The following is a 121,896-nucleotide window of genomic DNA, read 5'->3' as shown; positions in this document are numbered from 1 at the left end:
GGCCACGCTAAATTGCCCCTTAATTGGAAAAAATGAATAGGGTACTCTAAATTTATAAAATAATCCTCTTGTCCCCTTGCACAAGGACAACAGTTCTGTTTGCTAATTCAAAAGTGTGCAGTGTCATCATGTACCTGCAACAGTGTAAACCAACTCAATTAAAACATTGTGCAAACAGAATGAGCAAATCACCCGTTTCCTCACTGTCTGTTTGGCTGGTTAGAGACCCATTTGCCACTGGAGCCCCTCGTCATACGAACATAGGAAATAGGAGCAGGAGTTAGCTATTCGGCCCCTCAATCTGCCCTGCCATTCAATAAGATCATGGCTGATCTGTTTGTGTTGAGTTCCAAATTCCCCGTCCGCCTTTGATTCCCTTGCCCAACAGGAATCTATCCGCCTCTGCTTTAAAAAATATTCAGAGGGGCGGCACGGTGGCGCAGTGGTTAGCCCTGCTGCCTCACGGCGCCTAGGTCCCAGGTTTGATCCCGGCTCTGGGTCACTGTCTGTATGGAGTTTGCACATTCTCCCCGTGTTTGCGTGGGTTTCGCCCCCACAACCCAAAGGTGATGTGGAGATGCTGCCGTTGGACTGGGGTGAGCACAGAAAGAAGTCTTACAACACCAGGTTAAAGTCCAACAGTCCAGCAGTGCTCCGAAAGCTAGTGTTTGAAACAAACATGTTGGACTTTAACCTGGTGTTGTAAGACTTCTTACTGTGCTCAACCCAAAGATGTGCAGGGTAGGTGGATTGGCCACGCTAAATTGCCCCTTAATTGGAAAAAATTAATTGGGTACTCTAAATTTATTTTAAAAAATATTCAGAGATCCCGCTTTCGCCGCTTTTCTGCGGCTAAGATTTCAAAAGTCATCTGAACATCGTGATGATCTACTTTAACCTTTTCTGCTCCGTGGGAAACAATCCTAACTTCTATATTCTCTCCACATAACTGATGTCACTAATCCTTGGTGTTGTTCTGATAGCTCTCCTCTGCACCTTTACCAAAGTTTTGACATTCTTCCACGATCCTTTGTTCTTTTTGCAAAAGTACAATTTATTACTCATAAAGTATCAAAAAGGACATTACAAAACATTTCAAGATGGTTGTTACAGAAAGTGCAATATTAGGGGCGGCACATTGGTTAGCACTGCTGCCTCACAGCGTCAGGGACCCGGGATTAATTCCGGCCTTGGGTCACTGTCTGTGCGGAGTTTTGACTTTCTCCCCTTATCGGCGTAGGTTTCCTCCGGGTGCTCCGGTTTCCTCCCACAGCCCAAAGATTAAAAAAAAAATTTTTTTTTTAAATTTAGATTACCCAATTATTTTTTCCAATTGAGTGGCAATTTAGCGTGGCCAATCCACCTACTCTGCACATTTTTGGGTTGTGGGGGCGAAACTCACGCAGACACGGGGAGAATGTGCAAACTCCACACGGACAGTGACCCAGAGCCGGGATCGAACCTGGGACCTCAGCGCCGTGAGGCGGTTGTGCTAACCACTAGGCCACCGTGCTGCCCACCCACAGCCCAAAGATGTGCAGGTTAGGTGCATTGGCAATGCTAAATTTTCCTTCAGTTTCCAAAGATGTGCAGGTTAGGTGGGGTTATAGGGATAGGGTGGGGTAAGTGGGCTTGGGTGGGGTGCTCTTTCAGGGGGTCTGTGCAGACTCAATGGGCCGAATGGCCTCTTTCTGCACTGTAGGGATTCTTATCTTTTTATTTCATTTAAAATATAAAATTATTTCAGAGTACCCAATTCATTTTTTCCAATTAAGGGGCAAATTTGTGTGGCCAATCCGCCTACCCTGCACATCTTTTGGGTTGTGGGGGCGAAACCCACGCAAACACGGGGAGAATGTGCAAACTCCACACGGACAGTGACCTGGAGCAGGGATTGAACCTGGGACCTCAGTGCCGTGAGGCAGCAGGGCTAACCACTGCGCCACCGTGCTGCCCGCACTGTAGGGATTCTATATGTCATTCAGATTTTCTACATAGATCAGGTTGCAATCTGAGGTGCTTCAATAAAATTGTGATACATGTATTATTCACTGCATACAGTCAATGTGAGTCACACAGACTGAGGGGTTCTAAACAGTTTTGAGCCCCTCGGTGTACTGTGGCTGATAGGACTTAGACAGCGACCTTCCCCCATTGCGCATCAGCGGCGGCTGCCCCAAGCTTTAGCGCGCTCCTCAACACATCAACATGGACCTTGGAATGTGCCAACCTGCAACAGTCCATTGGGGACAACTCTGCACTGAGAAATCAACAGGTTTCAGGCTGGCCGAAGAGCGTGTTTCTGCGGATCCTCTCGCCACAGTTGATGTTGGTCTCAGTGTGCATCCATGGGACCTACCCTGGGAGCACAGGTTTCTGCATCACAGAATTTGGTTCATAAATCACCCCTGGACCTTCTGGCTCATTTATTTCATTTGGACTATTATTTTTCAAGTGCCTTCCAGCAAAATGCACCACCTCACACTTGTGTACATTGAAATTCATTTGCCATTTCCACACCCTTTTGTCAGTGTATTCACATCTTGTAGTTTGTCTCAGCATTGACTATAAAACCATTTGTCAGCAAATTTTTAAAAATTGTACTTCTGAATCCGAAGGCTAAGTCCTTAAATTGTGCATTATAATGGACCTAGCACTGATAGTGGTGAACTATTGTCTCATATGAAGTGTTCTTCATACTCGACATTGACTGTTGAGGTATTGGATTTTATGATCGGAAGCAAATGAATTGCGCTGGTCTTCATTACTCTCAAACTTGACCATACAGCGGTCTTTCTATGGGCTGTTACACTGGAACTGTGGTTAGAAATTGAAAATAGGATTGTGCCTTCCACAAGGGATTTGGAACCTGTGCGAACAGAGTAAACAATTAACTAATCAGATTGCAGAATCCCGACGTTGACAGCCCCTTCATCTGGTGGGATCTTCAATGACGTTTAGTGCAGGGTGCTGCATTTTACAGCTCCACCCCCACCCTGACGGGGCAATAAAACACTGCCCCCAGAGGTTAAACTAGAGAGTCTCGATTAGATTATTTAATTCAATGTCAAATCATGTACTGAAAGTAAAATGAAGAGAGGAAAATAAAGGTGGAATCATAATCATCGTTATTGTCACAAGTAGGCTTACATGAACACTGCAATGAAGTTCCTGGGATTAAGAGAGAGAAAAAAGGTTGAGAAGCAAGGTTGAAACAAACATCATTTTGTTTCTAACATCTCCACACTTCCAAAAGTTAATTTTTAGTGTTGCAAAGGTCTCTTGCCCATAATGAAGAGTTAGCATGCCATTCAAAATTCCATTATACTTGAATGGACAAGTGCTTTTTTTCCCGGCATATAATCGCCATATCCTGCGGTGGCATGGTGGTTAGCACTGCTGCCTCATGGCAGTGAGGACCCAGGTTCGATCCCGGGCCCGGGTCACTGTCCGTGTGGATTTTGCACAGTTCCCCCCCCCCCCCCCCCCCCGGTGTCTGTGTGGGTCTCACCTCCACAACCCAAAGATGTGCAGGGTCGGTGGATTGGCCACGCCAGATTGCCCCTTAATTTAAAAAAAACTACAAATTTTAAAAAATAATCGCTAAATCATTCAGGTGCTGTAGCTCTGAGTCAACCTTGACAAGCAGGCCTTGCCCTAAAGTACTGAACCTGAACATCAGGATCCACGTAAAGGCGAGTCTTGGCCCCGTTTATCTTGTGCAGACCCCCTTGAAACACTTTGGGGCATTTGCCCAGTACGGCGTACAGATTCCTGGTGCCCATCCGATAAACCTGCGACACCATGCTGCCTGTAGAGAACCTATTCCTGGATATCTGAACAAGCATGTCGAAGAAAGGAAGGTTGTTTTCAGGGGCAGCACTGGTTAGCACTGCTGCCTTTCGGCACCGAGATCCCAAGTTTGCTCCCAGCTCTGGGTCACTGTCCCTGTGGAGTTTGCACATTCGCCCCATGTTTGCCACAACCCGAAGGTGTGCAGGGTGGGTGGATTGACCACGCTAAATTGCCCTTTAATTGGAAAAAGTGAATTGGGTACTCTAAATTTATTTAAAAAGAAGATTGCTCCATTTCAAATTATTGCAGGTAAGGAAATTATTTTTTTTTAAATTTAGAGTACCCAATTATTTTTTTCCAATTAAGGGGCAATTAGCGTGGCCAATCCGCCTACCCTGTACATCTTTGGGTTGTGGGGGTGAAACCCACGCAAACATGGGGAGAATGTGCAAACTCCACACGGACAGCGACCCAGAGCCGAGATCGAACCTGGGACCTTGGCACCATGAGGCAGCAGTGCTAACCACTGCACCACCGTGCTGCCCCTCGCGTAAGGAAATTCTTGCATGTAGCTGCATATTCAAAGTTGGTAAGTGTACCATTTATATTTAAGAAATAAACAAGTGGTGGGCAGCATGGTGGTGCAGTGGTTAGAAAGAATCGAACCTGGTTTCCTAGTGCTGTAAGGAGCAGGGCCACTGTGTTGTTATAATTGAACTCAACGGGGGCAGCACGATGACGCAGTGGTTAGCATTGCTGCCTATAGCGCTTAGGACCCAGCTTCTAATCCCGGCCCTGGGTCACTGTCCTTGTGGAGTTTGCACATTCTCCTCGTGTCTGCGCGGGTTTCACTTCCACAACCCAAAGATGCTGGTTTAGCACAGTGGGCTAAATAGCTGGCTTGTTGCGTCGGGTCCGGGGCGGAGGAGGCTACCGCGCATGTGCACATTCATGCGGTCGCAGCACACATGCTCAGACCCGCGGCGCTCATTTGACGCCAGTATCAGCAGCTGGAGCAGTGTGGGTCGCTCCAGTGGAGTGCTGACCTCCTGTAGGGCAGAGGATCGCTACACTTAGCGGTCCGATGACGCCGTCGTTAAACTCTCCACTTTTTACTATAGTGTCAACCCTCTGCCTTCAGATGGAACAATCCCGCCCAATACTTTTTGCTGTACTCGGTACACGTGATAATAAATCAAATTAAATTTAATGATATAGTGGATAAAAGCAAATTATTGCAATGCTGGAATCTGAAACCAAAGAGAAAATGCTGGATAATCTCAGCAGGTCTGGCAGCATCTGTAGGGTGAGAAAAGAGCTAACGTTTCGAGCCCAGAGGGTCATCCGGACTCCAAAATTTATCTCTTTTCTCTCCCTACAGATGCTGCCAGACCTGCTGAGATTATCCAGCATTTTCTCTTTGGTCAATGATATAGTGATATGGTGCCAATGTCAATGGCTGTCTTAAACGGTAGGTTAGAGTGAATAAGCTATCAATGTCAAATGAGCCCATGGACACAGTATTGCTGTCAATAAGTAAGTTCCCGTATGGTCTTCACGAAGATTTTATATCTACTAAATAAAAATGTTCAAAGGAAATAACAAAAAAAATCTTTTTTAAAATCTCCCGAGGATCATTCTCCAGGGTTTCCTAGAGATTGATCTTCAATGTCTGGCGATTCCGGCCGGATGTTGGCGAGGTGACTTGTTCTGGCAGAGGGCTGGCACGGATGCGCGAATGGCCTGCTGCTGGGCTGTAACCATTCTGTGAATTTGCAGCTGCTTCCGGGTTCCACATGGCGGACGTCACCTGACGCCGGCGCAACGTGGCGTGCGCGATCGCGTCACGACGTGCTGCGTGCGTCCCCGATATATCCCATGATTCAACGCTCTCACTCTCTTTCCCCGAGCCACAATGTCTAAGAGAGGTAAGCGGCCCGAGGAGTGGGGAGGCCAAAGACAATCTGCCGCCATCCGAGCCTGGCGCTGCCCCTATCCACATTTCAGCCTTCCGATCATTAATATAACTGTCTTAGCTATCATTCGGTATCGATATTGGGGATGGTTAACATGGCTTTTTTTACATGATAAACACTAAAGTTGTGTCCGGGGCGGCCGCCATGTTGATGATCCGCTTCGTGGGGGGGGAGAGGGGTTTGGGAACGTTTTGTACCCAGCCCGGAAACCGGGCGCCATGTTTGTTCAAACCCCGCGCCCCGGTGACATTTAAACGGGTTGTTTGTTGGGTGAGAAGCCGAGGGCGAGTGGGCCGCAGCCAGGCCCCAGCCTGACACTAATCTGGGGCTCCTGCATGGGGGGGAGGGACGGTGGGCCGCAGGCTGGCCGGGTCTCCAGCAGCTAGGCCCCAGCCTGACACTAACTAGTCCTGGGGCTCCTGCACGGGGGGACGTTGGGCTGCAGGCTGTGCCCGGTGCTCCAGCAGCAGCCAGGCCCCAGCCTGACACTAACCTGGTCCTGGGCTCCTGCACGGAGGGGGGGGGGGGGGGGGGGGCTGCAGGCTGTGCCCCGTGCTCCAGCAGCAGCCAGGCCCCAGCCTGACACTAACCTGGTCCTGGGCTCCTGCACGGGAGGGGGGGGGGGGGGGGGGGGCTGCAGGCTGTGCCCGGTGCTCCAGCAGCAGCCAGGCCCCAGCCTGACACTAACCTGGTCCTGGGCTCCTGCACGGGGGGGGGGGGGGGGGGGGATTGGGCTGCAGGCTGTGCCCGATGCTCAGCAACCAAGCTCCAGCCTGACACTAACCTGGTCCTGGGCTCCTGCACGGGGGGGAGGGACGGTGGGCTGCAGGGTGGCCGGGTCTCCAGCAGCAGCCAGGCTCCAGCCTGACACTAATCTGGGGCTCCTGCACGGGGAGGGTGGGTGGGCTGCAGGCTGTGCCCGATGCTCCAGCAGCAGCCAAAATCCAGCCTGACACTAACCTGGGGGGGGGGGGGGGGGGGGGGGTGCAGACTGGCAGCTCGTCAGCAAACACAGCCAGCAGCTTAATGGCAGATGGGATCAGCTTGAAACTTTGACTATTAAAGGGGTTCTGCTTAGATTACCACATAAAATATTGTTCAATGACTGGAACAGGACAAGATCCAACTCCATACTGCACTTTTTGCAGTTTGAATAATTGATTCATACACTTTACAGTGCAGAAAGAGGCAATTTGGCCCATCGAGTCTGCACTGGCCCTTCCAAAGAGGGCCCTAGTGAAGCCCACATATCTACCCTATTCCAGTGACCCCCACTTAACATGTTTTGGACATTACGGGCAATTTAGCACGGCCAATCCGCCTAACCCACACATCTGCAGTGCATTCGCTTCTCGCCCCTCTACAAATTGGTTAAACTGCTAGGATTGGTGAAACTGCCCATTCTGCACTTCTGAAAGACTTCAAATTATTTGGTGGTGTATTTATTGCAATGTATTTATTGCAATGTATATCTGCGCTGCAGGTCTTGTAAGCAGCCTGTGGGAGATGCACAGCGGTTGGGAGTCCCAGCTGAACAATCCACCTGTCATTTGATCAGTTCTCTGCTGCTTAAATGCCTCATCTCCATTGGTTACAGGACGTGGTGGTTCGTCCGGAGCGAAATTTCGCATCTCCCTCGGTCTCCCTGTGGGGGCTGTGATCAACTGCGCCGATAACACGGGTAAGAGCTATTTTGTGTTGTGTCCCTTACATAGGATACGAGATGAAGTTGGGAGAGGTTTCGTAGTTTTATATTTGGTCTCCATATCAAAGGAAGGATCTTGGAGGGATTGCCAGCAAAGTTTGCTGCTCTTAACTTCTGGAGTATGGGGATTGTCCAATCAGGAGAGATTGAGTAGTCTAGGTGTAAAGTGTAGACTGGGTTAAAATTTAGAGGAAAGAGCGGTGACCTCGTTGAAACACACAATTCTTATAATAATCTTTATTGTCACAAGTAGGCTTACATTAACACTTCAATGAAATTACTTTGGAAATCCCCTAGTTGCCACACTCCGCCTGTTCAGGTACACAGGGATAATTCAGAATGTCCAAATTACCGAACAGCGTGTCTTTCGGAACCTGTGGGAGGAAACCGGAGGACCTGGAGGAAACCCACGCAGACACTGGGAGAACGTGCAGACTCCGCACAGATTGTGACCCAACCTGGCAATCGAACCTGGGATCCTGGCACTGCGAAGCAACAGTGCTGACCATTGTGCCAACGTGCACATGCCTGGCAGAGTAGTGTTGAGTGGCTATTTTTGCCTGACTGGGGAGCTTAAAACCAGGGGTCACAGTCTTAGAATAAGGGGTTGGCCATTTAAGGTTGAGATGAGGAGGACGACCTTCATTCAAAGCGATATTGGTCTTTATCCCTGAGGACTGGGTGCCCAGTTGTTCCATGTGTTCCGATATGGATAGATTTCTGAACATTTGGGGATGGGTGAAGGAGATGATAAACCGTGGGTGCCAAGGTGGCACGTTGTTGCATCACAGTGCTGGGGACCTGATTTCATTGCAGACTTTGGGTGATTGTGCAAACACATTCTCGCCATGTTTGCGTTGCTTTCCTCTGGGGGCTCCGGTTTCCCCCCTCAATCCAAAGTTGTTTGGGGGAGTATACGTGGATAGACGGGGGAGTGCACCCATGTAGGGTACTCTTTCACAAGGTTTGGATTGGATTTATTTATTGTCACGTGTACCGAGGTACAGTGAAAAGTATTTTTCTGCAAGCAGCTCAACAGATCATTCAGTACATGGGAAGAAAAGGGAATTAAACAGAATTCAAGAAAATACATAATAGGGCAACACAATATATACAATGTAACTACATAAGCATTGGCATCGGATGACGCATGCATGGGTGTAGTGTTAATGAGGTCAGTCCATAAGAGGGTCATTTAGGAGTCTGGTGACAGTGGGGAAGAAGCTGTTTTTGAGTCTGTTCATGCGTGTTCTCAGACTTCTGAATCTTCTGCCCGATGGAAGAAGTTGGAAAAGTGAGTAAGCCGGGTGGGAGGGAGGTTGGCGCAGATCCGATGGGCTTAATGGCCTCCTGCACTGTAGGGTTTCTGGCAAATTACTTACTCTTAATTTTTACACTTTGTTTTGCTGCTTGTGGGAGTGGTGGTCAGTTTCAGTAAAATGAGTTTATTTCCTTTCAAATTAATTATCCTCTATGTGACATGGGCAATCAGCACTTGGCCTATTGGGGTATTGAGTTTCTTTTATTCCTATTTCCAATATGAACTTTGAACAAAGTTATTTTGACTGCATTAGTATCTGGGTGTATTCAAGCCTAAAGCCAGGGGCAGCATGGTGGCATGGTTAGCAGAGCTGCCTCATGGTGCCGAGGATCCGGGATCGATCCTTGCCCCGGGTGACTGTCCGTGTGGAATTTGCACATTCTCCCTGTGTCTGCGTGGGTCTCACCCCCACAACCCAAAGATGTGCAGGGTCAGTGAATTGGCCATTTTAAATTGCCCCTTAATTGGGGGGGGGGGGGGGAAGAGAATTGGGTCCTCTAAAACCAAGCTCACAGCTGTGCATGTTTATGTACCTACACAGAGACCATCTGGATCGGTGATACAGTGCCCAGATTCAAATAATATGGGAGCAGCATTTAATTTATGATGAGCGTGGGCAGATGTTTACCGATCATGTGCTTTCAGGTGCCAAGAACCTGTACATCATCTCTGTCAAAGGGATCAAGGGACGATTGAACAGGCTACCAGCTGCTGGTGTTGGTGACATGGTGATGGCAACTGTAAAGAAAGGCAAACCAGAGCTCAGGAAAAAGGGTGAGTGAACTCTTTGAAACTGGTGAGTTGTAATGGCGAGGATGTAAGTATGGCTTTCAATTGGTAAATTATCCAATCCATTCAGTAAGTAGGAATTCCTGAATACAGCATTTGCTGAGCAAATCGCTGTCGTATTTATCCAGTTATCGTTTAACTTTCTAATGGTTTTCCAAATGTGAATTTTATTGAAATGTGTTCATTTGGATCTCCTTTCTCCATCTTTTCCATGTTCTCGGCCCACTAAACCAAGCTGGATAAAGAGTAACAGGGAGGCAAGTTATTCCATAGTTGGTTTCTGAATGCGGAAGGGAGTTGCGGTTGGCACCAAAGAGGCAAAATGGGCTGTGTTGGATTTTGAAAGTAGGTGGCAACTACAGACAGTGTGGGGTTGCTTTTAAGTAGCCAATGATTAGAGTAGAGTATACAAGTATTTGGTTTTGTAGATGAATTGTAGGTTATGCTGGCAATCTTGTCATTCAAATAGCCCAAATCTCAGCCTGGTTTCCTGTAGGTTGTTTCTAATTTGTACTGATGTGGGCATCACCTGTTTGTAGAATGAGAACTGGGATCTGACTGACTAAACCAGTAGCCTTCCTGTAGTTTTCTCTCTAAAGATGAATAGAAGTCTGCTCCGGACTCACTCTGGAAATCAGCGCATCTACTTCAGGTCTTTACTTCCTGTTCTCAATAGTTGAAATGAAATGAATGACAGTTCCTTATTGGCAGTGAAATTAATGTATAATGGAATTATTTGCAATGTCACATGGTGGCCTAGTTTACTTGGGTGTGCACTGCAAACATGGCTGTAATCGTTCATCGCTCCTGTGGTGTCCCATGATGATCATGGATTGCATTTAAATCTAAGCATCATTGTTTCAAGGAGTGTTTTAAGTTTTTGGGTGGTTTTCCGTGGAAACAGTTTTGCAGCCTAACCAGTGACTATTGTTGTCTCCTCAGATTCTGGGCTCTGTCATAGTGTGTCTAAGATAATTCTGCTGTCCCGACTAAGATCTTCTAGAGGAGATCTTTTGGAAATGTCTTGACGTTTTTCTATTTACCTGTACCTTTTTGTCTGGGTGATGCAGACACCTGTGTGCATTTCAGTTAGACTAGAGAATCATTACAGTTGAGTCGGTAACAGTTTGGAAAATCAACGTTTGACTGGCAGGTGATTAAGGAGCTGTTCTATTAAAGTGGAGACTTAGTGAGGAACTTGGCATTTCTGGTGGGGGTGGCAGAATCACTGAACTTAAAACTCTGGGTGAAGGGGGATGCAGAAATATTGCTACACAGCAACCCCAGTCATCATTGCTGAAACTGTTAGTACCTAAAGAAAAATTATAAACGCTGTGCAGAGAAACTAAGATAATTTGCTGGTAAACCAACAAATACTTTGTGTCCTTGATCTGAGAGTTGGGAAAATCTGAAGTCTGCTAAGTTTTCTTCTTGTATGTGTGCAGAATTTATTGACTGTTCTGGCACCTCAAAATCTAAAATGGTGCTTGTAGGTAACATTTTCTATTCCGGATATCATATATACGGATGTCATGGCCCCTGTAATTTGCTGCCTTTCAAGACTACCTGGATTTTCCTAATTGCAGTTAACCCTCCTAAAAGCACTTGCTTTGTCTGTACTCCGTGGCTTGGTGAGTTGTCAAGGATGGGGATAGCAACTCATTACTTTGGGTGAGATTGCAGCTGCTTTGTGTTGTAGAATCTCAATCGGTGGTGGGACAGTTCATTTAGGATATCTGATTTTTCAAGGGGAGGAGTCCCTGGAATTAACTGATTTTACAAGATCTTTAGTGTGATGTTCGCTGTGTCCTTGATGTTTAACCATGGAGGTCACCATATTAAATGTTTCACTGCTTGGTAATTTGTACAGTGGATTGATTGACAACCAAACAAAATATTGTAATTAGCTCACACGTGATTTGAATGTGGGACCTTTCAAAAGTATTGATGTTTATTTTAGTTTGCTCATGTTACAGTGCATCCAGCGGTAGTGATACGGCAGCGGAAAGCATACCGGAGAAAAGACGGAGTCTTCCTCTACTTCGAAGACAATGCAGGGGTGATAGTAAATAACAAAGGAGAAATGAAAGGTACGGATCTTACTGCAATTTGGCCTCTGAATTAAAACATTATCAATGGTCAATTAACCTAAATATGGACCAGCATTTAAAGCCAGGTATCGGTTTTGCATCATTTTTGACGTGTCCTGTGACAGGGAAATACAGAAGTAACCCGTATCCTTTGAGAGCAGCAAGTGGATCAGTTATTTAGTTGTACCCTGTGTAATCATTCTGGTTTTTACTATTGATCAAAGTTCCTGAGTTGCATATTGAATGATTGTCCCCTTCAAAAAAGCACTTGCTTTGCCTGTTCTGTGGCTCAGTAAGTTGTCGTAGGAGGGCAGAATAACACATGGCTTGTGGGTGAGATGGCAGCTCAAACGTGCTGTGTAATCTCAATCAGCGACGTGACACTCTACTGCAAACTCCTGAAACTTGGGTCGGTCATTTTCTTTAATTACCTCAGCAATGAACTGGTTTTGAGGAGCAAAACACTGCCGTGAAGTTTCTGGGGACATAACACTGCAGAGAAGTTTCTGTGCAAATCCCCATGTCAACTGTTCGGGTACACTGAGGAAGAACTCGATGTCCAATTCACCTAACATTATGCCCTGTTAACTTTAATCAGCACCTGTGACTGATATAATCACTGAAAAAGTGTCATTTGAATAATTTCTGACTTGCTAATATATCCTCTGATTTTGTTTCTAGGTTCTGCGATCACAGGCCCTGTTGCCAAGGAATGTGCAGATCTGTGGCCCAGGATTGCTTCCAATGCTGGGAGCATTGCATAACAATTGTAAAGGTTTCCTGCAAAGATGTGCAATTCAATAAATATTTTTACTCCGAGACACGAGCAGTCACTGATTTATTTTGCCTAATTTATCTGCAGCGTGTTCTGTAATTAAACATGCAGTTGCCATCCCTGTGTTTGTGTAAATAAACAATACATGTTTTTCACTCAAGTCTTGTATTTAATATCAGCAGTGTCTCTAATATAGATTAAATAATTAGGTGTGTTCACTGACTTTACTCTCCCTGATTAAGCATACTAGCTAAGCAGGCTCTGTTAAATATTAAACTGGAGGGACACCAGCTGGAAGATCCCCACCAAGCCACTTACAATCCTGACTTACGAAATATTCATTGTTCCTTCACTGCTACTGGTTCGAGGAAAGCTGTGCTTTAGCGAGGGTACAGAAAGACTAATGGGAATAGTTTCAAAGTGTAACTTTAATTAGGTGAAAAGATTGACGATGCTGAGTTGGAGAAGAAATTTGATGAAATGTTCATACTCCTGAGGGGAGTACCCAAAGAAGCTGTTCCCTGGTAGCAGGAGGATTGAGAACCAGAGGCAATGATTTAAGGTGATTGGTAAATTAAACATAGACATGAGTAAAAACTTGAGGAATGTATGGTTATTATCTGGAATGTACCTCCTGGGAGTGGAGTGGATTTGATTTATTGTCACATGTACAGTGAAAAGTGCAGTCCAAACGAGATTGTTCCATAAATCAAAAAACAATATGTGATAAATACACCATGTAAATCCACAGGCATCAGTTCAGCATACTGAGCGTAGTACTACTCCGTATAGAAGATATGTGAAGAGATCAGTCCATAAGAGGGCCATTCAGGAGTCTGGTAACTGGGGAAGAAGCTGTTTTTGAGCATGTTAGTGTGTGTTCTCGGACTTTGTATCTCCTGCTCGATGGAAGAGAGACTAACCTGGGTGGGAGGGGTTTTTGATTAAGCTGCTCACTTTCCCAAAGTTTGCAAATTATGTTGCAGTTTTTAAAAACCTTGGTTAGGCCATGTTTGGAATACTGTGTCCAATTCTGGTCACCACGCTACCAGAAGGACATGGATGCTTTGGAGAGAATACAGAAATGGAGGGTATCGGTTATAAGGAGAGATTGAATAAACTAGGATTGATTTCCCTAGAAAGACAAGCTGAGGGGTGACCTGATAGGAGTTTCGAAAATTATGAGGGGTATAGATAGGGTGAACAGCTCAGGATTTTTCCCAGGTCCAAAATGATAATTACAAGGGGCACAAGTTCAAGGGGAGATGTGTGGGGAAAGTTTGTTTTTTTACATAGGGTGGTTGCGGAAGTGGTCGAGGCAGTTGCGTTAGCGACCATTAAGACTTATCTGGATAGACATGTGGTTAGCACTGCTTCACAGTGCCCGGGTCCCAGGTTTGATTTCCCAGCTTGGGTCACTGTGGAGTGTGCACGTTCTCCCTGTGTCTGCATGGGTTTCTTCCAGTTTTCTCCCAAGTCCTAAAAGACATTCAGTTAGGTAATTTGGACATTGAATTCTCCCTCTGTGTACCGGAATGTGGCGGCTAGGGGCTTTTCACAACCTCTGTTATGTGAGAGTACCTTTAAGAAATGGGTGTTTATAAATGGGAATATATATAAATATCTGCAGTGAGAGTACCTTTAAGAAATAAGTGTTTACATTCTCCTGAGAAAGGAGCAGTGCTCCGAAAGCTAGTGTTTGAAACCCGGTGTTGTAAGACTTCTTACTGCAGTGATATCAGAGAGTGGGTAGAGCTGGGCTGTCTTGTCAGCTTTTTACTATCGCTTTAGGCTTTTTGCTGCAGGGTGGGTTTGGTTTCGTTTTAGTTTTGGAGAAGCTGCAGTCACAGCAGGATCTGTGTGAATCTCTGCAAGCTTATGAGTGTCCATTTGATGATTTCAACGTAACTTCTCAATAGTGAAGTTAAGCCTGATGTCTTTCGAGTCTTATGGATGTTAAAATAAAAGCTTGTTGCTCGTTATGCTTTCCCTTTAATTTGCTCTGTTTTAATTACCTTTGCTTAAGAGTCACCAGGTATCTTTCTGATACCACCACAAGGTTCAAAACCGAATACTGATTAATGACTCGATACACCAGTTAGTAAGTTTGAAATCAATACACATTTATTTACACACAGTCAATTATTACTCGTACAAACTCTACTCGCTAAACTACAACAACTACTAAAAGCCTATACTTAGCTTCGGGGGGCCCACTCAGTCAGAGGAGCAATGGCCGTTGTCCGGTTCTGATACTGCTGGCTTCGAACTGGTATAGAATAGTAGCGAGGAGTGCCTATCTCGTATCGTACGTTGACCGTACTTGCTTGGCGAGCCTCTCGTCGCTGAGAGCCAAAGTGAAGATGACGGAGAAGAATAAGAGGGCGAACTGACCTTGGTGACTCTGCTTTATATTCCACAGGGTTTCCCGCCCTTCTGGGCGGAACCTGGACTTGGTCCCAATTAATTGGACCATGTCCCAATCGTTTGTATCGATTCTCTCCAATAACGGGGTCATTCCCCGATCGTTGGGCGGGCCCTAGGTAACAGTTGGTCTGCCTTTGTTTTAGTCTCCACTGGCGCCGGGGAGTCTGCCCTGGTACCGATTGTTTAAATGTTTCTCTTTTGTCCCTGGAGGTAGCTCATTACTATGCTAATGGCTTGTAGTTTCAGTTCTGTGCTCTGCAAGTTCCAATCCACAGGAAACCTTGTACCTGCTTGTTTTTCTAGTGCTGTCCGTTTTTCCCTGCACTCTTTGCGAGTATCCATTTTGGAATCGGGACGTGGCCACCCCCAGGTGGCTACACTCCCTCCTTGTGATCCTCAACGTGAAGCGTGAAGATGTGGTGGTTTAGAATTTTTGCCGTTGTCTTTGCCGTATTAGTGCGCGATGGAAATGCTACCACCCATTTTGTGAAGGTGTTGATGACCAACAACACATACTTATATCCGTTTCTGCAAGGGGGTAGGGGTCCAATGAAATCTATCTGGAGATTGGTCCATGGACCATTAATGGGGCGAGTGTGGATAAGTTGAGCCTTCTTTGTGTATCTGTCCGGATTGTTCTGGGCACAGATCAAGCAATTCTCAACGTAGTGTGTTACATCGGCTTTTAAATCTGGCCACCAACAGAGCGGTCCGAGGTGGGCTAAAGTGGGTTCAATTCCCTGATGTCCATGATTGTCATGGAACAAGCAAATGAGTTGGTTCCTATCCTGGTCTGGAACTACATAAAGGCTGTCTTTTAGAATCACACCGTCATGTGTGATGGCAGGGCAGCAGGGTAGCATGGTGGTTAGCATAAATGCTTCACAGCTCCAGGGTCCCAGGTTCGATTCCCGGCTGGGTCACTGTCTGTGTGGAGTCTGCACGTCCTCCCCCTGTGTGCGTGGGTTTCCTCCGGGTGCTCCGGTTTCCTCCCACAGTCCAAAGATGTGCGGGTTAGGTGGATTGGCCATGCTAAATTGCCCGTAGTGTCCTAATAAAAGTAAGGTTAAGGGGGGGGTTGTTGGGTTACAGGTATAGGGTGGATACGTGGGTTTGAGTAGGGTGATCATGGCTCGGCACAACATTGAGGGCTGAAGGGCCTGTTCTGTGCTGTACTGTTCTATGTTCTATGTTCTATGTTCTATGTGTGGTAATGGAATTCTTAAATTTGTCATAAGGGGCTGGGAAGGTTCCCGTTAAAACTTCTCTGAGCTTCTCATCCTGTTTCTGTGACTGGGCTAAATCCTGTATGTTGGTCTGTGAGATCTGAACTGCGTGTACTGGGGTGCTTTCTGGGGGTTCCAAAAATAACCATGTCTGGAACCTGCCTTTGCTAGGGCATCTGCTTTAACATTTCCAGGTGGGGAAGAATGGTGGTGACTGCGAACTTTTACAATTCCGTATTTCCTGTCCTTTGCCTGCTTTAAAATGGGGCTGATGGTAAGGGTTTTCCGTCTGCGGAAACAAATCCTCTTGTCTCCCACAGGGGTAGGAATTCAGTTAAACTATTACAGACATACAGGCTGCTGGAGTGGGGAACGAGTCGGGGTGGTCTACTATATACGCTATTGCTGCCAGTTCTGCTGCCTGCGAGCCTAAGTGTCCTGGCAACTTTAGGGAGATCTCTTCTAGGGCGCGTCCCTGCGCGTCTTCTACATAAATACCGCACCCTGTTCTGCATTTGCCGTCTAAAACTGGAGGAGCCATCCACATAGATTTTCAGCGGTGCGCACGTGTCTGTGGGTTGGGGTCTCTGGGGTGAACTACCTATCTTCCTGGGAGGTGTTTTCGAAATGAATGGGCCTGTGTTGTGTTATGTGGAGATGATCTCACATTCATGAGGGGTTCCTGGGTACTGTAAATTGTCTGCAAGGAAAGTGTGGGTCTTTGTTCTTTTAACTGTGATGTCCCGTCCCTGTAAAAGAAGGGTCCAACGGGCTGCTCAGATTTGGCTGACTGTGCCATCTTTAAGTTGGCCGTCTAACAAAAGCTGTGTTGGGGTGTGTTCTGTGAGGATGGTGATGGGGTTGAGTCCTGTGATGTATGAGAAGTACAGTACTGCCCAAAAAACTGCGAGCAGGTGCCTTTCACAGGCAGAAACTCCTTGCTCGACAGGGTCTAATACTCTTGAGGCGTATGCCACGGGTCTTAACTGGTCATTCCATTCTTGGAGGAGCACAGCCGAAAGGGTGCGGTCGGTGCTTGCTACTTCGATAGCGTACGGGGAAAGAGGGTCTGGGACCTGTAGTGCGGGGGCTGTGCTGAGTGCTCTTTTTTAAGCATCCACGGCATCTGTATGTTGCGGAAGCCATTCCCAAGGTGCCTTTTTTTTAAGAAGATCGGATAGGGGCGCTGCTTTAGTGGCGAAACTGTCAATATGGTTTCGGCAGTAGCCAACCAGTCCTAAAAATGACCGGAGGGCTGAGACATTGTGGGGAAGGGGCAATTTGACAATCGAGTCAATCCTTTTCTGCTCGATCTCACGTTTACCGTGTGTGATAACTGTTCCCAAGTATATCACTTTTTCTTTTTGGGATTTACCTTATATCCAATTTCTTTTAGGAGTCCTAGGAGTTCTGCTAGAAGCGAAATGTGCTCTGCCTTTGTGTCTGTCTGTAGTAGCAGGTCGTCTACATACTGGACCAGACATTCAGGGCGGGAAAATTTAGCTCATCCATTTGCCAGCTGTCGGTGGAAAATAGAGGGGGAGTTGTGGAAGCCTTGTGGAAGGCACGTCCACGTATACTGCTGTCCTTTAAAAGTGAAGGCAAATTTGTACTGGCACGCTTTAGCCAATGGAATGGACCAGAAGCAGTTACTAATGTCCAAAACCGTAAAGAATCGTGACCGGAGTCCCTGCTTGAACATGGTCTCAGGACTTGTAGCTATGGTGGGGGCTGCTGCTGGGGTTACTTTGTTCAGTTCCCAGTAATCAATGGTCAGTCGCCATGATCCATCCGGTTTCCTGACGGGCCAAATCGGGGCATTATTAGTGGAGGCTACTGATCTCAGTACGCCCTGGTCTAACAAGCTATCTATCACTTTTGAGATTTCTCCCTCTGCTTCCTGGGGAAATCCGTACTGTTTCTGGGGCCTGGGGTCAGGACCTGTAATCTGCACAGAGCCAGCCATTCTGCCACAGTCGTGCTTGTGCTGTGCAAATGCTGCTTTGTGATCTTGCAGGACAGCCCTAACCTGTTTGTCTGCACTAATTGTTCTCGGGTCAAACCAGTAATCTCCTACTGAGCTAATCCAATTTGCATATTCTCCTACTGTGAGCGTGGCGGGGGCTCGTGATGCTTTTGCCATTTTCCAGACACATTTGTTGACTGGATCAAATGAAAGGTTGTGGGAGCTCATAAATTCGATTCCTAAAATGTGTTCTGCTGTGCGGGGCAGATCAACTAACACTATGGGGTGCTTTGTGGTGATTTGCCGATTTGTATGGATAGGGGGCTGTCATGGGTCCCTGCTGTAAGTGGCCTGTAAAGCCGCTGAGGGTGATGGTGTCTGTTGTGGGCCACGTGTCCCTCTGAAACATTGTGGAGGAATTGAGTGTGGTGCGGGACCCTACTGTGTCCCAAAGAAATTCAACGGGCTGACCCCAAACTTTGGCTGCTACGACCAGTCGGCTGGACTTATCCCAAAGGGTGTCGCAGACCCATGTTGGGGAGCCCGAACACCGTCAGTCTGTGCCATTCATGTCTCCCTGGTCTGAACGGGCGCTAACACTATGTATCGGCTTTGCCCTATTTCTATTTAGGGTGCCTGTCTGTTGGTCTCTCTGTAGTTTCTGTGGCGCGTTGTACTCTCGTGCAAAGTGTCCTAACTGACCACAGTTGTAACACTTCTGTGATTTGGGCTGGGGTGGGCTGTTCCTACTCTCATTTAGAACCAGCGGGGTTCTGGTGAGCTTTAACTGTATGAATATCTGCATCTGCCTGCTCTTCCTCTGCTTTCTTAAAATTGGTCTTGTTCTGAACGGATTGCTCCAAAGCGCGGGACAACCTTTTCAAAACCCATTTCTCATTGTGGGCCTCATCTGAGGGGTCATAATTCGTGCAAGCTCTCTGTCCTGCCTCTGTTGCGTGAGAGACTAAGATTCAAGTCCATTTTGCCATGTTATCTGGGCGCGGGCTAATTCTCCACAAACTGCAGTGAAATTAATCCACAAGTGTCCAGCAAACGCTGTGGGGTGCTCTGTCTTCTTTTGCCTACATCTAATTAGGCCTTCTACCGGCTCTGCTCTGTTGTAGCCGATCGCATCAAGGATCGCTGTGTGCATCTCTGTTAGGGTGCCTCCTCCTACATTCTGTGGGTCGGGAAGGGCTACCACGACTGAAGGTTCGAGGCTCAAAACTGTGAGCTTTATCTGCTCTCTCTCGTCCAGGCCGTACATGGTGGCCTGCTGTTTTACCCTAGCGAAGAATTGGTGGGGGTCTGAAGTGGGGAGGAATGGTGTGATTTTCTCACACGCGTCCCGTAATTGGGTCACGGTTAAGGGAGTTGTGTACAGGAAATCTGTGTCTCCGTCTGCTGCGGCTCTGCGGTGTGTGGTTACCGGATTCATGGGGGTGTGTGTTGCCTGTTCAGTGGGGGGGATGGGGTGCTCTCCTTTTCTGGGGCTTCTCCTGCGCACATGCTCCATGTACGTATCTATGGGCTGTTTCGTTTAATTCTTGCCAATCGGGGCCGTTTTCCTGATCTAGTTGGGGTCCGAATGTGCTCTGAAAGCCATTTTGAACTGAAAGCAGGGATTGCAATTCTGCTTCCGGCACTTTGCGTGGTCTACCGAGCTCTGCCTCTGTTCCGTTGTGGAAGCATGGAGTGCTCGTAGGGCTGCTTTTAAGGCATTGCACTGTTTCTGGAATGCTTCTACCTGCTGTTCTGTTTCTTGTCTTACCAAGACCGCACGTTGTGTGTCCTGGTCGGCCTTGTCATTCTGGGTGTGGAAGCTGCTGAAGTGTGCCAGACAAGACTGGTGTGCCCTCTTGGCATCACCCACCTCTCTGTCTTTTGCTGCTAGCTTCTCTCTTAACTCGCTGTTCTCTCTCTCTATCTCGCTCACATCTACCTTACTCGTTCTATCTCTCTCCTCTATCTCTCTACGGAGCGTCCTAACGACCTCCTCTGTGCCTTGCAATTGTGCCAGGCAGGACACGATTGCCATTGGCTTGTGAGCTTTTCCCAAGCTCTTCTTGTGGATCTCTATCAGGTTCTCCCACCAAGTATGTCCTATACTCCCGGGACCTGTTTCTTCATTCGCGCAAAATTTGCTCCAAAGGGGCCATCCTTTCATAGAACATAGAACATAGAACAGTACAGCACAGAACAGGCCCTTCGGCCCTCGATGTTGTGCCGAGCAATGATCACCCTACTTAAACCCACGTAACCCGTATACCCGTAACCCAACAATCCCCCCATTAACCTTACACTACGGGCAATTTATCATGGCCAATCCACCTAACCCGCACATCTTTGGACTGTGGGAGGAAACCGGAGCACCCGGAGGAAACCCACGCACACACGGGGAGGATGTGCAGACTCCACACAGACAGTGACCCAGCCGGGAATCGAACCTGGGACCCTGGAGCTGTGAAGCATTGATGCTAACCACCATGCTACCGTGAGGCCCCTAAGGGCCTCCCTTTGAGGTACATCCTAATTTCATCTTCCCAAACGGTACACTGTCCTACTCTGCTGGTCACTGCGACCTCGAATTCCTGTGGGTTCATAAGGCGTTCCATTGCCTTCATTGCCATTTTTCCTATATCTGGGTTCGTTACTAAATTTGGAACAGGGGGTGATAAAGCGGTGATGTAAACACGGGTACGGCCTACGCTAATTTCCGGCCTACAAAACTCCTGACAGTTTTATGCAACAAAATCTCTCAGGTTTACTTTATATCCCTGTTAATACGCATGCAAATAACACACTTCCGAATTCTGGAGGATTGATCAGTACTGCTTAAACACTTGTGGTTTTCTGTTTCCAATTGGATTTCTAATTCAAATTTTGGGTTCTCTCGGAGTGGGGGGGCCACTTCTAAGTCGAGTCCCACCAGAGTCGCGAGTAAATGCTGCTCGTTATGCTTTCCCTTAATTTCCATGTTTTAATTATCTTTGCTCAAGAGTCGCTAGGTATCTTTCTGATACCACCCCAAGGTTCAAAACCGAATACTGTTCAATGACTCGCTAAACCAGTTAGTAAGTTTGAAATCAATACACATTTATTTACACACACAGTCAATTATTACTCATGCACAAACTCTACTCGCTAAACTACAACTACTACTAAAAGCCTATACTTAGCTTCGGGGGGCCCACTCAGTCAGAGGAACAATGGCCGTTGTCCGGTTCTGATATTGCTGGCTTCGAACTGGTATAGAATAGTAGCTAGGAGCGCCTATCTCGTAGCGTGCGTTGACCTTAGACTTACTTGGCTGGTGCTTGGCGGGCCTCTCGCCGCTGAGAGCCAAAGGCCAAGGTGAAGGTGACGGAGAAGAATAAGAGAGCGAACTGACCTTGGGGACTCTGCTTTATAGTCCACAGGGTTTCGCACCCTTCTGGGCGGACCCTAGACTTGGTCCCAATTAATTGGACCATGTCCCAATCGTTTGTATCGATTCTCTCCAATAACGGGGTCGTTCCCCGATCGCTGGGCAACCGTTAACCACGTGTTGCTAGGTAACCGTTGGCCTGCCTTTGTTTTAGTCTCCACTGGCGCCGGGGAGTCTGCCCTGTTACCGATTGTTTAAATGTTTCTCTTTTGTCCCCCGGAGATAGCTCATTACTATGCTAATGGCTTGTAGTTTCAGTTCTGTCTGGGCTCTGCAAGTTCCAATCCACAGGAAACCTTGTACCTGCTTGTTTTTCTAGTGCTGTCCATTTCTCCCTGCATTCTTTGCGAGTATCCATTTTGGAATCGGGGCGTGGCCACCCCAGGTGGCCTTCACTTCATTGCAGTGTTAATGTAAGCCTACTTGTGACAATAAAGATTAGACGAACAGACGGGGTATAGGATACAAGCAGTTTATCCAGATAGGACACGTGATCGGCTCAAGCCTAGGCTCAGTACTGTTCCTGTACTGTTCTTTGTTCTGCCCTCTGTCCCTCTACCCTACCCCCTCTTCCATTATGTTTCAGTCATGGTCCTTTCTCCCCATCCCTCTTCTCCCCCCCCCCCCCCCCCCATTGGTTGTTGGCCACAAACTGGTCTTGGAACAGGTTGGCAAATTGCTTCCACGTGTTGTGGAAGCCTTCCTCGAATGGAGAATTTTATTTTTTCCAATTTAAGCAAGACCGCTAAGTCGGACGGCCGGTCCGTGACCTTGGGTGGCACTGCGGTTCCGGAGCCAAGCAGGAGTCTCCAGTAGGCGATCAGGGAGGCTAGGGCAATGGCCTCTCCCAGTAAAGAGTTCTGGTTCCGATACCCCCAAAGACTGCAACTAGTGGTCATGGCTCCTTGCTCACCCCTCCCGCCTTGAACATGTACTCCAAAAAGGTTGTCCAGAACCGAACAAATCAGGGACAGTACCAGAACCTGGGGTTGGCTGGGCCTCCCTGGCACCGTTAACATTTTTCCTGCACCTCCGGGAAGAACCCGTTTGTGTGTGTTCTGGTCAAGTGCTGGGGTTTGGGATTTTGATTCAGCCACAGTGAAGCGGTGTTAGGATGATGTGTGGCTTGGGGAAGAACTTGTACAAAGTGAGGCTTAAATAGTGCAGTACTTAAATTGCCTATGGACAATATATTGTACGGAGGGTAGGATAAAAAACAAATCTAAAAATTAGTATTTTTTATAATTTCCCACTTCCACCATATGGTTATCAGTGGCTGGTTGAATTCTGGGTGTTGCTAATCTTTCTCTGTAGCCGTGTTGATCGATAAGTACTTGGTAAGATATCCCTCCTCACAGGAAGGTTCACAATGAGTGCAATGGTCTAAGTGCCGCTTAAAACTGCAAACTGACGGGCGGCTTGGTGGCACTCCTGCCTCATGGCACTGAGGACCCGGGTTCGATCCCACCCCTGGGTTACTGTTCGTGTGGTGTTTGCACATTCTCCCCATGTCTGTGTGGGTCTCACCCCCACCACCCAATAAAAGATGTGCAAGGTATGCTTCACAGCACCACAGTCCCAGGCTTGGGTCAGTGTGCGGAATCTGCACGTTCTCTGTGGGTTTCCTCCAGTTTCCTGCCACAGTCCAAAAGATGTGCAGGTTAGGTGGATTGGCCATGTTAAATTGCCCTAAGTGTCCAAAAAGGTTGTGTGGGGTTATTGGGTTACAGGGATAGGGTGGAGGTGTGGGCTTGGGTAGGTTGCTCTTTCCAAGGTCCGGTGCAAACCCGATGGGCCGAATGGCCTCCTGCATTGTAATTTCTAAAAAAAAGCCGTCATTGGACTGGGCTGAGCTCAGTAAGAAGCCTTACAACACCAGGTTAAAGTCCAACAGGTTTGTTTCGCTCGACAATCGCCAGGCAGGAATGTTCCCTTCCAGGGGAACACTTCAGCAGTCAAGGTCTCTGATGTCCGGGTAAGCCTTCAGGGGACAGGGGGCAGAACAAAGAACAGTACAGAAACAGACCCCCTAAGCCTGTGCCGATCATGTGTCCTATCTAGACAAACCGTTTGTATCCTATACCCCGTCTGTTCATATAATCATAATCTTTATTGTCACAAGTAGGCTTACATTAACACTGCAATGAAGTGTTATGGGCCAGGGTTTAGGCTCAAGGCGGCCTTCAGAACGCGTGAAGCGCAAAATCGCCGAGCAGAAATTTATAGCCAAGTTCCGCACACATGAGTATGGCTGGGATTCATGTCGCATAGGGGCTGGTTTAGCTCACTGGGCTAAATTGCTGGCTTTTAAAGCAGGCCAGCAGCACGGTTCAATTCCCGTACCAGCCTCCCCGGACAGGCGCCGGAATGTGGCGACTAGGGGCTTTTCACAGTAACTTCATTGAAGCCTACTCGTGACAATAAGCGATTTTCATTTTTCATTACATCTACCCCCCACCATCTGGCCTGGGCTTGCGAAATCCGACCAACTGTCCCGGCTTGAGACAATTCACACCTCTGTAACCTGGGGTTACCCCTATCTCTGGCTCTGTGAAGACTTAATTACCTGCAAATGCTCGCATTCTAAGCATTGTCTGGCATCTTTGACTTTGTCTATATATATATATGTTTCTGGAACATATCTCTTCATTCACCTGAGGTAGGAGCAGTGCTCCGAAAGCTAGTGTTTGAAAGAAACCTGTTAGCCTTTAAGTTGGTGTTGTAAGACTTCTTACTAAAAGAAAGGGTAGGTGGATTGGCCATGCTAAATTGCACCTTAATTGGGAGAAAAATTGGGTACTCTAAATTTAAAAAAAAATAAAATAATGTAAACTAGCGCTAGCTTCTGTGTGATGAAAGAAATGTTCAGTTCAAAATTACGGAAATATTAATTTGCACCGAGATTGCTAGTTGTAAAAAAATCGCTGGTTGCAAAGTTTATGGAAACGTAACAGTGAGGCGCCCTGTGACATTAGCAGCTGGGGTTGGGCTGGTTATACCTGGTTTACAGGATTGAGCCCATACCTGACCCGGTGCTGTAATCATGAACAAACCTCCCTGTCCCACTGGGGTCTGCTGCCTGGATTATGAATATTTCAAAAAGGAAAGAGGTTTCATTTTAGACGGCGTGGCGGTCGCCTCCACCGCCAGCGGCTATGGCAAAGTCAACCCCAAACTGTGCGACGTTATCCCGCCTTACAACGCTCAATCTGACCCCGCCACGATGTTCAACTTTCAGAACAGGGAAATGAGAAAGCTTCTGAGGAGGACCAACCAGGTACCTTCGCGAGTTTGCACTTCCGAAGAAGAGCTGAGCTGATGCCCACGCTGTCCACTCACCTGGCGGCTGGATCAGCCAGGCAGGATCCAATTGGCCACACAGTAAAAATCTAATTCACTGAAAGCAACCCCTGCACCTCTCACAGACAGTGCTGTGGAAGGTTTTCATTCATAAATCATAGAATTTCTACAGTGCAGAAGGAGGCCATTCGGCCCCTCGAGTTGGCACTGACCCTTCAAAAGAGCACCCCTTCCTAGACCCACGCCCCTGCCCTATCCGTGGAACCCTACCTAACCATTTGGACACTAAGGGGAAATTTAACACGGCCAGTCCACCTAACCTGCACACATTTGGACTGTGGGAGGAAACCTGAGCACCCGGAGGAAACACAGACAGACACCAAAGTGCACAACCTCACACTCTTCCACATTGTATTCCATCTGCCACTTCCTTGCCCTCTCTCCTCGCCTGTCCAAGTCCTTCTGCAGCCCCCCGCTTCCTCAACACAACCTGTCCCTCTGCATATCTTTGTATCATCTGCAAACTTAGCAACAGTGCCCTCAGTTCCTTCTTCCTGATCGGTAATGTATATTGTGAAAAGTTGTGGTTCCAACACCGAGCCCTGAGGCACACCACTAGTCACCGGCTGCCCATCTTGAAAACAACCCCTTTATCCCCTCTCTTTCTCTGCCCTCTATCAGTCAGCCAATCCTCTATCCGTGCCGGGATCTTACCCTGAACACCATGGGCTCTTAATTTATCTAACAGCCTCCTATACGGCACCTTGTCAAAAGCCTTCTGGAAATCTAAATAGAACACCTCCACTGGTTCTCTCCATTGTCTAACTTCCTTGTTACCCTACCTCCTCAAAGAATTCTAACAGATTTGTCAGGCATGACCTCCCCTTGATGAAGGTGTGCTGACTTAGTCCTATTTTATCATGCACTTCAAAGTACCCCGCAATCTGATCCTTAATAATAGACTCTAAGATCTTACCAACAAACAAAATCAGGCTAACCGGCTTATAATTTCCCATCTTCTGCCTCACTCCCTTCTTAAACAGGGGTGTTACATTAGCCATTTTCCAGTCCTTTGGGACCCTCCCTGTCGCCAGTGATTCTTGAAAGATCAACACCAATGCCTCCACAATCTCCTCAGCTATCTCTTTTAGAACCTGTGGTGTAGTCCATCTGGTCCAGGTGAATTATCCACCTTCAGACCTTTCAGTTTCCCCAGAACCTTCTCCTTAGTAATGGCCATTACTCTCACCTCTGCCCCTGACTCTCTTGGAGTTCTGGTATCCCACTGGTGTCTTCCACCATGAAGACTGATGGAAAGTAACTATTCAGTTTCTCTGCCATTTCTTTGTTTCCTATTACTATATCTTCAGCAGCCTTATTTTCCAGTGGTCCAATGTCTATTCTTGCCTCTTGTGTACTTTTTATATATTGAAAAAAACTCTTGCTATCTTCTTTTATATTACTAGCTAGCTTACACTCATATTTCAACTTCACCCCCCTTATTACTTTTTTAGTTGCCCTCTGCTCCTTCTAAAGGCTCCCCAATCCTCTAGCTTCCCACTAATCCTCGCCACTTTGTATGCTTTATCTTTTGCTTTTATGATGTCTTTGACTTCCCTCTTCAGCCATGGATGCCTCGACCTCCCCTTAGCATGTTTCCTCCTACTTGGGATGAATTTCTGTGTGTGTCCGTAATGAGTTTGTATCTGACCACAGATCTCTGAATTAATCCTTGTCTATGGATTGTTAGCCTAATAACGTAACCATCCCTTTCCTCACATACACATTGGGTTGTTGGATAGGTTTCTGGCTGGGTTTCACCCTTCTTAATTAATGATGCTGAAGCCGATTGTAGCACTCCTTGCCACCAACCTTACAACAAACCAGGAAGAAATCTGTAAGCAGTCTGTTCTGTGTGACAATTTCTAGAGCCTCTGAGTCATTGAGCAAACTGGTCAGAATCTCAGCAGTCATTTTAATCATTTTCCTTTAAATGCGTTTGAAATGTTATCGAACGGAGCAGGTCAGACTCAGTGTAAACTGAACCCTGCCAGTCAGCAAGCAAAGTTCACCCCAGGCCTATGGAATGGATCCAAATTGCAGTTTACCGACCATACCCCATCACCTGTGTTCTATAAATGTATCTCGATTGCACATGGTTTATGCTAAAGTAAAAGTACCATTGCATCTACCTCATGGTGGAACAGAAGTACAAATGCAAGAGCTCAGTTGTGGTTTTGGCCCCAGTATATTAAGTTGCAGTTAAACATAGTGAGGTCATATTAAAATCTTCCTCAATGGTTCAGATGCTCAGCATATTACCTTGTGTGAAACTGAACCATGCACACCAACACGAAGCTCACATCCTGTGCTGTGCTTCTTTACCTGAGGTGGGAATGGCATCAAGGATGGGTGGGAATGCCAATATTAGTTTCCATTCCTGATCACTGTACAGTGGAAAGTGTGCGTGGTTTTCGAGTGCAGATAGAATCAACCTCAGTTTTCATTCACCTGAAGGACATAGACTCAAGTTAATGCTCATCGTTACGGCATTGCATAATAAAATGCTTTCTTGAGCGAGAAACAAGGAAAACCAACGCCTTTGGGACAATACTCAACATCCTTAGGAGAAAATGGGGAGATGGTATAGACTTCAAAATGGGGGAAGGGAGGATGGAGAATGAAAAAAAGTTATGTTAAAGTTAAAAGCGAAACAGCATACTATTTAGTTTGCTGTTTCAACTCATTAAGTCAATTTAATCAATAAATAATCTTTGTTAGGATCATGGTGGGACATCGAGCAGTGGCTGGCTTGTGGACTATTTTTACAAATATGGACCAGCTCAAAGGTACCTTTCCAAGAGAAATGTATATGGAGCAGGTACGTAGTTTTAAATCCTTCTGAACAAAAATAATTCAGATGTAATATTTCTTGATTCTGTTTTCAGTATATATCAGATATTTCAAAGGGGGCAGAATTGGCTTCGGAAGCATTGGTCCCAAACTAATTGTTTGGGTCTAGAACAAAGGGTTTTGCAAACAAGGGTTAGATCCAAGGCAAATCAGGGTGTCTGCTTTCAAACAACAGCATCTGACCCTCCAATTAGTTCCTGTCCATCCAGATAGTGCAGGAAATTTGGATGCAATCCCAGAGATTTATCTGATAAAATAGAGAAGATGCTAGTGTTGAGAAACTTGACCTATGGGCCACAATTCATACTGCAAGATACCAGAAAGGTAGAAAAGAAAGGAATACAACAGAAATGTTGGGCAGATAATGAGGTAACTCAATAAACAGTGCCTAGTTTGGCACCAAGTTTGCTATGGTTAGTGAATAACTATTATTTTTATATCATGTAACTAGAAGATTGGCAGAAATCAAACTAGATGGACCGTGGTCCACTTTTCCAACTCGTAATTCCTAAGTGAATTAATGCTTTGACAGCTTCACGTTGCGAGCAGCAAGGATGTTCAAGGAAGTTCAAAGAAGTCAGGGAGCTGGATAATCTTGAGGTCCATTTGCAGACAGCGCAATGAGACTTGATAACTGTATAAGGTGTTCGTGTGGCCAAGTCTGGAGTATTGTGTTCAGTTTTGGTCTCCTTACCCGAGAAAGGACATACTGGTGCTGGAGGGTGTGCAGAGGAGCTTCACTAGGTTAATCCCAGAGTTAAGGGGGTTGAATTAGGAGGAGAGGTTGAGTAGACTGGGACTGTTGGAATTTAGAAGGATGCGGGGGGGGGGGGGGGGGGGGGGGGGGGATCTTATAGAAACATATAAAATTATGAAGGGAATAGATAGTATAGATACGGGCAGGTTGTTTCCACTGGCGGGTCAAAGCAGAACTAGGGGGCATAGCCTCAAAATAAGGGGAAGTAGATTTAGGACTGAGTTTAGCAGGAACTTCATCACCCAAAGGGTTGTGAATCTATGGAATTCCTTGCCCAGTGAAGCAGTTGAGACTCCTTCACTAAATGTTTTCAAGATAGAGATAGATAGTTTTTTGAAGAATGAAGGAATAAAGGGTTATGGTGTTCGGGCCGGAAAGTGAAGCTGAGTCCACAAAAGATCAGCCATGATCTCATTGAATGGCGGAGCAGGCTCGAGGGGCCAGATGGCCTACTCCTGCTCTTAGTTTTTATGTTCTTATGTTCTTATGAATTTTTCAGTCAGAATGAGGGAATACAATGGCCAGTAAGGATGAAGGCTTACAAAATTATTGAGTTATCTAGCGAGGTGACCATTCAAGATACCCATATCTCATATGACAAAAATACATTTTTTAAAAGCCCTCAAACTTGTAAAATCTTAGCGACATTTGTCCAGCATTCAGACGGATGGTAGTTCGCACTATTACTTTAACATAGTGAGTTTAGAAAACATGTGACGAAGGGTCCCACCAAAATGTTAACTGACTATATCTATATGTTACAGGAGCTGACTAAGCTTTGTTTTCTTTCCCTTATGCATTCCAGAATTTCAATACTGTTGAGTCAAAGCACCTCCCAGCTTAATTAGTTTCACAAGAGCATGAATGGGGCTCATGAGTGCAGTTAGGATACAGAAAAGAGGGCAGCATGGTGGCGCAGTGGGTTAGCCCTGCTGTCTCACAGCGCCGAGGTCCCAGGTTCGATCCTGGCTCTGGGTCACTGTCCGTGTGGAGTTTGCACATTCTCCCCGTGTCTGTGTGGGTTTCGCCCCCACAACCCGAAGATGTGCAAAGTAGGTGGATTGGCCACACTAAATTGCCCCTTAATTGGAAAAAATTAATAGGGTAATCTAAATTTATTTTTAAAAAGGATACAGAAAAGAAAGCTTATTTCACCGGAGTTGCCGTTTTTGCTGAAACTCTACTTTTGTCATGTCTCCACAGATGCTGTCTGATCCATTGAGTATTTTCAATATTTTCTGCTATTATTTCCGATCTCCAGCATTTGCAGTAGTATGCTTATGAACTTTCAAGGTTCCTCCCAGCTGGAAGCGTTTGTCCAATGAAATCGAATTAAGAAACAGTTAAAAAAAAAATTTTGAGTACCCAAATATTTTTTCTCCATTTAAGGGGCAATTTTAGCGTGGCCAATCCACCTACCCTGCACATCTTTGGGTTGTGGGGGTGAAACCCACACAGACACGGGGCGAATGTGCAAACTCCACACGGACAGTGACCAATGTGCCACCGTGCCGCCCCAAGAAACAGTTTTAATAATTTTCTGTACTAATGATTTTTCCAAACTTTTCTGAAGTTTGGCAGGTTGAGATGGTTGCAGGAAAATAATCAAATGTGAAAACTGCTTTCCCAAAGAAATTAACTTCCTCTTTGTTCATGACACAGAAGAACTGTGCCACTTTATTCACAGATAACATCTACATAGAAGGGTTAAGAAGGAACCTCCGACAAGACAGATATGATCGAAACTCTAAACTTGGGTGCTGCGGCATGTAGGTCTGGAATGGAGAGCGTTCAGTTCTCCAACACCAGCGATCTTCACTTCAACACAAAATGTATAACAAAAACAAAGAACTGTTGGATACCAAGAGACATTTAAAAAATGTCTTTGTAATTTTCTGAGGGAAGATGAGCATGAGAGGGTCTAATTAGGGCAGCACTGCAGAAAAACAACCTGTAGTTGGTAACAAAAGAATTGCATTCTCACATTAACCATACTAGTGAGTCCGAATGTACACATTAACGCAATGTTGGTAGTTCCCAGTGAGCTTGGATAATAGCCATTGAATTCAATGGCAGGGTCATTTGGTGCCGAACAACATGATGTAACAACAGCTTGTGTCTGGTTATCATTGTCCCATGATGTATCTCATTATTAGCTTCTATCAGGTATTGCATCACCTTTTTTGAAATAAGTTGACGGGCAAAGACATTGAATGGTCTTTTATTTTTTAAGTATAGAAACATAGAAAATAGGAGCATGATGAGGCCATTCGGCCCTTTGGGCCTGCTCCGCCATTCATTATGATCACTGCTGATCATCCCTCAGTAACATGTTCCCACTTTCCCCCATATCCTTTGGTTACTTTAGCGGCAAGAGCTATATCTAGCTGCTTCTTGAAAACATACAATAGCCTCAACTGCTTTCTGTGCTAGTGAATTCCACAGGCTCACCACTCTCTGGGTCAATATATTTCTCCTCATCTCAGTCTAAATGGTTCCTCCCATGTCCTTAGACTGTGATCCCTGGCTCTGGAGTCCCCAGCCATTGGGAACATCCTTCCTACATCCACCCTGTCTCGTCCGATTAGAATTTTATAGGTTTATATGAGATCCTCCCTCATTCTTCGTGAATATAATCCTAACTGACTCAATTCCTCCTCATATGTCAGTCCTGCCATCTCAGGAATCAGCCTGGTAAAGCTCTGCACTCACTCCATCTAGAGCAAGAACACCTTCTTCAGATAAGGAGACCAAAACTGCACACAGTATTCCAGGCGTGGTCTCACCAAGGCCCTGTATAATTGCAGCAAGACATCCTTGTTCTTGTCCTCGAATCCTCTCGCTATGAAGGCCAATATACCATTTGCCTTCTTTACCACCTGCTGCAGGTGCATGCTTACCTTCAGCATACAGGTGTACAACTACACCCAGGTCTCGTGCACATTCCCTTCTTTCTTTTAAAAAAAAATAAATTTAGAGTAGCCAATTCCTTTTTTCCAATTAAGAGGCAATTTAGCGTGGCCAATCCACCTAGCCTGCACATCTTTGGGTTGTAGGGGAAAAACCCACGCAAACACGGGGAGAACGTGCAAACTCCACACGGACAGTGACCCAGAGCTGGGATCGAACCTCGGACTTCGGCGCCATGAGGCTGCAGGGCTAACCCACTGCACCACCATGCTGCCCCTCACATTCCCAATCTATAGCCATTAAGATCACTTCCTGTTTCTGCTACCAAAATGGATAATAATAATCGCTTATTGTCACAAGTAGGCTTCAATGAAGGTACTGTGAAAAGCCCCTCGTCGCCACATTCCAGCACCTGTTCGGCGTGGCCGATACTGGAATTGAACCTGCGCTGCTGGCATTGTTCTGTATTACAAGTCGGCTGTTTAGCCCACTGTGCTAAACCAGCCCCTAATCACACATTTATCCACATTATACTGCAACTGCCATGTTTTTGCCCACTCACTTATTTTGACCAAATCACACCGAAGCAACTCTGCATCCTCCTCACAGCTCACCCTCCCACCCAGCTTTGTGTCATCTGAAAATTTTGAGACATCACGGGCGCGATTCTCCCGAGTTACGAAAACTCGGGAAGCTGGCGTCAAAAACGGGCGCGTTTGACGCCAGCCTCCGCCCCCCCGACCGGGAACCGATTCATCTCCCCGGTCGGGGCTAGCATCGCGCGGCTGTGAACTCCGGCATCGCGGGCTTAACGAATTTCGTTAAGCCCGCTAGCCAAAGTTAGCGACGGCTGACGCGTCAGATGACGTCAGCCGCGTATGCGCGGATTGGACGACTCCAATCCGCGTATGCGCGGATGATGTCATCGCGCTTGTGCGTGAAACCCGCGCATGCGCGGGCCGTTATGCCCCGCAGAAGCCCCGCGGATGGATCCATCGGGGCGGCGGAGGGAGAAAGAGTGTGCGGGGTAAGTACCCGCTGCCCGCGATCGGTGGGCACCGATCGCGGGCCCATGGCACCCGGCCGTGCCAATCGGTGTCATGGTTCCCGAGAACGGGACTTTACGGCCGTTTTTACGAACGGTCAGAGCAGGTGTGTTTTACGCTTGTAAAAACGGCCGTAAAGGCCTTGGAAATCGGCCCATCGGCCAGGAGAGAATCGCTGCTCGCCGTAAAAAAACGGTGGGCAGCGATTCGTGTCGGGAGGCGGGCGTGGGGGGGGGGGGAGAATAGCGGGAGGGCGTCGGACCAGCGTGTCCGTAAAAATTTACGCCGCCCGCTATTCTCCGAATTTTCGTGAGAGCGGAGAATTGCGCCCCACGTTTATTTCCCTCATCTAAATCATGGGGTCCTACCACTGATCCCTGCGGTACCCCACTAGTCACTGCCTGCCATTTGGAAAAAGACCCATTTATTCCTACACTTTGTTTCCTGTTTGCCAACCCATTTTCTATCCATCTCAATACACTATCCCGTTCCCATGCGCTTTGATTTTACACGCTAATATATTATGTGGGACTTTGTCGAAAGCCTTCTGAAATACCAAATACTCTACTAGTCACATTCTCTTTTATCTTTATAAATTTAGAGTACCCAATTCATTTTTTCCAATTAAGGGGCAATCTAGCGTGGCCAATCCACCTAGCCTGTACATCTTTGGGTTGTGGGGGCAAAACCCATGCAAACACGGAGAGAATCTGTACTAGTCACATTCTCGAAAAATTCCAGTAGATTTCTCAAGCATGATTTCCCTTTTGTAAATCTATGCTGACTCTGTCCAATCCTGCCAATGTGTTTCAAGTGCTCTGCTATTATATCTTTTTGAATAGAGTCTAGCATTTTCTCCATAACCAATATCAGGCTGACTTGTCTATTATTCCATGTTTTCTCTCCCTTTTTTAAAAATTTAGAGTACCCAATTCAATTTTTCCAATTAAGGGGCAATTTAACGTGACCAATCCAGCCACCCTGCACATATTTGGGTTGTGTGGGCGAAACCCACACAGACACGGAGAGAATGTGCAAACTCCACACGGACAGCGTTCTCTCCCTTTTTACTAGTGGGTTTACATTAGTTACCGTCCAATCTGTAGGAACTGTTCCAGAGTCGACAGAATCTTAGAAGGTGACCACCAACACATCCACTACTTCTGGGGCCACTGCTTTAAGCACTCTGGGATGCAGATTATCAGGTCCTGAGGATTTATTGGCCTTCAATCCCATCATTTCCTCAACACCATATTGCTACTAATACTCATTTCCTTCTTCTCACCAAACCCTGTGTTTCCCAACATTTCTGATACGTTATTTGTGGCCTCCTTTGTGAATACAGAACCAAATTATGTATTTAATTGGTCATCCATTTCCTTGTTCCTCATTATAAATTCCCATGACAGGGCAGCATGGTGGCGCAGTGGTTGGCATTGCTGCCTCACGGTGCCGAGGTCCCAGGTTCGATCCCAGCTCAGGGTCAGTTTCTGTGTGGAGTTTGCACATTCTCCCCGTGTCTGCGTGGGTTTCGCCCCCACAACCCAAAGATATGCAGGGTAGATTGATTGGCCACGCTAAATTGCCCCTTAACTGGAAAAAATGAATTGTGCACTCTATATTTAAAAAAATAAAATCCCATGACTGTTCAGGGACCTCAAATTGTCTTCACCCATCTTTTTCTCATTTTAAAATAGCTAGTTCTTTTTTTTTTCAATTAAGGGGCAATTTAGCGCGGCCAATCCACCTGCCCTGCACATCTTTTTGAGTTGTGGGGGGTGAGACCCAAGCAGACATGGGGAGAATGTGCAAACTCCACACGGACAGTGATCCGGGGCCGGGGTCGAACCTAGGCACTGCGCCGTGAGGCAGCAGTGCTAACCACTGCATCACCGTGTTGCCCCAGACTTCACATTTTCAATTATACTTTCCAGGATTAGACCCATGTTCTGAAGAAATTAAAAAAATGAAAATCGCTTATTGTCACAAGTAGGCTTCAAATGAAGTTACTGTGAAAAGCCCCTAGTCACCACATTCCGGCGCCTGTTCGGGGAGGCTGGTACAGGAATTGAACCTTGCTGCTGGCCTGCCTTGCTCTGCTTTAAAAGCCAGCTATTTAGCCCAGTGTGCTAAACCAGAGACATTTTATTTTCAACCAAAGTTCCTCAACAGTCGCTGAGGACCTGGGTTAAATTTTAGTGGTCACAGATGGTGAATATGAACAAAACAATTTATTGTTTTTTTTTCTCTTCTCGTTTAAAAATTTTTTTAGAGTACCCAATTCATTTTGTCCAATTAAGGGGCAATTTAGCGTAGCCAATTCACCTATCCTGCACATCTTTGGGCTATGGGGGCGAAACCCACGCAGACACGGGTAGAATGTGCAAACGCCACACGGACAGTGACCCAGAGCCGGGATCAAACCTGGGTCCTCGGCGCCGTGAGGCAGCAGGGCTAACCCTCTGCTCCACCGTGCTGCCCCAACTATTTATTGTTTAAAAAAACTATATACACAGAACATTCAGGTCCCAGCCGGGACTACTCTCGCTCTGCTCCTATCCTATCTCAGCTTTCATGTTAGCATCCATTACTCTATTGATAGGGCCCTCACCTCTCATCGGAGAAGCTCGCATTGCACGAGGCTCACGGGGGTCTAATTGGCCAACACTTGTTGGGGATGGGCATAATTATATAAGGATCAAACAAATAATTGAAGAAGGTTTCGTCACCTACTCATCATCAGACAGTGTACTGGAAACTTAGTTAAAGGGAGTCTTGGTGCACATGAGAGGAGGAAATTGAGGATTCTCCCCGTGTCTACGTGGATTTCGCTCCCACAACCCAAAGGTGTGCAGGGTAGGTAGATTGGCCATGCTAAATTGCCCCTTAATTGGGGAAAAAAAAGAATTGGGCACTCTAAATTTATATTTAAAAAAATGAAATGGGAGGAGGCCTTGTTGCAGAATGAACCCCGATATGCGCACCAGTTGGGTTGAAAGGTCGTAGATTTCGTGTGAAACGCAATGGGCGCAATTTAATGGAAATGATACAGAGTCCCGAGTCAGGCATGGTGAGGCCGATAGATCATAGCCAAAAGGAGATTGGGGTTTTATTCTGCCTGTATTGATTTTGCAGGTCACTCGTATGATCACATAGTCGGTCACCGAGGATTTTTGGCAGACCTCAAGCCAATAAACGGATACAATGGAAGGTTTGGATTCCGAAGAACCACACCCAGCTTGAGGCAAAATCCTTCCAGTTTTGGGCGGATTACCTGTCTCCCATTACATTAACACGTGAACACAACAGTGAAAAGACAGGCGGCTGCAAAATCTTAAGGCATAAATTTTAACACCAGCAGGAGTGCATACTTCGTCCAAGGACCATCGGTGATGTCGAACAATTTGGCGGGTTGAAAAATCAATACATCAGTTGCTACATTTGAAATAGTTGTAATTTCACCTCTTCTAGACAAACAAATTGAACATGATAATTCTGTGATAATCAAGAATAATCAGTATGTAAACAATATATTGTGTGCAATCAAATATACAGAAGTCCTTAGATCTTAAAATAAAGCAGGTGTGTAGGGGCAGAACTTTGCAACTGTATTTGAATCTATCTATTCTGTATTAGATATTTCATTTCTGCATGGAGGTATTCTTGCTTTGAACAGTTTTATTTGATGTCAGATTGCTCTAACATAGAGAATGTCTTCAATAATTATTCCACGTTTGGCGGATTGCATAAGGCAAATAGTTTGCGGATTCCTGTGAAGGAATCTTTACCATTGCAACAAAAACGACATTTCCTGGTCCTGCCCCAGATTTTGCACGTTGAGGTTGTCACATCTGTCTTTATGCCAGCTGAGGCTCTTTAGGCTGAACTCTTGTTTCTAAGTTGGAAGGTTGTGGTTCATGTCCCACCATGGGGCGTCCTGCTCCCAGCCTGACTGCCCTCCTCAATATGACCTGGGAGTCCTTCCCCCCCCCCCCCCCCTGCGATATTGCCTGGGGACCCCCCCCCTCCCCAATTTGGCCTGAGGCTCCCCAATATGGCCTGGGGAATTACTCCACCCGACCCTCTTTTTTAAAAAAAAATCTTTTTATTGGCTTTTCTGTTATTTATAAACAGTTGTTGTGTGCATACATTACATTTTTCTTGCCCGCGCTAATTTACTTTATCGTACGGAGTCCACCCAACCCTCTTGACGGCCGGCGCGCATACAGTGGGCCAAAGGGCCTCTTTTTCTGTGCTGTGAAACCACTATGGCTGGAAGCTCTGGGTTAGAGACCCACCCCAGAACTTGATGGCCATGATAGGTGTGTTCGTAACGCGGCCAAACAGGTTGAGCAAGTCAACCTGAAAACCTTCCAACACGCCAATGGATGGCAGATGGAGGGAGAGACTCCTGGTCAGCCACACTTGCTGTGGAGTGGCACATCCTCAACCCATAAGCCTCTGGCTAGTGACCTGTTCCAGGAATTACTAAGTATGGAAAGAGACAAAAGTTTGCCTTACTGCACCAGTAGGTATGGGAGGAGAATTGGAATTAGAAGATGAATATGTGAGGGAGAAATGAATAGAAAGTTCATTTTGATAGAGGGAGATGAAGAGGGTGGAAGAATTCTCTGGCTGGCAAACGTGTACCAGCATGGACCAGTTAGGCTGAATGGCCTCTTTCTTTTTAAAAAATAAATAAATTTAGAGTACCCAATTCATTTTTCCCAATTAAGGGGCAATTTAGCCTGGCCAATCCACCTAGCCTGCACATCTTTGAGTTGTCGGGGTGAGACCCACGCAGACCCGGGGAGAATGTGCACACTCCACACGGACAGTGACCCGGGGCTGGTGATGCATAATTTTGAAGTGTAGTTACTATTGTAATGTAAAATCTGTTTTAAAAGTAAATTTAGAGTGCCCAATTCATTTTTTCTAATTAAGGGGCAATTTAGCGTGGTCAATCTACCTAGCCTGCACATCTTTGGGTTGTGGGGGAGAGACCCAAGCAAACACGGGGATTATGTGCAAACTCCACACAGACCCAGAGCTGGGATTGAACCCGGGACCTCGGCGCCGTGAGGCAGGAGTGCTAACCACTGTGCCACCGTGCTGCCCTCCTCTTTCAGTACTGTGAATTCTGTGTGACCAATTAAAACTACAGTACCTACTAGAGGAGTCATAAATGTCAGAGTATTATGTTGATTACAGACTATTCCCTATCAATTTGGGGACATAGAATCCCTACAGCGCAGAAGAAGGCCATTTGGCCCATCAAGTCTGCAACGACCCTTGGGAAGAGAACCGTACCTAGGTCCAATCCCCCGCCCTATCCCCATGGTTTGGCATTCTTACTAGACTATTTTTGGTAGTCAAGTGTCTAAAAGGATACAGAGCCAAGGTAGGCGGATCATGACTTTGTGCATTACTCTTCACGCACAATCCCTAATGGTGCCTGAAAAGTTCCCCTATCAAGAGTCTTCCACTGGGACCTCCCAATTTAGATTTATTGTCAAGTGTACTGAGGTACAGTGATAGGTATTGTTCTGTGTACAGCCCATGCAGATAAAAAACATAGGACTTACGGTAAATACATAGGCATAGATATCTGGTGAAGCATATAATGTATAATGCTACACAATAGAGAAGACTCAGACAGTGGTGAGCCTGTGGAATTCGTTTGCATAGAAAGTACCTGAGGCCAAAACATTGTATGTTTTCAAGAAGCGGTTAGATAAAGCACTTGGAGCGAAGGGGATCAAAGGATATGGGGGAAAGTGGGATTAGGCTATTGAGTTGGATGAGTCATGATCATAATGAATGGCGAAGCAGGTTCAAAGGGCCAAATGGCCTCCTCCTGCTCCTATTTTCTACATTTCTATGTTAAATCAAGGCCCCTTATGCGCTCTTGGGAATAATGGATTCCATGGCCCTGACCAATAGTTAATCCTTGTTCAACATCGCCAAAGCAGACTATCAGATCATCATCTCATTGCTGTTTGTTGGAGCTTGCTGTGCATACTTGTTTCCATGTTTCCTACATTACAACAGTAATTACACTTAAAGATGTACTTCATTGGCTGTAAATTGTTTTGGGATGACCAGCGGCTGTGGAAGTTGCTACAGAAATGCAAGTCTTTCACGGGCTGGCAGGATGTCCAAATGGAAAATAAGGTAAGGTAAGTGGAGAGTGTGCAGTTGCAGCAAACACAGGAAATTTATCTATGTAGAATGGTATGGAGGAAAAATCCCAGAAATGGATCAAGTGGTAAGATGGGCGAGGGTAGGGCAGCACGGTGGAGCAGTGGATAGCACTGGGACTGCGGAGCTGAGGACCCGGGTTTGAATACCGGCCCTGGGTCACTGTCTGTGTGGAGTTTGCACATTCTCCCTATGTCTGCGTGGGTTTCGCCCCCACAACCCAAAGACGTGCAGATTAGGTGGATTGGCCACACTAAATTGCACCTTAATTGGAAAAAAATAATTGGATACTCTAAATTTAAAAAAAAAGTTGGGCAAGGGAGATTTCTCAGCCTTGTTAGGATGACCAACTCTCTAGGCTTGTTCTCAAGTCTCCATAAAATGCATATTGATCTCCTGGACACTACTTCTGGCAATAAAAATACATGATACTGGAAATACAAAACTCAAGCAGCATTGGTGGTGTTGTTACTTTTATTAACAAACCACAAGTCGCGAGTATTTTTCTTGTATTGACCAAATTACCACACAACCAGTATGTTAGTTCAAAAGAGTTTATTATTGAACACAAGACTTATCTCTATGTGCAATGATACACGTGGTTACACATTAAACTACACCTACCAATTAAGATGACCTTTACTTAACTTCTGGATGACCGGCTCTGTGCAGCTAGATAAGGCCTTTATCTGAGTCCCCACGTGTGTCGGCTGGAAATCGTCAGGTTTGTCTCGGCTGCGGCTCGTCTCAGGTTGCGATCGCGGGTCTTGAAATTGGCTGGTCGTTATGCTGCAATTGGTGTGGGCACAGGCCGGTCCCAAAAGAGACCGATCCCGAGTGCGCAGGGCCTCTTATCCTTCTCCTCTTTCACGCCCTTTTGGGCGGTACTAACTCAGGATCCAATGGATCGATAGGGATCATCTTAATCAGTACTGGCCAATTAGGGGTGGATACCTCGATGGCTGGGCGGGTCCTATCCTAGTTACCATTGTCCCAATTCCGTATGTATTTCCAAATAAGGAGAGGTGGCGCCGGTGAGTCTGCTACTGTTGCTATTCCTTAATTTGAGTCTATTGTCCTGGGGAAATCGGTGATTGACCTTTAACAGGTGCAAGTTTCAGTTCGGTCTGTTTTTCCATTGCCCAATACACAGGGGCTGTGTACTATCTGCGTCCCTTTGTGGGCGGCCATTTTAGATGGCCACAGTGGAGAGAAATTAGGCTAATGTTTCAGGTTGATCATGACCCTGCATCAGATTTTTAAAAACACTTTTATAAATTTAGTGTACCCAATTCATTTTTTCCAATTAAGGGACAATTTAGTATGGCCAATCCATCTAGCCTGCACATCTGGAGATGGTTAGCAGTTTCAAATTCCTAGCGGTGCACATCTCCAAAAATCTGTCCTGGTCCACCCACGTCGTCGCTACCACCAAGAAAGCACAACAGCGCCTATACTCAGGAAACTAAGGAAATTGGGCATGTCCACATTAACCCTTACCAACTTTTACAGATGCACCATAGAAAGCATCCTATCTGGCTGCATTACAGCCTGGTCTGACAACTGCTCGGCCCAGGACCGCAAGAAACCTCAGAGAGTCGTGACACTGCCCAGTCCATCACACAAACCTGCCTCTCATCCATTGACTCCATCTACACCTCCCGCTGCCTGGGGAAAGCGGGCAGCATAATCAAAGCCCCTCCCACCCGGCTTACTCACTCTTCCAACTTCTTCCATCAGGCAGGAGATACAGAAGTCTGAGAACACGCACAAACAGGCTCAAAAACAGCTTCTTCCCCGCTGTTACCAGACTCCTAAATGACCCTCTTATGGACTGACCTCATTAACATTACACCCTGTATGCTTCATCCGATGCCTATGTAGTTACATTGTATACCTTGTGTTGTCCAATTATGTATTTTCTTTTATTCCCTTTTCTTCCCATGTACTTACTGATCTGTTGAGCTGCTCGCAGAAAAATACTTTTCCCTGTACCTCGGTACATGTGACAATAAACAAATCCAATCCAATCTTTGGGTTGTGGGGGCGAAACCCACACAGACACGGGGATAAGGTACAAACTCCACACGGACAGTGACCCAGAGCTGGGATCGAACCTGGGACCTCAGCGCTGTGAGGCAGCAGGGCTAACCACTGTGCAACCGTGCTTGCTGCCCATTAAGGGGCAATTTAAATTGGCCAATCCACCTATCCTGCACATCTTTGGGTTGTGGGATTGAAACCCACGCAGACACGGGGAGATTGTGCAAACTCCACACGGACAGTGGGCGGAAGGGGAAGGGAGAACAGAGGGAGGTCTATGGAAGGAAAGACAGGTTAAATGACAAAAGTTTTCATGGTAATGAGTAAAGTAACAGAAGATGTGTCGGGATGAGTGAGGTGGAAAGGACTGGACTGCTCGCTTCCATTGAATTCTCTTCCCCAAAGAGTGGAAGCTGCTTCATTGAGTATATTGAAGGTTGGGTTTCGATTGACAAGCAGTCAAAGGGGTATGGGATAAAGTGGAGTTAAGGGTACACAAATCAGTCACGGTTGTGTTGGAGGGTGGAGCAGGCTTGAGGGGTGAATGGCCTCATCCTGCACCACTTGGTGAGGTTTAAATGCAAAGCAAAGGAATAATGAAACAAACAGGACTGAACTGGAGGCTGAAGTTATGATTTGAAATAGTTTAATTCAACGATGGGTCCACCTATTCTGCCAATCCTGGGGAAGGTAATTGGAGCATGAAAGGTATGGCTTTGCCGCGGGTGTGGAATCCTCCGGCCCAGGGGACAGCAGTTCCGCGGGTGCAGGGTGTCCTCCAGCCCAGGGGGCTGCAGTTCCGCGGGTGTGGAGTCCTCCAGCCCAGGGGGCAGCAGTTCCGCGGGTGCAGGGTGTCCTCCAGCCCAGGGGGCTGCAGTTCCGCGGGTGTGGAGTCCTCCAGCCCAGGGGCTAGTTTAGCACAGGGCTAAATCGCTGGATTTGAAAGCAGACCAAGGCAGGCCAGCAGCACCGCCAGCCTCCCCGAACAGGTGCCGGAATGTGGCGACTAGGTGCTTTTCGCGGTAACTTCATTGAAGCCTACTTGTGACAATAAGCAATTTTCATTTCAGGGGGCAGCAGTTCCGCAGGGCTGCAGTTCCGCGGATGCAGGGTGTCCTCCAGCCCAGGGGGCAGCAGTTCCGCTGGTGTGGAGTCCTCCAGCCCAGGGGGCAGTAGTTCCGCGGGTGTGGAGTCCTCCAGCCCAGGGGGCAGCAGTTCCGCGGGTGTGGAGTCCTCCGGCCCAGGGGGCAGTAGCTCAGTGGGTGTGGAGTCCTCCAGCCCAGGGGGCAGCAGTTCCGCGGGTGTGGAGTCCTCCGGCCCAGGGGGCAGCAGTTCCGCGGGTGTGGAGTCCTCCGGCCCAGGGGGCAGCAGTTCCGCGGGTGTGGAGTCCTCCAGCCCAGGGGGCAGCAGTTCCGCGGGTGTGGAGTCCTCCAGCCCAGGGGGCAGCAGTTCCGCGGGTGTGGAGTCCTCCGGCCCAGGGGGCAGCAGTTCCGCGGGTGTGGAGTCCTCCAACCCAGGGGGCAGCAGACGCGGAGGCTTCTCCCTCTCTCAGGCCGGAATTGTGGCGTCTGAACCAGGGGAGAATTTGACGGCGGGGCCGAGATGGGCGGCGGGGATTTGGTGAGTGTTTCTGCCCAGAGGGAGGGCTGGTGCTGGGGGCTTTGGTCAATGTAATCATGAGGCAGAGGCCTAGGTTATTGGGCGGGGGGTGAGGTGAGGGGTGGGGATATGAGGCCGGAGGGGATATGAGGCCGGAGGGGATATGGGGGATGAGGGAGGGGGTATGGGGGATGAGGGAGGGGGTATGGGGGGGGAGGGGATGAGGGGGGGGTGGGGATATGGGGGATGAGGGGGGGTGGGAATATGGGGGATGAGGGGGGGGGGTGGGGATGAGGGGGGGTGGGGATATGGGGGATGAGGGGGGGTGGGGATATGGGGGATGAGGGGGGGTGGGGATATGGGGGATGGGGATATGGGGGGGGGAGGGGATATGGGGATGAAGGATATGAGGGGGAGGGGATATGGGGGATGAAGGGGATATGGGGGATGGAGGGGATATGGGGGATGAAGGGGGAGGGGATATGGGGGATGGGGAGGGATATGATGGGGGAGGGGATATGGGGTATGATGGGGATGAGGGGGAGGGGATATGGGGGATGAGGGGGGATATGGGGGATGAGGGGGGAGGGGATATGGGGGATGAGGAGATATGAGGGGGCGGGGATATGAGGGGAGGGGATATGCGGGATGAATGGGGGGATATGGGGGATGAGGGGGAGGGGATATGGGGGGCTGGATGAGAGGGGGAATGGTTGAGGAAGGGTGTGTTTTGGGGGAATTTAGGGGAGGGGGTAGGTATGGGGGGTGAGAGGGGGTAGGTATGGGGATGAGGGGGAGGGGATATGGGGGGCTGGATGAGAGGGGGAATGGTTGAGGAAGGGTGTGTTTTGGGGGAATTTAGGGGAGGGGGTAGGTATGGGGGGTGAGAGGGGGTAGGTATGGGGGTGAGAGGAGGGGTGGGTATGGGGGGTGAGAGGAGGGGTGGGTATGGGGGGTGAGAGGAGGGGTGGGTATGGGGGGTGAGAGGAGGGGTGGGTATGGGGGGTGAGAGGAGGGGTGGGTATGGGGGGTGAGAGGAGGGGGGGGTATGGGGGGTGAGAGGAGGGGTGGGTATGGGGGGGTGAGAAGAGGGGTGGGTATGGGGGGGTGAGAAGAGGGGTGGATATGGGGGGGTGAGAAGAGGGGTGGGTATGGGGGTGAGAGGAGGGGCGGATATGGGGGGTGAGAGGAGGGGCGGGTATGGGGGTGAGGAGGGGCGGGTATGGGGGTGAGAGGAGGGGCGGGTATGGGGGTGAGAGGAGGGGCGGGTATGGGGGTGAGAGGAGAATTGGGGAGTTTGGGTGATAGATGAGAAGTAATGAGTGTGGGGGGGAAAGGTGGAGAAACTGGAAAGGGAGGGGAGGTGAAAGGAAGAGATCAGAATGTTATTGGTTATTGTCTCATTTCATTATCTCAATTGCCACGTCAAAGCTATACTTTAAGTGGACATCATATAGGGTCCGAGGGAACCTAATTAGGGCATTTCAGCACCTCAAGCCTGTTCTGGCATTGAATTAGATCATGGATCATCTGTATCTCAGCCCATTTACCCACCTTAGCTCGATGTCCCTCAATATGATGATGCCCTGGTCATTATTGCACCCACAACCAACTGTGAAAATACCAGTTTCTGAGCCGTTCAGAACAATCTCAGTTGATACTTTGGTTTTTAGCTGTGTGAAATCTTTTGGTGCGTAAAAGGAAAGCAAATGGCATTTCTTTTGCCTATCCCTTTCAGAATCTAAAGAAAAGCTGGCACCCGCAGACTTTGAAAAATGTCGAAAGAGTGTGGAAAGCAGAACAGAAGCATGAAGCGGAAAAGAAAAAGATTGAGGAGCTTCAGCGGGAGCTCCGTGAGGAGCGAGCCCGCGAGGAGATGCAGCGCTTCGCAGAGGATAGCGGTGCTCTGAAGTAAGTTGGTAACGTTGTGGTTTTGAGTTTTGTGTCCTGACTGCAAAATAGACAACAGGAGGCGTTAAAACGGAAGAGCAGTATTGTGTTATTGGCCAGGGTTCAGCGAACCCCAAAGTGTATCATGGAGTTCACCTGACCCACAACTTTTAATAGATTGTGGTATGGGGAGCACATGGCCCACTCTACATGGAAAAGTATTTTTTAAAACAAAACAATGTTTATTCTATTCTGTTCAAGTTCACCTTTTTAAAACATACAATGATGAACATCTTCGCAACCATTAATTCAAATACAACCCCCAAAGACTACAACACTAAGTAATCCTTTAAGCTTTCCTTTTAACATCCATACGACTTAAAAACACCTTTTACCAGAAGCACATCATGTTAAACTGCGAGCAGTTATTAGTTTTAAATCACCAGGATCGATTTACAGTCTTTAGATTACAGAGAGAGATTCATACACCTTCTGGCTGTGACTGCAGCTATCCAGCTCTGAAAACGAAACTAAAACACACCCTGCAGCCTGCTCAAAAACGAAAGTAAAAAGCTGACAGACAGCCCAGCTCCATCCACTCTCTGACATCACTGCAGTAGTAAACATCCATTTCTTAAAGATACTCTGACTACAGATGTTTATGTACACACCCATTTATAACCACCCATTTCTTAAAGGTACTCTCATGACAATTGGACAAGACGTTAAACTGAAGCCCCATCTGGCTGCCTGGGGTGGATGTAAAAGATCCCGTGGCGCTGTTTTGATGAAGAGCAGGGGAGTTGCCCCTGGTGCCTGACTAACATTTATCCCTCAGTCAACATGACATAAAAACCAGATGATCTACTCAAAAGAAAACAATCCCAGCCTCGCCGATCTCTCCACATAACTGAAAGCCCGCACACCAAGTGTTGTCTTGGTAAACCTCACCTGTGCCGTTCCCAAGGTCTTTATATCTTCCTAATGCAGGGCAGCACGGTGGCGCAGTGGTAGCATTGCAGTCTCACAGCGCCGAGGTCCCAGGTTCGATCCCGGCTCTGGGTCACTGTCCGTGTGGAGTTTGCACATTCTCCCCGTGTCTGCGTGGGTATTGCCCCCACAACCGAAAGATATGCAGGGTAGGTGGATTGAACACACTAAATTGCCTGTTAATTGGAAAAATGAATTGGGTACTCTAAATTTGTTTTTAAAAATATCTTCCTGGTGTACGTTGTCCAGGACTGCCTGGAATGCTTCAGTTGCAGCCTACTGATTGATTTATCAAGTTCTAGTGTGACTCTTTTGCTGTTATATTCTGATCCTAAACCCTTATGCTTTTTGACCACATTATCAACTTTTCCTGCTGGACTTTGGGATTTGTGTATATGGATTCTGTGTTTTTATGACATTTTCCATTTTTTCTGAGTTGAATTTATTTATATTGACTGTGTAATACAGCGGGACAGTCACTGGATGTATAGAAATAACTTTGAAAGTTCCTACAAGGGGCACTGCTGCCTTCTCAATGTTTTTTCTAATGGAAAACTAATGTGCTGTAACTTTATGTCTGTAGGAAAAAGTCCGATAGACTTGATTGGATGTACCAAGGGCCTGGCGGTATGGTGAACAAGGAGGAGTACTTGCTGGGTAGACCCATTGACAAGTATGCCACAGACAAGATGGTGGATGAAGAGTCTGGGCCTTCCACTGAGACTGGACTGTTGCCTGGCTCCATTTTTTCCGTCACAGGGGCTAACTCTGCATTGGATATGGCTTCTAAAATACGAGAAGATCCACTCTTTATGATCAGGTAGGAGAAATTGTTCGCTGCTCAATTCACGCCCACTCAAACTTGGGGGTGACAGTTAAGGTGCACAGTTTTGGAACAGAGATGTACAGATTAAGAAGGTCTCTGTTCAATTTATTGGATTGTGTTTAAGTCTGTGCTGAGTTAGCTGATCTCATAGAGAGTACCCTCTCGTTGAAAGTGTCCACATGTGGAATTGGGGAATCAGCTGTAATATCGTCATTGTCATGATAGAGATATTAGGAACTTGGGTCCATAAATGGATTCCAAGGTGTAGCAGGCAGTTTAGGAGTTAAACAGACTGAAGGAAGAGAGTGCGAGCAGCAGACTCCGAGGGGTATGCCTATGGCCGGAGACATCTTTTCTCATTCAGACTTAACCTTGTTACTGGGAATACACAGGATGCTCCAGTTCGGCCAGGATGATCCATTCCAGATCCATTATCTTTCGGACAACCTTATTTGACTAGCCATTCGCCCATCGCAGAGTCTGATGACCTATTTGTCCGTCAGTGGGAGGTTAATTGCATATAAATGGCATAGCTCTTGTTCTTTTATAAAAATGGGATTGGGCACTAAGCCAAGATAACGATAATAGGTTCATGTCTGGAAACCTGAGAGAACCTTTGGCTGAGGAGCTGGGCAAAGCTTAGAGAGAGCGAAAAACATTTGTGGGAATGGACTTAACGGGTCACGAAATCTGCCACTGAGGCAGGCTTTGGAAAAGGGTTCAGAACGAAAGTCCCTACCTGTAGGAAAGATGCTTTGTAAACACAAGTATTGCCTTGGGCTGCCTGTGAAAGTGGCATGAGAGGCTGCATGTTCTGTTAAGATGTAGTTATTTTTTTCTTTTTTTAAATAAATTTAGAGTACCCAATTATTTTTTCCAATTAAGGGGCAATCTAACGTGGCCAATCCACCTAACCTGAACATCTTTGGGTTGTGGGGGCGAAACCCACGCAGACACGGGGAGAATGTGCAAACTCCTCATGGACAGTGACCCAGGGCCGGGATTCGAACCCAGGTCCTCGGTGCCGTAGGCAGCAATGCTAACCACTCTGCCACCGTGCTGCCCCCATTAAGGTGTAGTTTAATGTGAACTAGCGAGTTAAGGTTGAGAAACTGCATGTATATGGGTTTGTGTTAGAGCTGAACTAAAAGTTTAAATATTGTTTTCTTTTGTTTTAATAAAGTTTGTTTATAAAATATTCTTATTATCACTCCTGGAATGAATGGATTTTTCCGCAACGCATGAAAACTTTTAAATGTGGGTCGGCACGGTGGCGCAGTAGCAAGCACTGTTGCCTCACGGAGCTGAGGACCCAGGTTCGATCCAGGCCCCGGGTCACTGTCTGTGTGGAGTTTGCACATTCTCCCCATATCTGCGGGGGTCTCACCCCCTCAACCCAAAGATGTGCACGGTAGGTGGTTTGGCCATGCTGAATTGCCCCTTAATTGGAAAACTAGAATTGGGTACTTTTAATTTATAAGAAAAAAGACTTTGAAATATTACTGGTTGAAATATCTGGTTCAGTATCTTAGCCATTGTTGAGGGCTGACCAATTGCTTGCTACATCTTGCACCCCATTTCTGGACCCGAGTTCCTAATATCTCCCTATCATGGCACTCATCAACAGTAAATTGCATTATGCCTTTAACAAAGCAAAATGTCCTTTGGCAGGAGCCTTGCAACCAAAATTTGACACCGAGCGACATAAAGAGGTGTTTAGACAGGCGACCAAACCCTTGCCCAAAGATGTAGGTTTTAAGAATAATAAAGGAGGAGAGAGAGCTAGTTAGGCGGAGATATTCAGGGAGGGAATTTCAGAGTTTGGGGGTGTAGGCAGCTGGTGGCATGGTTGACAATGTTATAATCAAGGATGCACAAGAATCCAGAATTGGAGGAACACAGAGATGTCGTAGGGTTGTTGGACTGGATGAGATTCCTGAGATAGGAAGAGTGAACCCATGCAAGGGTCTGAATTTTAAAATTGACAGTCAAATAGCCTGCCTGTAGCCACTGTCTGGGCTGTCAAATGAGAGTGTGTGAGCTGCATGCCGACACGCGTTGTCTGTTGAAGAGGAATGGTGGAAGAAAAGGCAATAACGGGGCAGCACGGTGGCCTAGTGGTTAGCACAGCTGCCTCACGGCGCTGAGGTCCCGGGTTCAATCCCGGCCCTGGGTCACTGTCCGTGTGGAGTTTGCACATTCTCCCCGTTAAACTATATTTATTTTTTTAAAAGGCAATAACTTGTTGCATGCTGCAATATATGAGCAGGCTGCAGGTTCATGCCTCTTTTGGGTTTTTGATCTCTTGGTACTTCCTCAAAAAGGGGAATGAATATTGGAAGGCATATCATCCATTGCAACCATTGCAGATTCTCATGGACAGAGTGGGAGGAGGAGGTTACCCTGTTGGCCTCAAAAGGAGGAGGTTACCCTGTTGGCCTCGGAACAATACGTGGAATCTAAGAGGGACAGGGATCCTGTTACTCCCAGTTTCATCACAGCCGTGTCAAATCTACTTTAATATTTTGCCCTAATTAACAAAAACTGCTTGTTGTATTGATTTATTTTTTAAACTGCTTCTTTCAGGAAACGTGAGGAAGAAAAAAAGAGAGAGGTTTTAACTAATCCCATGAAAATGAAGATGATCAGAGAAATAGTAAGTGGGATCTCCCTGTTGTATTCAGTCTTGTTTCCTTTTAGCCATTGCCCCTCGAAAATAGGAACTTACAGCTAACCATTAAATGTCTTTGATTGGGTTATCTGTGTAGAGAAATGGTCTGGACACTCCTTTCCACAGGTAAATATTAAGCACCAGCTGAGAAACGAGAAACAGTTACGCAGGATTTTTACTCAAGCTGATTGTAATTCCCAACGCATATTTTTTTAAAAATCACCGTTGAATTGTCACTGGACTGTAATGGTGATCTATCCTCAGAACAGAAGGAGGAACTCTCTTCACTGGTCTTCCATGGTGACCTTTCTTCAGGATCCCAGATCTTCGCCTGTGTGTCTTTCCTGCTATTCTTGCCACAAAATCTTTAGCTTTAGACATGATTGGTCAAATCCATTTCACCACTTCCGAGGCAATTGTCTTTTCCAATCTGCTCACATGGAGCTGACCGCAGACCATTGTCTCACCACAGCTTTGAAGCTGTTTGACTGATGCACAGATTCTGCAGCTGTGTCCCAGTGAGGCCCCATTTTAGACAATGCTATCATGTTCACAGCTATCATGCTTCTTTCTGTTTCTGCATTCTCAGTGAGGACATTCATGGCCACCTGAGGAGAGGCTGGCAGGACCTGTTGGCCTTTTCACTGAGCAAATCAATATTCCTTTCCCTGCTGATCAAGATTTTAATTCCTTCACCTGTTAAATCAAATGAGTGTTCGGACTTGAGAACTTTTCATATACTCAAATAACTTAAACCAATCCATGTCTTGCAAGAGACAAAAGGAATACCTAGAAGATTGTAAATCAGAATTGCTGAAAATTTAGATTACCCAATTATTTTTTTCTATTAAGGGGCAATTTAGCATGGCCAATCCACCTACTCTGCACATTTTTGGGTTGTGGGGGCGAAACCCACGCAGACACGGGGAGAATGTGCAAACTCCACACGGACAGTGACCCAGAGCCGGGATCGAACCTGGGACCTCAGTGCCGTGAGGAGGTTGTGCTAACCACTAGGCCACCATGCTGCCCTGGAAGGAGTGAAAAATGAGCACTCGTTTTGTATTGGGAGCAGCTCTATGAAGATGTAACATTTTCCTGAATTTGTACTTTTACACTCACTTCTTCCTGCCCCCATTTTCACCCCTCCCGAAGGTATTGTGCTGAGATGTGCTTCCACAGCCTCCTTGCATTTTTCACACGTGCCATTCTTCAGATGTGGACATCTGATGGGGAAAGTGGGAAGACTGCTCAATCAGTGTGCATCATACATGTAGCTATTCCGATCTGCACCTGACAGCCATGCTCTTAGCTTAACCAGGTGGTGTTCCGGAAGCGGATTCAGAGTACTGACCAGGGATTAATTCTGGGGCATTTCTAGCCTGTTTGGTTGAGTCCATATGAGGTTATGCATTTTGTGGTTGAACAATCTGATTTGTTCTGTTACAGAAAATATGGTGAGGGGCAGCAAGGTGGCGCAGTGGGTTAGCACTGCGGCCTCGCGGCGCCGAGGTCCCAGGTTCGATCCCGGCTCTGGGACACTGTCTGTGTGGAATTTGCACATTCTCCCCGTGTTTGCGTGGGTTTCGCCCCCCACCACCCAAAGATGTGCAGGGTAGGTGGATTGGCCACACTAAATCGCTTCTTAATTGGGAAGAAAAAAGAATTGGGTACTCTAAATTTATTCTAAAAAAAAATATGGTGATCTTTATATTTTTTCCTTTTATTTAGTATATCTACAGCATGGGGGAGCCTTTACAGATTGTATTTCGAATAGGATAAAGAGCTGTTTTCTCACAAACCCTAAACAAGAAGTTTTACAACCACCTAATTCGCAAACAAATCTGCAAGCTGGAGTGCGAAATGCTGAGATCATTGAGCCCGAAGTTGGCCTGTCATGTCTGACGGAGCTTTTTTTGAAAATGTTTTCCAATTAATCTCATTAGCCAGGCTCTTTTCCAGTAGCCCGACAGATATTCCCTCCAATCATTTTTTAATTAAAAACAAATTAAATTTAGAGTGCCCAATTAATTTTTTTCCAATTAAGGGGCAATTTAGCGTGGCCAATCCACCTAGCCTGCACATGTTTAGGTTGTGGGGGCGAAACCCATGCAGACACGGGGAGAATGTGCAAACTCCACACGGACAGTGACCCGGAGCCCCTCCAATTATATTTTGAACATCTTCACCTTATTGGAGGAATTTGTTGTCTTAAAAATGGAAATAAGTTTGCAACTGGTCTGTTTTTTTTAAAAGTTGCAAAAGAACCTGGACAAAACAGAAAAAAAGAAAAAGGACAAGAAGAAGAAGCACAAGAAGCATCGACGGTCTAGCCCCAGTGATGACGAGCAGCGTAAAGCAAAGTACGGTATCAGTAAATAAGTTCGGCCCCAACCATAGCATCGTGGACGAATTCTGGGCACTGCACTTTAGGGAGGGCAAGGAAGAGATTTACTAAGATGGTTGCAGGGATTTTCTTTTTTAAAATAAATTTAGAGTACCCAATTATTTTTTCCAATTCGGGGGCAATTTAGCGTGGCCAATCCACCTATCCTTCACATCTTTGGGTTGTGGGGGTGAAACCCACGCAGACACGGGGAGAATGTGCAAACTCCTCACGGACAGTGACCCAGGGCCAGGATTCGAACCCGGGTCCTCAGCGCCGTAGGCAGCAATGCTAACCACTGTGCCACCGTGCTGCCCTAAGATGGTTGCAGGGATAATGAATTACAGTTAAATGGAGAATTTTGGGGTTGTTTTTAGAATAAGGAAGGCTAAGAGGAGATTTGATAGATCTGTTTAGAATCATAAAGGGTTCAGTGGAGTAAGTAAATAGATATAGAGGGATAGAATACAAGAGCAGAGATGTCATTCTGCAACTGAATGAAACGCTGGTTCGGCCACAGCTGGAGTACTGTGTGCAGTTCTGGTCACCACCTTATAGGAAGAATGCAGTTGCAGTGGAGAGAGTGCAGATGAGATTTACTGAGATGCTGCCTCGGCTGAAGGTTCTGAGCAATGAGAAAAGATTGAATAGGCTGGAGCTGTTTTCCTTGCAGCAGCAAAGGTTGAGAGGGGAGCTGATTGAAGTGTTTTAAGATTATGAGGGGCATAAATAGAAAGGCACTTTTTCCATTATTAGAGGGGCCAATAACCAGGGGCATAAATTTAAGATTAGAGGTAAAAGGCTAAGTGAGGAGTTTTTAAAAATAAATTTAGAGTACCCAATTAATTTTTCCAATTAAGAGGCAATTTAGCGTGGCCAATCCACCTACCCTGCACATCTTTGGATTATTGGGCGAAGCCCACGCAGACACGGGGAGAATGTGCAAACTCCACACGGACAGTGACCCAAGGCCAGGATCGAACCTGGGACCTCGGCGCCGTGGCTAAGTGGGGAGTTGAGGAGAAACCATTTCACCCCAGAGGGTAGTAGGAACTCACTGCCTGATAGGGTGGTTGAGTCTGAAACTCACAGCATTTAAGAAGCATTTATATATTCACTTGCACTGCCATAACCTCCAGGGATATGGGCCAAGCAATGGAAAATAGGATGAGTGTAGTCAGATCTTTGTTGACCAGCATGAACATAATGGGCCGAATGGCCACCCTGGGTTGTAAATCTCTATGAATCTACAAAGAAAATGACTGTTTCTAATCGGTAACGTGTTGATAACCAAACTTCCGGTATTGGCAAAAAAGCCAGAGGTGGCAATGCATGGTAAGAATTTGGAATGCACTACATGACAGGATGGTGAATATGCTTTCAATAGTAGTCATCAGAAGGTAAATTTATGTCCCTTCAGTTGTTTAGCCAGAGTTATGGATAAGGAGCCTGGTAGTGGGACTAACTGGCTGTTTAAGGAGCCAGTTTAGACTTGATTGGCGAATGGCCTCCTTCTGTGCTATAAAACTTGTTCCTCAATCAACATCACTGAAAAGATATTATCTAGTCAGTACCACAATACTGGTTGAGGGATCTTGCTGTGCTCACATAAGCTGACACATTTCAAAAGCACTTTGCAAGATGCTTTGAGACATCCTGCGATTGTGAAAGGTGGTATTTGGACACAAGTGTTTGTTTATTGATCCTTTACCAAACCTCTGAAACATCTAAATGCTTTACATTCAATTAATTATTTTGAAGCGGAGTGACTCTTATTCCATAAACTATAAAAGTTACAGTTTTATGCACAGCAGATCCTAAAAGCAGTTTGATAAATAGTTGCTATTCCCACTTGTGTTCCATTGGAAGCTGTCTGTGGAGTGCACAGTGACCTGGATGACAGAATGCATGAAATGAAGGAAATATAAAGACCCTTTTTTTTTTAACCAGAAAGCATAAGATTGGGCAAGTTTGCACTGAAATAATAAAATAAAGTTGCAATTCTTTGCTGTGAAAGAGGTAAATGTTGATTTTCCTTTTAATTGTACTGTAGATGGCATGAAGGGGGTGCAAGTCCATCCACATCTCTTCCAAAGAAGCCACCTGGCTATGGCTTGAAGGTTTGTCAACTTGACCGTTTCTGATACTGTTTGCTTATGTTGTTTGTGTATCAAGAGTACAGGTACTTACACCTGTTTATTGATGGGAGGTTTGCGAGCCTGGGGGAGTTGGAGGAGAAATTTGCCCCCCCCCCCCCCCCCCCCCCGGGAAACATGTTCAGGTATCTGCAGGTAAAGGCATTTGCTTGACGGCAGGTGGAGGGATTCCCTTCGCTTCCCACGAGGGGGGTGAGTGACAGGGTGCTTTCGGGGGTCTGGGTCGGAGAGGGGAAGATATCTGATATCTACAAGGTTATGCAGGAGGAGGCGTCAGTAGAGGAGCTGAAAACTAAGTGGGAGGGGGAACTGGGGGAACAGATCGAAGACGTGACATGGGCTGATGCCCTGGAGAGGGTTAATTCTTCCTCCTCGTGTGCGCGGCTTAGCCTCATCCAATTCAAGGTGCTGCACCGGGCCCACATGACTGGGACGAGGATGAGTAGTTCTTTGGGGGTGAAGACAGGTGTGTCAGGTGCTCGGGGAGTCCAGCGAACTATGCCCATATGTTCTGGGCATGCCCGGTACTGGAGGAGTTCTGGAAGGGGGTGGCGAGGACGGTGTCAAGGGTGGTGGGATCCAGGGTCAAGCCAGGATGGAGACTCGCAATTTTTGGGGTTGGGGTGGAGCCGGGAGTGCAGGAGGCGAAAGAGGCCGGTGTTCTGGCCTTTGCGTCCCTAGTAGCCCGGCGAAGGATTTTGCTACAATGGAAGGATGCGAGGCCCCCAAGCGTGGAGACCTGGATCAATGACATGGCGGGTTTCATTAAGCTAGAGAAGGTCAAATTCGCCCTGAGAGGATCGGTACAAGGGTTCTTTAGGCGGTGGCAACCTTTCCTCGACTTTCTGGCTCAGCGATAGGGTACTGGGTCAGCAGCAGGGGGGGAAGGGGAGGGAAAAGGGGGGAGGGGAAGGGGGAGGAAAAGGGGGGGAAGAAAGGGGGAGGGAAAAGGGGGGGAAGGGGGAGGGAAAAGAGGGGAGGGGGAAGGGGGAGGGAAAAGGGGGGAAAGGAAGGGGGAGGGAAAAGGGGGGAAAGGAAGGGGGAGGGAAAAGGGGGGAAAGGAAGGGGGAGGGAAAAGGGGGAAAGGAAGGGGGAGGGAAAAAGGGGGGAAGGGGGAGGGAAAAGGGGGGAAGGGGGGAGGGAAAAGGGTGGAAAGGAAGGGGGAGGGAAAAGGGGGGAAGGGGGGAGGGAAAAGGGGGAGAAGGGGGAGAGAAAAGGGGGGGAAGGGGAGGGGAAAAGGGGGTGGACGGTGACTTTGTTTATTTAATTTAAATTTATTTTTAAGTTCTCTTGTTGGGGTTGGGGGGATATGATACATGTGTTGATACGGTCTGGGGGGTGTGACAGTTGTTATTTTGTTGCATTTCATTGTTGTTATATTTTATATTTTCTGTAAAAAATTCCAATAAAAATTATTTTAAAAAAAAAAGAGAGGTACTTACAATTGAATTATAAACCATGCAAGTCACATATTCTCACGTCAATTTGTGTTCTTTATATTATTGCTTCTATTTATCTAACTGAGGTTACTAAATTTTAAGAATGGATCCATTGTTCAAATTGCAGAGCTGCGCCTCGAGTGTAATTGTGCACATCTATATTCAACCAAAACTCTTTCAGATCACATTGTACATGGTTTGGGTGGCACATTAAATCTGCCAGTAGTGGAGAAAAAAATAGCAATTGTTACGCTTGCTTGATTCTCCAAATACAACCCACCGAGGTAACTGATCAGGAAAGCAACCTATTCAGATGCACCAATCACGTCAGTTGATTTGGGTATACATTCCTAACGTAGTCCCATCTGCCACTTTAATTTCTGCCTGGCCAATGCTACTCTGATCTGCGCTGATATTGAATACCTCCATCAAATCTCCTGCTCAAGAGCCCGGATAATTACGTAGGTCCTGGGATAGGATAAAAATGCACTTTAATCCTCACTCTGAAAACAAGATTTGGCGCACCATATTGGGACTTTACCAGAGTTGTGATTGTGGATTTTATCCTAACAGGTCAGAATGAAACCGTTCAGTTCATCAAATCAGTACCAGCTGCTTCAAAGAGCATTCCTGTTAGTTCCACTTGCTTCCTCTTTCCCCATATCCCTGCGATTCTTTCTTCCAGGTATTATCCAATTCCCTTTTTGAAAGCAACTGTATCCTAGTGCGCAGTATATTCTAAATCTTAAATTCATTGAGCAAAAGATTTTTTCCTTTTGTTGCCTCTGGTTCTTTTGTCAATCTCAAAATCTGTGCTCTGGCTAACGACCTTTCAGGCACAACCAGTTTATCTAAACCGTTCATGATTTTAAACACCGACAAATACTTCTCTTATTGTTGGTTATTTTGTTTGGCATGTATCAGAGGGCCAGGCGATTGACAGCACTAACTTTTTACTAACAAAGAAAACATCTTCAATCTTGTTGCAATTATTGATCACGTTTAAGAACCTGTTATTTGCTTCCTTCGTATTATTGATTTTTAGATGATAGAATGATTTCTTCATCCCCTTCAGTTATCCTGTTCCCCTTTTTCCATGTAGGTGAAAGATTCTCACAGCATTATACAGCGGCATGGTTCCCCATCGTCTGACCCAGCTAAAGCATCTCACAAGATCAGACCCAGTTCACAGTCAGGAAGCCACTCCCGGAGAGTCCCACAGCAATCTCACACAGACAGCAAACATGAAGATTCACAGCATAGAAGATGTAGATCAACATCTCGGTCACCTCCAAAACACTCTGCAATGTATTTGCGGTGAGTATATCCTTTAATTTCAACCGGCTTGTTTTTTTCCAATGATTTTTCTTTTTTTCCCTCTTCCTTTCACTGGAGTTGCTGACTCATTTCTGGGATCTCACAAGCTCGTCATCCTACCCAGTACAAACCTGGGCAGTGAGGGTTGACAGACTGTTCAACTGCAGAAGGTATCAGTGTGAAATCTGGAACTATACTCTTGCCTCAGGCTCACACATGCATAGTTTCCAACACTAGCTGGTCATCAGGACCCAGCTTACTACCAAACCCATGTCACTGACATTACCTATATGCTCAGGAATTGAAGCTAGTATTTTCCATCTCTGTGAAGGAACATAAATACTGGTTTGCTTTTATACAGTATCTTACACAAGCTCGGGATGTCCCAAGGTGTTTTCCAGTAATCTAATCAATGCTTTAATGTAGGAAACGTGGCAGCTAATTTGCATAAACACCAATTTGAAATTTTTGTTTTTCTTTTTAAATTTTAGAGTACCCAATTCATTTTTTCCAATTAAGGGGCAATTTAGCGTGGCCAATCCAACTAGCTTGCATATTTTTTTGGGTTGTGGGGGCGAAACCCACGCAAACCCGGGGAGAATGTTCAAACTCCACACGGACAGTGACCCGGGGCCGGGATCAAACCTGGGACCTCAGCGCCATGAGGCCGCAGTGCTAACCCACTGCGCTACCATGTTGCCCCTTACACCAATTTGAAATTGACTAGATAATCGTGTGTGTTGGTTAGTAGATAATAATTAGCCAGAGGAGCTCCCTGCGCTTCTATAAAATAATGCCATGAATGGCGCCAAGGAGTCGGGTTCGATCCCCAGCCTGGGTCACTGTCCGTGTGGAGTTTACACATTCTCTCCCTATCTGTGGGTCTCATAGGATCATAGAAATTACAGTGCAGAAGGAGGCCATTCGGCCCAGTAAGTCTACACTGGCCCTTGAAAGAGCACCCTATCTAAGCCGATTCCTCCACTCTATCCCTGTAACCCAGTAACCCCACCTAACCGAGGGCGGCACGGTGGCGCAGTGGTTAGCACCGCTGCCTTCGGCGTGGAAGACCCAGGTTCGATCCCGGCCCCGGGTCACTGTCTGTGTGATGTTTGCACATTCTCCCCGTGACTGCGTGGGTTTCACCATCCACCCCCCCCAACCCAAACGATGTGCAGGTTAGGTGGATTGGCCATGCAAAATTACCCCTTAATTGGAAAATAATGGGTACTCTAAAAATATATTTAAAAAAAACACCTAACCGTTGGACACTAAGGGCAATTTAGCATGGCCAATCCACCTAACTTCATATCGTTAGACTGCAGGAGGAAACCCATGCAGACACAGGGAGAATGTGCAAACTCCACACAGTCTTAACCCCACAACCCAAAGATGTGCAGGATTAGGTGGATTGGCCACGCTAAATTGCCCCTTAATTTAAAAAAAAAAATAAACCAATAGAATAATGCCATGAGACCTTTTATGTCCACCCAAAAGGGCATCTCATTTTTAAGTTCTTATCTGAAAGGTAGCACCTTTGACTATGCAGCATTCCTTCAGGACTGCACTGGTGTACTGGTTAAAAGCAAATTACTGCGGATGCTGGAATCTGAAACGGAAGAGAAAATGCTGGAAAATCTCAGCAAGTCTGGTAGCATCTGTAGGGAGAGAAAAGAGCTAACGTTTCGAGTCCGATGACTCTTTGTCAAAGCTAGCTGGTGCACTGGTGTAGGTTTTCTGCTCAAATCTCTGGAATGCAACTTGAACCCCCAACCTTCTGTTTTAGGAGCGAGAGAGTGAGATACTGAGGAGCTGTTAAAGTCCATTTCTAATGAGATTTTATTTTTGTAGGTACTCTGACAAAACGGGCAATGTCCAAGCACGAAATTCATCCCCGACGAGAGGATACCATAGGAAGCCTAATCATAATCAGTCAAGGTATTGATACTGGAGTTCCTTAGAAATGGGCAGGTAGATTTAACTTTCAAATAATTTCGCAGAGATTCATCAATGAAAAAATTATTGATCGCTAGTTACGATTATTTGAAACGGAGATAAAGAGATAAAAAGTATAACTTGAATGATACGTCAAAGTGAGTTATAAAATAAAATAAATTGATTGCGATCAGCTGCTATTTAACAGCAGATACAAAACTGCTCAGATAGCAGCAGTTGTAGTGGATACAAATTAAGCCCAAGCTACGTACTAAAACAAGTTTGTTTTGAATGTGTTTCTATTCTTTATGTTTTACTACTTCTGTTCAATTTCCCCCACTTTTCAAATATTCTATACCTACAGTGTGGGTTTTTAAAAATATCTTGGACAATAATCCCCTCTGAGAAACCTTTTAAGATAATTTAGAATTTATGCTTTGCTGGAAACACAAAATGGAATACAAAGCAAACAACATTTTTGTTTTCCTGCATTAAGAAAGGGAGAGAAATATAATAACTTGCAAGATTATATCAAGGGGATTTAAATTTGTGTTAGTTATTAGAAGAGGTAAAATTGTCCCACTGCATGCTGATCTTTAGTTTAACAACAAGATTTTGAAGCAGATATGTCAAGATTCTTGTAGTAAAACTTCCTGATAGTGAAAAAAAATAGCGACATTTATGGGAGTATAACTGATAGCAGGTGCCCATTTTCTTTCTGCCAGGGAAACCCCTTTGTCAGCCCCATCTATGTAGCACTGTCGGCCTACAAATTGATTCATAGGTTAAAACCAGTATTTGCTCCTAAAGCAATTCCAGTTTGACATTTGAACTGCTGTGATCTCGGTTTAGCATCTCATGAAGTCTTGCCCCTTTGGCAATGTAGCACTGCCTCAATTGTGCAACACAGCTTCAGGTAACGTCACATTCCCAACTCACTGAGTGAATCTTGAACCAGTATTCTCCATCAACTAATGTAAAAGCACTTCTGGAAAGCCTTGGGAGATGGAGAACAGGTGTAGGTGAAAATGGAAAAGAAAGTACTGGGGTTGCAAATCAGGTCAGTGTCACCATTTGAAGGAATGCTTCAGCTGTGACCTTGCATTATTAAGACTTTCAGGATGTTAATTCACAGTTCTTTTCCTACTAGCTAACATGCTGTGCATTTGCAGAAGTTTTATTTTTCAATTTAGATTGGCACCTTTTATTTTTTATTTCCACCTGCACCTGATCAACTTGTGAAGGTAGCCTTGACTGGTAAAGGCTGGAGAATATTTGCTCTGCTCCTGTTCATTGCCCTCATTACCCCACCCCTTTCCAACAAGACACTGGTTGTGGTTATTGTCTTGGTGTGTTTTCTGTCTTATCATTTCTAGTTGTTAAAATGTAGTTGCAGTATCTCTTTGCTAATATTGGGAGATCTAGATCAATATTTGCTGAAGACAGATCAAAAGTAATAAATAGATGATGGGTATCTATTAACAGAATAGTCAAACGTGGAAAATCTGGATGGGATAGGCTTGATTGCTTCACACCGGAGGGCGGCATGGTAGCACAGTGGTTAGCACTATTGCTTCACAGCGCCAGCGTCCCAGGTTCGATTCCCGGCTTGGGTCACTGTCTGCAGAGTCTGCACGTTCTCCCTATGTTTGTGTGGGATTCCTCCGGATGTTCCGGTTTCCTCCCACAATTCCCAAAGGATGTGCTGTTAGGTGAATTTGCCATTCTAAATTCTCGCTCTGTGTACCTGAACAGGTGCTGGTGTGTGGCGACTAGGGGATTTTCACAATAACCTCATTACAGTCTTAATGTAAGCCTACTTGTGCCAATAATTTTTAAAATATAAATTTAGAGTACCCAATTATTTTGTTTCCAATTTAAGGGGCAATTTAGCATGGCCAATCCACCATATCGGCACATCTTTGAGTTGTTGGGGTGAAATCCATGCAGACATGGGAAGAATGTACAAACTCCACACAGACAGTGACCCAGGGCCAGGATTCGAACCCAGGTCCTCAGCACCGTAGTCCTAGTGCCAACCACTGCGCCACCGTGCTGCCCTTACTTGTGACAACAATGAAGATTGTTATTATTAGACCCTTTGTGTGTAGGTCTTTGTACCTGCCAGCAAAGACCACTCAGTCTGCAATGAAGCACTTCAGTGCTATGCATGTGCTTTGATTTTACAGAAAGCTTTCAGCTGAGGAGCTGGAACGCAGGCGGCAAGAGATGATGGAGGATGCAAAATGGAATGACAAAGCTCGGCAATGTAACATTAGACAGTACAAAGAGGAAGACGAAAAGGAGCAGGAACTGGAAAGAAACACCACTAGAGAAGGAAAATTTCTCCAGTAAGTATGAAGTGGCAGAGTTTATTCTTTGCTATCCAGATTGTACCAGTAAGTGATTCTTGCCAGCTCCTTGATTTTTGCTGAGGTTGTATTTGTTATTGATATACTTCTTTTGTTTTGGCTGCCATCTCAATTTACTTCCCTTATTTTCTGAAGCCACATTGCGATATGACTAAAATATTTTTATTTAAAAAAAAAAAATTTAGAGTGCCCAATTTTTTCCAATTAAGGGGCAATTTAGCATGGCCAATCCGACCTATCCTGCACATCTTTTTGGGTTGTGGGAGTGAAACCCACGCAAACATGGGGAGAATGTGCAAACTCCACACGGACAGTGACCCAGGGCCAGGATTCGAACCCGGGTCCTCAGCGCCGTGAGGCAGCAATGCTAACCACTGTGCCACCGTGCTGCCCACGATATAACTAAAATAAAAGCAAAATACTGCAGATGCTGTAAATCTGAAATAAAAACAGATGCTGCAAAGGGTCAGCAGGTCTGGCAACATCTGTGGAGAGAGAAACAGAGTTAACATCTCGAGCCTGGATGACTCTTCAGAGCGGATGATGGGTACAAATGTGATGGAGCACATAGTTTTGGTTTTTTTTATAAACTTTAAAAAAAAATTTAGAGTACCCAATTATTTTTTCCAATTAAGGGGCAATTTAGCATGGCCAATCTACCTACCCTGCACATCTTTTGGATTGTGGGGGTGAAACCCACACAGACACGGGGAGAATGTGCGAACTCCACAGGGACAGTGACCCAGAGCCGGGATTCGAACCCAGGTCCTCAGCGCCGTAGGCAGCAATGCTAACCACTGTGCCGCCGTGCTGCCCCATGGAGCACATAGTTGGCGAGGTGCAGAAGATGGAGCAGAAAAGGACAGGGATAAGTGGGAGTTCAGGAGACATTGACAAAGATGTCGACACAAAACAAAAGGGAGTGTTAGAACATAGAACAGTACAGCACAGAACAGGCCCTTCGGCCCTCGATGTTGTGCCGAGCCATGATCACCCTACTCAAACCCACGTATCCATCCTATACCCGTAACCCAACAACCCCCCACGCCTTAACCTTACTTTTTAGGACACTACGGGCAATTTAGCATGGCCAATCCACCTAACCCGCACATCTTTGGACTGTGGGAGGAAACCGGAGCACCCGGAGGAAACCCACGCACACACGGGGAGGACGTGCAGACTCCGCACAGACAGTGACCCAGCCGGGAATCGAAGGGGGTTAATGGTAGCATTAAGGATTAACAACGGTGCTGATCCTGGCATTAAAGATAAGGTAGCAGAATGTGTTAATAGAGCAAGGATCAGCACTCTGAAAACAAAACAGGTTACAGATGGCACTGTGGGGAACAGGGCTGTGAAAAAAGCATCAAAACGGAGGAGAGAGTTCCTGGTCTGAAGCTCTTTAACTCAATGTTAAGTCAAAAGACTGCCCAATCGAAGATGAGGTGCCGTTCGTCTGGTTTGTCTTGTGCTTCACTGGAACATTACAGCAGGCCACGGACCAAAATGTGCGCATGGGAGCAAGGTGGTGAGTTGAAATTGCAAATGATTGGAAGCTTCCTTAATGTCGATCTGATCTAGCCTTTGCACAATTCCCATTGGCACATTTTACAGCAGAGGTCAGTAGAGAGCAAGCAGCATAGTGAGGTCATGAAAACAATGTGCTGGAAGTGCTCTGCCACTCATAGACCATAAGATATAGGAACAGAATTAGTTCATTCGACCCATTGAGTCTGTTCCGCCTTTCGATTATGGTTGATATGTTTCTCCCCCGATTCACCTTCTTAATCAAGAACCTATCTATCTCTGTCTTAAAGACACTCAGTGACTTGGCCTCCACAGCCTTCTGGGCAGCACGGTAGCATTGTGGATAGCACAATTGTTTCACAGCTCCAGGGTCCCATGTTCAATTCCGGCTTGGGTCACTATCTCTGCGGAGTCTGCACATTCTCCCCGTGTGTGAGTGGGTTTCCTCCGGGTGCTCCGGTTTCCTCCCACAGTCCAAAGATGTGCAGGTTAGGTGGATTGGCCATGATAAATTGCCCTTAGTGTTGGGTGAGGTTACTGGGTAATGGGGATAGGGTGGAGGTGTTGACCTTGGGTAGGGTGCTCTTTCCAGGAGCCGGTGCAGACTTGATGGGCCGAATGGCCTCCTTCTGCACTGCAAATTCTATGATAATGAGTTCCACAGATTCACCACCCTCTGGGTGAAGAAATTCCTCCTCATGTCCGTTTTTATAAAATGAATATATTATCATTTAGAAAATACAATATAAAAAAAAACAAATTTACATATATCGACTATAAAATGCAGAAAAATAGAATAGCCCCTCACAAAACCTAAAATCCCCATCCCCCCAACAACTAACGGTGACCAATTCCTTGAAATAAACAATAAAAGGCTGCCAATTCTGATAGAACCCCTCGATTGCTCCCCTCATGGTGTACTTGACTTTCTCGAGGTATAAGATCTCATCAGATCCTCCAGCCACACCGAGGCGCTGGATAGAGGTTGAGGCCTCCACCCCAGCAGTACTCGCCTCCAGGCAATCAGCAAGGTGAAGGCCAGGATATCGGCCCTGCGCCCATCTGCAGCGAGTCTGACACCCCAAATATTGGCCACTACAGGTCAGGTCTCCAGCTCAATCTTCAAAACCACTGACATGGTGCTAAAGAAGAAGACCCAAAACCCCACAAGCATGGGGTAAGGCCAGAACATGTGTGTGTGATTAGCCGGACCTCCTGAACAGTGCTCATACCAGTCCTCCACCCCTAAAAAGAAGCTACTCATTCTGGACTTGGTCAGGTGTGCCCTAAAAACGACCTTGAGTTGGATCAAACCAAGTCTTGTGCACAAGGACGTGGAGTTAACCCTGCGAAGGGCCTCACTCCACATGTCATGATCCAATATGGGCTCCAACCCCTCCTCCCACTGAGCCCGTAACCACCTCCACTGAAACCGAATCTTCCAACAAAATCCATCCATAAATACCGGAAGTGTCTCCTTCCTCTGACCCCCGTGAGTGAAAGGACCCTCTCTATTAGAGATTTTGGCGCCGTCATGGGGGGATTGTCGGGAAAATCCGTCTTGCAAAAGTGCGTACTTGGAGATATCTGAATGAATTTGAACCTGAGAGTCCAAACTTTTTCATCAGTTCCTCTAAACTGGCAAACCGCCCCTCGAGAAACAAATTGCCCACTATCTCCAGCCCCTATCCTTTTTTTTAAAATTTAGAGTACCCGATTCATTTTTTTTCTAATTAAGGGGCAATTTAACATGGCCAATCCGCCTAGCCTGCACATCTTGGGTTGTGGGGGCGAAACACACGCAGACACGGGGAGAATGTGCAAACTTCACACGGACAGTGACCCAGAGCCGGGCCTGTAACCCCACTTAACCTTTTAGGACATCCCACAACCCAAAAATGTGCAAGTTAGGTGGATTGGCCAAGCTAAATTACCCCTTAATTGGAAAAAAAAATAATTGGGTGCTCTAAATTAATTTTTTTAAATGACGTGTTACAGGGATAGGGTGGAGGTGTGGGCCTGAGTAGGGTGCCCTTACCAGGGGCCGTGTATACTCAATAAGCCGAATGGCCCCCTTCTAAACTGTAAATTCTATGAAATGGAAGCAACCCCAGGTTGGCTCCCCTTACTGATTCAATGGGAAACACTCACTCGTTTCCAGATATATCTTGTATCTGGAAAAGGAGCCAAAGCACCTCAGTAGTTCCATTATATCACCCACAATAGGGACCGGGTCCGTAATGTAAAATAAAAGGCTGTCCGCATACCGGGATACCCTACACCACCCTTCCCCTAATTATCCCCTTGCACTTAACCAAAGCTCTCAAAGCGATGGCCAAACCAAACAAGAGGGGTTGGGGGAGGCAGAGTCTCGTTCCCCTGTTTAATTTAAAGTACCCCAAGCTCGTGGTGTTGGTACGAACACGAGCTGAGAGAGCCTTATGCAACAGGGGTATCCATGACACAAACTTGGGCCACATCTTGAACCTCTCCAAAACCACAAAAAGATACCCACTTTATGGCATCTAACGAGACGATTACCTCTGGATCGGGTAAGTCAGACATGGAAAGAACCACATTCAGCAATTGCTGCACACTGGACGATGATTGCCAGCCCTTAACAAATCAAGTCTGATCTTCAATCACCATAGGAAGACGGGATTCCAACCTCAACACTTGGCGTCCACATTAAGTACTGAAATAGGACGGTACAACCTGCACTCCACGGGATTCTTGTCCATTTTTAGTAGAAGGGAAATCGATGCCCATACCAACGACGCAGGAAGGATTTGGATTTGTTTTGTCACGTGTACCGAGGTACAGTGAAAAGTATTGTTCGGCATGCAGTCCAGACAGATCACTCCATACATGAAAAAAAACGTAGGACATACCACACAATGTAAAATACATGGGCACAGGCAACAGGTGAGCTATACGGAGTGTAGAACTACTCAGTAGAGAAGATGTGTGAAGCGATCAGTTCATTCCACAAGAGAGTCATTCAGGAGTCTGATATCAGCGGGGAAGAAGCTGTTTTTGAACCTGTTAGTGCGTGTTCTCAGACTTTTGTATCCCCTGCCCGATGGGAGCAGTTGGAAGAGAGAGTAACCTGGGTGGGAGGGATCTTTGATTACGCTGCCCGCTTCCCCAAGGCAGCGAGAAGTGTTAACAGAGTCAGTGGATGGGAGGTTGGTTCACGTGATGGATTGGGCTGTGCTCACGACTCTCTAGTTTCTTACGCTCTTGGGCCATTCCTGACTTAGACTCGCAGCAACTAATTTTTGGAGGGGATTTAAACTGTGTACTAGATACGAAGGTGGATCGATTGAGGCCTACGTTGCTCCATTGGGATAGTCTTTATGGAGCAGATGTTGGAGGTGGATCCATGGTGTTTTTTTACATCCAAGAGATCAGGAGTTTTCTTCTTTTTCCCCCATGTTTATCAGGTTTACCCAAGGATTGACGTTTTTTCTGGTGGGTAGGTCCCTTCTCCCCAAGGTGAGGAAGGCGAAGTACTCGGCAATTGTAATATTGGACCATGTGCCGCAGTTTGTGGACTTGGTTCTGGAGTCGGGCCCCTCTTAGCACCCACTGTGGAGATTGGATACAGCGCTATTAGCAGAAAAAAAACTTTCGCGGTCGTATGTCTTCTGCCATTGAGGAATATGCCAGGTTTAATAAAAATAGAGTCTGTCTCACCCTCCACATTGTAGGAAGCCCTTAAGGCGGATAGTAGAAGGGAGATAATCTCCTATCAGGCGAATATGAAAAAGCCTTCGGGGGTGGAGCGGCAGAGGTTGATGCATTCTGTCCTTAAGGTGGACCATTGGTACTCGCTTGACCCTTCCCCCGGAGTTGCTGGTGAGCAGGAAGAAACTGCAGACACAGTGTGAACTGCTGTCAGTGCAACGTTCAATACGTTTTGCAAAAATCTTTATAGATCAGCGCCTACAAGGAGAGTTGGGACATGAACACATTTTTAGAAAGGTGTCCTTCCCCTTGTGGAGAGAGAGATGGGAGGAGTTGCAGCCCTAAGGAGATATTGGAAGGTATTGGATCAATGCAAATGGCTAAAGGCCCAGGCTCTGAAGGGTTCCCCACTGAGTTCTACAAGAGGTTTACGGGTCGGTTGACTCCATTAATATTGGATATGTTCAAATTACTCTTTGTCCCGGGGGTTCATTGCCTGCTGCACGTGCAGGCTTCTATTATTTTTATCCTGGAAAAGACAAGGACCCCACTGGATGTATCGCTTCTGGACGCAGACACAAACTGCTAGCCAAGGTGTTGGTGATGCGATTAGAGTCCTGTCTCCCAGAAGTGATTGCGGAAGACCAGACAGGCTTTGCCAAGGATGGCAATTGTCAGCCAATATACGACGGTTGTTGAATATTGTTCATTCCCCCTCTCCTGAGCCCAAGCCAGAGATTATTGTATCCATGGACACCGAGAAAGCGTTTGATAGAATGGAATGGGGATATGTTTCCAAGGTCCTGGGGTGGTTTGGTTTGGTTTGGGATAAAAGTTCATTTTGTGGGTTTGACTATTGTACAAAGCCCCCCTGGCTAGTATCCGCAGTATCGCCGTGAGCCTGGGGTACTTTTTGTTGAACAGAAGTACAAGACAGGGGTGTCCGCTACTCCGATTTTGTTTGCCTTAACAATCGAGTCATTGGCCATTGCATTGCAATCTTCTGATAAGTGGAAGGGGATAAGGCGGGGAGGGAGGGAACAGAGGATGTCTTTGGCATGCAGGCGACCTCCTTTATGTTACAGATCCAGTCTCCACTATGGAGTCGACCCCGGTGGATGAGGTGAAGGCAAAGTGGGAGGGGGAACTGAGACCTACTTTGGACCCGGAGTGAGGCCCTCCATCGAGTAAACTCCACGTCCTCCTGTGCACAGCTCAGCCTGATCCAGTTTAAGATAGTGCATAAGGCTCATCTGACCATGGCTAGGATGTGATTTATTTGGGGGAGTGGAAGACAAGTGTGAGCAGTGTTCTTAGTGGGCCGGCTAACCTCACTCGTGTGCTCTGGTCATGTCCCAAGTTGCTAAGCTTTTGCATCTCCTTTAATTCCATAATTCATATGTCGGACTGGAGCTTTGTCCTTTGGTGGCCATTTTCAGGGTATCGGACTCACCGGTGCTGCAGACAGGGGTGAAGGCGGATGTTCTCACCGTGCCTCGTTAATAGTTCACAGGCAAGTTCTGCTTTGATGGAGGATTCCCACTCTGGTTGAGTGACCTCATAGAATTTTTGCATTAGGAGGTCAAAATGCACCGTCAGGGGGTCAGTTGAGGAGTTTTGCCTCCGACTGCAGCCATTCATTTCCTTTTGTAAAGAGTTAGTTACCGTCCGTTGTTAGGGGAGGGGTGTTTAGTTTACGGTTGAGGGGTGGGCTTTTTTTTAGATGTGATTTCTATTGTTGGTTGTGTTTCTTTTATTTTTAAATTTATTTTTCAAAAGAATTTCTAATTAAGGAGCAATTTAGCCCGGCCAATCCATGTGTCCTGCACATCTTTGGGTTGTGGGGGTGAGACCCAAGCAGACACAGGGTGGATGTGCAAACTCCAGATGGACAGTGACCCAGAGCGGGGATTGAAACCGGATTCTCGGCAGCGTGAGGCAACAGTGCTAACCACTGTGCCGCCCTGGTTGTGTTTCTTTTACAATGTAAATTGTAACATCCTTGTTTTTATGGTTATTTATTAAAAATGAACAATCTTTAATAAAAATATTTTAAAAAATAAATGGTTTGCAAAAAGGCTTGAGGTCATATGTGGGTACTGTATATAACTTCATGTAGGATTCTCTTTATATCCATGCTTCCTGATTTTAAATGGGACTATGGAAATCCCCCACCGCTATTCAATGACACGTAGTCACTTTTTGGGGCCCTGGGCATTTCTCACCGGTTTAGTTCAGCATTGGAGAGCTGAACTCTGAGATCGGCCCACCAATCTGAAAGGCCCCCCCCCCTGCACGTGGGGAATGTCACCCCCACACACATGGGCACTACCTCACCCCCCCGCCTCCCCCCCCCATCCCAAGTGACGACACCCCGCTATGTGGTCCTGGGGGGGCCCCCACTTCAGACATCCCCAAGCCCTCTTACAGCACCCAACCCCTAACCCCCCCAGGAGTCCCACCCGTCACCCAACCAACTATAATTACATAAAAATGAAAACAATCTTTAAATAACAACAGCAACTTTAAAACGGGGATTGAATATATCTGCACGTTCTGATCCAGTTGGTCACTGTCTTCAAACCCTCCCTACTTCACCCCAAAACCATACTTGGTCCTGAACTCCCTTGTGCCACTCCCATGGGAAATTGACGAGGGCATTGGGGTACAATAGTAGCGGATGATGTTGTAATACAATCGTCTAGAGCAGCAACGTATTCAAAACACTGGGGTTGAGATGTATGGTTACAGGGCCAATGTTTTTTATGCTTTCCCAGAGACCAACAAAAAGAGCCTGCACTCTCTTGGGGGAAAAGGTTTGATGGGGTGGGAGTGCTTGGGGGGGATAAGCTTTTCAAGCTTGGCAAGGATCATGGGTTCTCCAGTTGACTCGTCGAGTCTGTCTTTGAAAATTCGCAATCCACAAATGGCCTCTTGATCCAGCGTGTAAACACTTTTACAGGGTATTCCTCTGTAATTGTCCTGTCTCAAAGCTGTCGAGTGATTTCACAGATTCACGTGAGGAAATGTTTTTGGAAAATTTTACTTTTTTTCTTAAAAAGCTGTTTGCTATTGGTTAAAATATTTGCACTTCACCAGGCACAGTTTTTTATATTTGTTTTTATTTTTTCCTTGCAGCAAAATGAAGCTACAAAGCACCGCCACGTCTTCAGTAGAAGATCGTGTGAAACGCAATATCTATTCCATTCAGCGGACACCTGCAGCCCTGGAGAAGAACTTCATGAGGAAGTGAACTTGGCCTTGCAGTGTGTACATGAGCTGGGGTCCTGCTGGAGGGAGCAGTATCTAGAAAATATACCCGCTGCCGATTTTGCCTTTCCTTGTACAAATATCGAATGAAACAAAAGGAGAGTCCTGAAGAAGTCATTGGACTCAAAACGGTAACTGTTTTTCTCTCTCCACAGCTGCTCCCCGACCTGAGAATTTCCAGCACTTTGTTTTTGTATTGCATTTTTTAAAAATCAGGACCTAGAAATCACCTTTGCTCAGGGATAAGGACTCGAATACACAGAAAACGCCTTGCTTAAGATTGATTTTGTCTCGAACAAGTTTTCCCACCAGAAATGTTTGATCTCACTGATAAAATCTTCGATGCATAAAAGGACTAAAGGCCAATAGAATTGCCCTATTTGTACCTGGGGAATTGTCACGCCCAAACCCTCCAGCGCTGACCATTAAACTCCTAGTGAATTGTGCAGGGTCCAAAATGGTTGATGTTTAGATGCTAACTTGGCTTGTTCCTCTAAGGCCACCACTCTTAAAACACTGAGGAAAATCAGAGGGCACTTGGAACCGCTTGCTCTTAAAAAATAACAAGATGTGACCCCTGGGATATGGCAGACGCGCACACACTAGGCACATAATTGTTCCATCCAGATTAGTAAATATCTGTGGTGTTAGCCAGTGTTGTATATAGTACAAGATGACGGAGTTGGGAGAGAGATTCCGGAAACTCACTCCAGATGTCTAATGAAAACTGCAGCTACATTGTTACAGTTCACATAACAAAATTAAATAGAAACTGCTGATATAAGATACATTATAATCGTAAATGTTGATAGAAGAGTGTTACCAGATAATAGGAAGTAAGATTTAAGAACAGGATTTATATGCCCTACGTAGGATTATAGGGAGATCTAGATGTACATTCATTGTGAATTTAAAATTCTTTTCTTCATCCATTGTGCACCAATTCTCAACCAGGAGATAAATTCTCCCCCCCCCCCCCCCCAAAAAATCTTTTTCGGATTGACTGCATTTGTTTACTGCAATTCCTCACCCACATTCCCAAAATATTGATGATATTGAGGAAGTTTGAGTCAAGCTGCCATCATGCCACTCCCAACAAATGTTTTAAGCTCTTAACCTGCTGTGTGCCCTTTGGGTAAGTGAGGTTATGAACAGCCAGCTGGCAGATCCATGGAACAGGCTCCATCCAGCATTCTTTTTCCACAGATACCTTGTCCAATGATTATGACACCATATGTACATACTTCTCAACCAGTCGGGAGGCGAAGAAGACCATATTTTACTGATTCTGCTACAGCAACCTGTATCTAGTGTAAATAATTATCAGTATTTAGCTACCTGAAGCATATAGTGTCAAATATGACACCTTCCTTCCAAATTAACCTGTAAATAACCGAGTGTGTTTGGCAATTTATTTGATATTTTTATGAAAGCTTGTGTAGGATTGAATAATTACATTGGCAAAGAAGTTTCTAATTTTATGGTTATTTTGTACATTTCAAAATATAATAAAAACATCTTCAAACTGGTTTTCAAAACGTTTCAATATTCCTTTGGTCAGTTACAATATGTGATGATACATCCATAGACTCTAATGAATGTACAAAATACAAAAGGACAGGGAGTGAACCTTATTTATGTTAAGTGGTATTATGTTTAGGTATCTTGGTCCCCACTCGTAGTTTAAAAAGGACTGGGGATGCTCAAATTTGCAATTGCCAAGCTGTTGCACATCTCTTTATCTGTTGTCTCCATTCTGGAAGATTTACCTCATCCATAAGCTAAAAGAGAGCTTTCCACAACACCCTTTGCCAAAGTTTGGGGACAGTCTCTTCAATCTGATCTGCAACCTGGAGCGGATTAGAATCATACAACAGAGGCTATCCAATTAGTCCCACTCCCTTGCTCTTTTCCCATAACCTTGTAATTATTTTCCCCTTTAACTATTTATCCAATTCCTTTTTGAAAGTCATTCTTGAATCTGCTTTCACCATTTTTTCAATTACTGCATTCCGAATATAACTCGCTGTGTTAAAACAATTCTCATCTCCTCTCCAGCTCTTTGCCTTAAATCTATGATCTCTGGTTACTGGCCATGCTGCCAGAGGGAAAAGGTTCCTCCTCATTTACTCCCATCAAGCCCACTCAAATCTGAATACCTCTACGAGGTCTGCACCCACTCAAAGGCCTTAACGTCCTTCCTAAAGTGTGCTGACCAGATTGGTTAGACCAAAGTGCTGCAAATTAACAAAGCTGCAGCAAAACTAAGCATTGCCTTCGAGTAACGGGAGGGAAGTAACTTTAGAGTAAAACTATATTAGTGAAGAAAATCACAACTTTAATATTTTGTGAAGGGCAAAATTTAAAATGAAACAAATAATTTCTAGGAATAAGACTAGGTAATTCCCAGAGTTTGAAACATATTTACATTTTTTGTGACATGAAAAGGGAAAACAATATTTTGGAACAAAAATGAAGGTACGATGGAAATTAAATGACTTCAAGATTTCCATCATTTCTGCCATGGGAACACCAGATCAACACAATTTTTAAAAAAAATTTAGACTACCCAATTATTTTTTTTTCCAATTAATGGGGCAATTTAGCGTGACCAATCCATCTAATCTGCACATCTTTGGGTTGTGGGGGCGAAACCCATGCAGACATGGGGCGAATGTGCAAACTCCACATGAACAGTGACCCAGGGCTGGGGATTCGAACCCGGGTCCTCAGCATCGCAGTCCCAGTGCTAACCATTGTGCCACATGCCGCCCCAACACAATTTATAATTTATTTCTAATATTTTTAAATTTAGAGTACCCAATTCTTTTTTTTTTCCAATTAAGGGGCAACTTATTGTGGCCAATCCACATAACCTGCACATCTTTAGGTTGTGGGGGTGAGACACACGCAGACACGGGGAGAATGTGCAAACTCCACATGGACAGTGACCTGGGGCTGGGATCAAACTTGTGTCCTTGGTGCCGTGATGCAGCAGTGCTAACCACTGTGCGAACCCTTATTTCTAATATTTCTAACTAACAAATTTTTTAACATAAATTTAGAGTACCCAATAATTTTTTTTACAATTAAGGGGCAATTTAGCGTGGCCAATCCACCTAACCTGCACATCAAACCTACGCAGACACGGGGAGAATGTGCAAATTCCACACAACAGTAACCCTGGGCCAGGGTTGATCCTGGGTCCTCAGCTCCGTAGGCAGCAGTGCTAACCAGTGGGCCACCATGCTGCCCATAACTAACATTTTTTTTAAAAAATAATTTTTATTGAAAAATTTTGTATTTATACAAACAACAACGAACCGTAATAAAATACCAACAATAACAATAATGATAGTAATCATAAACATTCGCCCGGGCAGCACGGTGGCCTAGTGGTTAGCACAACCGCCTCACGGCGCTGAGGTCCCAGGTTCGATCCCGGCTCTGGGTCACTGTCCGTGTGGAGTTTGCACATTCTCCCCGTGTCTGCGTGGGTTTCGCCCCCACAACCCAAAAATGTGCAGAGTAGGTGGATTGGCCACGCTAAATTGCCCCTTAATAGAAAAAATAATTGGGTAATCTAAATTTAAAAAAAAAAAAAAAAATAAACATTCGCCCATCCTCAATGAACAACAAAACATATTAACAACAACTTAAATTAACACAATGTTAAGTTACATAACCATAGAAAAAAATAGAAACAATAATAAGGAACATTCCCCCCCCCCCCGCTCCCCTCTGGGTTGTTGCTGCTATTGACCAAGATACCTATCTTTGAGCCAGGAAGTCCAGAAAAGGCTGCCATCGTTTATAGAAACCTTGTATTGATCCTCTCAGGGCAAATTTGACCCTCTCCAATTTTATAAATCCCACCATGTCACTGATCCAGGTCTCCACACTTGGGGGCCTCGCATCTTTCCACTGCATCAAGATCCTCCGCCAGGCTACTAGGGACGCAAAGGCCAGGACACCGGCCTCTTTCGCCTCCTGCACTCCCGGCTCCACCGCAACTCCAAAAATCGCGAGTCCCCACCCTGGTTTGACCCTGGATCCAACCACCCTCGACACCGTCCCCGCCACCCCCTTCCAGAATTCTTCCAGTGCCGGACATGCCCAGAACATATGGGCGTGGTTCGCTGGACTCCCCGACCACCTGGTGCACCTATCCTCACCCCCAAAGAACCTACTCATCCTAGTCCCGGACATGTGGGCCCGGTGCAGCACCTTGAATTGGATGAGACTAAGCCTCGCACATGAAGAGGAAGAGTTGACTCTCTCCAAGGCATCCGCCCAAGTCCCGTCCTCTATCTGCTCCCCAAGTTCCCCCTCCCATTTAGCCTTCAGCTCCTCCACTGACGACTCCTCCACCATTACCTTATAAATGTCAGACACCTTCCCCTCTCCGACCCACACCCCCGAAAGAACTCTGTCCATCGCCCCCCGAGAGGGCAGCAAAGGGAACTCCTCTACCTGTCGCCTAGCAAACGCCTTTACCTGCAAGTATCTGAACATGTTCCCTTGGGGGAGCCCAAATTTATCTTCCAGTTCCCCCAGGCCCGCAAACCTCCCGCCAATAAACAGGTCCCTCAATTTGCTGATGCCCGCCCTATGAAATGAAATGAAATGAAAATCGCTTATTGTCACGAGTAGGCTTCAATGAAGTTACTGTGAAAAGCCCCTAGTCGCCACATTCCGGCGCCTGTCCGGGGAGGCTGGTACGGGAATCGAACCGTGCTGCTGGCCTGCTTGATCTGCTTTATAAGCCAGCGATTTAGCTGAGTGAGCTAAACCAGCCCCTATGCCACCCCCTAAATCCCCCATCAGTGTTCCCCGGGATGAACCGATGATTTCCACCTAATGGAGCCTCCATCGAGCCCCCTGTTTCCCCCCCTATGCCATCTCCACTGTCCCCAGATTCTTAGGGTTGCCGCCACCACCGGGCTCGTGGTATACCTCTCAGGAGAAAGCGGCAATGGCGCCGTTACCAAGGCACCCAGGCTCGTACCTCTTCAAGATGCCATCTAGTATTCTTTTCCACCCCCCCCCCCCCCCCCCCCCCAATCACCCATTTACGCACCATTGACATATTGGCCGCCCAATAGTACCCCAAAAGGTTGGGCAGCGCCAGCCCGCCTCTATCCCTCCCTCCAGGAAAACCCTCTTCACTCTCCGAGTCCCATGTGTCCGCACAAAGCTCAAAATACTGCTAGCCACCCTCCTAAAGAAGGCCCTGGGGATGAAGATGGGCAGGCACTGAAAGAGGAACAAGAACCTCGGAAGCACCGTCATTTTGACGGACTGCACCCTCCCCGCCAACGACAATGGCAGCATGTCCCAGCTCTTAAACTCCTCCTCCATCTGATCCACAAGCCTGGTGAAATTATGCTTGAGAAGAGTCCCCCAGTCCCTGGCCACCTGCACCCCCAGGTACCTAAAACTCTCCCCTGCCCTCCTAAGCGGGAGCCTACCAATTCCTTCCTCCTGGTCTCCAGGGTGCACCACAAACACCTCACTCTTGCCCAGATTTAGTTTATAACCTGAAAATGTCCCAAACTCAGCTAGCAGCTCCATCACCCCCGGCATCTCTCTCACTGGGTCCGCCACATACAGTAACAAGTCATCGGCATACAACGACACCATATGTTCCTCCCCACCTCACACCAAACCCCTCCACCTCCCTGAATCCCTCAACACCATCGCCAACGGCTTGATTGCCAATGCAAACAACAAGGGGGACAGGGGGAAACCCTGCCTGGTCCCTTGGTAAAGCCGGATGTACTCCAACCTCCTCCCATTCGTGGCCACACACGCCATCGGAGCCTCATATAGCAGCCTTACCCATCTAATGAACCCTTCACCAAATCCAAACCTCCCCAACACCTCCCATAAGTACCCCCACTCCACTCTATCGAAGGCCTTCTCCGCATCCAGCGCCACCACTATCTCTGCCTCCCCCTCAATCGCCGGCATCATGATGACATTCAACAACCTCCGCACATTTGTGTTCAGCTGCCTTCCCTTAACAAAACCTGTCTAGTCCTCGTGGTCAACCCCGGCACACAGTCCTCTATCCTGGTGGCCAGGATTTTTGCCAGCACCTTGGCATCCACATTAAGGAGAGATATGGGCCTGTATGAACCGCACTGCTGGGGGTCCTTGTCCATCTTTAAGATTAACGAAATCAGCGCCCGCGACATCGTCGGGGGCAAAGTCCCCCCTTCCCACGCTTCATTAAGTGTCCGCACCAGCAAGGGGCCCACTAGGTCCACAAACTTTTTATAAAATTCCACTGGGAACACATCCGGCCCCGGCGCCTTCCCTGACTGCATCTGCCCGATCCCCTTAACTAGCTCCTCCAGCTCAATCGGCGCACCCACCCCTCCACCTGCTCCTCCTGCACCTTTGGGAAAGATAGCCCGGCGAGAAACCTCTCCATTCCCCTCCTCTCCACCGTTGGCTCCGACCGGTACAGTTCCCCGTAAAAGTCCTTGAAGACCTCATTCACCTCTATCCCCTTCCGCACCACATTCCCACTCTTGTCTCTCACTCCAGCAATTTCCCTAGCCGCATCCCGCTTGCGGAGCTGATGAGCCAGCATCCAACTCGCCTTTTCACCATGTTCGTACACTGCCCCTTGTGCCTTCCTCCACTGTGCCTCCGCCTTTCTAGTGGTCAGCAAATCAAATTTAGCCTGTCGGCTGCGCCTCTCCCCCAACAATCCCTCCTCTGGTGCCTCTGCGTACCTCCTATCTACCTCCAGCATCTTTCCCACCAGTCTATCCCTCTCACTCCTATCGCTCCTCTCCCTGTGTGCCCGGATGGATATCAGCTCCCCACGAATCACTGCCTTCAGGGCTTCCCAGACCATCCCCACCTGGACCTCCCCCGTATCATTCACCTCGAGGTACCCCTCAATACTTGCCCGGACCCTCCTACACACCTCCTCCTCCACCAACAACCCCACATCCAACCGCCACAACGGGCGCTGGTCCCGCACCTCCCCCAAGGGGCTGGTTTAGCTCACTCGGCTAAATCGCTGGCTTTTAAAGCAGACCAAGCAGGCCAGCAGCACGGTTCGATTCCCGTACCAGCCTCCCCGGACAGGCGCCGGAATGTGGCGACTAGGGGCTTTTCACAGTAACTTCATTGAAGCCTACTCGTGACAATAAGCGATTTTCATTTCATTTCATCTCCAATTCCATCCAATGCGGAGCGTGGTCGGAGATTGCAATGGCCGAATATTCGGCCTCCTCCACTCTCGGAATCAGTCCCCTACTCACCACGAAGAAGTCTATCCGAGAGTAGACCCTATGTACGTGGGAGAAGAAAGAGTACTCCCGTGCCCTCAGCCTCACAAACCTCCATGGGTCCACCCCTCCCATCTGGTCCATAAACCCTCTCAGTACCTTGGCCGCCGCCGACCTCCTACCCGGATGAACAAGTACCCTCGACCGCTTCACCGGCCCATTCAATCCTCTCGCATTCCAGGTGACCAAACGGATCAGAGGGCGTCCCGCTCCCCCCTCACCCGTCGACTAGCCATAGCCCGTCGACTGCCCGCCCCAGGCCAGCACCCCTCGCCCGACCCAGTCCCCACGGCGACAACACCTCACCTGTCCCCCCCGGCCCACACCAGCTCCTTCCTGACCCTGCCAGCAGCAACCCGGTATTTCCCTTTAACCCCTCCCTCCCCCCAGGCTAGGAACCCTCCTAGCCGCGAACCATCCTCCATTGTACTTCCATGGGTCAGCTAACTTCTGCTGACCCCGGAAACTCCCGCCAAAAACCCGACCCCTCCCAAAGCGGGATCATCCCCCATCCTGTCCCTCCTCCAGGCACTGCTCCAGCGCGGGGAAGAACCAGTTAAGGCCCCCTCCCCCGTCATCGTCTCCACCCCCCAGCCCCGCAGCGCGGGAATCCAGAGGAAAGCCCGCGCTTTCGCACTGCCCCACCACACCCTTCTGACGCAGCTCCCAAATACCAGCCGCACTCCATACCCCCAACCCGATATAGAATACAACAAACCCCCCCAGCCCCACCCCCGCAAGATACAAAACTCAAACAATGCCCCCCAACAAAAAACAGAACAACACCCCAATAAATAACCATATCAAAATTACAAAAGTACAGAAAAAGAGAACACAGCAACAGCAGAAACCAGCAATAAAGCATTACAACCGACCCCGCAACCCCCAACCCCTAGTTCGAGTCCAGTTTCTCCGTCCGCACGAAGGCCCACGCCTCCTCCGGGCAATCAAAATAATAATGCCGGTCCAAATAAGTTACCCACAGGCGCGCAGGCTGCAACATTCCAAACTTTATCTTCTTCTTGTACAGCACCTCTTTCATCCGATTAAACCCGGACTGCCGCTTAGCCACCTCTGCACTCCAATCCTGGTAGATCCGTACTACCCCATTTTCCCAATTGCTGCTCTTCACCTTCTTGGCCCAGCGCAGCACACACTCCCGATCACTGAACCGGTGGAACCTCACCAGCACTGCACGCGGGGGTTCGTTCTCCTTGGGCCTCCTGGCCAGTACTCTGTGTGCTCCCTCCAGCTCCAAGGGCAGATGGAAAGATCCTGCCCCCACTAGCGAGTTCAGCATCGTGGCCACGTAGGTTGTCAGATCCGACCCTCCAGCCCCTCCGCTAGGCCCAAGATCCTCAGATTTTTCCACCTCATGCGGTGATCAAGCTCCTCAAAGCGGTCTTGCCACTTCTTGTGGAGTGCCTCGTGCCCCTCCACCTTACTCACGAGGACCACGGCCTCCTCCTCTCGTTCAGTGGCCTGCTCCTGCAACGCTTGGACGGCAGCACCCTGGGTCGTCTGAATCTCCAAGAGCTTTTTATTCGTTTCCTGCAGAGAGCTCAGTACCTCAGCCTTGAAGTCTGCAAAACAGCGCAGGAGAGCAGCTTGTTGTTCCTGGGCCCACTGCTTCCACTCCTCTGGTGCTCCGCCGGCCGCCATCTTGGATTCCTTCCCCCGTTTTTTCTGGGGAGCTGCTGCTGTTTTTTCCTACTTTCCACTCCGAGTTCAAGTCATGAAATGCGGAGAAAGTCGATCAGCACACCTTCTCCCACCGGGAGACGTCGAAAAAATTCCATTTTGGGCTCTAAAAAGAGCCGAAAAGTCCGTTTGAATCGGGAGCTCCCAAATGTGCGGCTTCCTACGTCATCGCCGCCACCGGAAGTCATAACTAACATTTCTAACTGTAACTTGTGCAGAAATTCTAACAAACAATTTCATTCTATCTCAACCGCTTTGCATCATGAATTTCCTTTCTTGGGCTGCAATGACAAATGATTGTGAGACAGAACCAGAGATCCAAAAACAAAATAAATTTAAAAATTATTTCCAAGGTTAAAGCAGTACATTTTGTTCGTCGCAACAGCTCCTACATCATTACGAGTTTATGCATTGTAACTGGACAACTTTTTATTAATCACTGAGGAGGATATGTCACATTGCAAAAAAAAAACCTCTTAAATGAATGAGTCATTTATAGTCAGAGTGCGACTGCATAATCTGAACAATTATCTGTTGTGCAGGAGGTAATTATTGTCCCTCTCAATGCATTCAATGAACTGAGATTTTCTCCTGTGTGTTTTTCTTTAACTGAACGTGATTATATTTGGCTGCAGGATTCTTGTCGCTATTGATTATCTCCCCTTGATCCTTGTCTGCACCTGCCTTTTCCCCATCCTTGATCTCTGACCTTCAATGTCTCCCTCTGGCATTTGTTTTCCGGATTCACACTATCCTCATTATCTGGCTCCGACCTCATTTGTTCTTTCCTGATGTAGGGCCAGCCCTCATCAATGCTGCAGCGGCAGACGATATCAGTCTGATGCAAGTAGCCAGACGAGCAGACTGCAGTGTCCACAGTACACAGACCTAGTGTTTTAGATATCAGCCTGTGTCATTTACTTGGTGTGGCAAGCCCTGAAAATTACATTTTTATCAAACAACCATAGCATGTCGGAGGTCATTCCCTCTGCTCACCTGTGGCTTAAAAATTGTAGCCAGTCAGCCATCCAATAACATTTTGTATTTCCTTCGGCCTTCTCACGTAGGAGAAGTGCTGAGAACTAGAAAGATCCCAGGTTTGATGGTTGGCAGGGTGCTGAGATGGCTGATCTCAGCCAGGATGCAATCGGGACAATACTCCTCCAGTTCTGGTCTTTCTGATGTTCATCCCTCCATCATTGATCATGCCTTCAGCTGTCTCAGCTTTAAACTCTGGAATTCCCTCCTAAACCCCTCTGCCTCTCGTCCTCTTTTAAGGATCCCCTACTAACCGGCCCTCGGTCACTGTCATAGAACATAGAACATAGAACAGTACAGCACAGAACAGAACAGGCCCTTCGGCCCTCAATGTTGTGCCGAGCCATGATCACCCTACTCAAACCCACGTATCCACCCTATACCCATAACCCAACAACCCCCCCTTAACCTTACTTTTTTATTAGGACACTACGGGCAATTTAGCATGGCCAATCCACCTAACCCGCACATCTTTGGACTGTGGGAGGAAACCAGAGCACCCGGAGGAAACCCACGCACACAGGGGGAGGACGTGCAGACTCCACACAGACAGTGACCCAGCCAGGAATCGAACCTGGGACCCTGGAGCTGTGAAGCATTTATGCTAACCACCATGCTACCCTGCTGCCCCATGTGGAGTTTGCACATTCTCCCCATGCCTGCGTGGGTTTCACCCCCATAACCCAAAGATGTGCAGGGTAGGTGGATTGGCCACGCTAAACTGCCCCTTAATTGGAAAAAAAATAATTGGGTATTCTAAATTTATAAAGGGAAAAAAAAGAATCCCCTTCTATTATGTGCCTTTCACCAAACTTTGGGTTGCCTGCCTAATACCCCCATATGAACATATATACACATATGAGCAGACAAATTAGGAGCAGGAGTAGACCATTCAGCCCCTTGAGTCTGCTCCAACATTAGAATCATAGAATCCCGGTGGCGCAGTGGTTAGCACTGCTGCCTCCGGTGCTGAGCACCCGGGTTCGATCCCGGCTCCAGGTCACTGTCTGTGTGGAGCTTGCACAGGAGGAGGGGGATTGCTGGGAGGAAACCCAGACAGATACGGGGAAAATGTGCAAATTCCACACAGTCACCTGAGGCCGGAATCAAACCCGGGTGACTGATGCTGTGAGGCAGCAGTGCTGACCACTGTGTCACTGTGCCGCCCCGGTCAATCTGAGTGGGCCTCAACTCCACATTCCATCTGCCACCGATAACCTTTGACTCCCTTAAAAAAATATTCAATGACGACAGTACGGTGGCGCAGTGGATTAGCCCTGCTGCCTCACGGCGCTGGGTCACTGTCCGTGTGGAGTTTGTACATTCTCCCCATGTTTACGTGGGTCTCGCCCCCACAACCCAAAAGATGTGCAGGGTAGGTGGGTTGGCCATGCTAAATTGCCTCTGAATTGGAAAAAATTAATTGGGTACTCTAAATTTAAAAAAAAACAGTTAAATGACCCCGCCTCCACTGCTCTCTGGGGAAGACCCTCAGAGAGAGAAAACATCCCGTACCAGCCTCCCTGAACAGGTGCCGGAATGTGGCGACTAGGGGCTTTTCACAGTAACTTCATTTGAAGCCTACTCGTGACAATAAGTGATTTTCATTTTCACATTCGTCTCATCTCCATCTTAAACGGGAGATCCTTTATTTTTAAACTTTGTCGCCGTGTTATAGTCACCCCCAGAAGGTAAATCATTCTTTCAATCCAGCCTGTCAATTTCTCTCAGGATCTTGCATGTTTCAATAAGATCACCTTTCAATCTTCTAATCTCCAATGGACAAGGCAGAGTGCCTGTCCAATCTTTCCCCATAAGGTAACACCCTCATCCCAGATATCATGTCTGGTCAACCTTTTGAACTGCTTCTGACACATTTACATCCTTTCTTAAATAAGGAGATCGAATCTCTGCACAATCTCTAGATGTGGTCTCACCAATGCCCTGGACAAGTGTGGCAAAACATTCCTCCTGTTATATTCCATTCTCCCTGCAATAAACAAGAGCATTCCATTTACCTTCCTAATCACTTGCATGCTAGCTTTCTGTGTTTTTGTACCAGGACACCCAGATTCCTTTGTACCTTAAGGGTTAATCAGCCTTTCTCCATTTAAACACTATGCTGCTTTTCAATTCTCTCCGCCCAAGTGGACAATTTCACATTTTCCCTTGGTACTGCTGCCATGAAATTGCCTTGGAATGTTTTACTGAACCAACTGAAGAATTTTATCAAGCCTCTCACCAAAGTGCTTCATGTTATTTTGAGTGCAGGGATATGAAATAGTCGACATGCAAGATAACACAAACACAAAAAGAATGACTGACCAGCTAATCTGTTTCTGGTGGAGTTGGCTGAGAGAGGAATATTGGCTAATTTTTAAAAATAGTACGTCATTGCAGTGTTAATGTAAGCTTACTTGTGACAATAAAGATTATTATTATAAACCCAGAGCATCCATGTGAAACGCATGGACAGTTACATTGAACATTATCTTAATGTCTCATCTGAAGCACAGCATCTCTAACAATGCCGCACTGACTCTTCAATGTACCATACTGGAATGTGATGTGCCTAAGTCCTTGCTGCAGCTTAAGGCTATGATCTTCTGACTCTTTGAGGTGAATATTACCAGCTGAGTCACCCTGGCTCATTACATAAGCAATAAGCCTTTGGCAGGATTTGCAACAGCAGAATTCTTAGTGCAATATTTACAATGGAAGGTATTTTCAAGCGTGAAGGATTCCAAATTTATTTTGATTAAAAAGAAGCAGCCCTTATGAAATTTGCATCGGGGCTTGAAGCTCTGTGCCCAACCTGGCTGCAGGCCACCACCAGACCTACAAATCCAATTTTCAAACGGCACAATGATAAACTAGGAAGATTAGTTATTGAGACATGCTGTAGAAGTTTTTTTGTCTTGCACTGACCAGGACAGGTGCAGGAATGCCAAATTTCAAAGGGAGCAAGACTTTATGCTGCATGAGGAAAGGGTGTTGATTGGTTGGCAAGTCAGCTCTGATTGGCTGAACCATGCCATGGAGAAGACACCGGGGAGCTATTGTTTCCCATGCGCTTGTTTAATTTGAAAATGATGCAATGACTGAACTTGTTCTTTTTGCCTGCAGAAGACAAACCCGAAAGGATGTTGTTTGGGGAGGCTTAGCTCTGAGGTTAGAAAAATAGAGGGTTTTGAACTGAGTAAATTTTAAAATCTTGTAGCTAACCATTCATGTAGTTAATTATATTTTAATTGACTTTCTTGTATGTTTTACTGTGTAATAAACAGGTATTTTGTTTAAAATTATCACAAAAGAGTCTTGGACATCCTTCACTGGGCTTCACATCCTACCTCTCACTATACAAATTGCAAAGATACAGTTAAGAATGAGCATTCCGGGGTAGCACAGTGGCGCAGTGGGTTAGCACTGCGGCCTCACGGCGCCGAGGTCCCAGGTTCGATCCCGGCTCTGGGTCACTGTCCGTGTGGAGTTTGCACATTCTCCCCGTGTTTGCGTGGGTTTCACCCCCACAACCCAAAGATGTGCAGGGTAGGTGGATTGGCCACGCTAAATTGCCCCTTAATTGGAAAAAATGAATTGGGTACACTAAATTAAAAAAAAAAAAAGAATTTGCACATTCTCCCCGTGTTTGCGTGTGTTTCGTCCCCACAAACCAAAGATGTGCAAGGTAGGTGGATTGAACACGCTAAATTGCCCCTTAATTGGAAAAAATGAATTGGGTACTCTAAGAGTACTCAATTCATCTTGGTTTTGGAGTATCCTAGCATTTAACATTAGCTATCCTCCAAACAGCACACTCGTGATTGTTCAGCAAATGCTGTCCAATTGAGAAATCATATCTAATGTTAGACATTAGGTTATTATGATCCCATACCAGACCCCACCATTACTAGAATAATGGAGAGAAACCACAATATTTTATCTTAATTTTGTTAGGCCACCTTGCTCCACGAGTGACTGCACACAAAATAGGGGTGTGGTATATTAAAACAAATTTTATTACTAACACAGTATCAAAATATCTTTAACATCACACAAGAAAATAGCGTACCCCTTGAACAATGGTAATCGATACAATGACACAATAACCCTTAACTGCTATCTTTACTTCCACTCAAACAACAAAAACACCTGAGGTCCCAAACCACTTTTAAATACAGGTAGCTCAGGAATACTTGTAAAGAGATGTCTTGGACACTCTACTTTCAGAAAGTAAGAATTTTTGCGACTGCTTGAAAGAAAGAGACCGGACACCCTGTCAGAATAATGCAGAATCTCTGGCTGCATTCTTCAGAAACCTTCTCAGCCAACCTTCCAGCCAAAAATTAATCCTGAAAACCTTAACACCTGACTGCGTCAGCCCTTTGCCCCTCCCATTAAATTTATCATCCCACTGAGCTGAACACAATGTCTCGAATTAACTATTCCGCAGGGGGCCCTCTGAATATAAATAGGAGTCCATCAGCCCAAACATTTTAAAAAATAAATTTGGAGCACCCAATTCATTTTTTCCAATTAAGGGGCAATTTAGCGTTTCCAATCCACTTACCCTGCACAACTTTGGGTTGTGGGGGTGAAACCCACGCAGACACGGGGAGAATGTGCAAACTCCACACGGACAGTGACCCAGAGCCAGGATCGAACCTGGTATCTCGGCGCCGTGAGGCAGCAGTGCTAACCCACTGCGCCACTGTGCTGCCCTAGCCCAAACATTTATGATGCTTTGATTGCACCTCTGGCTCCAAAATGCCTAGCTGTCTTTCAAACCAGGATTTTAAAAAACATGACAGCAGCAGTCACACACTAACCCAGGTATTTAACCCTTACAGCACCAAATACATATAATACAATGTATCTGAAATTCCTACATACATCACATGGTTCTTAGTTTTGCAAGCACGGACTGGTTAAATATGGTCAGTCCATTGCAAACAGCCGAAGGGACAAGCTGTTTGATATGATCCGGCAGTTTTTGGGATGCACGGTCTGCATACCGGGAATTGCACTGGCACTGAAATTGATAGACGTATGTTTCTCAGGGAGGCAGCAATTAATGCGGACGTGGTTTTAGCTACCAGTAACAACCTGGCCACTGAGGGCCTGAGATTTTCATCATAAATCTTCATATTTATATAGCGGATTATATGTTGACCTAAACTATGCAACCTTTAATAATTATCCAGATGTTACTATGCTGCTTTACTGTTGTTTTGTTTTTGTTGGTGTCTGGGGTTGGGTTAATTTTCGAGTGTTAGAATGGGGTTGCATCGGAAAATAGTTTGGGAACGCCCATCTGAAGCATGCACAGGCCCTTAGTGAGGTATGATAAGCTGCACCATTCCATATTACCATAGCCCAGAATAAGCCAACAACTTCAGGAGCAAATGAATAAAGTAAACAGAAATACTGCTGAAGCATGCAGTTCTTTCAAGTGTATAATTGATGACTAGAAACTGTTGTAATAACACACCTGCTTCACAGTCAGAACCTGCCACAGGCGGCACTTCTGAAAGATTGGAGAAAGGGGAAATTTAGTCCAAATGAATATTCAGGGACCTTTGTATTTTACATCACAGTTCAATGCAAAGAAAATACATCCTTTTGAAAACGTGGGCTTGACTATCTTTGTTTTATATCTTTTCTGTTTTAACCATAGAGTGAACTTTATTGAGGCTTTGTTCATTTTTTTTAAATTTTAGAACACCCAATTTTTTTTTCCAATTAAGGGGCACTTTAGCCTGGCCAATCCACCTACCCTACACATTTTGGGTTGCGGGAGTGAGATCCACGCAAACACGGGGAGAATGTGCAAACTCCACACGGACAGTGACCCAGAGCCAGGATCGAACCCGGTCCTTGGCGCGTGAGGCAGCAGTGCTAACTACAACGCCATCATGCCACTCCTATTGAGGACTTGGAGAAGCAATTACAGATAGAGGCAGTCAGTTGTTCACCAGAGACGTCTTCCTCGTGCTATCGAAAAATAAATAAATCTCAGTTTCTGGACCTCAATCCGGGCAGTAACAGAGCTTGCGACAGTTAGCCTCAAGGTAACTGGTTGTGAGAGGGGAAGAAGGTGTTTTGAGAATGTATTGGTTCCCAGCTACCCAGCACCCAGTTGCAAAGGCATTTCTGTAGGCACTGGAAGAGGTGATGATCAAGTCCAACTTTGTGGTCAAGTAAAGGATAAACATTGTGTATGTTTTCCATTGGCAATACTTGCATACTGTAGCTGAACAATTCATTCAATGCACCATTTTGTTTTCAAAGTATCAACCTTTACTCAAGCCAGAGTGAGGGACTATCCATATGATTCAAGTAGAATGCTGTGTGATCTATAATTTTAATTGAATTTTACAACCATAAAACCAGAGGAATGTTACGGCACAGAAAGCGGCCACTCAGCCCATCGTGTCTGTTAGCCGAAGAAAATCTACCGGCCCATTCTAATCCCATCTTCCAGGTCCGTAGGCTTACAGGTTACAGCACTTTTAGGTGTAAATCCAGGTACCTTTTAAATGAGTTGATGGCTTCTGCCTCCACCACCAAACCAGGTAGCAAATTCCAGATACCCATTCCCCTCTGGGTGAAGAGGATTTTCCTCTCTAATCCTTTGACCAATCACCCTAAATATGTGCCCCCCCCCCCCCCCCCCCCCCTAGTAATTGATCTCTCCTTCGGAGAAATGGGGCGTCCCTGTCCACTCTATCAATGACCCTCATGATCTTGTACAGCCCTCAGCCTCCTCTGTTCTACAGCAAACGATCCTCGCCTATCCAATCTTTCCTCGTAGCTGCAATCGTCCAGCCCTGGCAACATTCCTATAATTCTCCTCTGTGCTCTCTCCAGAGCAATCATGTCCTTCCTGTAATGTGGCTACCGGAACAGTACACAAAATCCCAGCTGCGGCCGAACCAGCATTTTAACAGTTCCAACATTAAATCCTGCATTTTAATGGATGTCCTGGCTAACATTTGACCCTTACCCAATATCACTAAATCACACCACATGGACTACAGTGCTTCAAGAAGGCAGCTCACCACCACAATTAGGGATGGGCAACAAATGCTGGCCTAGCCAGCGAAGCCCAAATCCCGTAAAAATGAATTTAGGGAAAAGATTGACCCGTACCTTTCTCAGAGTTGCAATCCTCATTGGATTGTCTCTCTCGACGGACTTGCCTTCACTGGGATTCCTCACTCCGGTTGGGTGCGACAGGAGCAGTAAAGCCCAAGCACCAGCGTGGAGTAACTGGGGTGCAGAAAGATAAGAAATTCCTCCCTTTTATGGCACTAGGAGGGGGGGTTGGACTGGAGGGGGTTTCAGGCCAGAGGGGACAGGTTGAACCGGGATGGGGGTTGTAAGACCAGAGCAGAGGGTTGGGTTGGACTGGAGGGGGTTGGTTGGACCCGGGTGGGGTTGGCTGGGCCGGCTGGATTGTTGTTGAGGGGGGGGGGGGTTAGGTGGGACCAGAGGGTGGGGCTTTGAGCTGGAAGGGGTGATGATTGGACCAGGGTGGTTGGACTGGAGACGGTAGGGGGGCCAGTCCTGACGGGGGTGTCAGTCTGGGGATAGGGGGTTCTGTCCGAGAGAGGGGAGGGTTCGGGACTGCATTGGACTGGAGGAGGGGTCAGTCCGGGAGAGAGGAGGGCGAACCAGAGGGGCAGTGGTCAGTCTGGGAGGGGTGTGGGGCTAGTCTGGGCGGCAGGGTTGGATTGGAGATAGTTGTTCCGTCGGGGTGGGGGATTCCATCAGGGGAGGCTGGAACTGGAGGGGGTGTCAATCCGGGATGAGGGGAGGGGTGTCAGTCGAGGATGGGGGGTGGTTGGACAGTGTAGCGCCAGGAAGTGGGGGGTCAGACTGGGTGGCACGGGGAGGGGGACATTGGACTGATGGTTCTGGAGGGAGGGGTGGGGCAAGTTGCGTGGGGGGGAGGGGGGCAGTCGGGTTGGGGTGGGGGTGGTGTGGTGGATCTCCACAATTATGGGCCATTATCTTGCCATTGGTCTCAGTGCTGATTGTCGGACATTGTTGTGCAGAAATTGGCTGTCATGTTTCCTACTTATTTTTACAGTGCAGAAGGAGGCCATTCGGCCCATTGTAACTGCCCTGACTCTCCGAAAGAGCCCCCACCCAGGGCCACTCCCCGCCCCGACCACACAACCCCACCTAAACTGCACACCCCTGGACACTAAGGGGCAATTTAGCATGGCCAATGGAACTACCCTGCATATCTTTGGACTGTGGGAGGAAACCAGAGCACCCGGAGAAAACCCACGCAGACATGGGGAGAACATGCAAACAAACACAGTCACCGAAGGTGAAATTTAACCCGGGTCCCTATGGGGCTGATTTAGCTCACTGGGCTAAATCGCTGGCTTTTAAAGCAGACCAAGCAGGCCAGCAGCACGGTTCGATTCCCGTATCAGCCTCCCCGGACAGGTGCCGGAATGTGGCGACTAGGGGCTTTTCACAGTAACTTCATTGAAGCCTACTCGTGACAATAAGCAATTTTCATTTCATTTCATTTCATGTTTCCCACATTACAGCAGTGACTCCACCCAAAATAACTTAACGGGCTGGAAAACTATTTTGCAAACCCTGAGTCTGTGAAAGGTGCTGTATTTTGTTCTTTCTTTAAGTAAGTAACACTGGTCTTCTATTTGTATATAAAATAAATCTTTCCTGAACGCCACCAGTGCCAATAAGCTACTCATGTATTGCTGAGCAGTCCAAGCTTCTTGAGAAACTCTCATCAAGGTTTAGAATTTGTTCCTCTTTGTCTCTTTCTTCACTTCTTTTCATGCCCAAGAGGTTGCAGACAGAGCTGCCCAGTTGCCTCCTGCGTAAATATTTTACCTTGGGATTCACTAAACAAAGCAGCATTTGAGATTGCACTGAGTTACAGCGCAAAACCAGGCCATTTAGCTAAACAGGTCCATATAGGGCTTCCGACCATGATTAAATGCATTACTGGAGCTTTCATCACATTACTTGCCCCTATGCTCCAACCATTAGTTGGCCAACACACAGACATCCTTGTGACGCAATGCCTTCCTATGCCAGCTCCTACTAATTCGGCAATTGGACGATGTTTGACTGTCGGCCAAACAGCCATGTTCCTTATTTTCAATATTTCTTTTTTATCTGGCAACTATGCTATTTGTCTCACCAACTCCTTGTGACAACAAGATCAATACTCTTAACCGTTCTCTGCAGAAAGAAGTTTCTCCTGAATTTGCTACTGGATTAATTAGTGAACATCTCATATTTATAGCTGTGGGGTAGAGGCAGTGGTTAGCATGGCTGCCTCAGGGCGACCTGGGTTCGATCCCGGCCCCGGGTCACAGTACGTGTGGAGTTTGCACATTCTCCCCGTGTCTGCGTGGGTCTCACCCCCACAACCCAAAGATGTGCTGGCTAGGTGGAATGGCCAGGCTAAAATTGGCCCTGAATGGTGAAAAAAATAATTGGGTACTCTAAGTTTATTTTTAAAACAATAGCTCTGTGGTGGGATTCCTCACCCTGCCAGCTCCGTTTTCCAGCAGGCCCCGTCAGCAGCGGGATTCTCGCAGCTGGCCAATAGGGTTTTCCATTGTGGCCATCCCCACGCCGCTGAGAAACCCTCGGGTGTGGGTGGCTGCGAGAGAAGCGGACGATCCCGCCGACAGAACGTCCCGCGGCTGGTCCTGCCCGCAGGTCATCTACCCTTTCATTCCCTTTCAGTATCTTAAAGGCCTCTATCAGTCTTCTCCTCTCTAGAAAAGAGCCTCAGCCTGTTCAATCTTTCATGATACATTTTTTTAGATACATTTAAAGTACCCAATTCTTTTTTTTTTCCCAATAGAGGGGAAATTTAGCATGGCCAATCCACCTACCCTGCACATCTTTGGGTTGTGGAGGTGAGACCCACGTAGACAGGCGGAGAACTTTCAGATACATATAAGCTCTCAGTTCTGGCATTATTTCAGTACATTTTTTCTGTACCTTCTCCACTGCTACATTGGCTTTGGTGTCCTTATGGCTTGGAAAGTGAACGTTTGTTGGGCAATTCCTGTTTCTGATTAATATCTGGTGAATGGACAGAAAGGTGGTTGTGGGTGAATAGACTTTCTTCACAGTCCCCACGTTTAGATGTGCCGCCAACATTCATTGTCATTATTCGGCTACAGAAGGGTTGCAAAGTGATGGAAGGTGTCATTGCTAGTGGCACTTGCTCAACAATAACCTGCTCACTGATGATCAGTTTGGGGTTTGTCAGGACCACGCAGCTCCTGATCTTATTACAGCCGTGGTCTAGACATGGACAAAAGCGCTGAACTCAAGAAGTGAGGTGAAAGTGACTACCCTTGACATCAAGGCAGCTTTGTGACTTAGTGTGGCAAAAACAAACCCTCACAAAACTGCAGCCAATGGCAATTGGGGGGAAACTCTCCACTGGTTGCCTCACAGCGCCAGCGGCCTGGGTTCAATTCTGGCTTTGGTGACTGTCGGTGTGGAGTTTGTAGCTTCTCCCCATGTCTGCCTGGGTTTCCTCTGGGTGCTCCTATTTTCTCCCACAGTCCAAAGATGCATGGGTTAGGTGGATTGGCCATGATAAATTGCCACTTAGTGTCCAGGGATGTGTAGAACATAGAACACAGAACGTTACAGCGCAGTACAGGCCCTTCGGCCCTCGATGTTGCTCCGGCCTGTGAAACCACTCTCAAGCCCATCTACACTATTCCCTTATCATCCATATGTCTATCCAATGATCATTTAAATGCCCTTAATGTTGGCGAGTCCACTACTGTTGTAGACAGGGCATTCCACGCCCTTACTACTCTCTGAGTAAAGAACCTACTTCTGACATCTGTCCTATATCGATCTCCCCTCAATTTAAAGCTATGTCCCCTCATGCTAGCCATCACCATCCGAGGAAAAAGACTCTCACTGTCCACCCTATCTAATCCTCTGATCATCTTGTATGCCTCAATTAAGTCACCTCTTGACCTTCTCTCTAATGAAAACAGCCTCAAGTCCCTCAGCCTTCCTCATAAAATCTTCCCTCCATACCTGGCAATATCCTGGTAAATCTCCTCTGCAGCCTTTCCAATGAGGCGACCAGAACTGCACGCAATACTCCAAATGCGGCCGCACCAGAGTTTTGTACAGCTGCATCATGACCTCATGGCTCCGAAACTCAATCCCTCTACCAATAAAAGCTAACACACCGTACGCCTTCTTAACAACCCTATCAATCTGGGTGGCAACTTTCAGGGATCTATGTACATGGACACCGAGATCTCTCTGCTCATCCACACTACCAAGAATCTTACCATTAGCCCAGTACTCTGTCTTCCTGTTATTCCTTCCAAAATGAATCACCTCACACTTTTCTGCATTAAACTCCATTTGCCACCTCTCAGCCCAGCTCTGCAGCTTATCTATGTCCCTCTGTAACTTGTAACATCCTTCCGCACTGTCCACAACTCCACCGACTTTAGTGTCATCTGCAAATTTACTCACCCATCCTTCTACTCCCTCCTCCAGGTCATTTATAAAAATGACAAACAGCAGTGGTCCCAAAACAGATCCTTGTGGTAAACCACGAGTAACTGAACTCCAGGCTTTCCCATCAACCACCACCCTTTGTCTTCTTCCAGCTAGCCAATTTCTGATCTAAACTGCTAAATCACCCTGCATCCCATGCCTCCATATTTTCCGCAATAGCTTACCATGGGGAACCTTATCAAATGCTTTACTGAAATCCATATACACCACATCAACTGCTTTACCCTCGTCCACCTGATTGGTCACCTTCTCAAAGAACTCAATAAGGTTTGTGAGGCACGACCTACCCTTCACAAAACCGTGTTGACTATCGCTAATCAAATTATTCCTTTCCAGATGATTATAAATTCTATCTCTTATAAACCTTTCCAAGACTTTGCCCACAACAGAAGTAAGGCTCACTGGTCTATAGTTACCGGGGTTGTCTCTACTCCCCTTCTTGAACAAGGGGACAACATTTGCTATCCTCCAGTCTTCTGGCTCTATTCCTGTTGACAATTATGACATAAAGATCAAAACCAAAGACTCAGCAATCTCCTCTCGAGCTTCCCAGAGAATCCTAGGATAAATCCCATCCGGCCCAGGGAACTTATCTATTTTCACATTTTCCAGTATTCTCCTCGACAACATTGTCTTTTTCCTGTGTGAATAATGACAGAAAATATTCATTTAGCACCTCTACTATCTCCTCGGGCTCCACGCACAACTTCCCACTACTGTCCTTGACTGGCCCTACTCTTACCCTAGTCATTCTTTTATTCCTGACATACCTATAGAAAGCTTTAGGGTTATCCTTGATCCTACCTGCGAAAGACTTCTCATGTCCCCTCCTGGCTCTTCTTAGCTCTCTCTTTAGGTCCTTCCTAGCTAACTTGTAACTTTTGAGCGCCCTAACTGAACCTTCACGTCTCATCTTTACATAAGCCTCCTTTTTCCTCTTGACAAGTGTTTCAACTACTTTACTAAACCACCGTTCCCCCGCTCGACCACTTCCTCGCTGCCTGACAGGTACATACTTATCAAGGACGCGCAGTAGCTGTTCCTTGAACAAGCTCCACATTTCAATTGTGTCCATCCCCTGCAGTTTCCCTCCCCATCCTATGCATCCTAAGTCTTGCCTCATCGCATCATAATTGCCTTTCCCCCCCGGATATAACTCTTGCCCTGCGGCATATACCTATCCCTTTCCATCGCTAAAGTAAACGTAACCGAATTGTGGTCACCATCACGAAAGTGCTCACTTACCTCCAAATCTAACACCTGTTCTGGTTCATTGCCCAGTACCAAATCCAATGTGGCCTCGCCTCTCGTTGGCCTATCTACATACTGTGTCAGGAAACCCTCCTGCACACATTGGACAAAAACGGACCCATCTAAAGTACTCGAACTATAGCGTTTCCAGTCAATATTTGGAAAGTTAAAGTCCCCATAACAACTACCCTGTTACTTTCGCTCCTATCCAGAATCATCTTTGCAATCCTTTCCTCTACATCTCTGGAACTTCCATAGAGAACTCCCAACAGGGTGACCTCTCCTTTCCTGTTTCTAAACTCAGCCCATACTACCTCAGTAGACGAGTCCTCATCAAACGTCCTTTCTGCCACTGTAATACTGTCCTCGACTAACAATGTCACCCCTCCCCCTCTTTTACCACCTTCCCTGAGCTTACTGAAATATCTAAACCCCGGAACCTGCAACAACCATTCCTGTCCATGCTCTATCCATGTATCTGAAATGGCCACAACATCGAAGTCCCAGGTACCAACCCATGCCGCAAGTTCACCCACCTTATTCCGGATGCTCCTGGCGTTGAAGTAGACACACTTTAAACCACCTTCTGCCCGCCGGTACACTCCTGCAACTTTGAAACCTTACTCATTATCTCACTACTCTCAACCTCCTGTATACTGGAGCTACAATCCAGGTTCCCAGCCCCCTTCTGAATTAGTTTAAACTCTCCCGAAGAGCATTAGCAAATTCCCCCCCCCCCAGGATATTGGTACCCCTCTGGTCCAAGTGTAGACCATCCCATTTGTAGAGGACCCACCTACCCCAGAATGAGCCCCAATTATCCAGGTATCTGAAACCCTCCCTCCTGCACCATCCCTGTAGCCACGTGTTCAACTGCTCTCTCTCCCTATTCCTTGTCTCGCTCGCACATGGCACGGGTAACAACCCAGAGATAATAACTCTGTTTGTTCTAGATCTAAGTTTCCACTCTAGCTCCCTGAATTCCTGCCTTACATCCCTATCCCTTTTCCTACCTCTGTCGTTGGTGCCTATGTGGCACATGACTTGGGGCTGCTACCCCTCCCCCTTAAGGATCCCGAAAACATGATCCAAGACGTCACGGACCCGAGCATCTGGGAGGCAACACACCAACCGTGAGTCTCTCTCGTTCCCACAGAATCTCCTATCTAGCCCCCTAACTATGGAGTCTCCAATGACTAATGCTCTACTCCTCTCCCCCCTTCCCTTCTGAACAACAGGGACGGACTCTGTGTCAGAGACCTGTACCCCATGGCTTACCCCTGGTAAGTCCCCCCCACCAGTATCCAAAGCGGTATACTTGTTACTAAGAGGACCGACCACAGGGGATCCCTGCACTGACTGCTTCCTCCAAGCCCCTCTCACCGGCACCCATCTAGCTTCATTCCCAGGAGTAACTACATCGCTGAAGCTTCTATCGATGACCACCTCTGCCTCCCAAATGATCTGAAGTTCATCCAACTCCAGCTCCAGTTCCCTAACACGGTTTCTGAGGAGCTGGAGATGGGTGCACTTCCCACAGGTGAAACCAGCAGGGACACTGACGGCATCCCTCACCTCAAACATTCTGCAGGAGGAACATTGCGCTGCCTTCCCTGTCATCCCCTCTAGATAAAACAAGAAAAAGAAAGGAAGTGCTTACCTGATATTCACTCAACCCCTTAGGTTAGAGGAGGTGGAAGGTTGGGTTACGGAATAGGGCCGAGGGTCGGTGCAGACTCGATGGGCCAAATGGCCTACTGTAGGGATTCTATGATTCTATGGTTGGAGTCATACTCAGCAGAAATGAAGATGGTTATGGTTATTGAAGGTTATCTCAGGCCCAGAACTTTCAGGAGCTCCTCAGGGTAGTCTTCTAGGTCCAACCATATTGAGTTGCTTTATCATTGACCTTCAGGCGGCATGGTGGTGCAGTGGTTAGCACTGCTGCCTCACGGCGCCGAGGACCCAGGCCCTGTCCGTGTGGAGTTTGCACATTCTCCCTGTGTCTGCGTGAGTCTCAGCCCCACAACCCAAAAAGATGTGCAGGGTAGGTGAATTGGCCACGTTAAATTGCTCCTCCATCGGAAAAAAATAATTGGGTACTCTAAATTTATTTTTAAAAATAAAATCAATGACCTTCCTTCCATCTAAAGAAGTAGGATGCTCATTGATGGTTGCACAATGTTCACCACCATTCCTGACTCCTCAGATACTGAAGCAGTCCATGTCCACTTTTTGGGTTTGGGCTATCACGTGATAAGTTACATTTGTGCCACACAAGTGTCAGGCAATGGCCATCTCCAACAAGAGAGAATCCAACCATTTCCCCTTGATATTCAATGGCATTGCCATTGCTTAATCCCCCACTATCAATGGATTACCATTGAAAAGGAATTTAACTGGTTCAGTTATATAATTAATGTGGCTATAAGAACAGGTCTGAGGCTGGGAATTCTGTGGTGAGTAACTCACCTCCTGACTCCCCAAAGCCTGCCCACCATCTCCAAGAGACAAGTCAGGAGTGTGATAGAATACTCCCCATTTGACTGGATGAGTGCAGCTCCAACAACACTCAAGAAGCTTGACGCCATCCAGGACAAAGCAACCCACTTGACTGACACCCTATCCCCAAACTTCAGCACTCAACTGCTCCACGATTGTTTCACAATGGCAGCATCTACAAGATGTACTGCAGCAACTCATCAAGGCTCCTTCGTCAGCACCTTCCAAACCCACAACCACTACCACCTAGAAGAAGAGGGACAGCATGTCCATGGGAACACCACCACCTGCAAGTTCCCCTCCAAGGCACATGCTATCCTGACGAGGAAATATATCGCCATTCTTTCACTGTCACTGGGTCAAAATTCTAGAACTCCCTTTCTAACTGCGCTGTGTGTGTACCTACACCACATGGACTGCTACGGTCCAAGAAAATGCTTCACCCCCACCGTCTCAAGGGCAATTAAGGATGAGCAACAATTGCTGGCCTAGCCAGCGATGCGCCCATCCCGTGAAACAATTTTAAAAGTCCCAAAGAATCATGCCACCATCACAAGTCAGCACATTAACGGGTGAAAGTGCTGTAAAAAAATAGGAATTCCGCAGAACTGATCAGGTTTGAAGGCATTTGACAATATTTGCAGCAGTCTTAGTCAGCAACTCTCTAGTTTTGATTAAATGTTGGGGCCTTGCTGTCTCAGCACTTAGCACTGGGCTCATTTATCACCACGTGTACTCCAGCCAAACAAGAATCATTACTTACGTGTACTCTCTTGTCAATCTCGAGGATTAGTTTTGCTACAAGCACAAGATCACATGATTGAATCTGTGTACTTTTCAAACTGTTCATGAATCTTGGAGCAATTTATATATGTGACAAATTCATCCAACTGCAGCCTAACTTACTTTGTTGTGAAATATGCCGAGAAGAGCAGATGAAAGTATTATTATCAGATTCCAGAAACTACAGGCAATGCATATCCTTCCCAAGCTGTTGGCGATCGTGGCTCCAGATGTCTGGGCTGTAAGCTCGGGATTCACCACACCCCCTAACAACGAAACGTTGCACTTCTACTTCTTCTTTAAGATGCTCCTTAAAACCTACCTCTCTGGCCAAACATTTGGACGACTGTTCCAATATTTCCTTAACGTGGCGCGGTGGCAAATTCCTTTCGATGATGGGCCTTGGGACGTTTTAATGCAAATGATGCGCACAATAAAGGTGGGATTCATCGGCCACATGCACCTGGCAACTGGAAATTCCCGCCTAAGGTCAACGGATATTTACGTGGACCCGTCCCATCCGTGGGATCTTGCGGTGAGGAATCCAGCCCAAAATGTAAGCCGTCATTCTGCCATACGACCTTAGAAAAAGGAAAAGAAGAATGCTCAAGATCCCAAAACGTCAGAGGTGAGGAGGCACTTCATTGAGCCAAAAAAAAATCCCCTCTCATATCCCTGGTCATCAAATTGTTCTCCCAAAAATGTCGAACTGTTGCCTATATATTTGCAGGGATTTTTGCCTCCACTGCCCTGTCTGGAAACCCCTTCCATGTGTTGATCACTCTTATAGGAACATATCAACAGCAATAATCCATTCGGCCCCTCTAGCCTGCCACTCAATGGATCATGGCTGATCTTTATCTTAACTCCACCCACCCATCCTGGAGATGCAATGGGTTTCCTGACAGTAGTCTTAAATTTTCCCTTTGTAGGCTCCCACTGTTGAATAGCAGTTTTACTGTTGCTGCGCCGTTTATTAACTTATCGACCTAATTGAGACTCAGTTGTATCCTTTCAAGGTTGAAGAGCTCAGGTTTTCCTGTTTTCTCTCATAATTAAGAGGTGATCTCATTGAAACATAAACAAATTCTAGATAACTTGATGGGGGTAGAAGCTGAGATTCTGCTTGCCCTGGCTGGGGAAACTAGAACTGGGGGTCAGAGTCTCAGTGTAAGGAATAGGCCATTTAGGATTTCTCATAGAATTCCTACAGCGCAGAAGGAGGCCATTAGGCCCGTCGAACCTCTGTAAGAGCACCCTACCTAAGCCCACTCCCCTGCACTATACCCGTAACCCTGCCTAACCGGCACATCTTTGGACTGTTGGAGGACACAGGGAGATAAGTGATAACTCCACATCGTCACTCAAGGTCAGGATTGAACCTGGGTCCCTGGCGCTGTGAGGCAGCAGTGCTAACCACTGTGCCACCGTGCCGATTGAAATGAGGAAAAGTCTCTTCACTCAGAGGGTTAAAATTCTCCATCCCAGATGATTGTGGATGCTCAGTCATTGGGTATATTCAAGACTGAGATGGTTGGATTTCTGTTTACGAAGGAAATCAAGGGATAGGGCAGGAAGGTGGAGCTGATGTTCAGGATAGTGAAGCAAGCTAGAGGGACTGTATGGCCTACTCCTTTTTCTATTTTCCACATTCTGACATGTCACAATGGCTCACTTGATAGCACTCTTGTTTCTGCATCATAGAGCTATGGGTTCAATTCCCACTCTGAAAGTAGTAGGGAGGGAATGTTGCATTGTTGGAGAGGTGCGCACAGCGAGATATGGTATTTGAAAATAATTCATCATGTACGAAGTTATCCATGTTATTTTTAAAGACTTCTTTGAATAGTGCCATCTGAGAAGGCGAATGAGATAGCATCTTCAGCAGTCCAGCACTCTCTCAGTACTGCGCTGACTATGTGCCCAAATCTGTGGAGCTGGAGAGGAAGGGGCGGAGGGGTTGGGTGGGTGGGTGGGTGGGGGTGGTCTTCAACAGACAACTTTCTGAATTGTTCAAAAGGTTTACGTTTACAAATCTGTTTACAAATGTTGAGCGGATTAGTGCAGCTTTCCTGTGAAAGGTACCTCGAGTGATGTTAGCAGTAGAACAATTGTTGATACTGATAGGTGGCAGTGTTTTCTGCTGTGTGGAAGGAGGGTGATGGTTATTTGAGTTGTAAAAGCATCTTACAGCAGCAGGGGGAGCAGCCTTAGAGATTGGAGAAAGAAGCTGAGAGAGAGAGAGAGAGAGAGGCAGACCGAGACAGACAGACAAACAAGAGACATTCATAGGGCTTTTTGGTTTTCACTCGTCCACTCACAAGGAGCTACCATGACATTTTGGTCTCACCCTTGCAATGTGCCGTCAAGCCCAGACATTTAAAGGCTCAGAATGAACAAATACTAGGTGCAAGGGAATACGGCAAAAGGAAAATCTCAAGAAATTTTTATTCTTGCATTTGATTTCTTTTTTTTGAGGGGGGGGGGTAATTTTTGTTTTACAAAAATGGCAGCCAACTGTACTACCAGTGCCAGCAAGACAAAAACCAAGAAGAAACATTTTGTGGCTCAGAAAGTGAAGCTCTTCAGGGCCAGTGAGCCCCTACTCAGTGTCCTGATGTGGGGAGTCAACCACACCGTGAGTAAGATCAGATCTGTCTTAATATTTAGAATTATTATGATTTATTCATTAATGCATCTTAAAAAGGAGACTGCACTCTCCTGTGAGGAGCTGGAGAAGAGGGAGGGAGTGAGATGGCTTAAGATGCTCAGTAATCTTAGCATGTTTCTTTCGGACCTTGGTCTAAGAATGTGCATTTTGCAAGAAAAGGGAGTACTTTATTTATTTTTTTAAAGTTTAATTTTTTGGGGGGGGTGGATCTCACCTTTTTTGGAAGGAGGATTTGGAGCTGAAGGCCTGCTGGGTTTTGCAAGGATCTTTTTAGGAGGGAACCACACTTAATAATGAACAAGAAGTAAAAATATATTTGTTGCTGAACAACATTTGAATGAAGTGAATGGTTTTATTTGTGAAAATGGAAAGCAGGGGTGTGTTAATCTTTTTTTTTACACACCCAGCTCAGGCCAGAGGGAAGGTGTTTGGTTTGAATTAAAGGAGTGAAAAGAACAATTAATATTTTATTTTGATAAGGTCCAGGGTGTTATTTATTGGGATGTTTAGCTCCATTTTTGACCTGAAAGGATCTTGTGAGGAATTTTCTCTCAGGCCCAAAAAAAAAGGGGGGGGGTAATGTTTTATTTGCCTTATTATTTAAATTCCCTCACATTTTTATCGGTTTCCCTCTGGATTTTTCGGCCTTTTATTGTTTTTCTTTCCCCCGGCGGCTACCGTGGCTCACCAAGTTTGTAATACCTCTATTCACGTTTTATGAGGAGAACGTATATCTATTATTGTTAATAATAAAATTAACCTGATCCGGGCCGGGTACCTTTTTACAAACCCCCCCCCCCCCCCACCCCAAATTCCTCCTCCTTTGATCTGATTTTCGCGCTCCAGCTGCCGCGCCTCTCAGGTCGGCCTCCCTGCTCAGGCAAGCCCGAGGCTTCTGCGGCCTAGCTCTGCCCCAGCCTGAGGGTTTTATCCTTCAAATAAAAACTGTTTAAGCTCTCTCAAATACATCAAAATCCCTCTTCCAAATAATCCCAGGTGATTAAGGAGGCGGGGGGGGGGGGGGGGGGGGTTTATTTAAGTGAGTTTTTTTTGGGATGAGTGTATGTGTCATCTTTGCACAATTGTGGGCTATGGTTTATAATTTATCTTGTGTTTTGGGTCCAGTAATTCCTGTAATTTGATGATTTCAGTCTGGAATTGCAGCATTTAGAGTAATTTCACATTTGCAAACACATTTGTGACTGGCTACGTGCAGCACAGTTCATTTTCAGCATCCTGCTGTCAAGCAACTGGTTTAGGGGCAATAAAAGTTCCTCGCGGGATGATTACATCTTGATGCCAATGTGGTGACTCCTCTCCTTTATTTAATGTGTCGATGGGGCAAGGGTATTGAAGGGCACGGAGCCAGCAAGGGTATTGAAGGACGTGGAGCCAATGTGGGCAGATGGGGTCTCAATGAATGACAGAACAGGTTTGAGGGGCTGAATGGCTTCTTCCAGTTCCTATGTTCCTCCTGCAGATCTACCCCAGGATCCGTCATCACCCTGCAAGTGGAGGGTTGTCTGCAACATTCGGAGTTTGGACGGAGAACTGCTGGTGTCCTTTTAGGTTGATCGGGGGTGTATTATAAATGCCGACCCTCAGTTAACTGGATTCATCCCAGTGATATGAAGAGGCTGCTTTAGATTTGAAGAATTGATATTCCAAAATCTCTGAGTGAGCTGCAATGGTTGGGATATTGATTTGCCAGTCTAACCATTCCTTCATGAAGTTCTCAATTCTCAATGTTGGTTCGGAAACACAGGCAAACACTTCAGTAAGGATCAAGGGATAATAATCAGGAGTGTAATGGCTGATGTTGTCTTCCTCGTCCCTAGCCAAGATGTACTGGCGTCAATTGCAGTGACCCACTGCTACTGAGGCAGAAACCAATCAACTCAGTACAGACTGGGAATTAACCTGGGATCTTCTTGATCTGCTTCACATGTGGCGATGCCGGTGTTGGACTGGGGTGTGCACAGTAAGAAGTCTTACAACACCAGGTTAAAGTCCAACAGGTTTGTTTCAAACACTAGCTTTCGGAGCACTGCTCCTTCCTCAGGTGAATGAAGAGGTATGTCATAAGTTTGTGTTTGAAACAAACCTGTTGGACTTTAACCGGGTGTTGTAAGACTTCTTACTGTGTTTCACATTGGCCACTGCTGGAACCTCTTTTGAGACTTTATTTTAACTTGTCTGTCTACTAATTCATTTTTCTACCCAGCCAAATACAATTTGATTAGGTATTTGTAAAGATGGTTTCCACTTCTGAGAGAATCCAAAACTAGGGGTCATAAATATAAGATTCATAGAATCCATAGAATCACTACAGTGCAGAAGGAGGCCATTTGGCCCATTCAGTCTGCACTGATCCTATCTAGGCCCACTCCCCCTAACTATCCCAAGAACCACATCACCCCACTTAACCTGCATCATTGGACACTAATGGGCAACTTGGCATGGCAAATCCACCGAACCTGCACATCTTTGGATTGTTATTAATTAATCCAGTACGGCTGTCTGTGTGGAGTTTGCACATTCTCCCCGTGGCTGCGTGGATCTCACCCCCACAACCCAAAGATGTGCAGGGTAGGTAAAGTGCCCACGCTAAATTGCCCCTTAATTGGACAAATTAAAATATAATCCAATAAGGGATTTAGGTGAAACCTTTTACACAGGAAGTAGTTAGAATGCATATCTCACTACCGCCTGGAGAATATTTAGATTTGTTTTATTGTCACTTGTACCGAGGTACAGTGAAAAGTATTGTTCAGCATACAGTCCAGACAGATCATTCCATACATGAAAAAAACTTAGGACAAATATAAATACACAATGTAAATACATAGACACAGGCATCGAGTGAAGTATACAGGAGTGTAGTACTACTCGGTAGAGAAGATATTTGAAGAGATCAGATCAGTCCACACGAGGGTCATTCAGGAGTCTGGTAACAACGGGGCAGTTGAGGTAAATAGCATTTACAGGGAATCTAGATAAATATGTGACAGGAAGAGGAATAGAAGGTTTAGGGTTGGATGATGTAGAAATAGTGGATTAACCCCAGTTGGCCCAAATGGCCTGTCTGTCTGTTGCTTTTGTAAATTAACATTGTATCACAAAGTCTGCTTCTTTGCTGGGTTTGCTCGGGTGGGTGTGGTGTAATCCATTGTAATCAGGGTGGGGGGTGAGAGATCACCTTCAGCGTGAAATATCTGCAGTAAATAGTTATGTGACGCTGGGAGTTTAGAGCAGGACGCGGTAGAGAATGGACGCTGCCAGTTATGTCGGAGTGTAGAATTTCACTTTCCTCATAAGGCAATGACACCTTTTAATATTCTGATTGTAGGTGTAGGAGACTTCATTGTGATTGCGAGTCGATGCAGTTCTTTTGGTGGCTGGGTCAAAACCCTGCCCTGGAAGCCCCTCCCTAACAGCGCGAGGGGTAAGCCTACACCACATGGACTGCAGCGGTTCTGGCTCACCACCACCTGTTCAAGGACAAGTGGGGATGGGCAATGAATGCTGGCCTTGGGAGTGAATGAATTTTAAAAAAGTAGCCTTTTACACAGCTAAAGTAATGCCTAGGGCGGTCAACTTGGCGGGACTGGGGATGCTTTCAGGCTAGGGTAGTCCTTGTAGAGTTTGGTCCATTCCTTTTTTTTCTTCTAACATTTATTTGCCAACGTTTAGGGAGGTGCGACGAAGAAAACGTTACTAAGCCTCCTTCTATGCGGGGGAAGGAACCCCGCCAACTCCCCACCAGAGTTTTTCCAGAAAATTTGAGTTTGGTCCATTCCTGTAGCTTGTCCCTTTTGAGAAATATTTCAACGCGAGAAGAAAAAATATAGCCAGCTTACCTGGAGAATATTGGGCACTCATCACTTATTTAAAGGTATTTTCAAAAGAAAAAAATAAATCCCCACTTCAGCTTACCACCATCACCCTGAGGTATGGTTCCATAGATGGCTGTTGGCTTCTGATACCCGAGCCAAACATGTTTTGATTGTGGGAGCCATCACAGCTGACCTTGGCACTGTGCATGCTTCCAGCAGCATGATTAGGAATGGGAATGCTAGCCGGCCGATGCTGAGGTCAGTTACAGCCCCGCACCATCCTTTTGCACAGATTGAATAACTTGCCACATACGGCAAATAGAACATAAACCTGCCCTTGTTACGTATGGCTCAAACACCAAATTGTTCTGTTGCCAATTGAACCATTAGAAGGGGCTGTTTAGCACAGGGCTAAATCGCTGGCTTTGAAAGCAGACCAAGGCAGGCCGGCAGCACGGTTCAATTCCCCTACCAGCCTCCCCGAACAGGCGCCAGAATGTGGCGACTAGGGGCTTTTCACAGTAACTTCATTTGAAGCTTACTTGTGACAATAAGCAATTTTCATTTCATTTTTCATTAGGATGAGCAGATTGCAGCGTGAACTGGACTCTTTTCGCTTGGTAATCAGAAAATTGTTTTAAGAGCTTCGAGGTTTATCTGGGATCTTCCATTCCCGTGTTGAACAAAGCAAAAGGACCCGCGGAGTTATTTGTCCTGGTTGCATTTCATCAGTTACAAGATTCGAGGAAGTCACGGCGCTGAGGACCCGGGTTCGATCCTGGCCCCGGGTCACTGCCCGTGTTCACATTCTTCCCGTGTCTGCGTGGGTTTCACCCTCACAACCCAAAGATGTGCAGGGTAGGTGGATTGGTCACGCTAAATTGCCCCTTAATTGGAAATAAATAATTGGGTAATCTAAATTTTAAAAAAAAAATTAAAGATTCTAGGAAGAATAGTTAGATTTTGCACTTTTTTTTTCTGGAATAATTTAAGAATTGTGGAAGCTAAGTGCCAAAATGTAGGTAGATTACTCTGGAGAATGGTAGGTCCGTCTTCGAAGTCTCAATGCAGAAACCTTGATGGATTTGGATAAGGTTTTCATCCTACAATACTTCCTGTACACACGACTGCGTGGCAAAATTTGGCTCCAACTTCATCTACAAGTTTGCTGATGACACGACCGTAGTGGGTCGGATCTCGAACAACGATGAGTTATAGTACAGGAGGGAGATAGAGAACCTAGTGGAGTGGTGTAAAGACAACATTCTCTCCCACAACGTCAGCAAAACTAAAGAGCTGGTCATTGATTTCAGGAACCAAAGTATCGTACACACCCCTGTCTGCATCAGTGGTGCCGAGGTGGAGATAGTCAACAGCGTCAAGTTCCAAGATGTGCACATCACCAACAATCTGTCCTGGTCCACCCACGGCGACGCAACAACCAAGAAAGCACAACAGCGTCTATACTTTCTCTGGAAACTAAGGAAATTCAGCATGTCCACATTGACTCTTACCAACTTTTACGGGTACACCATAGAACGCATCCTATCTGACTGCATCAGAGCCTGGTATGGCCACTGCTGGGCCCAAGGCCGTAAGAAACTACAGAGTCGTGAACACAGCCCAGTCCATCACGCGAATCTACCTCCCATCCATTGACTCTGTCTACACCTCCCGCTGTCTGGGGAAAGCGGGCAGCACAGTAGCATGGTGGTTAGCACAGTTGCTTCACAGCGCTAGGGTCCCAGGTTCGATTCCCGGCTTGGTCACTGTCTGTGCGGCGTCTGTACGTTCTCCCTGTGGCTGTGTGGATTTCCTCCGGGTGCTCCGGTTTCCTCCCACAGTCCAAAGATGTGCGGGTTAGGTGGATTGGCCATGCTAAATTGCCCTTAGTGACCAAACAATCTTAAATGGTGGTTACTGTGTTACGGGGATAGGGGTAAAAACGTGGGATTCAGTAGGGCTCTTTGTAAGGGCTGGTGCAGATTTGATGGGCCGAATGGCCTCCTTCTGCACTGTAAATTCTATGATTCTATTTTTGCTTTGATAGTGGATTCAAACACAATGGTTTGCAACTTGAGGAATAAGGTAGTTAATGAGAATATTGATTCAAACTCCCAAGTGGTCAGAGAGGCCCTTTGGCATGTACCAAAGTAGCGCTCAAAGACAAAAATCCTTCGACACCTTGTCATAAACTCCAAGAGTAAGTCATAACCTAACTGAATTTGGGATTACTACCTTGGAATTGGTCCTTTGTGGCTATTATTGTATTTTTAAAAAACATCTATTACAAAAAATGTAATGGGGAAGTTGTATTATGTTTCTTCCCCTTTTTGTAACTGGTGAGGCAGTACAGCTCCATGCATTTGGTGGCAGATTGCAAGATCGCAAACAAGTCTGTTTAGGTGGAGAAGACAGTTAAACCATAATCACACTGTTCTTTCCATTACAGTATCTAGTTGCTTCCTATATGAGCCCAGTATCCTGGCACGATCCATTTTTTGATAATTTGGTGGATTCGCACTATGACACCTAGACATGAGGGTTATTGATTATGACATAAGCTACAATGACCAGTTTATTGAATTGTAATGAGTGGAATTGAACATGTTTTTATGTTAAACATCTTTGGGTCGTGGGGTTGAGACACGGGAAGAAGGTGCAAACTCCACACGGACAGTGATCCGGGGCCGGGATTGACCCGGGTCTGGGTTTGACTCGGGTCCTTGGCACCATGAGGCAGCAGCGCTAACCACTGATTGGCTGCAATGGTTTTTTTCCTGTTTTTTAATACAAATTTAGAGTACCCAATTATTTTTTTCCAATTCAGGGGCAATTTAGCATGGCCAATCCACCTACCTTGCACATCTTTTGGGTTGTGGGGGCGAAACCCATGCAAAAATGGGGAGAATTTGCAAACTCCATATGGACAGTGACACAGAGCCGGGATCGAACCTGGGACCTCGCCGCCGTGAGGCTGCAGGGCTAACCACTGCGCCACTGCGTTGCCTTATTGGCTACAATGTTGAAGGGAGAGCAAAAATAAAAAATAAGGTAGCAAGAGGAACTCAAGATCAAATTCTATACAATAGGCAGCACGCTTATACACAGACTTGTAGCAATCGCCCGATTTTGTAAGATTAGGCACTTGAAAGGTCTGTGCGTGGTTATCAGGGCTCTTAAGGATCAGTCAACAATGAGTGGGGCATTTGGGCAATTCAGTGATCATCAAACTATGGCTGAGGAGGACGAGAAAATCGATGGAAATTGGGCAAAAAACTGATAGCATGAAGAACAGAAGAGATGTGCAGTTGGAACCGTGCTTCAGATGGTTCATCCTCCTGGCTACAGAAAAGAGGGAGAAGGAACTTGCATTTATATAGCACCTTTCACCACCACTCAAAGCACTCCGACAACTTTTCAAATGGAATCACTGTTGTATTGTATACAAATGCGGCTGCTCATTTGCGTATGACAAGGTTTCACAAACAACATAACAAAGAACAAAGAACAAAGAAAATTACAGCACAGGAACAGGCCCTTCGGCCCTCCCAGCCTGCGCCGATCCAGATCCTTTATCTAAACCTGTCTCCTATTTTCCAAGGTCTACTTCCCTCTGTTCCCCGCCCGTTCATATACCTGTCTAGATGCCTCTTAAATGATGCTATGGTGCCCGCTTCTACCACCTCTGCTGGTAAAGCGTTCCAGGCACCCACCACCCTCTGCGTAAAAAACTTTCCACGCACATCTCCCTTAAACTTTCCCCCTCTCACCTTGAAATCGTGACCCCCTTGTAACTAAAGAACAATTAACTGATCAGATCACCTATTTTAGTCATGCGGGTTGGCTTTCCTGATGTACTTCAAGTAATGCTGTTGGATTTTAACTTCTGCCCGAGAGGGCTGAATGCCTTAATATTGTAACCTGGCTCATTAACGCATGCTGGAAATCACATAGATTCGTAGGCAGGGACCTATTCTCTGCAAATGAAAGGAATATGTTTAAGCCTTGTACCTATTTTGAACTAAACCTATAGTTTCGCATTGCTTTTTCCATGGCAACACCTCAGCCAATCAAAGTTCTCTTGCCAATCAATCAACCCCCTTTTCTCCTGTCGTATAAATTGTTGTGAGCGTTAGAAATTTGGCATTCTTGCATTTGTCCTGATCAGAGAAAGATGAAAAGCTTCGGCAACAACTTTCTCTGTTCAGCAGTTTTCAGTTTTAATATCCCATATTAAAGACAGTACCAAGTTCCTTCCGCCAGTCACATTTTGAAGTTTCCGTTGGGATTATGTGCTCAAGTCTTGCAGTGGACTTTGAACCTATGACCTTCTGGCTGTCTGACAAAAAGTACCACTGAGCCAAGGTTGAGACCTAAAATACTTGGTGCAAGTAGTTACAGGTGGGTGCCTTGGCTGCTGAGGGGGAGTGAGAGGGTAAATATCAAAAATCCTCGGGCTTCCTGGGGGGTGGCAGCTTCCCCACCGTCTCCTCCTGGTGAGGCTGGCAGCACTGACTGTCTCTGTCACCTCCTCCCAGGCACTGCTCAGGAGGGCGGCCTTGAGTCTGTGGCCCACCCCGAGGAAGAGGGTGTCCCTCCCCTCCTCATTAGCATCGAGCACTGGGTCCACGTCAGACTCCCGAAGTCGAGGTCGTCTCTGAGCCATCTTCGTGGCTACAATGAGTGTGTGGTGAGTGGAGCACTTGCAAGCAGCTCCAGTTTATCAGACTCTTCGTCACAACTAGCAGCAGGAGTAGGCCATCTGGCCCTTTGAGCCTGCTCCGCAATACCGGCCCCAGCGGTTATACCACCCACTCAATCATAGAATCGTGGCATCCCTACAATGCAAAAGGAGGCCATTCGGTCCATCGAGTCTGCGCTGACCCTCTGAAAAAGGACTCCACTCAAGCTCACTCCCCCACCCTATCCCAATGACCCCTTAACCTAACCTACACATCTTTAGTGGACACTAAGGGACAATTTAGCACGGCCAATCCCCCTAACCTACACCTCTTTGGACTGTGGGAGGAAATCCACGTAGACACCGGGGGGGGGGGGGACGTGCAAACTCCACGCAGACAGTGACCCAAGGCCAGAATTGAACTGGGGTCGCTGGCGCTGTGAGGCAGCAGTGCTAACCACCCTGTTGCCCACTAGGCTGGTTTAGCACATTGGGCTAAATAGCTGGCTTGTAAAGCAGGCCAGCAGCGCGGGTTCAATTTCCGTACCAGCCTCCCCGAACAGGCGGCGGAATGTGGCGACTAGGGGCTTTTCACAGGAACTTCATTTGAAACCTACTTGTGACAATAAGCGATTTTCATTTCATTTTCATTTCATTGCTTTCAATTTGTGGCAGCAGAGTGCTGACCAATTTGCGTTCCCTGAATTGCGGAACGAATGGTGCCCCCAACAGGAACCCGAATCGCATGCTACTTCGTTCCGGCAGGAACACTTAGTCTCCCAAAAGGAGAGTTCAGCCCCTTGTAATAAAGTGTTTTGAGTTGCTGGGGTTAACTAAAGATTTTTTTTTTTTTTTTTTAAATTTAGCGTACCCAATTATTTTTTCCAATGAAGGGGCAATTTAGCGTGGCCAATCCACCTAGCCTGCACATCTTTTGGGTTGTGGGGGCGAAACCCACGCAGACACGGGGAGAATGTGCAAACTCCACACGGACAGTGACCCAGGGCCGGGATTCGAACCCGGGTCCTCAGCGCCGTGAGGCAGCAATGCTAACCACTGTGCCACCGTGCTGCCCGGGTTAACTAAAGATGACTGAGGAAGCAAATATTTTTTTTGGTGAACTTCTCTGACTCTCTCGATTCCTTTAAGATCTGCCTCCTTGACCAAGCTTCTGCTCTCCTATCATGTTATGCTGCTCCGTCTCAAATGTTCTTCAGTGACATTCCAGCGAAGCACCTTAGGACATTCTACACGGTCAGATGTGAATTTATAAATACAAGTTGTTGTTGTTGATAAGGCAGAAATAGGGACAATGTTTCCGCTAGTGGAGGAGAATAAAACCTGAGTTCATAAATCTAAAACAGCCACTATTAATTTCACCTGGGTGTTCAGGAAAAGACATTTTACGCAGAGATTGGCTAGCGTGTCAACCCAGAAGCAGTACTGGAGGGGGTAGGGTAGAGGCATTTAAAGGGTGAAGGAGAAAAGAATAGAAGGATATGTTGGTAGAGTTAGATGAAATCGAGTGGGCAGAGGTTCAAGTGGAGCATTAACACTGGCATGGAGCTGAATTCTGTAGTGTGCTGTGAATTCTATTTCAGCCATGTCATACAGTTCTGAATAGGCATTTCTTACTTTCTAAAACGCGGAAACCGGTATTTTAACTGTGACAAGCTGTTTTTAGCTTGGGAGAAATTTGCTTGACTGATGGAGATGAGAACATGTCTTTGCAATGACAAAATGTGTCCTGTTCTTCGGCTATATGAAGAGGATGATTCCGGTGTTGCAAGCCAGAACTGAGGTCAATTAGAATTGCCTCAAGGACAAATGTTAATTTTGTTACCAGTATAAGATGGCAATTGACTTGACCTAACCTTCCGCTCTTTAATCTATTTCCCTCGTCTCCAAAATACCGCTTGTTGTCATCTTTGTCCTAGTGTCTGCTTCCTCTGTTGCACACACTCAACCTCAATGCTGTTGATAAATGTGTATAATTTTTTAAATATTCTGCCAGGATAAGTTCCTGTCTCCACATGCAGCTTCAAAGAAGCAATGTAAGTACTGTTGTGCAGTGCCCATCCCGACTGATTTGACTGTTGAACCCATTTACAGTGAATGAATACATCAACTATATTCACAAAGCATCTTGTATATACTGAGCCACATCGAACATAGAATTTACAATACAGAAGGAGGCCATTCGGCCCATCGAGTCTGCACCGGTCCTTGTAAAGAGTGCCCCACTTAAGCCCCACATCTCCACCCTCTCCCTGTAACCCAGTAACCTCAACTAATCTTTTTGGTCACTAAGGGCAATTTATCATGGCCAATCCACCTAACCTGCACATCTTTGGACTGTGGGAGGAAACCGGAGCTCCCGGAGGAAACCCACGCACACACGGGAAGAACGTGCAGACTCCGCACAGACAGTGACCCAAGCCAGGAATCGAACCTGGGACCCTGGTGCTGTGACGCAACCGTGCTAACCACTATGCTACCCACATAAGGAGAATTAGGGCAGAGCAAAAGCTTGGGGAATGAAAGGAGATTTTAAGGAGTGTATTTTAAAAAAGGAGATAAAGGTTTAGGAAGGGAATTCTAGAGGCACAGGCAGCTGAAGGAAGGGCCACCAGCGATGGAACAATCCGCATTGAGGTTCCTCAAGAGGCCAGAATTGGAGCACTACAGATATCTTGGAGGGTTAGGGAACTGGAGAAGATTACAGAGGTAAGAAGGGGGCGAGGCCATGGGAAGATCTGAATACAAGAATTAGAATTTTAACATTGAGGCATTTTGCAATGAAAGCTGGTGAACACATGGGTGAATGGGAATGACATAAAACGCACTCTGCCTGTTAAATTTACCATGTCCCACAAAACTGAGAAGTTGAGTTTTTTTTATAAGGCTTCATTTATGGCACAACTCGATGAGGGAGTCCCATTCTGCCTCACTTCAGAATCAGGTCTGACTCTGAATTTGCACAATGACTTCTGCTGTCAGTCAAATCCGTTTCAAACGGGACTGCCATTATACATGCGTAATCTAAAATTGCCCCTGGGCAGATCCATTTATAGATTCTGAACTTCTTCTTTAAACTTGATTGGCATCTGGGAATAAGCATACTGTTAATCTAAGTCTAAGGCAGTTGGACAGATTTGGGACTCCTTTTGTGGGTAAGATACTCAGATGCGTCCAGTCTCCAAGAGGCAAGCTTTACATCTGGAGTATAATCTGGAGTCGAATTTACACCCACCTACTGAACTAACTTTGATTAATGCAAGCATCTGGGTTTAAAAAAAATATTCATCATGATTAAGTACTCGGTGTGGAGATTACCATTTGTCAATTCTGTAGAGGTGCCATCCGACTACTACACCAATATGGGACAACCATCTGTGCAGGGTGACATGCGTCACCCAGACCCCAGATGCACTGCTAATTTTTGTGCAGCCTTCTGACCAACCTGGATCACACCGAATAAAGCACTGGTTACGTTTTACCAGCAGCAAATAACGGGCACGGCAGTTAGTGCTTATGTTTGTGTTCAGAAGATTAGAACTTTGGAACATGGCTGATTGTGACATTTCTAAACTTCACACAAGATTGGAGTCATTTTGCATTATCGACACAAACTGCAGTCAAGCCATAAGTCAACAATATGAGCTAAACGATGAGGGAGTTTGGTAGCTCCTTATGTAGTTTTCCCTTTCACTTCCTTAATACTGCTTCATATATTCCATTCCTATTTTCTCCGGCTGATTTCCAAACACACTGACAATTCCAAAATTGGATTTTTTTCCACCCTAAATTTCTATCCTTTTTCCATCTCTATTTTATTGAAGCCAATGCCTGTTGCTGGTGGGCTCCTGCGTCCTTCCGGCACTGTCAGGTTGGCTGCCACCTCCTCTGCTAGACAATTTTGTAATTGTCAGTACAGAAAAAGTAGATTCATCAATCCCTTCAACGTCTGTATTTTACTGAAAGATACAAAGAATTTTCCTTTCTTAAAAATAACTGATAATGGTTTTGCAAAGGTATATTCTTTGTTATAGATATACATAGTTACAGCCAGAATTATGCTTACTTGTCAAATCCTCTAAAACAAAAATCATATTCTATGTACCAGGTTATGTGTTATGTGTATATGTTAAGTGTAGATGTCATTTTAATTAATTCTTATTTCATTGATTGAGAATTGCTAGTGCTGTATTTTGTTTTAACGTAATGTTACTGTGTGTGCAGAGTACCCAGCAGGCACATCAAGCAGATAGAATCCTGAACTATGTAACCAAATCAGTGGAGTGCAAGGGAAAAGATATGAACGTGGACCGCACTTTGTCAATGCTGTGTTCAGTGTGTTCAATACACAAAGGAGACATTTAAGCCTTGGAGGCGTTGCAGTGAGGAGCTTGACACCCCCCAGCGTCAGAGGACAGAGTGGTGAGGGGGTACGAGAGCTTTTCAGTTTTGAATTGAGAAAGAATATCAGAGTACATGAAGTAGTAGACGTTACAGTAAAAGTAAGTCCGGAACTCTAAATCTAACGGGATTGCATAAATACAAGGTGAAGTGGAGGAAGAGGATAAAGTACCAGTCATACCACCTAAAAATAAGTTACAGGAACAAAATTAGTAGCCTTACATATAAAGTTTTATAAAAATAGTAAAGGGAGGCAGCATGGTGGTGCAGTGGTTAGCACTGCTGCCTCATGGCGCCGAGCTCCCAGGTTCGTTTCCGGCTCTGGGTCACTGTCCGTGTGGGGTTTGTACGTTCTCCCTGTGTTTGTGTGGGTTTCGCCCCCACAACCCAAAGATGTGCAGGGTAGGTGGATTGGCCACGCTAAATTGCCCCTTAATTGGAAAAAATGAATTGGGTACTCTAAATTTTAAAAAGAAAGCACTAGCATGGATTTGTGTAGGTTAGGCCATGACTGGTTAAAAAATGTTTTTTTTAATTCAGGGAAAATTTAGCTTGGCCAATCCATCTATCCTACACATCTTTGGGTTGTGGGGTGGGACCCAGGCAGACACGGGAAGAATGTGCAAACTCCACACGGGCAGTGACCCGGGGCGGGGATCGAACCTGGGTCCTTGGTGCCGTGAGGCAGCAGTGCTAACCATTGTGCCACCTCTTTGGGTTGTGGGGGTGAGACCCACGCAGACAGGGAGAATGTGCAAACTCCACACAGTTTGCACAGTGACCCGGGGCTGGGATTGAACCCGGGTCCTCGGCGCAGGATGCAGCAGTGCTAACCATTGCGTCACCGTGCCGCCTCTTTGGGTTGTGGGGGTGAGACCCACGCAGACAGGGAGAATGTGCAAACTCCACACAGTTTGCACAGTGACCCGGGGCTGGGATTGAACCCGGGTCCTCGGCGCCAGGAGGCAGCAGTGCTAACCGCTGTGCCGTCGTGCTGCCGGCCGTGACTGATTAATCCAGTTGCGCATTTTGAGGAGATCACCAGCATTTTGGATGGGGGAATGCCGATGGATGTTGGCTACATAGACTTTCAGAAGGCACTTGATAAAGCTCCAAGGGATTATTAGCAGAAAATGAGACCATGGAATTTAAGGTATTCTTATGACGTGGAATAATAATTGGTTGGGAGGTTGGTGTCAGTGCAAGGACCAAACGGCTTAGTTCTCTGGTTGGTGGTATGTGACAAGTAATGTTGCCCTGAAACTATACTGTGAGCTTTAACTTTTCACCAAATCTATTAATGGGTTGGATGATGGAATGTATTTCCAAGTTGCTAGATGAAACTAAGTTAACAGGAACAGTAAGTTGTGTGGGTGGAAGGAGGAAGTTACAAAGAGCTGCAGGCTGACTCAGGGAGCGAGCAAAACTCTGGCAGCTGGAATTCAATGTGGGGAAGTGTGAGATCATCCACTTGGGATCTGAAAAAACATAGCTGAAATGTTTTCTTCATGGTGCGAGACTGGGAGCTGTGAAGTAGCAGAGAGATTTAGGGGTCTATGTGCATAGATCGCTAAACGCAAGTGCAGCTACAAGAAGTATCGCAGAGGTTAATGGAATGTTGGCATTTATCTCAAAGGGGGTTGAATTTAAAAGAGAAGGTGATGTTTCAGCTGAACAGAGCCTCGGCTAGACTCACTCTGGAATACTATGTTCAGTTTTGGGTGTCAGATTGGAGAGGGTACAGCGCACAATCACCAGGGCTTATAGACACAAGGGCATAGGCGTGGCATGGTAGCACAGTGGTTAGCACAGTTGCTGGGGGCAGCACGGTGGCACAGTGGTTAGCATTGCTGCCTACGGCGCTGAGGACCCGGGTTCGAAACCTGGCCCTGGGTCACTGTCCGTGTGGAGTTTGCACATTCTCCCCGTGTTTGCGTGGGTTTCCCCCACAACCCAAAGATGTGCAGGATAGGTGGATTGGCCACACTAAATTGCCCCATAATTGGAAAAAATAATTGGGTACTCTAAATTAAAAAAAAAACAAAAAAAAAGCACAGTTGCTTCACAGCTCCAGGGACCCGGTTTCGATTCCCGGCTTGGGTCATTTTCTGTGCGGAGTCAGCACGTTCTTCCCGTGTCTGCGTGGGTTTCCTCTGGGTGCTCCGGTTTCCTTCCACAGGCCAAAGATGTGCAAGTTCGATGGATTGGCCATGCTAAATTGTCCTTAGTGTCCAAGAAGGTTAGGTGGGGTGACTGGGTTACGGAGATAGGTTGGAGGTGTGGGCTTAAGTGGGGTGCTCTTTCCAAGGGCTGGTGCAGATTCGATGGGCCGAATGGCCTCCTTCTGCACTGTAAATTCTACGATTCTATGACAAGTTAAATAATGTTCCTTGAATTTAAGAGGATGAGGAGTGGTTTGAACAAGGTATGGTTGACATTCAATCAGGTAGTCATAGAGAAATTATTTGCTTTGGTGGAGAATCTGGGCAATAGGTAAAGTACCCTTAAATTTAGAGATAGGCTATTGTGGAATGAGTAAGAAGTGTCATTACTTGAAGGAGCAGTGCTCCGAAAGCTTGTGCTTTCAAATAAACCTGTTGGACTTTAACCTGGTGTTGTGAGATTTCTTACTGTATCCACCCCAGTCCACCGCATCTCCACCTCATTGTGGAATAAAATCAGGAAACACTTTTTCACACAAAGGGTGGTGGAATTCTAGAACTCTCTCTCCCAAAAGGCTGGAGATGTTGGAAAAAATTAAAATTTCAAGACTGGGATGACAGATTTTTGAAAGGTAAGAATTTCACAGAATATGGATCAAAAGTGGGAAAATGAAGTTAAAGTACGAATCAGCCATGATCTAACTGGATGACGCAACAGGCTCGTGGGGGCCTACTTCTGTTCTTGCGTTTCTTTGACAAGAAATTCTTCACATAATGATGAATACACAGATTGACACATCGAGGTAGGAGGCACAGACACTAGTTATTCAAGAAACTGCTGGATGCTCTGGGTGTGAGGAGGAAGGGGAGGTTACTCTATAGATAACCTAAGATGATCTTTCCCTTCCCAAAGGAAATGGATCTTTTGAATTTGTTCTGGCAAATTATATGTTACAAGAACAATCTTGTCTTTTCCATCTAGTTGCTACAGCTGTGATCATTGCTACTTTGAATTTTGGTCTCTTGTTCCATCAGAGTCTCCCACATGCCATCTTGCATGTTCTTCCTCCTAAGCCCAGCATCTTCACAGTGTTGGAAACAAGGCTGATTGTACTGCTCCTGAATTTTATCTTCCTTTTCCGGTTATTAGAAAAAACAAGCTTGGTGTCATGTAATCACTCCTATCTGACTCTACCAAACTTAGTAGCGTTTTGCAGTTTGGCTCTTTGTCCTTCTGCTAGATTTCTCAATAACAATTGAAATATTACAATGGCCTGTGTTTTATGGCTATGATAATAGAAGTTAAAGCCTGACTCATTTGTTCTTAACATGAAGCACCAATTATTCGGCTTCCAAGGTGTGGAATTGACAGAGTGGGAGGAATGTCTGAATAGTTAAGAGAGCTGGAATTATGTCTGCCATGGGACTTGTCCATTGCTGAGTCTGTTTTTGTATGATTTTTTGATGGATTATATGATTCTTGCAAGACTTGAAATATCTGTTGATCTGGGTGTGATACACTAATAACATGGGCTGATATTCTTTGTAGTCAGAAAAGAACAAAATTCATTCATTAATTTTAATGTTTAACTCTTATAGTATTGGAGTGCCCTAACTTTCTCCCCTCTTACAATAGTTATGGTAGTTCTGGTTTTTGGATACTTAACTACAAAAAGTAAAACTTTTGAGTTGCCACCCCTCCCTCTATGGTAGCTTTTCTACTGCAGCCTGGGTCTCGCAAGAGTGACCCACTGGATTACCCCCCATTTAACTGTAGGAATTGACCTTCTAGGCTCAATGGCAGCTGCCTTGTTGTTGGATCGGGGGTCAGGGACTTGAGCACGCAAACCAAGGTGATGTTTCCGTGAAATGCTGGAGATTAGGTCGTTTAGGAACCACGGCAGTGAGTTGTGCACAGCAAAGTTTCACAAACAGATCTGTGATAGTGGCGAGATTACCTGTTTTAATGATGTTGGTTGAGTGATAAATATTGACTAGCGGAGAACTCCTCTCCTCTTCTTTGAAATAATACCCTGGAATCCTTTATGTTCACCTGAGTGGGCAAGGGGACCTCAGTTGAACATCCAACTGAAAACTGCAGTTCCATTGGTGAGATGAGCGTGCTGTCCACTGACCCACACCTGGGGAGTTTATCTCACACCATCACTGCAGGAATAGCATATTAATTCCAACTAGTTACAGTTGCGTCAACAGCATTAAGAATGGATCCTGCGGCCTTCGATCTCAAAACAATATGGAATTTTTAAAAGAGAAATATGGAGTTGGAGTACTTTGTGGGAAGTGGACTTGTTTATAAATAAAGTAAAAGTAAGGCATTAGTTCTGGGAGTGCCAACCATTTCAGCATCAAGAACTCTCCGGTCACGACAGCAGGGTAGGGGTCCACAGTTCCCAGTCACAGAAGGCAGGTAAATGGAGTTGAGATCATAAGAATCTTTATTGTCACAAGTAGGCTTGCATTAACACGACAAAGAAGTTACTGTGAAAAGCCCCTAGTCTCCACACCCTGGCGCCTGTTCGGGTACACGGAGGGAGAATTCAGAATGTCCAATTCGCCTAACAGCACTTCTATCAGGACTTGTGGGAGGAAACTGGAGCATCTGGAGGAAACCCACGCTGACATGGGGAGAACGTGCAGACTCCGCACAGACAGTGACCCAAGCCGGGAATCAAACCTGGAACCCTGGTGCTGTGAAGCAACAGTGCTAACCACTGTGCTATCGTGCCGCCCATAAAGAAGAGCCATGAGCTAATAGAATGGTAGAGCAGGCTCAAGGGTCTGAATGATGGTGTCCTACTCCTATGAGCAGTCACCGGCGAAGAAATATTTGTGATCTTGCCAATTTTGTATGTTGTAAATCCTTGTCCGTAAAGAGCACGATTTAAAAAATAATAAATTTAGAGTACCCAATTTGTTTTTTCCAATTAAGGGGCAATTTAGCGCGGCCAATACACCTACCCAGCACATCTTTGGGTTGTGGGGGTGAAACCTACACAAACACGGGGAGAATGTGCAAACTGCACACGGACAGTGACCCAGGGCCGGGATCGAACCTGGGACCTCGGTTCCATGAGGCAGCAGCGCTAACCACTGTGCCACCTTGCAGGGAGCTGGAGTGTGACTGTCCACTCATTTCACATGGGACCTTTACAAGTAGTGGACCGAAGAGACTTTTGTCTGAGTGGCATGGGCTGGGTTTCATATTGGTCTGAGAGATGAAAACCAGTGTTGAGATCACCGTAGCACCCTCCGTGGAGAATATATTCTAGTATTTCTTTATAAAATGGTATTCAGAGGGCGGCACAGTGGTTAGCATTGCTGCCTACGGCGCTGAGGACATGGGTTTGAATCCCGGCCCTGGGTCACTGTCCGTGTGGAGTTTGCAGACATTCTCCCCGTGTCTGCGTGTGTTTCACCCCCACAACCCAAAATATGTGCAGTTTAGGTGGATTGACCGCACTAAATTGACCCTTAATTTGAAAAAATAATTGGGTACTCTAAATTTATAAAAAATAAAAATAAAAATAAATTGGTATTCAGGAACTGGTATGAAAACAGAAATTGAAAGGGGGCATGATGTGGAGTTTTCACACTCTCCCCGTGTTTGTGTGGGTTTCGTCCCCACAACCCAAAGATGTGCAGGGGAGCTGGATTGGCTACGCTAAATTGTCCCTTAATTGGGAATAAAATAGAATTGGGCACTCTAAATAAAAAAAATCAGAAATTGAAGGAACGAACAAACTTACAAAAATATCACAGCAGAAATCTGATTAGCTGCCCTCTTGATTATTCATCAGAATATTCATGGGAGCTTGAAGATGGTTTTGCATAAATCACATCAAATCAAATTAAGTGTTTTTAATTGAATATTTCCCCCCCTTCAGCTCTTTTCCAGCGGTTGTCTGGATGTCCACTGCACAGTGGGATATACTATCCACACAGCTCCGATGTTTGTTTTTCATTTCTGGAGTCCGTTAGGAATCAGGGCTCCTGGCATTTTTAAAAGTCCAAAATCAAAGCTCATCTGCACAAAACCTGATTAGATAATTAAACTGGACAGTTTCAGGCTGCAACTCTCAAGCATCATGTACTTGTGAAGGTTGTTTCGTCACCTTTGTGTCCAAATCTTCCTCCTCCCTAATGCTGCAGCCTCCTTGAGCCCTACGACCCACCTATAATTCCATGCTGCGTCTAAGCATGGCTCTCTGTGTATCTTCAGCTTGCCTCACTCCACCATTAGTGGCTGTGTCACAACAGTTGAGGCCCGAAGCCCTGGAAATCCCTTCCTCCCCAAATCCCCACCGTTCTCCTCCTTTGCGATGCTCCTTAAAACCTACCTCTTTGACCAGTCGCTTCTCCCCGAAGGCTCCTTCTTTGGCTTCTTGTCAAGAACGTGTGACGGTGCAGGAGGGGGGATGACCCCACATGTCGGGAGGGGCCGGGTTTGGGCGGGAGTTGCCGGGGTCAGCAGAAGTCAGCTGACTCACGGAAGTACCATGGAGGGTGTGTCGCGGCTAGGAGGGGTCCTAGCCTGGGGGGGGGGGGGGGGGGGGGGATACCAGGTTGCTGCTGGAATGGCCAGGAAGGAGCTGGTGTGGGCTGGGGGGGTAGAGGAGAGGCGTTATCGCCATGGGGAACGGGTCAGGCGGGGCGAGCTGGCCTGGGGCGTGCAGTCGATGAGCTATGGCTAGTCGGCGGGGGAGGGGGGCGGGGTGCCCTCTGATCCGGCTGATCACCTGGAACGTGAGGGGGCTGAATGGGCCGGTTAAGAGAACTAGGGTATTTTCTCATTTGAAGGGGCTGAAGGCGGACGTGGCTATGCTCCAGGAGACCCACTTGAAGGTGGCGGACCAGGTTCGTCTGAGGAAGGGGTGGGTGGGGCAGGTTTTCCACTCAGGATTGGACGCGAAGAACCGGGGGGTGGCGATTCTGGTGGGGAAGAGGGTGGCGTTTGAGGCGTCTGAGGTGGTGTCGGACAAGGAGGGCAGATATATTATGGTGAAGGGTAGGCTGCAGGGAGAGAAGGTGGTGCTGGTTAATGTATATGCCCCGAATTGGGATGATGCTGGCTTTATGAGGCGCATGTTGGGCCGCATTCCGGACCTGGAGACAGGGGGCCTGATCATGGGGGGAGACTTTAACACAGTGCTAGATCCCCCACTGGACCGGTCCAGTTCAAGGACGGGTCGGAGACCGGCGGCGGCCAAGGTGCTGAGGGGGTTTATGGACCAGATGGGAGGGGTGGATCCCTGGAGGTTTGGGAGGCCGAGGGAGTATTCCTTTTTCTCCCATGTACATAGGGTTTACACCCGAATAGATTTTTTCGTCCTGAGCAGGGGATTGATCCCGAAGGTGCAGGATGCCGAGTACTCGGCCATAGCAATTTCAGACCATACTCCATACTGGGTCGATCTGGAGATGGGGGAGGCGCGGGATCAGCGCCTGGATGTGGGGATGCTGGCTGATGAGGAGGTGTGTAGGAGGGTCCGGGGAAGTATTGAGGGGTATCTTGAGACCAACGACACGGGGGAGGTCCGGGTGGAGATGGTCTGGGAGGCTCTGAAAGCAGTGATCCGGGGGGAGCTGATTTCCATCCGGGCCCATAGGGAAAGGAGGGAGAGGAGGGAGAGGGAGAGACTGGTGGGGGAGCTCCTGGATGTGGATAGGAGGTACGCGGAGGCCCCGGAGGAGGGGTTGCTGGGGGAACGGCGTAGTTTGCAGGCCAAGTTCGACTTGTTGACCACCAGAAAGGCGGAGACACAGTGGAGGAGGGCGCAAGGCGCGGTATATGAGTATAGGGAGAAGGCGAGCAGGATGTTGGCGCATCAGCTCCGTAGGCGAGATGCGGCTAGGGAAATTGGTGGAGTGACGGATAAGGGTGGGAATGTGGTGCAGAAGGGGGCAGAGGTGAACGGGGTCTTTAGGGACTTCTACGAGGAACTGTACCGGTCGGAGCCACCGATGGGGGGTGAGGGGATGGAGAGCTTCATGAACAAACTACGTTTCCCAAAGGTGCAAGAGGAGCTGATGGAGGGGCTGGGGGCGCGGATAGAGTTGGAGGAGCTAGTCAGGGGGATTGGTCAAATGCAGTCAGGTAAGGCCCCGGGGCCGGACGGGTTCCCGGTGGAATTTTATAAAAAGTATGCGGATCTGGTGGGTCCCCTGTTGGTGGGCCCCCTGTTGGTGCGAGCCTTCAATGAGGCATGGGAGGGGGGGACTTTGCCCCCGACGATGTCACGGGCGCTGATCTCTCTGATCCTGAAGCGGGATAAGGACCCCTTGCAGTGTGGATCATACAGGCCAATCTCGCTCCTCAATGTTGACGCTAAGTTGCTGGCGAAGATCCTGGCCACCAGGATAGAGAACTGTGTGCCAGGGGTGATACACGAGGATCAGACAGGATTTGTCAAGGGACGGCAGCTCAACACGAATGTGCGGAGATTGTTAAATGTTATTATGATGCCGGCGGTGGAGGGGGAGGCGGAGATAGTGGTGGCGCTGGATGCAGAGAAGGTGTTTGATAGAGTTGAGTGGGGGTACCTGTGGGAGGTGCTGGAGCGGTTCGGATTCGGGGAGGGATTCATCAAATGGGTGAGGTTGCTCTATGAGGCCCCGATGGCGAGTGTAGTTACCAATGGAAGGAGATCAGAGTACTTCAGGCTCTACCGCGGGACCAGGCAGGGGTGCCCCCTGTCCCCCTTGCTTTTTGCACTGGCGATAGAACCTTTGGCTTTGGCGCTGAGGGAGTCGGGGAGATGGAGGGGCCTGGTGCGGGGTGGGGAGGAACATCGGGTATCGCTGTATGCGGACGACCTGCTGTTGTATGTGGCGGACCCAGAGGGGGGAATGCCGGGGTTCATGGAGCTGTTGGCTGAGTTTGGGAGCTTCTCGGGATATAAGTTAAATCTAGGCAAGAGTGAGGTATTTGTAGTGATCAAATGCAGTCAGGTAAGGCCCCGGGGCCGGACGGGTTCCCGGTGGAATTTTATAAAAAGTATGCGGATCTGGTGGGCCCCCTGTTGGTGGGCCCCCTGTTGGTGCGAGCCTTCAATGAGGCATGGGAGGGGGGGATCAGGAGGAGGGAATTGGGAGGCTCCCGTTTAAGAGGGCAGTGAAGAGTTTCAGATACCTCGGGGTGCAGGTGGCCAGGAGTTGGGGGACTCTCCATAAGCTTAATTTTACCAGGCTTGTGGAGCAGATGGAGGAGGAATTCAAAAGGTGGGACATGGTGCCGCTATCGCTGGCGGGTAGAGTGCAGTCCGTCAAAATGACGGTTCTCCCGAGGTTCTTGTTCCTCTTTCAGTGTTTGCCCATCTTTATCCCTAGGGCCTTTTTTAGAAGGGTGACTAGCAGCATCATGGGATTTGTTTGGGCGCATGGCACCCCGAGGGTGAAGAGGGTCTTCTTGGAGTGGGGTAGAGATGGTGGGGGGCTGGCGTTACCCAACCTCTCGGGGTATTATTGGGCGGCCAATGTGTCGATGGTGCGCAAGTGGTTGATGGAGGGGAGGGGGCAGCATGGAAACGGATGGAGAGGGCATCCTGTGGAGATACAAGCCTGGGGGCCCTGTTAACGGCGCCGTGGCCGCTCCCTCCTACGAGGTATACCACGAGTCCGGTGGTGGCGGCTACCCTCAAGATTTGGGGGCAGTGGAGGCGACATAGGGGGGAAGTGGGGGGCTCGATGGAGGCTCCGTTAAGGGGGAACCATCGGTTCGTCCCAGGGAACATTGATGGGAGGTTCCAGGGTTGGCACAGAGCGGGCATCAGACAGCTGAGGGACCTGTTCATTGATGGGAGGTTTGCGAGCCTGGGGGAGTTGGAGTAGAAATTTGGGCTCCCCCCGGGGAACATTTTCAGGTATCTGCAGGCAAAGGCGTTTGCTGGCCGTCAGGTGGAGGGATTCCCTTTGCTTCCCGCGAGGGGGGTGAGTGACAGGGTGCTTTCGGGGGTCTGGGTCGGAGATGGGAAGATATCTGATATCTACAAGGTAATGCAGGAGGTGGAGGAGGCGTCAGTAGTGGAGCGAAAGGCTAAGTGGGAGGGGGAACTGGGGGAACAGATCGAAGATGGGACATGGGCTGATGCCCTGGAGAGGGTTAACTCTTCCTCCTCATGTGCGCGGCTTAGCCTCATCCAATTCAAGGTGCTACACCGGGCCCACATGTCCGGGTCTAGGATGAGTAGGTTCTTTGGGGGCGAAGACAGGTGTGTCAGGTGTTCGGGGAGTCCAGCGAACCATGCCCATATGTTCTGGGCATGCCCGGCACTGGAGGAGTTCTGGAAGGGGGTGGCGAGGACGGTGTCAAGGGTGGTAGGATCCAGGGTCAAGCCAGGCTGGGGACTCGCAATTTTTGGGGTTGGGGTGGAGCCGGGAGTGCAGGAGGCGAAAGAGGCCGGTGTTCTGGCCTTTGCGTCCCTAGTAGCCCGGTGGAGGATCTTGCTACAGTGGAAGGATGCGAGACCCCCAAGCGTGGAGACCTGGATCAATGACATGGCGGGATTTATTAAGCTAGAGAAGGTCAAATTCGCCCTGAGAGGATCGGTACAAGGGTTCTTTAGGCGGTGGCAACCTTTCCTCGACTTTCTGGCTCAGCGATAGGGTACTGGGTCAGCAGCAGCAGCAATCCGGGGGGGAAAAGGGGTGGGGCGTGGGGACGTTGACTATGTTTGCTTATTTAATTTTAATTTAATTTATTATTAAGTTCTATTGTTGTTTACTGGGTTTGGGGGGTGGGGGGGGGGGTGTGACACATGCGTTGATACGGTCTTGGGGGTGTTACAGTTATTATGGTGTTTTATTGCTACTTTTCATTGTTTGTTGTTATATTTTCTGTAAAAAATTCCAATAAAAATTATTTTAAAAAAAAGAAAAAGTGACGGTCATCTTTAATGTAGGCATACAATGTCACGGATGTTAAGTTTAAAAGCTCAGTGGTTAGCACTGCTGCCTCACGGCGCCGAGGTCCCAGGTTCGATCCCGGCTCTGGGTCACTGACCATATGGAGTTTGCACATTCTCCCCGTGTTTGCGTGGGTTTCGCCCCCACATCCCAAAGATGTGCAGGGTAGGAGGATTGGCCACGCTAAATTGCCCCTTAATTGGAAAAAAGTAATTGGGTACTCTAAATTTAAAAAAGAAAGTTTAAAAGCTTATGGTGGATGAGAAGATTTGATTTGCTGTAAAATGTTTAGGTTTCCAAAACATCCT

At 46.8% G+C, this 121,896-nt stretch overlaps 4 protein-coding genes across 4 annotated transcripts in view; all 4 read left to right on the top strand.

Moving 5' to 3' along the window:
- The first annotated feature begins 5,599 nt into the window (after positions 1-5,599).
- rpl23 (ribosomal protein L23) lies at positions 5,600-12,497 on the top strand. The gene is made up of 5 exons (XM_038779302.1): positions 5,600-5,723; positions 7,369-7,452; positions 9,443-9,571; positions 11,563-11,676; positions 12,358-12,497. Exons 1-5 carry the CDS (start codon positions 5,711-5,713, stop codon positions 12,438-12,440), a joined length of 423 nt encoding a protein of 140 aa, XP_038635230.1. The 5' UTR covers positions 5,600-5,710; the 3' UTR covers positions 12,441-12,497.
- A 12,019-nt stretch (positions 12,498-24,516) lies between these two features.
- LOC119954377 (uncharacterized protein C17orf98-like) lies at positions 24,517-36,044 on the top strand. Its single transcript, XM_038779574.1, has 3 exons — positions 24,517-24,774; positions 27,579-27,678; positions 35,559-36,044. Exons 1-3 carry the CDS (start codon positions 24,541-24,543, stop codon positions 35,714-35,716), a joined length of 492 nt encoding a protein of 163 aa, XP_038635502.1. The 5' UTR covers positions 24,517-24,540; the 3' UTR covers positions 35,717-36,044.
- A 6,096-nt stretch (positions 36,045-42,140) lies between these two features.
- cwc25 (CWC25 spliceosome associated protein homolog) lies at positions 42,141-70,266 on the top strand. The gene is made up of 10 exons (XM_038779047.1): positions 42,141-42,287; positions 44,005-44,177; positions 45,730-45,966; positions 48,559-48,628; positions 50,900-51,006; positions 53,083-53,149; positions 55,727-55,941; positions 57,793-57,879; positions 60,066-60,227; positions 68,604-70,266. The coding sequence occupies exons 1-10, from the start codon at positions 42,270-42,272 to the stop codon at positions 68,716-68,718; spliced, it is 1,251 nt and encodes a 416-aa protein (XP_038634975.1). The 5' UTR covers positions 42,141-42,269; the 3' UTR covers positions 68,719-70,266.
- A 26,868-nt stretch (positions 70,267-97,134) lies between these two features.
- LOC119954565 (phosphatidylinositol 5-phosphate 4-kinase type-2 beta-like) overlaps positions 97,135-121,896 on the top strand; it is a 117,059-nt gene continuing 92,297 nt past the window's right edge. The window contains 1 exon segment of the mRNA XM_038779906.1: positions 97,135-97,532. Coding sequence (XP_038635834.1) covers positions 97,401-97,532 — 132 coding nt within the window. The 5' untranslated portion in view covers positions 97,135-97,400.

Source organism: Scyliorhinus canicula, chromosome 19 (assembly GCF_902713615.1).
Source record: "Scyliorhinus canicula chromosome 19, sScyCan1.1, whole genome shotgun sequence".
In the NCBI taxonomy this organism is placed as follows: Eukaryota; Metazoa; Chordata; class Chondrichthyes; order Carcharhiniformes; family Scyliorhinidae; genus Scyliorhinus; species Scyliorhinus canicula.
Note: the sequence above shows the minus strand (reverse complement) of the source record. Positions and strands in the feature narration are given on the sequence as shown.

Excerpts from the sequence above, each read along its gene's own strand:
- LOC119954377 (XM_038779574.1), top strand. The coding sequence starts at position 24,541 with ATGAACAAACCTCCCTGTCCCACTGGGGTCTGCTGCCTGGATTATGAA. Across the intron at positions 24,775-27,578 it reads TTCTGAGGAGGACCAACCAG|GATCATGGTGGGACATCGAG; the intron begins GTACCTTCGCGA and ends AATCTTTGTTAG. Across the intron at positions 27,679-35,558 it reads GAGAAATGTATATGGAGCAG|GTCACTCGTATGATCACATA; the intron begins GTACGTAGTTTT and ends TTGATTTTGCAG.
- rpl23 (XM_038779302.1), top strand. Across the intron at positions 9,572-11,562 it reads ACCAGAGCTCAGGAAAAAGG|TGCATCCAGCGGTAGTGATA; the intron begins GTGAGTGAACTC and ends CTCATGTTACAG. Across the intron at positions 11,677-12,357 it reads TAACAAAGGAGAAATGAAAG|GTTCTGCGATCACAGGCCCT; the intron begins GTACGGATCTTA and ends TTTTGTTTCTAG.
- cwc25 (XM_038779047.1), top strand. Across the intron at positions 44,178-45,729 it reads GAGGATAGCGGTGCTCTGAA|GAAAAAGTCCGATAGACTTG; the intron begins GTAAGTTGGTAA and ends TTATGTCTGTAG. Across the intron at positions 53,150-55,726 it reads CACCTGGCTATGGCTTGAAG|GTGAAAGATTCTCACAGCAT; the intron begins GTTTGTCAACTT and ends TTTTCCATGTAG.